We start from the raw sequence: 107328 nt of genomic DNA, 5'->3' as shown, positions 1-107328 counted from the left end.
TGCATGGGTGTCAAATACAACGCCAGCGGTCTAAATCTGTCCGGGCTCCCTGCCCTTTATGCTGCGCTAGTCAGGAGCATGGCCATTATCATAGGTGAAAACGGTGAACTGCAGTCGTGGGCCTGTCCACAAGATGGGCCACAGCTGTAGTTTCCGCAGCGAGGTTACCGCTGCATGCGTCCTTTGTGCCATGCTTGGTCATCGTTGTCATTGCTTAGGCATGGAGCTCACGTAGGATAGGTGAGTATTAATTGTTTTTATTTTTTTGCTGTGACTACCTATCTACTGGGGACCATGTGCAATGGCTACCTATCTACTGGGGACATGTGCTGGGGCTAACTATATACTTGGGGATATGTGCTGGGGCTACCTATATACTGAGGGGCATGTGTTGTGGCTACCTACATACAGGGGACATGTGCTGTGGCTACCTATAAACAGGGGGGGCATGTGCTGTATACATATCCACTGGGAGGAATGTGCTGGAGCTACCTATATACTGAGGGGCATGTGTTGTGGCTACCTTCATACAGGGGGCATGTGCTGTGGCTACCTATAAACAGGGGGGCATGTGCTGTATACATATCCACTGGGAGGAATGTGCTGTGGTAGCTACCTATCTACTGAGGGGCATGTGCTGCGCTGGCTACTTATATTTACTGTGGGGGAATGTGCTACACTGTCTCTCTCTTCACTCTGTATGCTGAGAGGATGTGCTCTTTAGGGAGAACTGGTGGTAAAGAACCTTTCTGGAACTCAAGAGGCCTAGCCCCACCCTGACTAGGGGGTTTTATTATCCTGGTCAGGTGGTGGCTAACTCTCCAATCACACTCCAGTGTACATGGTGAAATACAATTGGCTAACAACACACACCCAACTAACCATGATCTACAGCTGCTGATAATCTAATAACCTAGTGTTAGAACTTACTAGAAGGTTCATGGCTCCCTCAGACAGCTCCTAACCTGGAGAGGGCGCTGTTCGCAACTACTCCATTGCCAATACGTTGGCAGGGGTGTTGCACAAAGCTATTGCATTTTGAGCATCAAACACCATCACCATCAAAGGTATATGTCAGCACATACATTATTTTACAAAGGTTTAGAAAATGGATAGATCTTACCAGGAGCCATTTTGTGGGGAGCACTCATAGAGAAAGGGATAATGGGTCAAAAGTCTTGTCGACAAAGACTCACCCTCGTCCTAACCTGTTCCCTAATCCCCCAGTTAATTGCTCCTGCCGTGACAAGGACAGACCCTCACTTGACCATATCCTAGATGTACTATCTCTGAATTGTCATGTAAGTATATGTGTCCTACACGTTTCATGTGTATCAAAACACAATCATCAGGGGTGATATCATATGGTGCAATGCTAGCGGTGGGTATCTCAGATGATAAGAAAACCCAGAGCCATTTGTATTTTGGCCAGATCGTGCCCTAGGCCAGGAGGAGCTGGCGTGAGACTCATTGTGAGCTAAAACCAGTTGCAGATTCCCAGTTTGACATAGATGAGGTCTACTGGAAATAATTTTACCTGATCTATAGGAATAGTATTTAACCACTGGACAATCTGGATCAAATACACAAAATCTCCCTTAGGCATCCCAGTCCAGCACTGTATTCATGAGACCATAAAAACACATGCAAAATATAATCACAACACATATGTCTTGTAGAGGTATGATTATTATATGAGTCAAAAAGAATAGTCTTCAAAATTCTAATAGCAAAGTGCAGAAATTTTTGCTAAAAATTAAGGGAAATATTATGATTCGCTTCCTCCATTGGACAAATCAAAAAAACCACTGACGCATCACAAGTACAAGGCCTCAGTCTCAGGCCTCATGCACACAACCAGGGGTGTACCAAGCCTGTCTGCTGCCTGAGGCGAGCCTATATATGTAATATATCAGAGAGTGTCAGGACCAGATCCATCATATTGGTTTGGTGTGAAAATAAAGCAATGCATACAGCTCTACCGCCATGTAGTATAAAATGCATAAAGCTTGTTGCCATGTAGTATAAAATGCATACAGAGTACCACCATGTAGTATAAAATACATACAGCATATCGGAATGTAGTATGAAATGCATACAGTGACAGAGGGAGCGGAGAGGCAGCCGAGCGGAGAGGGAGCGGAGCCGAGCGGAGAGGGAGCGGAGCAGAGAGGAGAGGGAGCCGAGCGGAGAGGAGAGGGAGCCGAGCGGAGAGAGAGTGGAGCAGAGAGGAGAGGAGAGGGAGCCGAGGGGGCATGTGTGCGGTGGCAAAGAGGATGTGCCAGCCGGCATGCAGGGGGGTGTGTCAGCCTGGGCGGTGGCATAGGCATCAGCATGGCGGGCTGACAGAAGCACGAGCGAGCGGGCGGGCACGCGCCGCCGCCCCCTTATCCAGCAGGTGGCGCGCCGCCTGAGGCGAGAGTCTCAACTCGCCTCATGGCAGGTGCGCCCCTGCACACAACGTATATTTCCAAACACTTAGGAAAACAGTACGGTGAGAGTAGCACATGGCTGAAAAATATAAGTCCACATTAACTATTATTGGTAGTACAGTCATCCATATGAATGCCTGTATTGCCCACCATTATATACCGTACCATGAAAGAGGTTGCCTACCCAGGGTCAACATCTGCAAAGAGTTTGTATGTTCTTTCCGTGTTTGTGTGGGTTTCCTCCGGGTCCTATGGTTTCCTCCCACACTCCAAAACATACTGTTAGGTTGACTGATTTGACAAGCTCTGTGCAGCGCCGCGTAATCTGTGTTCGCTATATAAATAAAGGAATTATTATTATGTAAAAAACTATAGAGCATGTTGTATTTTCTCCTGTATTTCCAGTCCTGTACGCCATATAAAAGGCTATGGGAACGTAAAAAAAAGGTGCAACATACGTTTATTCACTACCTGTGTCCTGTATATATAGTGGGTAACCAAGGAGACCTGGACCTATGGCTACGGATCGATACGGTGCCATATGTGCTCATACAGGTGAAAGACGTGTATTTGTGGCTAAAATACAGCTGTATATACAGAACAGAAGAACACATGTGAATTGTGCTGAAAAGTACAAGTATCAATGATACAAAGTATCATTCTGGGAAGTTACCAAATGAGTTAATTAATGTTTTTGATTGTCTTGCCGTGTCACTTGCTATTATGATAAATGGAGCTCACAACTATCAGGTATCCTATGGATTCATAAATATCTACAAAAAAAGAGGTTTTTTTTATCCTCACCTTTGGTAAACGTGTACCGGGAGGTCGACAACTGACAGAAGCGGAAGACCCTCTTACATTACTACAGACTTTCCAGACATGCTGATTCTGATCCTATAGCATACCTCTGTCACTATTGTCACCCGAGACTCTTTGATTTAATGGAATCACTTCATCTTGATTATTAACATATAATTCAAATCCAACACATTAATAATCGGTTTACAATACATACAGTTTCGACCAATAGATGGCAGTATTTTGCTGACTAAGAAAGTTGCTTCAATTACAAATTTTGAGGTTTTTTATTAAATTTAGCCACTATCTTTTTATCTGTTTCTACTATTATCTAGATATTATCTATATTTCTATCTATCTATCTATCTATCTATCTACCTATCTATCTATCTATCTATCTATCTATCTATCTATCTATCTATCTATCTATCTATCAATCTATCTAGGTAAACAAAAATAGGCAGCACTCCAAGTCATACGGTTTTCAGTGAAGATAGTGTTCTTTATTCCATGTTTATAAGGTACATCATAGTGCAGCAACGTTTCGGCTCCAAGTGATATCAGTGGGAGCCATACATTTATACTAAACATAGTGGTCACATGACCAGACAAATCACATCCCCCTAATTATCATATTACATCATCAAAATCCCATAAAGTGCATAGTTTTTCATCAAAAATTCATATATAATATGCGAATGATACAAACAATTCATTAGATCATAAAGTGCAAGCAGTGACAATACATTATTGTATATTACAATTCATTACAATTCATTGTCTCTTGTATCCTATGCTGAATAAAGTGCCAAGTGCAATAAACATTTAACAACAACATCTAATGCACAATTCATACAAATAATGTGTGAATCGGGATCTCACCATCCGTTCCAAACTGGAGGTTTGGAAACAGATGTATATGTGAAACCTACGGATAGAAAAACCCTGTTAAGGTATGACAGCCATCATCCCCGAGCCATGATAAGAACATTGCCATATAGTCAATTATTGCGAGTTAAGCGCATCACAAGCAATCCACAAAAGGTGAATAAGAATTTACATACCATGGCAAAAAAATTCTCACAACGTGGTTACCCTAATAGGGTGATACAACATAACTTAGATAAAACTGAACAAATGGACAGAACTGAATTGTTATCCCCCATGACTACACACCCTCCTTTAAAAAGACTCCCTTTTGTATCCACATATAACGAACAGAGCATTGCTATTTCAAATATTATTCGTAAGCATTGGTCGAAACTGTTGGGTAGTCCAACTCCTGTTGTAGAATTTCAAAATCCCCCACTCTTTTCCTATCTGAAATCTCAATCCATTAGGGATCAGGTAGTTAGGTGAGATGTGGGAACCATTTGGAAAAGCAAAAAGCTTGGAATTTTTGGACAGCTAAACAAGGGTTCATTCCCTTGTTGTAGCTGTATCAACTGTAAGCAGACGAATAAAGGACCTGTTTTCTTCCATAACAATATCGAATATAAGGTAAAACATTATCTGAACTGTGACAGTTGTTTTGTGATTTACATGTTGAGTTGCCCTTGTGGTCTGATCTATGTAGGGGAGACCACCCTCGAATTTAAAGTACGGTTTAATCAGCATCGGTACACGATACGCAGTGGCAGGAGGGACCTACCCGTATCAAAACATTGCTTTGATGCAGGTCACACAGAAAAAGATCTAAGGTTCCAGCTTATTGACCATGTGCCCCCACTACGAAGGGGTGGCGACAGGGAACGTGTATTAAAAAGAAAGGAGCTACAATGGATACATACCCTTGATACCCTTAGAGCGAAGGGATTAAATGTCGATTTCAAGCTAACTAATGTATACCTTGATGTTCCAACTCGTGGATCCTCTCCAACCCTATAGGCCAGTGGTGGCGAACCTATGGCACGCGTGCCAGACAGGGCACGCAGAGCCCTCTCTGCTGGCACGCATGCCATCATCCTCCACCGTGTGCAGAGGCCCGCAGGTCCACAGTTTAGAAGAACAGCATCTGCACCGTGCGCTCAGATACAGAGCAGGCAGGTCACACTGCACGGGTAGATGCAGTTCTTCTAAACTGAGGACCTGCGGGCCCCTCAGATGCAGCACTTGGCCGGGTGCAGGATGTCTGTGCTCCTGTCAGCGGAGCGCTGCTCTATAAGAAGATCCCAGTGCAGCGCTGGGAGCAGGAAGCAGCATGGGGGAGGCTGTGACCCGGAACATCCAGAGGCTGCTGTGTGCCTTCCTCATAGATAACTGTAAGTTGTACAGTGTCTACAATGTGTTTATACAGTCCACATACATATATACCTGTGCTATGCATATATGTGTGTGTATATGTGACATTTACACATATATGCATAACACAGATATATAATATGTCTTTGTTATGCACTTTTGTGTGTTTATGTCTGTGTTATCTGTATATAAGTATATGTGTGTGTCTGTATCTGTGCTGTGCATATTTGTGTGTATATGTGTATATATATGTCTGTGTATGCATACTGTATATATGTGTGCACTGTATATGTCTGTGTATGTATACTGTATATATGTGTGTACTGTATATGTCTGTGTTATGCATACTGTATATATGTGTGCACTGTATATGTCTGTGTTGTGCATACTGTATATATGTGTGCACTGTATATGTCTGTGTTGTGCATACTGTATATATGTGTGCACTGTATATGTCTGTGTTGTGCATACTGTATATATGTGTGCACTGTATATGTCTGTGTTGTGCATACTGTATATATGTGTGCACTGTATATGTCTGTGTTGTGCATACTGTATATATGTGTGCACTGTATATGTATGTGTTATGCATACTGTATATATGTGTGCACTGTATATGTCTGTGTTGTGCATACTGTATATATGTGTGTACTGTATGTCTGTGTTGTGCATACTGTATATATGTCTGCACTGTATATGTCTGTGTTATGCATACTGTATATATGTGTGTACTGTATGTCTGTGTTATGCATACTGTATATATGTGTGTACTGTATATGTCTGTGTTATGCATACTGTATATATGTGTGTACTGTATGTCTGTGTTATGCATATTGTATATATGTGTGTACTGTATATGTCTGTGTTATGCATACTGTATATATGTGTGTACTGTATATGTCTGTGTTATGCATACTGTATATATGTCTGCACTGTATATGTCTGTGTTATGCATACTGTATATATTTGTGTACTGTATGTCTGTGTATGCATACTGTATATATGTGCACTGTATATGTCTGTGTTGTGCATACTGTATATATGTGTGTACTGTATGTCTGTGTTATGCATAATGTATATATGTGTGCACTATATATGTCTGTGTTATGCATACTGTATATATTTGTACTGTATGTCTGTGTTGTGCATACTGTATATATGTGTGTACTGTATATGTCTGTGTTGTGCATACTGTATATATGTGTGTACTGTATATGTCTGTGTTATGCTACTGTATATATGTGTGTACTGTATGTCTGTGTTATGCATATTGTATATATGTGTGCACTGTATATGTCTGTGTTATGCATACTGTATATATGTGTGCACTATATATGTCTGTGTTATGCATACTAATAGTGGTGGTAAACATGTGGCAGTATTATTTGGCCCTTACGTAGGTTATATTGCTCTAAATTACCATGTTGGCACTTTGTGGTAGATAAGTGGGTTTTGGCTTGCAGTTTGGGCACTCGATCGCTAAAAGGTTCGCCATCACTGCTATAGGCTGTATAAGCAATAAGTGATTTGACTCCTTAAATATCTAGCTTTAATTTTTTTTATAATATCTAACCTCCATATTAAAATATTATTTCTTCTGTTTTACAGATCACAAGAATATACCGAAGCCGAATCGGGATTTCTCTCCCCATCCTATATCCATGCATATTACAGCTGTACTTTTTTTCAACTACATGTGCGCTGTTGTCTATTTTTGGAATTTTCCCCCCACACCTTCATATGCTGTAGTCGAACCTGTGGCTATACATGTAACGTAGGTACTATAGGTACCACATGAACGATTTATGATGGTCATAACATGTGCCATGGGAGTGGCTTCCATTAATGTATCTTCATTCTGTATTGGGAATTGAGGCACAAACTCTGTGAATTGTACTATGGATGTAATAGGAGTTAAGGATTATGCCTGTGGGTCTTTGTTCCTTACTGCATAGGGACTGGACCCGTAATTTCCCGATTGTATATTGCATAATGCATTTTTCCTCTAAAGGCTCTTTATATATAGAGAGCGAATAATTAGAATGCCCTCTGCTGTGCCATTGACCATCAATTCAGTACATATCTCACTATACTATACGTGATTCTGGAGAGTATTTTTGATATACACTGGCGCAAAGCTGTAGATGGGTTGGACAGAGTGCTTAAATAAGCAAGAGTGAAACCTTCGCTGGTAAGGACAGTGTGCCTCTCCACTGTTAAAAATAAACGACTTCTGTAAAAACAAAGATACCTGCGCTGGCTACAAAATTAAGACTAATAGGTTCAAAAAAACGCCATACCACTAATAGATCTACAATGATTCAAACATCAGTGTGCACGATGTACCAACCTGCACGTGGCTCCCCTCCCGTGTGGGAAGTTTGACTCCCTCCGTTAGTGAGGTTTTGTCCCGTAGGTCCCGTGAATCTTATGTAGAACAATAGTCTTTTCGTGAAGTGTATTTCACTTCGGATAGCGCTTTCCAGCCAAGTAGTAATCCACAAGATGCAGATCAACACGCGAGCCCCGGCCGGTAGCTTCGCTGGATCTGACTAACAGAGGTACCGGTGACGTCACCCTAGGTACAGTCCGTCTAGTGGGACAAAGAGAATTTTTCCACCGACGCGTTGTCGAGAGCTCCGGCTCTCTTCCTCAGGGTTGAATTCCTGATCTCACTAATACGGATATTCTTATAGGTACCATTGTTAGGGAGAAAGCTGATCAAGTTAGGGAGAGAGCTGATCAAGTTCTTGTGGTTGGTCTGGACAATTAATTTCGTTCTGTATAGTTTTAAAGTACATCTTTTTATAATGTTATCATATCACTATATCCAGATAAAATGCCGTTCTCAAAAACATTTTTATTTATAAAAAGTACAAAAAAAAAAAAACAAAAAAAAAAAACAAAAACATATATATTTATTATTAAAAACAATGTGTTAAAAAATCATTGTTTCCACCACTGTTTTAATTAATTAATTGTCTTCCTGAAAATTATATATATATATATATATGTAGCCATAGACTATAGTATAAAAATGTATAAAAAATAATAAAAAATATATATATATATCAGTATATTTCAATTAGGCAGTGGGTACCAGTATAAATCTTCCACTCAAAATGCAAATAATTCAATCTCACTGTTCAAACCATTAGGAATTAGCGTGTCTAGCTCGAATATCCATCGACTTTCTGCCTTTGACATACATTTGATATAATTGCCCCCTCTCCAGTTCTTTTTCACTTGTTCAATGCCAAATATTACACTTCATTCAATTTTTCCATTGTGTTTATCCTTATAATGGCGTGATAGTGGGTGGCCATCAAATTGTTTTTTTATATTCCGCAAATGTTCTTTTATCCTTATGTTAAGTTTTCTTTTTGTCCTTCCAATGTAACTTTTCCCACAAGGACACTGTATGCAATATATGACTCCTTTTGTATTGCAACTGATATGCTGTTTAATTGAAAAGGAGTTGTTCTTATTTCCGAATGTATGTACTATAGATCTTGCTTTTATACTCTTGCATACTGTACAGTGTCTGCACGGGTAAAAACCTGGTTGTTTCAGAAAGTTGTTATTATATGTTCCAGAATTAGTTGTTGGTTTTTTCTTTTCATTTTTATTTTGAACAGTCGGTGCTATCATGTTTCCCAGATTCTGTGCTTTCCTAAACACGAATTTTGGTTTTTTTGGGATGTATTCACCGATGGTTTTATCCTGCTTGAGAATACTCCAATGTTTTTGGATAATTCGTTTGAACAAAAAATAATCTTTTGAAAATTGTGTAATTATTGGAATACTCGCTATATCATCTTTTCCGTTTTCTTTCGGAGGGCTTCCTTTTCTGTCTCGCCCAGTGGCTAACAATGTGTCTCTAGGAATGTTAGCTATTTCAGTTCTTACTGACCTAACAGGATCTAGCTCATATCCTTTTTGAATAAATTTATTCTCTAGATGGTCCGCTTCTTTCAGGAAATCATCCAATTCAGTACAATTTCTCCGATGACGTAGAAATTGACTCTTGGGGATGTTATCTAGCCATATGGGCAAATGGCAGCTATTTCTAAGGATCAGGCTATTGCTATCAGTTGGTTTATTGTACGTTTTGGTTTTAATTCTTCCTTTATCAATATAAATTGTTAGATCCAGAAAGTGTATTTCTTCCTGGCTGTAGGTTGAGGTGAACTCCAAAAAGAAGGTATTTATATTTACATCCCTTAAGAATCTTTTTAGGGATTCTTCCCCTCCAGCCCAAATAAAGATGACATCATCTATAAATCTACGCCATAGGACCAAGTTCGCACCGAGCCCGCCAGTAGGGTAGATATTTTCTTCCTCCCATCGCCCTACATATAAATTGGCGTAGCTCGGTGCGAACTTGGTCCCCATGGCTGTTCCCCATTTTTGTCTATAAAATTCTTCCTCATAGAGAAAGTAATTATGATGTAAAATAAATAATATGGAATCGATTACAAAATTGATTTGGGACTCAGGTAAATCATTGGTTTTTTGTAAAAAATGTTTAACAGCCTCACAACCTTTAAGATGTTCGATGACAGTATATAATGATGTAATGTCTAATGTTCCCAAAATGTAGTTGGGTTGTCATATGATATCCTTTAATTGCTCTAAAATGTGTTTAGTGTCTCGTAGGTATGCTGGTAGCATACATACGTACTTCTGAAGTTGGTGATCCACATATTGAGATAAATTAGAGGTCAGGCAATCAATGCCCGATACAATGGGGCGTCCGGGTGGGTTAATGCAAGACTTATGAATTTTTGGTAAGTAATATAGTACCGCCAAATGCGGATTTTGGTTATTAATAAAATCATATTCCTGTTTTGTTAAGATGCCTAGAGTTTTACCCTTTTTGGAGAGGGTGTCCAACTCTTTTTTATATTGATTTGTTGGGTCAGATTTTAATTTTTCATAGGTGCGGCTATCTCCTAATATGCGTACTAATTCTTTGTTGTAATCATCCTGATTTAATATAACAATACTCCCCCCTTTATCTGCTGGACGTATCACTATTTGTTCATTTCTTTGTAAAGATTTGATGGCTTCGATTTCTTTCCTAGTTAAATTGTTACCATAAATAGACTGTTTTTTTGTTTTTATTGGTATCTTCTTTATATCACGGACCACAAGATGTTGGAATGTATTCATGGCCTCTGAATATTCGTTTGATGGGTGGAACGTAGATTTATTTTTTAAGGAGGTGTGGATATATTGAGTAGTGTTGGTCTGGGTCGTTATATTTGGGGTTTTTTTGAGAAAATATTTTTTTAGGGCTAAATTGCGCATATATTTTTTAACACCAATGAAGGCATTGAATTTGTCAAATTTGCTAGTGGGCGCAAATTTTAACCCTTTATTCAATAGAGTATTTTCATATGGTGTCAGAATATATTTACTCAAATTATAGATCTTTTGTCCTGTGTCATTCTCCTTTGGGTCTCTAATGGTTAATAAATTCACTTTCTTTTTCTTTTTGGAGAGTTTCCCCCCCCTACAACCCCTTTTATTCCTTTTGTGCGGTCTATGTGAAAAAAATCTTGTATATTTCTGTCTCTATTTTGATTATATTTTGTGACATTTCTTGTATCCATTCTACCTGTGTGGTTCTGTTTATTTCTACTTTTCTTCGGGGGCATACTTGATGGTATATGTGTATGCTTAACAGTGTGGTTTATTTGAGCGTTTGAATTGCTTCCTAATTGTGCAGTATTTTGATGGGTTTCTTCCATACTCCCATTCGGTATGTCCAGTGTCTCGAATCTGTTCTGAGTTGAAATGGGGGACAAGGTGTGATTATGTTCACAATTGAGGAACTCTTGATGAGCAGAGTTGTGTTCCCCACCTGCATTTAGTGCAGGAGTATTGGATATTTCATTTTGAGTGGTGGGATATGTACTGATGTTATTTATATTTCTATCCTCCGTGGATGTGTAATCCAAGGTGTGATAGCTCACCTGTGAAACATCTAATTGCGTTTCAGTCGATGTTTCTAAGGGTTTTAAATTAGTGTTACTATGGGGTACCCAGTCCCTAGAAAATTTGTGTCTCTTTTTCTCCATGATTTCTTCCTCTTTCTGTCTCATTCGTTTTTTTATATTACTTGCTAAAAAAACAATATCCGGGTGTTCTTTATATGGTTTAATCTGTTCAAACAAGGCTAATATCTGTTCGTTAACTTTCGTTAACTGCACCCGCCTTTTTTCAATAATAAAGCGGACGGTACGTTTAGAGAATTGATGAAACATATCGTTCCATTCCTGGAGGATTGCATCGTCCCCCATATCTGATGCTAGATATTTGTATACAATCAAACCTTTTGGTACCGCATCGTACTCAAGATATTTTTCAAGCGACGCTATCTCCCATAGGGTTTTCATTCTGCACTACCGCAACTCACCGGTCTGCTCTAAGTCCTATTGTGTAGCCCGGTCTGCATCAGCGTAACTCGCTCTATTAGTGACGTCAGAGCGTCCTCCTGATTCCCTTGACGACAGTTTACCAGTGCGGGCATGCGCACTGCATCCTCTGTCGGCTTGCGTTCCATTTATGCGTGTCACGCGGCAAGAGTACAAGCGCACATTTAGTCCTTACTGTTTTTCACAGGATACAGCACATGGAACGGATGGTGAGATCCCGATACACACATTATTTGTATGAATTGTGAATTAGATGTTGTTTTTAAATGTTTATTGCACTTGGCACTTTATTTAACACAGGATACACGAGACAATGAATTGTAATATACAATAATGTATTGTCACTGCTTGCACTTTATGATCTAATGAATTGTTTGCATCATTCGCATATTGTATATGAATTTTTGATGGAAAACTATGCACTTTATAGGATTGTGATGATGCAATATGATAATTAGGGGGATGGGATTTGTCTGGTCATGTGACCACTATGTTTAGTATAAATGTATGGCTCCCACTGATATCACTTAGCTTGAAAAAGACACCTTGGAGCCGAAATGTTGCTGCACTATGATGTACCTTATAAACATGGAATAAAAGAACACTATCTTCACTGAAAACCTTATGACTTGGAGTGCTGCCTATGTTCGTTTACCTACTTTGGAGGACTTGAGGCCTAGTCCTATTGAGCCTACACCCACAACAAACCATTACCCTTGTGTGCTGTTTGGAGTCTGTCTGTCTGTCTGTCGTCCATGTATCTTTCCAATGGCGTAACCTGAAGTTTGAAGGACCCCAGTATAAAATCTGTGCCAGGCTCCGACTATAATGTATGATTTATAGTACTAGTCTTCTCATATGAGAAAGTGACGCCTTAAAGGGAACCTGTCACCAGGGACCTAATTTTTCACTAAATACAGATTGTAAAAGCCCATGACACCTGCAGTGCAAATCTGCTTTTCTGCCTTTTCTAAGCATTTGCATTACAATATAATTGTGTGTTATAACTTACTCGTGCATCCTGACAAAATCCTGGGGTAGTCACAGGGGCTGGACTTTGGTTTGGATGCATTTCAAAAAACAACATGTGACTTGTCTGCGCTGCAGGCTGCCTCCATCTTTGTGCTCCTGTACAGCTTGTCCCTCCCCCACTGATGTCAGGTTGACCAGGCTGTGACCTCTGAGAAGAAGCAGGAGGTGGAGCTAGACAGGAGCACAAAGGCGGGTGCCAAGCTCTGAGGAGTGGGTAACACAGACAAGCCACATGTTATTTTTTGAAATGCATCCAAACCAAAGCCCAGCCCCTGTGACTACCCCAGGATTTTGTTAGGGAGCAAGAGTAAGTTATAACACACAATTATATTGTAATGCAAATGCTTAGAAAAGGCAGAAAGGCAGATTTGCACTGCTGGTGTGATGGGCTTCTGCAACCTGTCTTTAGTGAAAAATTAGGTTCCTGGTGACAGGTTCCCTTTAAGCCCTTTTTGGCTCTGTTGTGACTGCACCCTCTGCACCCCTCACTTTATGCCCCTGTATCTATCACTTATCTATCTGTTAACTATCTCTTTCCATCTTTCTATGTATCCTGGTTACAGCTTTACATCTAAAAAGCTTTAACAGTAGCTGATCCTAAATACTAATACCCATGCCTTAGAAAGGTTATCTGAGTTTTTAAAGGAAATCTACCACCGGGATGAAGTATTGTAAACCAAGCACATTGACATACTGGCGTGTGCCCCCTCTGGCAGGATCCCCTCATCTTTTATCTTCTTATTCCCAATTTTTTTTAAAGGCTTTAAAAAATATGCAAATGAGCCTGAGGGGCTCCAGGCTCCATAGTGTTAATGGAGCCTGCAGCCCCTCTGGCTCATTTTTATTTGTAAAATTTTATTTTATTTATTTTTTCTTAAAAACAATGGCATAGGAAGCTTAAAAAAGAGCAAATCCTGCCATTATTAGTACACTCCCCGGCCACTTTATTAGGTACACCATGCTAGTAATGGGTTGGACCCCCTTTTGCCTTCAGAACTGCCTCAATTCTTCGTGGCATAGATTCAACAAGGTGCTGGAAGCATTCCTCAGAGATTTTGGTCCATATTGACATGATGGCATCACACGGTTGCCGCAGATTTGTCGGCTGCACATCCATGATGCGAATCTCCCGTTCCACCACATCCCAAAGATGCTCTATTGGATTGAGATCTGGTGACTGTGGAGGCAATTTGAGTACAGTGAACTCATTGTCATGTTCAAGAAACCAGTCTGAGATGATTCCAGCTTTATGACATGGCGCATTATCCTTCTGAAAGTAACCATCAGATGTTGGGTACATTGTGGTCATAAAGGGATGGACATGGACAGCAACAATACTCAGGTAGGCTGTGGTGTTGCAACGATGCTAAATTGGTACCAAGGGGCCCAAAGAGTGCCAAGAAAATATTCCCCACGCCATGACACCACCACCACCAGCCTGAACCGTTGATACAAGGCAGGATGGATCCATGCTTTCATGTTGTTGACGCCAAATTCTGACCCTACCATCCGAATGTCGCTGTAGAAATCGAGACTCATCAGACCAGGCAACGTTTTTCCAATCTTCTATTGTCCAATTTCGATGAGCTTGTGCAAATTGTAGCCTCAGTTTCCTGTTCTTAGCTGAAAGGAGTGGCACCCGGTGTGGTCTTCTGCTACTGTAGCCCATCTGCGTCAAAGTTCGACGTACTGTGCGTTCAGAGATGCTCTTCTGCCTACCTTGGTTGTAACGGGTGGCGATTTGAGTCATTGTTGCCTTTCTATCAGCTCGAACCAGTCTGCCCATTCTCCTCTGACCTCTGGCATCAACAAGGCATTTCCGCCCACAGAACTGCCGGATGTTTTTTCTTTTTCGGACCATTCTCTGTAAACCCTAGAGATGGTTGTGCGTGCAAATCCCAGTAGATCAGCAGTTTCAGACCAGCCTTTCTGGCACCAACAACCATGCCACGTTCAAATGCAATCAAATCACCTTTCTTCCCCATACTGATGCTCGGTTTGAACTGCAGGAGATTGTCTTGACCATGTCTACATGCCTAAATGTACCGAGTTGCCGCCATGTGATTGGCTGATTAGAAATGAAGTGTTAACGAGCAGTTGGACAGGTGTACCTAATAAAGTGGTATTAGTATTACATTTGTGAAGGTCCACGTATTCCAGCATTGTAGCCTTTTCAACAGGACAAAGCTGCAATGGCAAGCTTTGGACAGAACCAAGAAATTGGGATAAGGTAAAGATTTAGCTGAACATCCTAGTCATGCGCTAATAATCATTTCTGACCAGTTTCGTCTGTATGATATTTGGAGTTGATTGTGGGGATCCTCTATAAGGAAAGCAGGAGATGAGTGTGGGGATCCTCTATATTTAGGGGATCTGATTCTGGCCTGTACCCCAATGCCACATGTTTCATACAGCCTGCACCTAGACATGCTGTTAAATATTGCACCCCATACCCCCCTTACTACCTTCTCTTGCCACCTAAGACGCACACAACACTTCAGATTCCACACATAATTATCTATTTAAGAAAAATAAAGCCGATTCATGGCCCCCTTACCATGGACAGAATAAAAAAGAATATAGGCTCCTCATTATATGTGTGGTATGTTGTATTTCTCATTGCTGTACAAGGGATATTAATGTGTTACACGGGATCAGGGGACACTAATGTGTTACACGGGATCAAGGAGAAACTAATGTGTTACACGGGATCAGTGGACACTAATGTGTTACACGGGATCAGGGGACACTAATGTGTTACACGGGATCAGGGGACACTAATGTGTTACACGGGATCAAGGAGAAACTAATGTGTTACACGGGATCAGGGGACACCAATGTGTTACACGGGATCAGGGGACACTACTGTGTTACACGGGATAAAGGGACACTAATGTGTTACACGGGATGAGGGGACACTAATGTGTTATATGGGATCAGGGGACACTAATGTGTTACACGGGATCAAGGGACACTAATGTGTTACACGGGATGAGGGGACACTAATGTGTTGCACGGGATGAGGGGACACTAATGTGTTACATGGGATCAGGAGACACTAATGTGTTACACGGGATCAGGGGACACTAAGGTGTTACACGGGATCAGGGGACACTAATGTGTTACACGGGATCAGGGGACACTGATGTGTTACACAGGATCAGGGGGACACTAATGTGTTACACGGGATCAGGGAACACTAATGTGTTACACGGGATCAGAGGACACTAATGTGTTACACGGGATCAGAGGACATTAATGTGTTACATGGGATCAGAGGACACTAATGTGTTACACGGGATCAGGGGACACTAATGTGTTACACAGGATCAGGGGACACTGATGTGTTACACGGGATCAGGGGACACTAATGTGTTACACGGGATCAGGGGATACTAATGTATTACATGGGATAAGGGGACACTAATGTGTTACACGGGATAAAGGGACACTAATGTGTTACACGGGATGAGGGGACACTAATGTATTACACGGGATCAGGGGACACTAATGTGTTACACGGGATCAGGGGACACTAATGTGTTACACGGGATCAGGGGATACTAATGTATTACACGGGATCAGGGGACACTAATGTGTTACACGGGATCAGGAGACACTAATGTGTTACACGGGATCAGGGGACACTAATGTGTTACACGGGATCAGGAGACACTAATGTGTTACGCGGGATCAGGAGACACTAATGTGTTACACGGGATCAGGGGACACTAATTTGTTACTCAGGATCAAGGGAAACTAATGTGTTACATGGGATCAGGGGACACTAATGTGTTACACGGGATCAGGGGACACTAATGTGTTACACGGGATCAGGGGACACTAATTTGTTACTCAGGATCAAGGGACACTAATGTGTTACATGGGATCAGGGGACACTAATGTGTAACACGGGGTTAAGGGACACTAATGTGTTACACGGGATCAGGAGACACTAATATGTTACACGGGATCAAGGTACACTATTGTGTTACATGGGATCAGGGGACACTAATGTGTTACACAGGATAAGGAGACACTAATGTGTTACACGGGATCAGGGGACACTAATGTGTTACATGGGATCAGGGGACACTAATGTGTTACACGGGATCAGGGGACACTGATGTGTTACACGGGAACAGGGGATACTAATGTATTACACGGGATCAGGGGACACTAATGTGTTACACGGGATCAGGGGACACTAATGTGTTACACGGGATCAGGGGACACTAATGTGTTACACGGGATCAAGAGACACTAATGTGTTACACGGGATCAGGGGACACTACTGTGTTACACGGGATCAGGGGACACTAATGTGTGACACGGGATGAGGGGACACTAATGTGTTATATGGGATCAGGGGACACTAATGTGTTACACGGGATCAAGGGACACTAATGTGTTAAACGGGATGAGGGGACACTAATGTGTTACACGGGATGAGGGGACACTAATGTGTTACATGGGATCAGGAGACACTAATGTGTTACACGGGATCAGGGGACACTAATGTGTTACACGGGATCAGGGGACACTAATGTGTTACACGGGATCAGGGGACACTGATGTGTTACACGGGATCAGGGGGACACTTATGTGTTACACGGGATCAGGGGACACTAATGTGTTACACGGGATCAGGGGACACTAATGTGTTACACAGGATCAGGGGGACACTTATGTGTTACACGGGATCAGGGGACACTAATGTGTTACACGGGATCAGAGGACACTAATGTGTTACCTGGGATCAGAGGACACTAATGTGTTACACGGGATCAGGGGACACTAATGTGTTACACGGGATCAGGGGACACTAATGTGTTACACGGGATCAGGAGACACTAATGTGTTACACGGGATCAGGGGATACTAATGTATTACACGGGATCAGGGGACACTAATGTGTTACACGGGATCAGGAGACACTAATGTGTTACACAGGATGAGGGGACACTAATGTGTTACACGGGATCAGGGGACACTAATTTGTTACTCAGGATCAAGGGACACTAATGTGTTACATGGGATCAGGGGACACTAATGTGTTACACGGGATCAGGGGACACTGATGTGTTACACGGGATCAGGGGATACTAATGTATTACACGGGATCAGAGGACACTAATGTGTTACACGGGATCAGGGGACACTAATGTGTTACACGGGATCAGGGGACACTAATGTGTTACATGGGATCAGGGGACACTAATGTGTTACACGGGATCAGGGGACACTGATGTGTTACACGGGAACAGGGGATACTAATGTATTACACGGGATCAGGGGACACTAATGTGTTACACGGGATCAGGGGACACTAATGTGTTACATGGGATCAGGGGACACTAATGTGTTACACGGGATCAAGAGACACTAATGTGTTACACGGGATCAGGGGACACTACTGTGTTACACGGGATCAGGGGACACTAATGTGTGACACGGGATGAGGGGACACTAATGTGTTATATGGGATCAGGGGACACTAATGTGTTACACGGGATCAAGGGACACTAATGTGTTAAACGGGATGAGGGGACACTAATGTGTTACACGGGATGAGGGGACACTAATGTGTTACATGGGATCAGGAGACACTAATGTGTTACACGGGATCAGGGGACACTAATGTGTTACACGGGATCAGGGGACACTAATGTGTTACACGGGATAAGGGGACACTGATGTGTTACACGGGATCAGGGGGACACTTATGTGTTACACGGGATCAGGGGACACTAATGTGTTACACGGGATCAGGGGACACTAATGTGTTACACAGGATCAGGGGGACACTTATGTGTTACACGGGATCAGGGGACACTAATGTGTTACACGGGATCAGAGGACACTTATGTGTTACCCGGGATCAGAGGACACTAATGTGTTACACGGGATCAGGGGACACTAATGTGTTACACGGGATCAGGGGACACTAATGTGTTACACGGGATCAGGAGACACTAATGTGTTACACGGGATCAGGGGATACTAATGTATTACACGGGATCAGGGGACACTAATGTGTTACACGGGATCAGGAGACACTAATGTGTTACACAGGATGAGGGGACACTAATGTGTTACACGGGATCAGGGGACACTAATTTGTTACTCAGGATCAAGGGACACTAATGTGTTACATGGGATCAGGGGACACTAATGTGTTACACGGGATCAGGGGACACTGATGTGTTACACGGGATCAGGGGATACTAATGTATTACACGGGATCAGAGGACACTAATGTGTTACACGGGATCAGGGGACACTAATGTGTGACACGGGATCCGGAGACACTAATGTGTTACACGGGATCAGGGGACACTAATGTATTACACGAGATCAGGGGACACTAATGTGTTACACGGGATCAGGGGGACACTTATGTGTTACACGGGATCAGGGGATACTAATGTATTACACGGGATCAGGGGACACTAATGTGTTACACGGGATCAGGAGACACTAATGTGTTACACGGGATCAGGGGACACTAATGTGTTACACGGGATCAGGGGACACTAATGTGTTACACGGGATCAGGGGACACTAATGTGTTACACGGGATCAGGGGACACTAATGTGTTACACGGGATCAGGGGACACTAATGTGTTACACGGGATCAGGGGACACTAATGTGTTACACGGGATCAGGGGACACTAAGGTGTTACACGGGATCAGGAAACACTAATGTGTTACACTGGATCAGGGGACACTAGTGTGTTACACGGGATCAGGAGACACTAATGTGTTACACGGGATCAGGGGACACTAATGTGTTACACGGCATCAGGGGACACTAATGTGTAACACGGGATCAGGGGACACTGATGTGTTACACGGGATCAGGGGACACTAATGTGTTACACGGGATCAGAGGACACTAATGTGTTACACGGGATCAGGGGACACTAATGTGTTACACGGCATCAGGGGACACTAATGTGTTACACGGGATCAGGGGACACTAAGGTGTTACACGGGATCAGGGGACACTAATGTGTTACACGGGATCAGGGGACACTAATGTGTTACACAGGATCAGGGGACACTAATGTGTTACACGGGATCAGGGGACACTAAGGTGTTACACGGGATCAGGGGACACTAATGTGTTACACGAGATCAAGGGACACTAATGTGTTGCACGGGATCAGGGGACACTAATGTGTAACATGGGATAAAGGGACTCTAATGTGTTACACGGGATCAGGAGACACTACTGTGTTACAGGGGATCAGGGGACACTAATGTGTTACACGGGATCAGGGGACACTAATGTGTTACACGGGATCAGGGGACACTAATGTGTTACACGGGATCAGGGGACACTAATGTGTTACACAGGATCAGGGGACACTAATGTGTTACACGGGATCAGGGGACACTTATGTGTTACACGGGATCAGGGGACACTAATGTGTTACACGGGATCAAGGGACACTAATATGTTACACGGGATCAGGGGACACTAATGTGTTACACGGGATCAAGGGACACTAATGTGTTACATGGGATCAGGGGACACTAAGGTGTTACACGGAATCAGGGGACACTAATGTGTTACACGGGATCAGGGGACACTAAGGTGTTACACGGGATCAGGGGACACTAATGTGTTATACGGGATCAGGAGACACTAATGTGTTACACGGGATCAGGGGACACTAAGGTGTTACACAGGATCAGGGGACACTAATGTGTTACACGGGATCAGGGGACACTAATGTGTTACATGGGATCAGGGGACACTAAGGTGTTACACGGGATCAGGGGACACTAAGGTGTTACACGGGATCAGGAGACACTAATGTGTTACACGGGATCAGGGGACACTAAGGTGTTACACGGGATCAGGGGACACTAATGTGTTACACGGGATCAGGGGACACTAAGGTGTTACACGGGATCAGGGGACACTAATGTGTTATACGGGATCAGGAGACACTAATGTGTTACACGGGATCAGGGGACACTAATGTGTTACACGGGATCAGGGGACACTAAGGTGTTACACGGGATCAGGGGACACTAATGTGTTATACGGGATCAGGAGACACTAATGTGTTACACAGGATCAGGGGACACTAATGTGTTACACGGGATCAGGGGACACTAATGTGTTACATGGGATCAGGGGACACTAATGTGTTACACGGGATCAGGGGACACTAATATGTTACACGGGATCAAGGTACACTACTGTGTTACACGGGATCAGGGGACACTAATGTGTTACACGGGATCAGGGGACACTAATGTGTTACACGGGATCAGGGGACACTAATGTGTTACACGGGATCAGGGGACACTGATGTGTTACAATGGCCCTTGCACAGCTACAGCAGTTTTAGCTGCTTAGTTTTATACAAGGTTTCTACGTTACATGTTCCTTAACTCATTTCTAATTGTCGTGCCTCATAAAATTTCACATCACTGGGGGGAATATAACAAAATTCTTCTCTTCAATAGATCAACCACAAAACAAGTTATTAAATGGAAAAGGACACATTAATTACACTAATCCAACCTTAACCCCATTTGTGTTACTTTGGTTTCTTTAGTGTTTATATTACATTAGGAGTAATAGAGCATTGCAGAGGTATCTCCATTCCAGCACAACCTAATTTGCACACTAATGTAATCCAATTCTCTCCCTTTTACAGAACATTGTGGAACTCATCCATCTCATTTAACCCCAAAGAACCTAAGAATAACTTTTGGACATCCTTGAACAGAAACATCTTGTTTCTATCGTCATCCCGCTTGCAAATTAGGAGAAGTTCCAAACCTAAAAATCTCATGTTTTCCAAATTATTCTATGGTTCTCTGTATAGAGCCTGATCAATGGGAGAGTGCTTGCTGGTGTCACTATAGATCTGTATCCTTAAAGGGGTTGATTACTTAATGTTGAAAGGCAGGGAAATAGGTAACTTCCCTATACATACATTAATTTAAAATTTTAACAACTTATTCTCTTTATAGCACAACCATTTCAGAAGTATCAAAGTGGAAATCCTTCTATTGGACTCTTAGTAAGTCATAGAACTATTTTATGGACTTTTTTGATACTGCCTAATGGTTATGATAAAAAGACAAAGGCCACATACACATGACCATAGAGGGACGTATGTACGGATGCAAGCTTGCGGCAGTACATATGTCCCCTATAGGCTGGCAATGGCTGCATGGAGCTATACGGTGCCGCATACCGCGTCAAACACATGAAAAAGATAGGACACGCCGTTTGTAATGCATTGCAATGGAGATAGTTATGTGAAAAGTGCTCCAGAAAACTGGTGCCGCCAGTATAATAATTCTGGGCCACAGTGTTAATGAAAACATTTTATAAAAGTCCTTTGACACCTTCCTTTGAGAAAATTTTCTACTACTTGCCTAGAAGTGGAATTACAAAAAAAAAATTATTTACATGTAATCAATCCTTTCAAGGGCGGTGTGAGAAATAAGTAGTCTGTGTGACATCATGAATTGTTTGTTATATCTATGTCTCTTCTCTAAGGTCTGAGTCAAGGCCCCTGCCAAACTGGTACAAAAAAACAACCAAATTCCAAGGCGGTGGGTATCTGAAATATTTTTAGTTTTAAAGGAATTCTATTATCTCAATCAGGCCTGATAAACCAGGGACACTTTATAATAATAATAATTCTTTATTTATATAGCTCCTACAGATTACGCAGCACTACACAGCGCTTACCAGATCATTCACTGTCCCCATGGGGCTCACAATCTAATCACCCTACCAGTATGTTTTGGAGTGTGGGAGGAAACCAGAGGACCCCGAGGAAACCCACGCAAACTCAGAGAGAACATACAGACTCTTTGCAGATGTTGACCCTGGGACACTTAGTCATAGACCCAGGCAGCTTGATTGTGGAAATCTTCTTATATTTGTTATCTGTCAAAAATCAACTTTTAAAATTATACTAATGAGCCAGAAGGGTGGTGACTGTGTGGCTGTGCCAAGCGGTGCCCCCCCCTGCCGATGTCCTCCGGCTGTTCGTGTGCATGATGCTTGATATTAACAACATTCTTAAATTTCTGTATTAATTCAACATGTCCTGATCTATAAAAAAAAAAGGGATTTAACAGATTCTGAGCCACATTGATGTTACAAATATTTCTGGCACTTATTTGCACCTCAATACTGTGAATTCTGAGTCACTTGCATACAGGGTCACACGAGGCCAATGCTTCCTCTCTACAGTATACCCATAATAACATTAGTTCATCAGTCCCCAGAGTCCATTATATGTTTCCTTCACTTTGTCACTAATTTCTCATTTGGCACAAAAGTACTGCAAAATCTATGATTAAAATGTCTCCAGCTTTTTGGGGGATTTTCGAGATCTCACATGCGGTCAGAGTAATAGAAGTGCATCGCAGATGTAGCGTTATTAACAGATAATCCCCACGCAGAGGCCAGCTGGAGACACTACTGTGTTCACCTCCCGAGCTGTGTCAAAATTCCAATTTTTAGGGAACATAGGCTTTAACTACTTATGACACTTTGTCAATTATTTTTGAAAGCAAAATACATTTTTTGAGGTGGCTGCTTTGTAGGTGTCCTAAGGGGAGCACACTGGGGGTCATTTACTAAGGGCCCGAATCGCGTTTTTTCCTACGGGTTATCCGAAAATTTCCGATTTGCGCCGATTTTTCCCTGAATTGCCCGGATTGTGATGCGCTGGCGCCGGCATGCACGCGACGGAAATCGGGGGGCGTGGCCGTAAGAAAACCTGACGGATTCGGAAAAAAACCGCCGTACTTAAAAAAAAAATGTGTCGCTTGACACGCGCTTACCTGCACCCGGCCTGGCTTGGTGAAGTTCAGTGCAATCCGATGAACTTCAGTGCAGCAGCGACACCTGGTGGACGTCGGAGGAACTACCTTAGTGAATCCCGGCAGAACCCGAATCCTCCGCAGAGAATCCGCCGCTGGATCGGGAATGGACCGAGTAAGTAAATCTGCCCCACTGTGTCCACATGAATGGAAAGGTGCGGACTCATTCACATCACTGACTCTGACTTGTTACACCGTTCACTTCTTCTTAAAGAGTTTGTCGACTTTCTGCAAATAATTAATATTGTTTGTGTAATGAAAAGTTATAAAATTTTCCAATATCATTTCTGAATCAATTCCTCACAGTTTTCTAGATCTCTGCTTGCTGTCATTCATTGGGAAGCTTAATAGTTTACTTCCTGTGGATTAAACCTGGTCACTGGTCATGTGATGTCACATGATGTTGCACTGCTCGTTATATCACAGAACTCTGATTACTCTCTGCGATATAAAGAGCCTTGGACCTGTGTGACATCGCATGACCATGGATATGGTCTATCCACAAGATGTAAACAATGACGCTTCCTATAGAATGACAGCAAGCAGAGATCTAGGAAACCGCGAGGAATTGAAGTTATACAAAATTGTATAACTTTTCATTACACAAACAATATCAGTTATCTGCGGAAAGTGGACAACCCCTTTAATGGTGTTCACGGTAATACAGCCAATCGTCTCATTTGTTATACATTTCATAAAATTTTGTCCAAACATTTATTCCCTCTCCGTGTTTTGAGAAAGTCGACTAATTCCCTTCTGTAAAAAAAAGATCCTTCCAGCAAATGATTAATTGGCAGTGCTTGTGGAAATTATTAATCAGATGCTTAGCTTTTGTTTGCGACCTGATTAATCGCACAACTATTTCTCCACTTAAATGTCACGTCCAATACCGGCGATGTTTTCCTACGGCAAATCACAGCAGTTAATAAAGTGTCTTTTGTACTTTGTGTTGAAATCGCACAGATGACCCAAAATCAACATCTGCAAACTTCTATTTTTACCAACAAGTATTGGGAATTGCATGTTGTTATTTAACTACTTTCATCCTTGAAGTAAAGCAGATTACACTGACGGGCAGCTGGATATCTTTCCTGAAATAGTCTCTTATTTAATGTGGACCTGTCACCAGGTATAAAATGCGGGATAACCTTTCTCACTGCCTTCATTGCCGCTGTGCCTGTGGCCAAATCCCTCCACCAGATATGACTGCCGGAAGTTTTATGTGAATTGGTTTATGCTAATAAAGTGGTTGAGATAAACCAATGCTTTTCAAGCTCTACAACTCCTTCTTACTCATGTGTGGGGGCAGAACATCGGAAATATTCGGGTAACACGTCGGGAAAACGCGACCCATTGGGGCAGATTTACTTACCCGGCCCATTCGCGATCCAGCGGCGCGTTCTCTGAACAGGATTCGGGTCCGGACGGGATTTATGAAGGTAGTTCCTCCGCCGTCCACCAGGTGGTGCTGCTGTGCTGAAAATCATCTGAACGCGCCGGAATACACCGAGCTGGGCCAGGTGAAGGTGAGCGCTTCCCAAGCGACACATTTTCGTTTTTTAAATGCGGCAGTAAATCTGCCCCATTGTGTTTGGGCACAAACCAATATGTTTCAAGTGCTACACTGTGCTCTCACTCATGAGAGGGGGCAGTATATTGTGTTTGGGCACAAACCAATGTGTCTCAAGCTCTACACCACACTGTTACTCATGGGAGGGCACAGTTTGTTGTGTTTGGGCAAAAACCAATGTTTTTCAAGCTTTAAACCACGCTCTTACCCATGGGAGGGCACAGTATGTTGTGTTTGGGCACAAACCAATGTGTTTCAAGCTCTACACCACGCTGTTACTCATGGGATAGGGCAGTACATTCTGGTTGAGATAAACCAATGCATTTCAATCTCTTCACCACCATGGGAGGGGAAAGTACATTGTGTTTGGGCACAAACCAATGTGTTTTAAGCTCTACACAACACTCATGGGATGGGATCATGAGGCAGTACATTGTGGATGGTACACCACACTGTTACTCATGGGAGGGCACAGTTTGGGAGGGCACAGAAACTAATGTGCTTCAAGCTCTACACCACCCTCTCACTCATGAGAGGGGGCAGTATATTGTATTTGGGAATAAACCAATGTGTTTCAAGCTCTACACCACGCTGTTACTCATGGGATGGGGCAGTACATTGTCTTTGGGTACAAACCAATGCATTTCAACTTGTACACCATCTCTTACTCAAAGGATGGGGCATTACATTCTGGTTGAAATAAACCCATGTATTTCAAGCTCTGCACCACCCTCTTACTCATGAGATGAGATCATGGGGTAGTACATTGTGGATGGGACAAACCAATGTGTTTTAAGTACTACACCACATTCTTACTTATGGAAGGGGGTAGTAACCCTATTTTCAGCACAGTACACAAAAAAACAAACTCCCTTGACTATTACGATCTTACAAAGACATACATACAGAGGGTAGAAATATTTAAAGAAAATATAAAGCAAATTGATCCAGAGCACAATGAGGATGAATTGAGATACATAGGTTATTTAGCATTTTGTACCTGGTGGCATATTTTTGGAAGCAATGTTGACCATGATTTCGATCTTCCATTACAAAAAAGTTTTGTAAGACCAATAACTGTTGCCTTGTCCTATTCATGTATCAGTTACATCAGTAAATACAGCTATGAAGGTATTCTAAATCCTGGGGTGTTCGACAAGAGCAACAGGTTTGCCAATAGTTTACATTTAGAATGGATACAACCAAGGACAACAAAAGAACTACAAGGCAACTAAGTGATTTATTTAGATCCTATGTAAGCACCCCTAATGAATATTGTATGCAATACCAGAATGAAGAACACCTGACTTACATACAACTCCAAGTTACAGATGGACCGACAACCCCCAATGTGACCTCTGGTGAAGATCTCTGTATCCTAGTTTTTACTAGGTTACAATGTTCAACTGTAAAAGTTAACAAGTGAAGCTTTATTTTTTATGCATGTTCCGATGGTGACGCAAAATATTTAAAATCCACTTGTCACAAGGACCAAAAATTTGCTGTTATCCTTCCAACAGAAATCTGTTCCGACTCAAACCTACAGAACCTTTGTGTTGTATGATATTGTTAAGGTTGCTTGTTTACCTATTTTTGGCTCGAATAAGAACTTGAATGGGAGCACCCACTTTAAGTATGGAACCCATTATATAAGAAGTGCCCAGCTGCATTAACTGTTATGTCATTATTCACTAAAGTATGTTTCCTATAGCTTATACTTTTTGATGAAATGTCTTAATTTTTTTAATCCAACAATGCATGCATCTAAAGCAACAGCATTCCACGCTATCATAATCAAAGCCTGGGATATTCTATTGTTATCTTGCGGTTTCTGGGAAAAAATCCAGACCAAACATTTAAGAGATGAGAAAAACATTTCAATGATCTGTTTTGGACCAGACATTTTTTGGATGATTCCAATATTACAATTTTAGAAGAAATGGAAGCTTCACCTGCCTCTACCTGTCCATCTTTAGTTACCTACCTAATGAAATTGCAAAATAGGAAAGTATATCAAACCTACGTTCTAACCAGACCTCATTCTCTTCATCATCCATTTATATTGAAGAGGCCCTAGCATGAAACACTGAATCTGCAAGCTAGATATAGAATGTATTATTCATACAAGCAGATGAGTACATTGGGGGTTATAAACGTGGAGCAATGCGATCATTTTGGTTGAGAGTAGGTCATTAAAACCAGCCTTGGGTGCAAAAATCTTGAGTTTGAGCCTGATTATTATTACAGCATCTAGCAGCTCCCCTGGTTCCTCTAATGTTGTATCGAGTAAAAATAATGTCTACACTAAACCATCGTTCTTTACCATGAAACAATTATAGGACATGCACATCAGCAAATGAACATTAGGATGATATTGTGCAGTCTAACTAACACATTTCCATTTTGTAGCACCTACAAAAGCCAAACAATTTAATAAAAGTGTAGTTTGGGCTGAACAATTCATGCAGGTTAAGTTAAGTGAATCTTAAGTTTTATCGGGACTATTATTGAGCTCAGGCCTGGAGGGAAACCTGATCTCTTTTTTACAGTTTAACTGGTTGTTTCCAAGTCACTGTGTTATTTTGCTGTAGGAGCTGGTACATTGTAGATTTGGGTACTTTAATAAAAGTAGTAGGAGTTATATCCAAATCAAGAGCCTTAGCATAATGGTGTAGACTTGTTAGGCATACCTCCCAACATTTGTGAAAGGGTAAGAGGGACATCCCCCTAAGCCACACCCCCAATCACTCCCTGGCCACGCCCCAATAAAAAAAAAAATTGGGATTTGAACTCAGAACCTGCAGTGTCCATGTACAACAATGACACAGTGCCTCAACCAACTGAGCTATAACCTCTGTGATTATCTAGGTGTAGAATTTTGGTAACTAAGAACTATGACTACTGTTACACTGTGACACAGATTTAATGCTTTGGTATATAGAGAGGGATCTTCTCAGTGATTATTGTAATTATTGAGACTATTATTATTATTATGGAGATTATTATTATTATTATTGAGATGATTATTATTATTTTTACTATTATTAATAATCGTCTCCATAATAATAAAAATAATAAAATTTATAATAATAATAATAGTTTCAATAATTAACATAAATAATCTCTGAGAAGATCCCTCTCTATATAGCAGTGCAGTAAGTCTGTGTTACAATGTAACACTGGCAGATAACAATTCTTAGTTACCAGAAATCCTCAGCTCTGTATCACTGAGCTTATAGCTCAGTTAGTAAAGGCTCCTGTCTGTGGTGCAGAGGGTCCCAGGTTCAAATCTCAGCCTGGGCAAAACTTTATTTAATTAAATAAAGAGCTTGTGTCTGGGGAAGCCCCGGAGACCATATATGGACAGATGCTGATCTGACCTACTCTCTCCACTAAGCCGACACTTCTCTGAAAAGGATTCCCTCCCGATGTCTGCTCTGGGGAACCCTAGGAGATGCAGTGACCATATATGGGCAGATGCTGATCTGAAGCTGATGACGTGGTCCCTGCTCTCCGCTAAGCCCGACACTTCTCTGAAAAGGATTCCCTGCCCGATGTCTGCTCTGGGGAACCCTAGGAGATGCAGTGACCATATATGGACAGATGCTGATCTGAAGCTGATGACGTGGTCCCTGCTCTCTAAGCCGACACTTCTCTGAAAACGATTCCCTCCCGATGTCTGTAGAAGCCATTCTGTACTGTGAGTTCAGGCTTTCAAAGTATTCACAGCTGCGGGACCTGGGGGGAAAATCCATGACAATCTCATAGCTGCCCGTGACGCGGGACAGAGGTAAGAAAAACGGGCTTACCCGGCAAAATCGGGACGGTTGGGAGCTATGTTGTAAGGTGCCATGTCCCTCATGTGAGCTGAGGAAGCCCTGATCCTAAATGAGAGCTTTTGGTTTTCCATCTGAAGGTCAGGAAAGGGCTGGTAACTAAAAAAGCCCAAAGTTAGAGGCAGAGCTGGAAGCATGAACAGGATCATCCCATGGTGGGCACCTGGTCCTCCTGATGGTCAGGTGCAGAGGAAGCTCAGGAGAGATTCCAAACCCTAGTTGTGCTGATACAGACATTACAGAAAATGCAAGACTCACAGATATATTCTACAGCAGTGACCAGGGGCACCTGGAGCTGGAGACAAGACCAGCTGCTGCAGAAGATCTCCTTTGAATTTCATGGTTTTAAAAGGTTCTATATAAATTAGGAGTTTTCTAGGTACAGAATATTGATGTTCTATACTCAAAATAGATTATCAATATCACACTGGCAGGGGTATAATCCCTAATATGAAGGAACTGCTGTGCTTGTCTTCATTACATAGGGAGCATCTACTAAATTTATTTATCTGTAACTCCATATGGAGAGGGCCCCATACAGATGATCAGAGGGATATCAGCTGTTGAATCCCATTGATCTCATATTTATGACCTATTTTTGAAGTTGCAAAATCAAAGTTGATCAGGTGAGAGTGTCATTGGCCCATAATTCTCAAAAACAGTGTAGTGTGTAGAGGGCACCACATTCATGAATTGGGACACCTCTTCTGCATGAATCTGGCGCTCCCTGCACTGCTCCAACAGAGTGCACCAATTTTTTTTGGTTCTCCTGTAACATCGGTCGCATTCTGTATTTTAAATATAATGCATGGTCCGATTGACCACCAGAACGCCCCTTTATGTGCAGTAATTTGTGTCGCATCAGGTATAGTGCAGTCGCGACACTAATGAGTCACGTGCGACACATACGTGGCACGGACACTTCTTAAATGCTGTATGTACCTGAGTACAAAGAGTTTTCAGCACTTTCAGCACTTAAATTTTTGATGCTCCCCCCCCCCCCACATGTTTTCTTCTTCCTTCTTGCCCACCAGCAGCTTCAGGTCGAACTAGTGGTGCACAGACTATGACATCAGCAAGCGGATGTTGTCATAGTATGTACGCTGCCAGCGCACATGGACCTGTCACTGTCGATGGGACTGGATAAATGGAAAAACAGGGGTGAAGGGTATGGCGTAGGAAAGGTGAGTATAGAGTTTATTATTTTTATGTGCTGGACAGGGGTCTGGCTGGCTTTATACAGGGTCTGTCTGGCTTTATACAGGGGACTGGCTGGCTAAATACAGAAGCTGGCTGGCTATATACAGGGGACTGGCTGGCTATATACAGGAGCTGGCTGTCTATTTACGGGGGACTGGCTGGCTATCTACAGGGGACTGGCTGGCTATCTACAGGGACTGGCTGGCTATATAGTGGGGTATAGCTGTCTATATACTGGGGTTTAGCTGTTTATATACAGCTGGCTATATAGGGCAGGCTATTAACATGAGCTGAATGGCTATATGGCTATATACTAAGGCTGGCAGGCTATATACAGGGGACTTGCTGGCTATATACAGGGGCTGGCTATATAAAGGGGACTGCATGGCTATATTAGGGCTGGCTCCACACTTCCTCCACCCATAAGCTACACTGCCCCCCCTTCCATAAGGCATACTGCCCCCCATAAGGCACACTACCCCCCCAATAAGGCACTCTGTACCCCCATAAGGCACACTGCCTCTCCGTAAGGCGCACGGACCCCCCCCCATAAGGCACACCATTCACCCCCCATAAGGCACATTGCCCCCCATAAGGCACACTGCCCACCCATAAGGCACACTGTTTACCCCATAGGACACATTGTAAGTATACAAAATTGTAAGTAAGGGGGTTAAAAATTATCTTTATTGTGTAAACATCACTAGAAGATTAAAAATTGAGAACTATCTTTTATGGACAAACCCCTTTAAAAAGGAATAAGTCCATAGATAACATATACAATAAGATTACCACAGTCTTGATGCCTGGATCTATGAATAATCATCCCTGGTTTATAATGCTGGATTTTCATGGTAGATTTCCTCAGTGTCGGACTGGGAAACCTCGAGCCCACCAGTAAAATCCGATCTTGGGGCCACCACAGCTATAAGTTTGTTTCATAATCTATTAATATAATCATATAAATACATAGGATAGTTGAGATGCTCTATGCTTATTATATGTATAAATTACAGAAAGGGTACCTATTTCCAGCACTACTTATGCACGGCCTAGGGGCCCACTTCACTCAGGGGCCCACCGGTGGATCCACCTTTTTCCCTTTGGGCCAGCCCGAGCCTGGATTTTCTTTAATTATGTAAATAATTTGAAGAATAAAGGGAAAAAAAATTAATTAAAAAGAATAAAAATAATATACTATATATATATATATATATATATATATATATATATATATATATATATATATAATTATTATGAATCTATCCCTTTACATGTGATTGTGTCTGGTCATTCAGATTCCAGTGATTGGCACCGAGTTGGGTGCTGCAGTATGTGAATGGGAAGTTCTTCATTATCTGTCAGAGGAAACCCAAGGCTCCCCCTTTCCCTACATCTGAGCTAATTAAAGGAGCTTGCTCATGAAAGAAAATTCTCAAATTGTAATCCCATAGTGATTTTATTTTTAACCCCTTACAATTTTACTCAGTTTTATTGCTCAGTTAGCTCCTATCACTCAGTGATGGCCAGTGTAAAATACCAGGGCAGGGACTCTCTAAGCAGATACATTATGATCCATCTAGTTCTGTGTGGTGACAATGTGGTTACATTATAATGGTACATGTGTATATACACTTTCATTTAGCTTCTGAACATTCACTACTATCTGACATTTGGAAAGAGAGATGAGACAGATCAGAGATGATGATATCAATTAGATCCAAAATGCACACAATTACATTCTCAGCTCTACTATAACAGCCATAAAATACACAGCCCTGCTATATACCTCCTTCCCCATACCCTGGATAAAGATCTTATCTGTCTGTAGCTTTACTCTCCTCATGGCACCTTCTGAAAGTCAGTGGGGCTCATTTACTAAGGGTCCGCGGACCGCACAAACTTCGGATATCCCGACGATTACCGATGTGCGCCGCATTAAAAGGGTATTGTTGCGCACGCAATCGGATTTTGGTGCAAACACGCTGGCTTTCTTGCGACACAAATCGAGGGACGGGCCGTTGGACGATCCGACAGATTCGGACTGAATGCAGGATTTAACATTTCAATTTGTATCGCAAGCTATGCAATTACATGCACCGGAAGGAAGATGGTGAACTCCGGCGGACCTAATTGGGGAAGGGACACATGCAGGATATCGGGCGCACGATCTTAGTGAATCGCGCTGGAGTTCATGATCATCGGACAACGCACAGCCGGGATCGCGACAGGACCGGGTAAGTAAATGTGCCTGTGTGAGCTCGGAGCAGCTCAGCTCAGTACAGCATCAGACAGAAGAGTTAGATGGGTGCGGACCATAAACTCAGAGGATACAGGGTCGGGTCAAGGGGCAACCAAAATTGTGTACACCAGGACTGATAGAGACATGTTGGACTTATATCTGTGAAATGCTGTATTTTTGTTAATAACAGTGAATTAGCAAATGTGTTATTTTGTTATCCTGAGTACATTTAAGAAACTTGTCTTTCCCCTAAAGGTGGAAATACCCCTTTAAGGACAACAAATGTGATATCCTTGAAACCCATTTAAATTTACATCAAAATATAAAATATAGCTTCAGTTTCTTTGCTCGTGTACAATAATCCTCACCTGGGGCGATGCTAAGAACGCGGGCGTAAACATAACTCATATAGAAGATGGTATCCCTTGTGGCCTGTGTAAAAGAATTGTGTCATCAATCCCACATCTGTTCTATGTTTGTAGGATTATTTTAGAGGAGTAAACATTCACCATTAGTGAAAAGTGAACATGTTTTTTTTTTTTTTGTTATTTCTAAGAAGAGAATTCAATAACATCCGCTTATCCCCAAGCCACAATTGTTAAATTATTCCTCAGTGACACACAAGATGCTTGCAGCTTATCGAACTTGGACAAGGTTCCAAACTGCTATTTTGTTTACTTCTTGTAAATCTCTTTTCAGAGTAAACAACGTCCATAAATAGTCTTAAGAGACACTCCGTCTCCCGTGAAAATGACCTCCATGGCAGATTCACGCCATTCTTCTGTCGTTAAAAATGGAATTTACAACATCAGTAAGTGGTTTCATCTGGTTGTGATCTGGAGGAGGACTCTCCCAAAAGATCAGATTGAACATGTTTAAATCATCACAAAAATGTCACTTTAATTCAAGTGTTTGCCGTTACATAATCACATTTGTAAATCTTTCCACTGTATTCTATAGAACAGGATTAGGAAATCAGAGATTCTCTGCTTGTTGTGAGTTGGGAATAAAAGTCTGATACCAAACTGTGAGGGGCTAATGGAAATTAAAAAGAAACAATCATTTTTTGGTAAGTTTTCAGAAAAAGAACTGTTGCATACCTTCCAACTATTCCGGATGAATGGGCAGGAGGCATGTTCCAGGGAGCAACTGTCTGGGGCACATTTACCCAGTCCGCGGAGTTCACAGAAAGTGCATTGTCCGACGATCATGCACTGTGTCGCTTCCCGGCTTAGTTCCAACAGAGTACACCTTCTTCTTCCTGGTGCATGTAAGTGCACTGTCTTGCGATACAATTTGAAACTTAAATCCTGCGCCCAGTCTATATCAGATGGATCGTCTGACCCCCCCCCCCCCCGATTTCTGCCAGATGAAAGCCAGCGCAGCTGCACCACAATTCGATTGCCTCTGACACAATCCCAGCGTAAACCCCTGTTAAATACCTGTCAAAAGTGAGAAAATACCAAAAAACGCAAACAAACCGACGAAAGTCTGATCCGCGACCCTTAGTAAATAAGCCACTCTATGTCCAGAGTTAAATGCAATGGTGACGCAGAGAGCTCTCGACTTCTTGCATTGCCACTGAGCCACTGCCACGCCTGGGTGCCACTGTGGCTTGATGTGTGTGACAGGCGTGATGTGATGATATCATCACAGCTGCCGGCTTGCTGTAGAAAAGTAGAAAGCAGAAATTCTGTAAGGGCAAAGGGGAAAGAAATGCAGCGACAAAGAATAGAGGAGCAGAGAGGAGAAGGGGCACAATGAGAGCCGGAGAGGGAAAAGTATGAGGGGGCAACAACATGGAAAGAAGAGGGCATAATGGGAGGAGAATGGGAGGAGGATGTGAGGGGGACGGGAACAGAAAGTGAAAGCATTGTATGTAGAGGAAGGGAATAAATAGCTAAGATAAGTACAGGGTTGCAAGTAAATAAGTCATTAAATGTGGGGGGAAAACAGAAAAGGGAACATCAGAGGGGTTACAGAACGGTGGGTATAATAAGTGAGGGTATTTAATGTTGGTGGGATGGTCACAACACAGGGGGCATTATACAGTGGTGGTCACAGAAGGGGATGCCATATTAGGCTACTAATGGGAATATTATATACTGGGGGACACTAGAGTGGTTTCTATACTCTTTGGAAATAATAGGGAGTTGCATGTGCAACATCCCCCACCGGGGCCTAGCCTTTTCTTGGGGCTTGGAGACAGCCGGTGCCCGGTATACCGGAGTGGCTGGCAGTTGCGGCCTAGGCACGCTAGTGTCACGGCACTTGGTATGGGGACCGGAGGGCTGTCCTACAGCCTGGCAGCTCTCCAGCGGGTGGTGAGTGGAAGAAATTAGATGTGGGAAAGGCTGTGGTACTGGCTCTCCCTGGGGCAACCCCTTAGAGTCTGTAGTATGTGTCCCTGAAGGATACATGGGGCGCCCTTGATGGTGATACAGCCGTAGCAGGGACCAGACGGAGGCAATGTTGTGCATAAAATTAACTTACAGTTCTTTATTCGAACCAACAGCAGCAACAGGCCAAACGATTCTGTACAAAGGCAGATTACTGAAGTGATCTTGGAGAGGGAACCTCAGGAGTTTGGTCACCAGCCTGGATGCAGGGGCAGGCAGGGATGTAGCTGTGTCCAATGCTGGAAGCTGCAGCTTTGTCCTGGTAGTTCTATGTCACTCAGTATAGAGTTGCTGAGGCCTAGGAGGCCTGTATTAAGAGCATGTGCTCTGAGGTGGTGCTGCTCTGTCAGGAGTTAAGGGTTTTGTTAATCCCTGGTCAGGTGATCTCACTCTCCAATCACACTTCAGTTACAAAGGTGGAACATTATTGGATGATAACATTAAGTAAGATTAACCCTTGCCTGTCCAGACAGAAACGACTGCTGCTAATTACCTCTAGATATACCGAATGATACAGGGAGGCTTATTCGCAAACACTCTGCCATGCGCAGTGGCAGGGGTGTTGCACATGGCTCCAGGCCTAATAATTTTCCATCTTGTGTCCCTCTTTAGTTGTCAGATAATTTTTACAAATGTTTTCAACTCAAACAATTCATTGGTAAAAACTTGAAAAAAGAGTATTAGCATATTTTGCTTGCTTCAGATAATCCTAATTTGATGTTTATTGTTAGATTAGGCAGTCTAATATTACCAGATGCCACAAGTTCACATTACGGATTTGCTAATGTTCCTTAAAGGGGTTGTCCACTTTAAGCACATTCCAGCAAATAATTGATATTGTTTGTGTAATGAAAATGTATAAAATGTATAAAATTATACATTCTATATAAATTCTTCTCAGGTTCTTCTCAAGTTTCTATATGTCTGCTTGCTGTATCCCTGCTGTCATGAAACAGGAAGCTTCATTGTTCATAAACACCGCTCCATGGTCATGTGATGTCACACAGGTGTGTGGCTGGTTCGCATCTAAGAGCTTTCATTGCGCTGTGTGTTATAACAAGCCATGCACCAGTGTGACATCACCAGTGCGACATGGACCATTATTTATCTTCAGGCAGCAAGAACAAAGCAAGCAGAGATCTAGAAAACCATGAAGAATTGTGCACCCTCTCCCCTTTCCCAAATTGGTGAAAGAATCAACAACAAGTGGGACACAATTGTGAAGTGGAACGAAATTTATTGAATATTTAACATTTTTGTAAAAAATAGTAAACTGAAAAGTGGGGCAGGCAATATTATTTGGCCCCTTAAGTTAATGCTTTGTAACGCCACCTTGTGCTGCGATTACAGCTGCAAGTCGCTTGGGGTATCAGTTTGTATCCATTTTGCATATTGAGAGACTGAAATTCTTGCCCATTCTTCCTCGGAAAACAGCTGGAGCTCAGTGAGGTTGGATGAAGCGTTTGTGAGCAGCAGTTTTCATCTCACTCCACAGATTCTCGATTGGATTCAGGTCTGGACTTTGACTTGGCAATTCTTATACCTGAATATGTTTATTTGTGAACCATTTCATTGTAGATTTTGCTTAATATCTGGGATCATTCTCTTATTGGAAGATAAATCTCTGTCCCAGTCTCAGGTCTTTTGCAGACTCCAACAGGTTTTCTTTGGTATTTGGTTCCATCCAACTTCCCATCAATTTTAACCATCTTCACTGTCCCTGCTGAAGAAAAGCCCCAACCATGTGTGACAGTCTGTTCAGGGTGATGAGCTGTGTTGCTTTTACACCAAACATGTTTGTATTGTGGCCAAAAAGTTTGATTTTGGTTTCATCTGAGCAGAGCACCCATATGTTTGGTGTATCTCCCAGGTGACTTTTGGCAAAATTTATACATGGCTTTTTATGGATAACTCTGAGAAATAGCTTTATTCTTGCCAGTCTTCCATAAAGACCTGATTTGTGCCTGATTGTTGTCCTATAGACAGACTCTACCACCTCAGCTGTAGATCTCTGCAGTTCTTCCAGAGGGATCCTGGGCCTCTTGGCTGCATCTCTGATCAGTCTTCTCCTTGTTTGAGATTAGAGAAAGATTAGAGGGACGTCTGGGTCTTGGTATATTTGCAGTGGTCTGATACTCCTTTCATTTCAATATAATCGCTTGCACAGTGCTCCTTAGAATGTTTAAAGTTTGTTAAATCTTTTTGTATTCAAATCCGGCTGGAACCTGCCTGGTGTGTTTGTTTCTCTTTATGAGGCTCTCTGCACTATAAACAGAACCCTGAGACCATCACTGAGCAGGTGAATTTATATGGAGTCTTGTTTACACACAAGTGGATTATATTTATCATCATCAGTCATTTAGGACAACATTGGATCAATCAGAGATCCTCACCGAATTTCTGGAGTGAGTTTACTGCACTGAAAGTAAATGGGCCAAATAAAATTGCAAGCCCCACTTTTCAGTTTATAATTTTTTTAAAAATTCACAACTGTCTCCCACTTGTTGTTGATTGTTTATCAAAAAATGACAATTTTATAACTTTATGTTTGAAGCCTGAAAGGTAAAAAAGTTCAAGGGGGCCAAATACTTTCACAAGGCACTGTATGTATTCTGTCATGTTCAGCATGAATTTTGTGACAGTGGGGCACATTTACTTACCTGGTCCTGTCGTGATCCAGCGGCGCATTCTCCGTCGAGGATTCGAGTCTTCCGGCGATTCACTAAGGTCGATTTTTAAAAAATACCGCAGCTTTTCCGAATCCGTCGGGTTTTCCGACGGCCACGCCCCCGATTTCCACCATATGCATGCTGCTGCCGATGCGCCACAATCCGATCACGTGCACCAAAAACCTGGGGCAATTCAGGGAAAAGCGGCACAGCCCCGTTTATCGGCAGCAGCCAATTGCCGCATTCAGGTTGGTGGGTGGTCCCCGGGTGACGTATCCCACAGTAAAGGCATACAGTTGGACACATCTGTGCCCTATGTTGTAAGGACATGCCCGAATCCTCCTGACATGTCCTTACAACTTATGGCAAATAACATAATGTGAACCCAACCTGACTCTTAAAATAGCACATTAAAAATATATTGGTTGAGTGTATTATAATAATCATAGCCACTAATACTATTCTACGATAGAATTAGCATAGTACTAGAAGAAAGAGCTGTTCCCATGATCTCTCACTCCACATGATCATATTAATATGGGAGAACTTCAGATATTTATAGAAATAATTCCCCTCAGATCTTTCTAAATGCTGAGTCAACTTCATCCAATATTGGATAGGAAAAGGAAAGTTTGGTTCAAAATGAAATTAGCCAGAAGACACATAGACATGTTGATGGCTTGCATCCAAGATAGTAGATTTGAAAAGCCTGTGCATCTGAGAACAATCTTGTTTCCCTCATTTGGTCATTTTGGCTCAATAAAACACATTTCTTGTGTAATTTCCACTCTTTATAATACAGTATTACCCTTGTGCCTATTCCTAAAAAGAAGCTACAAGAATATAATATAATGGGCTGAAGTAGATTTTAGTCTGTTGTATGAAGATTTTCTGCTAATGTATTCTCTATATAACAAAGCTCAATGTATCCCTTTAAATTAGCCCCATACATTTTTAAGCTAAATTCTGGGAGGTCTTGGCATGAAATGAAGGATTCCTGGGCGGTTTCTATTTATGTATCAGATGTATTGTAGCAAATAGTGTTTGATACTTGTTGACATTCTTTGCCTTGTAAGTGTAACCCCGTGCATGTGGCTATTGACAAGGACTTTCCTACAAGCAACATCTGTTCTTTGTACACTCTTAAGAGAAGATATTTTACAATGGAAATGGAGGGTTAAACACAAATTGAGCAGTTTTGGTGTATTTTTGTGTTTAATGTGCGCTTTTGCACCGCTAAGGCCTTGAAAACTCAATCAGGTAGGTCAAGAAATGCCAAAGCATGGCACAAACGGGATAGGCGGAGAAATGGAAACTCCACCAAAACATGATATTTTACAACATAAAACTAAATCTAAGGGTAAATTGAAGAGCTATGTTGAATATTTGTTGTATTTTTGGCTATACTATGGTCCTTTGGTCCTTCAAGGCCCTAAAAAGTAAATAAGACGGGTCAATGTATGTAAAAAAAAATATGGCACCATAGGAATAGGCAAAGACATGGGATATTTAATGTTTGTTCAATGCATTAAAATAACAATTGGTCAGGACAGGTGGTGGCTTATAACAGCAAATGTAAGTTTAGGAAAAGGTTAATAGGCAAAGTAGAGAGAAAAGTCTTGGTAACATACTGCAAACCTTTGCTCAGGTAGCTTCTTGTGGGAGACGTTGTCTAAGATAATGGACAGGAGCAGGACATAGATAGCTGAATCCAAGATTTTCAATTTTTGAAAGGGCAGATGTACCCTATAGGTAAAGACTGGACCACAGTGCCCACAACCCAGGAGGAACAATGCTGAAGGAGGATGCCAGTCATTATCATTTACACTTTGGCTCTTATTTACCCCCTATCCTGAAAGGTGGCAGCGCTGCGTTGGCCGGGCACGTCCTACCCAGCCTGGCGTGAAATTGCACCATGGCCAGTGGGCAAGCACAATGCCCACTTAGTCGCTGGCTGTGTCCCTTTCACATGCCCATTTGGAAGAACTGCCGCACAAGCCCTGATAAATGTGCCACTTTGTTCTTGACGTAGATAAAAAAAAAATTTAATGGAAGGCAACAATTAAGAACTTTATATTTAACATTTATTTCAATAAAAACTTTGTACATTAAGAAAGTAACTAACAGATGTAAAAATGCCCTGATAATACCTGTCTACAAAATACTGAAATTATATGGAATCATAAAGAGAAATATATAATACAATTATTCAAACGTATTGGACATATAAAACATGTTTCATCATTTAAGATACATAAACAGAGTTTCTAAGTGACATTTGATTTTACAACACAGTGCCATCTTGATTCTATTACATCCCATTATTATACCATGTATAGCTTCTAATTTAATAGTCTGTTTGTGCCTTTACTTATGTATATTGTTATTGTGCATATTACCCTAATATGTTCATTTAGGGTGTGTTCACACATGGCAGTAAGGCATGGGTTTTGAAATAGCTGAGAAGAGGAGATTTACCTGATCACATAGCTGTTAACATAGCGGGCATTTTGTAAACACAATGTTTACAGCTGTGCAATAAGGCAAATCTCCTCTTCTCAGCAGTTCAGATGCTTTGAAAACATGTGTTACTGTCACGTGTGAACGCACCCTTAAACTGATAAGTATTTCTTTTGAAATATATTTTTACTAACTATTTGCTGTACACTTCATTGTATGTTGTATTGTATATATAGTTTGAATTTGGTGGTTTGTTATGTTAAAATATTGGAGGAAACCCCCCCGCAATGTACATGGGAATAAGCTGCAGTGCCAGTCATGGTCATTTATGGCCAAAATTGTTCTAATCGCTGTAGCTTCCTAGGTGGGATTAAGATTTCTCTTGAATGCTATTTTCATTCTTATATAAATTAATATTTAATGCTGAAAGCAAATTGCAATGAAAGGAGACCATAACAGGGTGTATATGATACTGTATGTATGCGATGTGCATGTGAGTGTTTATTCAATAAATGTCATCTTATTACTGAGATCATTTAAAATGGTTCTATAGAAAAATGTACAAATCATAATATAGTCGAGAGCTATGCAGACAGGAGGAAAAAAATAAATTTAACATATATCAACTAAACATATTTACAAGATACAAAATATAATTTTTGTTGTGCTAAAAAAATGTTTCTATATGTGGATAATAGAAGGAAACGTGTAATGTTCCATCACTCACCATGAAGATAGCCATTTTAGTAGAGAAGTTTGTACTGTTTCTTAGAGGGAACCTGATCCGGACCTCTTAATGTAAATATCTGCATTACATGTCAAATAAAATCCCTGGACTTAATTTCTTTGAACTTTGTGCAAATTTCTGGTCCTAGACCTTAACAGATTGCCTAAAGCGTAACTCAGTAATAATACCCATGTTGTGTTCCTCACCCTTTTCATTCCAGAGTTTTGGCATTTTCTGTTCTGAAGCTACATGTCAAAAAGACTCCTCAGCAGCAGTGAAGTTGGTGCGGACTAACCTCTTCCTCTATCTGCCTTGAAGTCAAATTTAGGCTTCCCACATTTCCTGTAATGCCTTGTGTTTTCTCATTAAACAATTGAGATTCCTATAAGTAAATCCACTGAAGACTGTATAGTGTGCTCTGTGAGCACTAAGAGTTACAACACAGCATGAGTTGCAGAGAAAGAGAGAGACAGAGAAAGTTATGAAGAATCACAGACTGGTATGGAGGGACTGATACTGAAGAGCGGAGATCATGTACCTGATTATTCTGTTTAGGAGACTTTTTCATCCCTAACACCGAACATACTCAGCTCTCAGATAGACACTAGTGATGGGTTGTTCATGAACGAGTGGGCCCTGAGAGCAGTCTCTTAGGTGGAAAATAGGAGTCACCTTTTGGCTGAGAGCCAACGCCATTAATTGTGCAACCTTGCTCCTTGCAAATAACCATACCCCTTTTAAACCTCAAAATAAAAGCGGGTTAAAATGGTGTGGGTTTGATTGGTTTGCTGCCTGAAAATGATTCCCATTGTATTTATTTAGGGAGCTGTTCAAGAGCTAGTAGAGGCAGATCTTCATAGTGAACTGAGCCAAATTATCCACTTCACTAAGATTGCCCATCACTATTACACATAGATAGCACTGTAATATGACTTCCTCTCCTCCCTCCAGAATGAACAGCAACCATATCTCTAAAAAACTACCCAGAATCACAGGAGAAATAAGCACAGCCAGGATATACAGCTAATGCAGAGCCAGTTTAAACCGAGGAGGATAGCTGAACATAGATAATCAATATATTGGGAAAGTTGTTCTACATCCCAATAGCTATTGATTTGAAATATCGGAGTTGAGCTTTAACATATCAATACCTTGAACCTTGTCATTGTGGTATGTCCATACTACACTGTGGACAGTATTTAACTTTTCTGTAAGGTGTAACAGAACAAACTATGACAAATTACCGTATAGTTGACATCTACAGTATGGAAGCAGTAGACTTAAAGGGGGTTTCCTATCTAGATTTTTTATAAAATATACACAGGATATGTTATGTGCAGCAAAGCCCTTATTCGGCCTAGCTGCAGGAAGGGGTCAGTAGAACAACGTTCCTGAGATACATGTTGGTCTCAAAGGTTGGACGCACTTCTATCATCTATTTATTACATATTCTGTGGATATGTAATAAACAGTCCACATGGAAAAACCCCTTTAAATTTCTTGGGAAGCAGATTTAATCTGGTCCAGTGGGGACCAAGACAATGGGGGTCATTTACTAAGGGCCCGATACGCGTTTTCCCGACGTGTTACCCGGATATTTCCGATTTGCGCCGATTTTCCCTGTATTGCCCTGGGATTTTGGTGCCCGCGATCGGATTGTGGCGCATCGGCGCCGGCATGAACGCAACGGAAATCGGGGGCGTGGCCGAACGAAAACCCGACTTATTCGGAAAAACCACTGCATTTTTAAAAAAAATGTGTCGCGGGACTCGCACTTACCTTCACCAGGTTTAGGCTTGTGCATTCCGGCGGGCCTCGGGGAACTTCAGCGCAGCAGCGACATCTGGTGGACGGCGGAGGAACTGCCTTAGTGAATCCCGGCTGGACCCGAATCCACCGCAGAGAACGCGCCGCTGGATCACGAATGGGCCGGGTAAGTAAATCTGCCTCAATGTCTTCCCCTTAACTAATGTAGATAAGATACTTTTGATACTAAGATACTTTGTCCTTGATGGGGATGTTGTAAAAACAAAAAAAAGTTGTCCTGCGTCCTCAGGCTACTTTTATAGTTTTTGCAAAGCCCTAACAATCCTTTGAATTTGGAATGCAGATATTTCCTAAAATCGGTAACAGGTACTCTTCCTTTGGAATTGATGATACCTCTAGTGTACTTCACTTCTGACCATAAAATGGCTTCCTTCACAAAGTGCTGATTTGACAAGGCAAAAATATGCAATTAACATATAATTACAAAAAGATGTGATTGGTCTTTGTATACAATGTGACTAAAGGAAGAACCATGTATAAATAAAGGTCATTGAGTGGAATACGTTTTTTCTTCCAGTGTTATTGAGAACTTTCTAGAAGGGGTACGGGCCAACGATTATAGTGAGTCGTAAAATGGAACTGGAGCGGTAATTCATTAAGCTGTTAACCGTCACCATTTCCAGGTCAACAATGTATTCTCTTGGTCCAGTTAGTGGTTTGATCAGGACAAGCATTGCACTCACTCCGCTTGTGTGCTGGAATTTAAAGGAGAATATTAAAACAATAGTAATAGTGTATTACACTGTAATAATAAAATTTTTAAAATTGTGTTATCATAATGCATTCACTATTAAAATTGGATTGGTATCCCTTATGCGCAGGATGGAGGAAAGCAATCTGATTGGTGTGGATCTGTCACGGATTGCCAAAAGGAACACCCACCGATTAGAACGGGGGTCCCATTCTCGTACACAGTGAATGGGACTTTTATCAGGTTGCCTGATCAAGACTTTTCATGGGACACGCCTCAATTACCCGGGGCAGGTTTGGCTAGGTGTAACATAAGATTACAGCTGATTTGTTGGCTTAATAGAGCTGGGACTGAGTGATTTGCACTCTGTATATGGATCTGTGTCCTACCACCACTACTGTGCATAAGGACAGGGCCGCATCTGCCATGAGGCGAGATGAAAATCTCGCTTCAGGCGGCAGAATGCGGGTCCCTGTAAAGGGCGGCGAAATTCGCCGCTCTAAAGTGGGCGATTCGGGCGTCCATTAACGCCCGAATCGCCCACCAGCTAAATAAATCGCGCCTGTGTCTTAAAGAGACAGGCGCGATTTATTTAGCTGGTGGGCGATTCGGGCGTTAATGGACGCGGATTTATATGCGGAGCGACGCAGCGCCTTTCCGGCAGCTGCGTCGCTCCGTTCTAAGCAGTGACACAGGCGTCATGACGTCACGCGCCTGTGTCACTGTGCGGAGCCGCAGCTCACAGGAGCTCACAGCCGAGTGAACACCGGAGCCGCGCCGAGGGAGCAGCTGCCTGCAGGTGAGTATGATTTTATTATTTTTCATGTATTTAATTAATTGTGGCTAATAATTAATACTGCGGGGGGGGGGGGGCGCTATATATCATATGGGGCCAGAATTATTTTAAACTGGGGGGGATCATGGAATGCTATGTATTTTATTTGGGGCTATAATTATTTTATACTGGGGGGATGCAATATATATTTATATTATTTGGGGCTATACCGTAATTATTTTATACTGGGGGGGAATGCTATATATATTTATTATTTGGGGCTATGATTGTTTTATACTGGGGGAATGCTATAGATATTATATGGGGCCAGAATTATTTTATACTAGGGGCGGGGGGGTTCTGTAAATTTTATTTGGAGATTTGGGGCTATAATTATTTTATACTGGGGGGGGGGATGCTATATATATTATTTGGGGCTATAATTATTTTATACTGGGGGGGATGCTATAGATATTATTTGGGGCTATAATTATTTTATACTGGGGGGGGGACGCTATATATATTATTTGGGGCTATAATTATTTTATACTGGGGGGGGATGCTATAGATATTATTTGGGGCTATAATTATTTTATACTGGGGAGGGGATGCTATAGATATTATTTGGGGCTATAATTATTTTATTCAGTATATATCATATGGGGCCAGAATCATTTTATACTGGGGGGTGCTGTATATATTATATATCACTATATCACTAAGCTGGGGGGAGGTATATGGGATACAGTATATTACTAAGCTGGGGGGTTGTATATGGGATACAGTATATTACTAAGCTGGGGGGAGGTATATGGGATACAGTATATTACTAAGCTGGGGGGATGTATATGAGATACAGTATATTACTAAGCTGGGGGGGCTGTATATCGGGTACAGTATATTACTAAGCTGCAGGGGCTGTATATGGGATACAGTATATTACTAAGCTGGGGGGATGTATATGGGGTACAGTATATTACTAAGCTGGGGACTGTATATGGGATACAGTATATTACTAAGCTGGGGGGCTGTATATCGGGTACAGTATATTACTAAGCTGGGGGGTTGTATATGGGATACAGTATATTACTAAGCTGGGGGGGCTGTATATCGGGTACAGTATATTACTAAGCTGGGGGGGGCTGTATATGGGATACAGTATATTACTAAGCTGCGGGGCTGTATATGGGATACAGTATATTACTAAGCTGGGGGGATGTATATGGGATACAGTATATTACTAAGCTGGGGGGCTGTATATCGGGTACAGTATATTACTAAGCTGGGGGGTTGTATATGGGATACAGTATATTACTAAGCTGGGGGGGCTGTATATCGGGTACAGTATATTACTAAGCTGGGGGGCTGTATATGGGATACAGTATATTACTAAGCTGCGGGGCTGTATATGGGATACAGTATATTACTAAGCTGGGGGGCTGTATATGGGATACAGTATATTACTAAGCTGGGGGGCTGTATATCGGGTACAGAATATTACTGAGCTGGGGGGGCTGTATATGGGATACAGTATATTACTAAGCTGGGGGGCTGTATATGGGATACAGTATATTACTAAGCTGGGGGGATGTATATGGGATACAGTATATTACTAAGCTGGGGGGATGTATATGGGATACAGTATATTACTAAGCTGGGGGGCTGTATATCGGGTACAGAATATTACTAAGCTGGGGGGCTGTATATGGGATACAGTATATTACTAAGCTGGGGGGCTGTATATGGGATACAGTATATTACTAAGCTGGGGGGCTGTATATGGGATACAGTATATTACTAAGCTGGGAGGCTGTATATGGGATACAGTATATTACTAAGCTGGGAGGGGACTGTATATGTGGGGCAAGATTTTATCCCTATATAATGAAGGGATGTGTTATATGTGGGGTAGTGTGCGGTCAGTTGTGTTGTGAGGGGTATATATTATTTAGGAGCACAGTGTTGTTATCCAGGAGACTTTATACTGTAAGTGACTGTGGTATTTTTAGGGACGCCGGGTGGAGATGCTGCACGGAGCTGAAGATATCCGACCGTGAATTCAGCCGTGATACGTCATGGATTGGAGAACCCGGAATAAAGTCCTCCTGATGGAAGAGATTTTCATCTATAAGGTACTAGATGCCACTAATGACTCCCAGATCCTGTAGTCAGTCACACAGTGTCAGGGAGCTGTCTGTAGGGTTGTTAGTAAAGTTTAAGGATTTACTTAACAGGGAGTGGGGGGGAGGGGGCAGCATTTTAATATTCGCCTCAGGCAGCAAATATGCTAGAATCGGCCCTGCATAAGGAGGTTCTCTAAGTAAGATAATCCATTTTGTTAATTGTTTGCACTATTGTTGCCACCCACTCAAAATTCTCAAGGATAAGAGCAACATTGACTGTGTTCCCAATGCTATGAAAAATTCCTGTCCATGGTCTGTAACGTTGTATAAAATGTAATAAACTCTCTGTAGCACTAGGAAAACAATAAAAGACAGTCATATTAGGCTTATAGTTTGATCTGATGGAAGCATGATATAAAACAGAATAATCGGAGCAGTTTAGTTCTACTGTTTTACTATTTGCACTTCCAGAAGGTGGTCTTATATCTGCCTCAGTATATTCACTTATAATAAAGCAGCTGTCTCATTATATTCGCTGGGGTTTACAGCATGACAGGTGCCCGAAGCTCTGGAGGGACCAGCTCTGCCAGTCGGCAGGTTGTAGGGACTCAAGGTGGGATAATAATCAATTGTATGTGTGTCTTTAAGACACATATAAAATTGATTCATAGGGTAGCGCTGAGATAGACCTGTCTGAACGCTTGCAATGATGAAGGTGACATGACAGCGCCACCTGTGTCCTGCACTGGAAGACCAGAAAGAAGAGGAGCAGCAGGAGATAGTGTCCTACACTGGAGGTGGGAGGTAAATAATTATTTTATTATTTGATGGCTGAAACCATAGACCTTATGAAGTGATGCCCTGTATTAAATTTAGGAGCTGTTAAACATAATAATAATTAATAAGAGGGGATGCTAAACTTAACATGAACACTTGAGGATGTTATGAGGGCTACTGCACAGTATATAAATTAAAAAGGGACTGCTGAAGTTTAAGTTAATGGGAGAACTGAAGAGCTTTATATCAATTAATATGGGGGGGGGGGGCTACTAACAGTAATAGTTAATTACCCCCCTTATTAAAGTATATAAAAATTTACCAGCCCTCCTTATTAATTAATTTAAAACTCAGTGGGCTCCCATTATTAATTAATATAGAGTGCATCAGTCCCCTTATTAAATCTTCATTAAATTAAAAACTGCTGAACACTATATTAATTAATAAGGGTGGCTGATTAACTTTAATTATAGTGGGTGCTGCTAAAAATGAATAGAATAGTGCTGTAGCTGCATATTAATTAATAAGCACTGAGCCACCGTCCACGCCATCTTCCCATCCCCCCATTTGCCGTTGATGTAGTGTAAGGGAAAAAATAGGTGCAATTTCTAGCCGTATGCTGAGAACTTCACCTAATTCTGGGCATGTACATCAGGAAACTGGTGCACAAGCCCTGATAAACATACCCCTTTGTGTATGCATGCGTAGCAAATATATAGTGTATGGGGGAGATTTCTCAGTGCAGCGCACGGCAAGAATTTACAGTATTCTGGCAACTACGCCACATTCACACCATGTGGGGATGGAGGGGGCATGAAGGGGCTTAGAGGCCTGCTGAGTGGGACGGCACAGGACGTTCTTGCCCTGTGAACATTCACCACTGCCTCCAAGCCTTATGATGGAGCCACTGTGGCTGCCGGGGGTGGGACATTATATGCCGGCACACGTGTAAGTATGTACTTACTTGTACTTGTAGTGTATGTGTAGCATATGTGTATGTAATGTAATTTATGCGTCTCAAGTACAGTGTCTGGGATGGTGGTGGCGTTAGGGCTTTAGGTATTTGGGGGCCCTGATCCAAAGTTTGAATCAGGGCCCATTGGAGTCTTGTTATACCACTGCAGATGCCCCTCTACAAAAGAATAAACTTCCTTATAAAATGATCTCACCCTTAAGTAGAAATCTCCATTTTCATTTCCAGATTTAATCCTGAAAGTGTTGATTGTGTTAGAGTAGATTAAAGTAGCCTGAACCTGGAAGACGTCAGAAGGTACAGCTCGGTTGGATCTGATGCTCATGTATTTGTAGACAATGCTGTATGGTTGATCTCGACAAAGTGGATTTGTGACGTGGCAGACACAGCGGCTTAAAGGAAAAATACATAATATACATTTTTTTTAAAATAAAAAAATATATAAATTATGAACGATTATATATATAACACTTGAATTTTCAATTTCTTATCGTGGAGTGCTGCATTGTTTTTGGAATATATTACTTGGAGTTATTTTGCCAAGACTCTGTTGGCCTGCACCCATATACATCATTTTAGTAGTGCTAACATACAAAAGAAAGAAAAAGAAAAGCCCAGCTATTGGTGCAGTCCTTGTTTTTTTTTTTTGCATGAATTGTACAGTAATTTAAACTAGGACGTTGGATTTGGGATTAATGAATTGGATTATGAATTAACGGATTAATGAATTGGCCCACAACTAAAGAAGATCTGAAAAAAAGGCTTAAGTGTCGGAAACACACCAATATTGTGGCGCCAACACTTCATAAATAACGCGCAACAGGTGCAGTTAGGAAAAAAAGCCAATCAAGCAGCTTACAGCTCCTTAACTTGTCCAGATGCCATTACACACAGGAGACAGCCAGGGAGAGCTTTCTACTCGTTATAGGGTCAGTCAGCTAGGCAGGGATTTGTAAAACTTCACTAATTACCCTTGTCAGGGCACTGAGGTGTATAGTAGAGGCTCCTTTTTTTCGGGACAGGTGAAAATGAAAAATAATTGCTCTTTTAATGGCACTGTGAAGAATTGTATCAGTGCAGGGATATTATTTATGATTATACAGTAATACTTGCATTGTCCAGACCTGATTATTAGCATGTACTGCATAATCAATCCTTTCTTTAATTTTTAACCACAAAAAGTTATAAATCATCAACATCATCCCTTTTTTGTAAAGTTGCTCCTGTCAGAGAAAATTGCGTTTTTCTACCTAGTTCAGAAAAGTGTGGTCAATGAGAGTAGAACAGATAAATACCTAGTGCAGAAGTCCTGCTGTCAGTGAAAATTGTGGTTTCCTATCTAGTCCTGAAGTCTTGTTGTCAGAGAATATTGTGTTTTTCTACCGAGTTCAGAAAGTGTTGCCAGTTAGAATAGCACACTAATAATTGGATAAGAAAAGTTGTCATGTCAGGGCCCTTCCTCTCACTGCCATAAAAGACACAACGGAAACCCCAAGCCTTTCCTCTCATTGTTATAAAGGACTCAGCCCCCACCCCCAGCCACATATCTGTTTTTCATAGGTCTCAAACAACCCCTTTAACCTCCACCTCCATCGGATGGGGTACTTAGCACCAGGTAGCACTCCTGCTGGTACTGAAGGATGGGTCCTCTCCGTTCAATTTGTGGGTGGTAAAATTGGACATGTGGCCGGAGATTTCCCTCCATGCTTTACAGGTGCTGTCCTGCCTTGTGGCTAGTGGGCTGTCAGAGTGTGTGTTACGTACCACCAGAGGTGTCATAAGAGGATCCACCGCTCTACAAACATTTATTAAGATGAACAAAGCATGAATTCCATGCAACTTGGTTTTGCCAGTGTCTGAATAAGTTCTTCATTCCTGGAATCTCAACTCAAAAATTCATCAACATAAGGTTTGGTTTGGTAAAGATTGAAAACAACGAAAAGCAAACACATATACAGAAAGTGCTTACTTATCTGACATCCTCACATAAGGGTCTAGGCAGGGGTTTGCTGGGTAACATCGGAAGCCTCCATAGTAATTCCAACACATGGCATCTTCTGCACAATCGTGAGTGTTACTTTCACATTCATTTATGTCTGTAAATATATGAAATAGGTAAAAATTATTTTTTAGGACTAAAGGATTTCAACCATTGGACACATCATGCATTGGACTTTTGGGAGATTTAAAAGGGCATGTATGTCAGTCGTGTGCAATTTGGTGGAGTGGGCTGTTGCGGGGCATTTCAGTCGCACACCAGTTCATGGACTATAGGCACAGGTTATAGCACAATTCTGTCCTATGCAAGGTCAGGCGTAAAAGTGTGTGACACTGCATCCAGCCATCGAAGATATCCAGAGGGCGGAGACTCCAGATATATTCGATATGATGGAGGGGTGGGATTTTCCTCATACCCTTGTGCCCAATGCGCTGGTGTACGATAAACTCCACCAACTGTACGATAAACTCCACCTGGGGTGGTGTCTGTTGAATGTCGTAAGTTTTATTCTGTGTTTTTCTTTGCTTAATAAAAATGATCTGATCATTTTGTTGCATTCATAGTTTGTAATTATAAAATTGATCACATGCCCTGCACTACAGGATGGCACACATCATTACCTTGTCTTAGCATCATAATGTTGCCTCATAAAAATATTATTGAAATGACATTATAAAATCACATAGCTTCCTGTCATTAGTATTAGATATTACACTAATTATCAGTTATTAACATTTGCTTTCTATATCAAAAATAAACATTTTTAAACATATATATTTTTTAAAACAAAGGATATGCTATTAACTATATATACTGTACATGTCTCAATGATAAAAAAAATCAGCACATGCAGATGAGATTAGAGATGAGCAGACCAGATGTTTCCGTTAGGGTTCAGCCCTCACAACCCGGATACATTGCCAGATTGATGGCCACCACCCCTGGCATCTGGCCATGACTATGATTGGCCAGGGGGGACATGGGACGGAAACATCGGGCCTGTTCATCCTTATTAATTAATTATCCTAATTAATTTAAAGGAAATCTACCACCAGGATGAAGGATTGTAAACTAAGCACATTTACATGCTGGTGTGTGTCCCCTCTGGCAGGATGACCTCCTTTTTTTAGCTTCTTATGCCCTTGTTTTTACATAAACAGGCTTCAAAAATTATTCAATTGAGCCTGAGGGGTTCCAGGCTCTAATAACTGCTAGGGAGTCCAGAGCCCCTCAGACTCATTTGCATAATTCTTAAACACAGCTTAACAAGCAAATCCTGCTGTGTGCTTGGTTTACAATCCTTGATCCTGGTGGTAGATTTCCTGTAGAAGTTAAATAATGAGAGTGGGATGGTGGTTTATAAAGACTAGTATTTACTATCCAAGTAAAAGAGAGTATGCGTGGCACATCCCATAAAACTTCAAAACTTAATTCTTCTTACATTAAAAAGAGTGCAGGAAAAGTGACATGTAGGTAATCCACCTACGCGTTTCAGCTTGCTCTCAAGCCTTAGTCATGGTGTGAATAAAAACAACAATAGTACTGCATGGTGTGTCATGGTGTGAATAAAAACAACAATAGTAGTGCATACTATTGTTGTTTTTATTCACACCATGACTAAGGCTTGAGAGGAAGTTGAAACGCGTAGGTGGATTACCTACATGTCACTTTTCCTGCACTCTTTTTAATGTAAGAAGAATTAAGTTTTGACGTTTTATGGGATGTGCGACGCATACTCTCTTTTACTTGGATTACTTTTGGGCAAACAAGCCAGCAACACGTGGGCACTCCAAACAAGCCTCCACTATCCTCAAAGCAAGTTTCTGGATATAAGGGTATGTGAGACATTTTTTCCTATTTTTCTCTACGTAGTGTTTACTATGTCGGTCTTGATTTTTACTGTGAAGCCGGAGGATGGGACATAAATTATCTTCCAGCAGTCCATGTCCCTATAATAAAATCCATGACTGGTCATTGCTGGCGCAGATTTCCCTCTTTATACAGGCAGTCCCCGGTTTACATACAAGATAGGGTCTGTAGGTTTGTTCTTAAGTTGAATTTGTATGTAAGTCGGAACTGTATATTTTATCATTGTAATCCCAGACAGAACTTTTTTGGTCTCTGTGACAATTGCATTTTAAAAATGTTGGGTTGTCATTAGAACCAGAATTAACACTAAATCTTCATTGCAGACACTTGTAATAACTGTTATAGCTGTTTATTGCAGCCTAGGACTAAAGTACAATAAATTACCAATATCCAGTGGTCCGTTTGTAACTAGGGGTCGTATGTAAGTCGAGTGTTCTTAAGTAGGGGACCGCCTGTATAAGCCAAAATCTGGTACAAATGATGTTAAATCTGCTGGGGCCGATGTCCATGGTGAAGAATTGTTGTAACACGTGGCGGCTTTTTGGAGTCTCAAATTGGAGACCTATTTCGATTGTCCATATAGCATATAAGGGCTTATCGATAGAGGTGGTCTTCATGGCATAAATCCCTTTAAATGTCATGCCTTTAAAAAAACCATACAAACCTTGACACGATCGAGTTCCCACAAGCTGATATCCTTCTGGGCAAACACAGGAGAATCTCCCAGGCTCATTAACACATTGATACTGACACAAGTAGCTGGATGTTCTGCATTCATCGATGTCTGTAAGACAAGACTGTTACAATAGGAAATGGACAGCAAATGTGTTCATGTGGATTTGTCTTTCAGCAAGTACCATATATACTCGAGTATAAGCCAAGTTTTTCAGCACAAAATTTGTGCTCAAAAACCCTAACTCGGTTTATACTCGAGTTATAAAGTCAAAACTCACCTTTCTGACGTCACCCATAGGTCCTCTTCTGTCTGAGACAGTCTGAGACAGAAGAGGACCTACGGGGGATGTCGGAAAGTGAGTACAGTGTTATTTTTTTTCCTACTACAGGGGCTGGCAGGCTTTATACTACAGGGAATGGGCAGGCTGTATGCTACAGGGGCTGGCAGGCTTTATACTACAGGGAATGGGCAGGCTGTATGCTACAGGGGCTGGCAGGCTTTATACTACAGGGGCTGGGCAGGCTGTATGCTACAGGGGCTGGACAGGCTGTATGCTACAGGGGCTGGGCAGGCTGTATGCTACAGGGGCTGGGCAGGCTGTATGCTACAGGGGCTGGGCAGGCTATATGCTACAGGGGCTGGGCAGGCTGTATGCTACAGGGGCTGGCAGGCTGTATGCTACAGGGGCTGGCAGGCTTTATACTACAGGGGGTGGGCAGGCTGTACGCTACAGGGGCTGGGCAGGCTGTATGCTACAGGGGCTGGGCAGGCTGTATGCCACAGGGGCTGGGCAGGCTGTATGCCACAGGGGCTGGGCAGGCTGTATGCTACAGGGGCTGGCAGGCTTTATACTACAGGGGATGGGCAGGCTGTATGCTACAGGGGCTGGCAGGCTTTATACTACAGGGGGTGGGCAGGCTGTATGCTACAGGGGCTGGGCAGGCTGTATGCTACAGGGGGTGGGCAGGCTGTATGCCACAGGGGCTGGGCAGGCTGTATGCCACAGGGGCTGGGCAGGCTGTATGCCACAGGGGCTGGGCAGGCTGTATGCCACAGGGGCTGGGCAGGCTGTATGCTACAGGGGCTGGGCAGGCTGTATGCTACAGGGGCTGGGCAGGCTGTATGCTACAGGGGCTGGGCAGGCTTTATACTACGGGGGATGGGCAGTCTTTTTATACCAAAGGGGCTGGGCAGGCTGTATGCCACAGGGGCTGGGCAGGCTGTATGCCACAGGGGCTGGGCAGGCTGTATGCCACAGGGGCTGGACAGGCTGTATGCCACAGGGGCTGGGCAGGCTGTATGCCACAGGGGCTGGGCGGGCTATAGGCTACAGGGGCTGGCAGACTATATACTGGGAGGCTGTGACCTATGCATTTCCCATCTTTGGCTTATACTCGGGTCAATAGGTTTTCCCAGTTTTTTGTGTTGAAATTAGGGGTCTCGGCTTATACTCGGGTCGGCTTATACTCGAGTATATATACTGTAATTAGTAATAAATGACTGAGCAGATTGTCAGGCTTTATAATGAAAACTATATGGCACAGTCTTTGCGCCTTGAATGTATTGCATATTTAATTTTAGTTATTATACTGTATCACATACTGTTGCATATAAATAATGTCTTCAGTGATCAATGTGTAGTACTGGCTTCTCCCTCAAATATTTAGATGTACGTTTAGGGGTGGATTTGGCACTTAGAGACCCCAAGAGGCACAGTCATATCTTAATATGCTCCACAAGGCAGAGCACATGGGTATAACCATTTCCAAAGGGGGTCACATCAATTGTATGGTCTCTTTCAACAAGTGCTTTTCATAGAGCACAAATTACGGACACATGGTTTGCTTACACGCATGTCCGCTCATGTGCTGATGACAGGAGAAATTACTGCCAAAGGCCCAAACGCTGGCAGGAATTGGACCTGATCTTAATTTTTTTGCTCGGGCAGATGGCTAATACTATGGGCCGTATAAAACAATGGCCATGTGTGTGAACCTATAGAAACATAGGGGTGCTTGCATGTATAGAATAAACCTATGTGTGCAAGAAACCTAGAAATGTAACTACACCTGTCACTATACCCTGGCTCCACTACTACATATGTAACTTATCAAACTCATGTAAATTCACCACATTTCATGTGCCGAGGTGCATAGGAAAGGCACCTGGGAGTCCTACTAGCCCAGGGACAGTCCAAGGTTAGGTCAGGTCACTGACAAGGGATGCTCCTTTAGCAATGGTGGAATTATGAGGGCGGAGCCTTACTGACATGTATGGGCAGAACATCAGATTTATCTGCTAAAGATATTCCGTATGTTTCTCTTTTGTTCCCCCCATTGGGACGCATGTCTCTGAAATGTCACACGTGTTATCTGTTGTAATGAAATAATCTGGGAACATAAATGTGTTTATCTCTTCATCATTTTTGTTTATTTCCTACACAGATGCAACGTTATCTGAAACGCCTCGGCAGTTCAACATGATTCAACACAATTTGTTTAATGTGTGGAAATATTTACACATACGGAATTCCAACCTGCCAATTTTCGTTGAGCTTTATGATGATAAAAAGATTTCCTTTTCTGCAACATAATAAGTGACATTCCCCAGGCGGTTGATAAATAAAGTTGTAGCTTTATATTAAAGCAAACCTGTCACCACACTAACCCCCCCATTCCCACTACCAGTACCTCCTACTGTAACATGTACATCCCCTGAAAGTCCTTTTAGCATATTTGTAGGTTACAGCATGAATGAGAAATCAGCTTTTATTAATTTGTAAGATGTGGTCAAGAAGGCGGGGCTGCTCGACCAGGCAGTCAGGCAACTCCCCCTCCTGACCGCTGATTGCTCTGCCCACTCCATGAATCTGGCATCCCAGCCCAGTTTTCTAATGGCCACTTCTTTCCGCTATCCGGCTGTGCTCACACATGCACATGCAGCCAAGCGCATGCGCAGAGCATCTGTGAACCTGGCACAGTACAGAGAATGATGTGGCCATTGGGAGACAGGTCTGGGATGCCAGATACATGGAGTGGGCAGATCAAACAACGATCAGGAGGCGGAGTTGCCTGACTGCCTTGACCAATAGCCCCACCTGCTTGACTGCATCTTATAAAAGAATAAAATCGGATTTCTCATTCATGCTGCAACATAGAAATATGCCAAATATGCAAAATACACATTACAGAAGAAGGTTCTGTTTGTGAACTTGGGGTTTTTAGTGTGGTGACAGGTTCCTGCAAATACTTTATAGTATTGCTTAAAGGGGATTTCTCATGTAGACTTTTCTTCATAAGGCATAGGGTGTTGTTCTAGAGTGACTCTCTGGCATATAACTGGTTAAAGGGTTTTACCAATACATTGTAAGGCAAAGTGGGGACATGTCATCTGAAATGCCCTCCCATTAGATAGAACAGAGATAGAGAGCAGTTCCTCTCTAGTACTGGGCAGCCTTGTAGGAATCTATTTAGTTTACATAGATGACTTTTTAAATACTGTTGCCAAGACCTACATTATAATGGTGGGATGTTTATTACCCTATTAGATTATATGGACATTTTGTAGAGATATCTCATACACCTGTGCACCTGAGTGCTCCAAGTGCAGTTACAATCCTGAAATACAAATACATTTTTCACAATTCTGCTTCTACTGTCACCACTCACAAAGCTATGGTTACACTACCTATCGCTATTTACAATTTGTATGGTCAATGATGCTGACAGATCCCCTTTAAAGGGTTTTCCAGTTTACTTTTTATATATCAAATTTAAAAAAAAATAAAAATAAACAGCATATACTCACCTTTCTCCCTTATCACCCAGCCATCACTCCCAGGTCTCTGTTTGTATACAGCGACTGGCAATTGTCAGGACACCTTGCTGTGGTCAGTTTTGTTAACTTTTATTATCCCTAAATGTAAATTTTGTTATGCGGCTACTGGGGCTTGGAGTAGCTGGAGTTGAGGCTACACGGCGCGGCTACTCCATGCTCCAGTAGCCTCTTTACTCCTCCTACCCACAATGTTCGGCTGCACAGACGCGGGCCTGCTGTTCTGTGCATGCGCAGATGGCAGGTTTGTCGGACGAGGGCGCGCAGCTACGCGCCGAAGATTGGACGTGTGTATGTGCAAGCTTGCGACCATACATACACCCCCCCCGATGGTAGCGTGCATGGAACCTAGCAGTCCCCAGCCCAGACTATACCCGGGGTTAAAGTGGCCTAGCCCAGATTACACTCCCCAGGCCAGAGTATACCCCCATCTGTTACAGTGTGATATACACAGGAATTACTTAATTTTTCTACATTTTATGGGGATTTAGCTCTGGTAGTTAAGTGAGAAACCCAAGAGTTTCCGCACATATAACATCACTGTCAGGCTTCATTCCCTGACATGATGGGTTTTTTTTTAACAGGTGCGCAGCCTAATGGGTGAGAACATATAATGGAGATGCTGCTTCTCCTCTTATTTTTTTCTCCACTCCTGGTTTGGACATCAAAAATTGCTTTCTTTAAACCCCCCCCCCCCATTCTTATATCGGCAGTCACATTGCCAAATATAGACATTTCTTGAATTACATTTTATTTTAAAAAAATGTCCGTGTGAAGATTTTTCATAAATGTCACCATTTTGTCCCCTAGAAACAAGATAGTTGTCCTTGGATACAACTATTTACAGACATGTGGTATAAAGATGGTATTCACACATTGGGGCACATTTACTTACCTGTCTGAGGAATTCACCTAAAGTGTATTGTTCCGACGATAATGCACTCTGCCGTGATTCGCTAAGATCGTGTGCCCGATATCCTGCATGTGTAGCTCCCCGCTCAGGTCCGACGGAGTCCACCTTCTTCCTGGTGCAAGTGCTTGGGTTTGTGACACAATTTGAAAGTTAAATCCTGCGCTCAGTCCGAATCAGTCGGGTCGTCCGACGGCACGACCCCCAATTTGTCGCATGGAAGCCAGCGCTGCTGTGCCACAAAAGGATCGCATGCGCCAAAATCCCAGTGCAGACACTTCTTTAATACCTGTCTGAGCCGTGTAATCTCTGAAAAAGGGTCACAGTCCGACAAAAGTGAGCGCCACGACTCTTAGTAATAGAGCCCTATTGTGCAGTAGTTGAGAAAACCAGTGAAGTGATAACATTGGGGCACATTTATTCACCCGGTCCTGTCGCGATCCAGCGGCGCGTTCTCCGTCGAGGATTCGGGTCCGGCCGGGATTCACTAAGGTAGTGCGCCCGATGTCCACCAGGTGTCACTCCTGCGCTGAAGTCCGCCGGAGTTTATTATCCTATCCTGGGTGCAGGTAAGCGCGTGTTTCAAGCAGCACTTTTTTTAAAATTCCGCGGTATCGAATCCGTCGGGTTTTCCGATGGCCACGTTCCCGATTTCCGTCGCATGCATGCTGGTGCCGATGCGCCACAATCCGATCGCGTGCGCCAAAAATCCGTGGCAACTCAGATCGGTAATATTGCTAAACCCAACGAAAAATTGCGATTTGGGCCCTCAGCAAATGACCCCCAATGTGTCCTAGAGGGATTTGTTCTGGCCTAGACTTTTTAACACCCCCTAGTACACAGTTTATTTGTGGCCTGGAATAGAGGATACCCTCAGTACAGAGTATACCCAGGGTTCAAGTGGCCAAACCCTGGAGTTTAAATTAGTATAGACCAATTCATACTCCTCATGCCAAATTATACCCCCATCTTAAAGGGGTTTACCCACGAACAAAAGTTAGGCCCTATCCATGGGATAAGGCTTAACTTATTGATCAGTGGGGGTCTCATCACTGAGACACCCACAGATCGCAAAAAACGAGGGATCTGTCGGACTTCTCGTCACTCCGTCAGACTAATTGAGCAAAAGGCCACGAATGACCGTTCTGCTCCATTAATTTCTATGGAGCTGACGGAGACCCCCACTGATCAGCAAGTTAGGTCCTATCCTGTGGATTGTATGTGGGAAAACCCCTTTAAAGGGAACCATCCATACATAAAATATTTTATATACATGAACAAACCCTCTAATACAAATATGTATTAAATGTATGGCAAATGCTGGCTACAAGAAAGGGAGGGAAACTTTGAAATAAAAGTGTAAAGCAGCAAACATGACTTTAAAACAGGTAACAAATGCATGAAAATACACATATGGAGGGCATTTACCTTCACAGTTGACTCTGTCTCTGCTCAGTTCGTACCCTGGACTACACTGACAGATGTAGGAGCCGATCATATTATAGCATTCTTGTGCGCAGGGGCTACTGGTGCTGCATTCATCCAAATCTGAAGATTTAAGTACAAATGTAATGTAATATCATTCCATACGTTCTATACAAAAATCACAGAAACCTTTTATAGATCGGGTTTCACTAATTTTGGGTGGGTAAATGGGTATGTATAGCATTCAGTGTTATTTACATTGCCGTCACTAGGTGGCAGCCATTACTTTTGGCTTTCCAAATAGGGTGAGGTTTGATATAGGTTGGTTTCCCTAAGGCAGTGGTGGCGAACCTATGGCATTGGTGCCAGAGGCGGCACTCGGAGCCTTCTCTGTGGGCACCCAGGCCATCACCCCAGAATAGAGCTCACCATACAGGGCTCAAAGAATGCTGGCCTAACAATTCTTCCTGTACACAGGGACCCTGTACAGAAACTGCAATAGTTCGAATTTGCCCTACTCCTTTCAACTGCGTTGGTGTCCTCAGCAATAAATTACTGCCTAAATTGCTGTGCTGGCACTTGGCCATAAAAAGGTGGCTTCTAGTTGAAGTTTGGGCACTCATGATCTAAAAGGTTTGCCATCACTGCCCTAAGGTAATACATTGTAGTTGTATGATATGAGGTTCCTACTTCCAGTTCATGACTTTCCTACTATTGTGCAACTCGTAATGTGGTGTTCCTGTCAAGAAAGCTTTCCGTTAAATCTTGGAAGAAGACCAAACGGCTTCATGTCCATTCAGTCACTAAAATGATAAAGAGGCCATTTGCATTAGATAAAAGTTGGCAATTCAAATGTGCCTTTGATGGAAAACAAGGATGTCATGAGCAATTCCTTGGTTTCCCTTGGAGATGAATAATCCCTTCCACATGTCACAGACTGTTTCGGCCTACAGTTATTTTATGTAGAGAGTTTGAGCACTGATGTTTGGCAATAAGACTATTTGTATAATTGGAGTTTCAGTCCAGTTCTATCAAAATGCTCTCGACACAGTATCCCATTGTATATTGTGGAGCCAGAAGATTTAACTTCAACATAAGTGAATGTGAATCCTATAACACTGTGACATTACCTTCTAGAGAGCAAGAAAACTTAATACTAGCAGTCCCGGGGATGTGTACAGGATAGGTTCTTTAGGTTTGTCCTTAATGGACATCTATCAGCAGATCAAGGATTGTAAACCAAACATACAGACATACTGGTGCGTACGCCCTTTGGCAGGATCTGCTCTTCTTTTAGCTTCTTATGCCCTGGTTTTTAAGAAAAAGGGCCTTTAAAAATTATGCAAATTAGCAAGAGGGGCTCCAGGCTCCATTAATTCCCATGGAGCCTGGAGCCCCTCAGTCTCATTTGCATAATTTTAAAAGCCAGTTTTTTATGTAAAAACCAGGGTATAAGAAGCTAAATGAAGAGCAGATCCTGCCAGAGGAGGTACACACCAGTATGCCAGTATGTTTGATTTACAATCATTGATCTGCTGATAGATGTCCCTTAAGTTGAATTTGTATGTAAGTCAGAATGGGTATATTTTATAATAGTAACTGCAGAAAAAAAAGGGATATTCAGGATTTTGTGCTGTTATGGGAACAAAGATTATCAATTAAGATCCATAACAGACACCTTACAGCTGATCATTGCAGCCTGGGACTAAAGTAATAACATCCAGAGAGCTTCACCAGAGGTCACAGAAGGCAGAGAGGTCCATCTGTAACTAAGGGTCACCTGTATGTTGCATGCTCTTACGTCTTGGGAACACCCGTACTACAGGCAGTCCATTATTTAAAGGGGTTGGCCACTTTCAGCTAGTAATTGATAATGTTTGTGCTATAAAAGTTATTCCATAAATACTTACTGTATCAATTCCTCATGGTTTTCTAGATCTCTGCTTGCTGTCCTGCTATAGGAAGCTTCATGTTAACTTCCTGTGGATAAAAACCGCTCCCTGGTCATGTGAAGTCACACAGGTGCACAGCCTGTTATATCACACAGCTCTGATTATTCTCTGCACCTGTGCACCTGTGTGACATCACATGACCATGAACCAGTGTTTATCCCCTGGTAGTAAAGAATGAAACTGCTAGGAATAGATACAGCAACTATATTGGAAAACTGTATCTGCAATAAAGGTTTATTCTTAATCCTTGATTCCATGACAACCCAACATTTTCAAAATCCAGCAGTCATCCCAGGGCCCAAATCCCAGGGCCCCAAAACAACATTTGACTAGAGTTATACTTCTAAAACAAAATGTAACCGTTCCGATTTACAAACAAATTCTAATTCACCCTTTCACGACTGCAATGCAGCTATATACATCCTAACCGCATGACGGTGGCATACAACGAACAGCTTTATCATCTGAAAAAAAGCTGTTACAATTTCATAAGCAAAACATATGTAATTAATAAAAAAGGAAAAATTGTTATATGTAAAGCTGTTCCAAAGATATCATTGTAGGAAAGGGATAACGGAACTGCAAAATACGACCTGGACATTCAGGCACCAATGACCCATGAAAGGGTTAAGGACAAACCAACAGAACCTATGTTGCTGCTAACCTGGGGACTGCTTGCATTCAAATTTTAATTAATTAATTTGTAAAAAAATAAGTAATAAAATTTAAGAGAAAATCATATTTTTAAATAGAACCTTTATAACTTACCTACACAGGTGTAATTATTAGAAGCAAGCTGGAAGCCGGGGTTACACTGGCAATAATATGACCCCAAGGTGTTCACACAGCGATGGTGACAGAATGAAGATACCGAACATTCATCGATGTCTGCATTGGGAGGAAGAGAAAGAAAGTTCATATTCTCAATGTAATCTAATATATAAAGCTGAGTGTGTGTGTGTGTGTATGTATGTATGTATGTCCGCTAAAGAAATCTGTACCATCACCAAATTTTGCACAGTTGTTGCTTGTGACTCAGGGAACATCTAAGGGTGATGCCACACATGGCGTTTTGAAACCGTTTTTGGTCCATTAAAAAACGCATCCTTTTTAAAAAACGCATGCGTTTTTTGGAAACGCATCCATTTTTGGCTGTTTTTAATTGCACAAATGTGGAAAACCTGTCAAAAAAGGATGCGTTTTTTAACGCATGCATTTTTAACGGATTGCTTAAAAACGGACCAAAAACGGTTTCAAAACGCCATGTGTGGCATCACCCTTAGACCACATTTTGAGCCGAAATTTTCACCCCACACTTCCCAAAATCCACTTATTAACCACCATATACAGGAGCCATTGTCTGCTGCTGCTGCTGTGGCAGTTGGAAGCTGAGCCATGATTGGTTGCTGTTCTGCCACTGGTCATTAATATGAGCTCTGAGCTGTGATTGGTTACTATAGGCGATGAGTATAAGACACTTCTGTGTGAGGTAAGATGGTGAGATAACGAGAGTGCCCGTGACACAGTCACTGGAATGAGAGTGCCCGAGACACAGTCACTGGAATGAGAGTGCTCAAGACAGTCACTGGAATGAGAGTGCTTGAGACAAACAGGCACTGGAATGAGAGTGCCTGAGACATATAGTCAATAAAAGAGACAGCCAGAGACAGAGTCACTGAAAGGAACTGCCAGAGACTGACAGTGTCAGAGACAGAGACTGTAAGTAGTTACACAGTATGCTCCTGGGTGACAGAGCCTCAGTGGGCCCCTTTGCAGTGAACTCCCGAGGTGGCATTAAAAATTCAGAAACTAAAACATTCTCCTGTTCCCTAAAATATTCCCTAGTTTATCATCCAAAAAAATCCCCTTATGGTTATTTTATATAAAGCCTCCTTCTGCCCCCTTCATCCCCATAAATACCAAATATACAGCCTTATGCGGGCCCCCCAGCAACTCAGCCCTGGCACTTGTCCAGGTACGCCCAGTGCTGACTCAGGCCCTGTACCTTTCATTTGTACCTTTCACTTGGTGGGCACTAAATTTCTAGTCTCAGAACATAGATTGGCCAAAACATTGGCTCTCCATACTTCTTTTAGATGGCCAAAGAACAACAATGTCTTTCCTCCACCTTAAGAGGTAAAAGGAGAAAAAGAGTCTAGAGACCAAAAGACATGATAAGATGGCACACATGAGAAGCTGAATGATGGACACAAAAAGGTTTGGAGAAGTCGGGAGAAGTCGGGAAGTTTGGACCTCATACACATGTCAGAGAATTGTAAAGTATTTAGGTAGAAAAACTCATCATCCAGCTCCAGAAGATGCCTGAATAAAAATGTATTTTTTTTAAAAATAAATTTAAAAATATTGTCCACATGGAAAGCCAAAAGAGAAACCATGTAAAGACCATACAAAAAGACACTTGTCTGATTTTTACATAGTTTTCCTAGTTTTTCTCAGAGATTTCCATGTAGCACACCAGGTGATTTGACTTGTAAACTATGCCAAATTCCTAGGTCCCCAACTTAAGAACACCCAACTTACAGACGACCCCTAGTTACAAACGGACCGGACCTCTGGATGTTGGTAATTTACTTACCTTAGACTGCAATAAAGAGCTATAATAGTTATTAAAGGTGTCTGCAATTAAGCTTTATTGTTAATTCTGGTTCTTATGACAATCCAACATTTTTAAAATCCATTTGTCACAAAGACCAAAAAATTGGCTGGGAATACAGTTATAAAATATACAGTTTCGACTTACATACAAATTCAACTTTAGAACAAACCTACAGAACTTATCTTGTACATAACCCGGGGACTGCCTGTAACTAAGACTTAGTGTAGGACCACTACTCACCAATGCATTGCTCTCCTCGTTTCTGATATCCTCTGGGACACAGACAACTAAATGATCCTCTCATATTGGTGCATACTTGATCTGGTCTGCAGTTGTGCGTTCCCGTTAAACATTCATCGATGTCTGTCAAAAGAAATTGAATACATTTGCTATTTGTATAATTTCTAGGCTAATTGTTAAGTTTTTTTTTTACCACTAGAGCATTGGTTCCCTAAACTTCTTAGTTCTTTTGGGTGAGACTTCTCTGTTTGTCACTAACTCTTAAAAACAATGATAATTATATTCAAAACCAGTGAATATTGTCGAAAGAATGACCAAATATATGGTGTAAATATTCTGTATGATCAGTGTCCTGCTCATTGACCTGCATTCATCACTCCTTGGTGGTGTACAGTGACCTGACCTCCTGATGGTGCAGCACTGCATGTGCTATGTCACACAGAAAGAAAAACAATGGCGCGCACCTAGAGCTACACTATTACTGTTCAGTGAAAGTCGCGATTAGGTTAGGTCACATGACTCACCATTAGTGTCCATATTGGGACAGCAAAGCACAACCCTGGTGCCCCTTTACCGCAGCTCTTTATGAGAACCACTCCACTGCATAAAGGAACATGATTATGTTCTACTAATCTTTGTCCTTCATCTCACCGAAAAACATCCAATTCACAGGAAACCTAGCACATCGATTATTAGGTCATACACAACTAAAATTACATTTCTTGTGTGTTTACGGGGTAGCGACATCCATGTGCTGTTGATATTTGCCGATCATTTGCCAGTTTACACAATCATGTAACCATTCAAGGAGTTGGGACAAGTTAATTAATCTGCCAGCCTTTGTTTTTTCTCCGATTTGTAAAAATAGATGACATACAGACAGGGCCGGCTCCAGGTTTCAGTAGGCCCCTGGGCGACAGAGCCTCAGTAGGCCCTTTTCCAGTGAACTCACATGCGGTATTAAAAATTTGGGAAATAAAACACTCCTTGTTCACTAAAATATTACCAAGTTTAGCTTACCGGTACCAGTCAGCCCCCTCATGGTTATTTTGTATACAGCCCCCTCATGGTTATTTTATATGAAGCCCCCCTCGCTCCCTATGGATTACTTATGTACAGCCTTATGTGGGCCTCCCTAGCAGCTTTTGCCCAGCTATGCCCAGTGCTGGCGTGGCCCTGCATACAGATGACACACAATTTTTGCGGACATACAGCACAGATAAAGATAATGCACTGGTAGCATGGAGACTGTAAGTTCATGTGTATGAGGCCAAAATATAAATACTGCAAATATAGTAAGAATTAAAGGGGTTATCCACTTTCAGCAAATAATTAATATGGCTTATATAAGGAAAAGCTTCTATATAGGAAGCTTCTATGTTTACTTTATCTGGATAGAAATCTGTCCATGGTCATGTGATGTCACACTGTTGTACGGCTCGTTATATCTCATGGCTCTGATTACCTTATATGATACTAATGAGCCATGCACCTGTGTGACATCACATGACCATGGGCAGAATTCTATCCAGAGAAAGTAAACAAAGAAGCTTTTATAGCAGGACAGCAAGCAGAGATCTAGAAAACCATGAGGAATTGATACAGAAAGTATATTGGAAAATTGTATAACTTTTCGATAAACAAACCATATCAAATATTTGCTGAAAGTGAACAACCCCTTTAAATTTGATATGCCTGAACTTACCCTCATAACTCAGGTCAGTCTTGGATTGCTTATCTTGTGGTATCCCTTCTGTAACTGAGTGTATAAGTGTGTGGCTCATTTTTGTTCACTTAGTTGTACATACATATTATCAATGCAGAAACCACTTCAATTGTCTTTGTTGCATTGCTGGTTCATGTCTCTTTAGTGTATGTGGAGACAAAGCAGAGATGAGTCCTTTATTTAGACAATTTTTATTCTCGTTCTATATTTTAATAAGAAGGAAGTTTAGGTTTTCCCTGCAGATGGCCCATTCATAATAACCACAAGAGAAAGAAATAATAGTCTTGTGAAAGTAGAATGTAAATACATGGGGTTATGCAATTCTGCAAAACAAGCCTGGGAAAACCGTGCTCCGAGATGGAGAATATTTAACTCAAAGTTAGATAATACATCAGAAAAGAACATGCCGGTGTTCTTGCTAAAACTCAGTGAAAATGGCTTTTATTTCCATCCTCGCTAAAATTTTTAGATAAATGTTCCATGCACATACACTCAATGAAAGTGCATCTGCCCCTTCTCCCCCATTGTCTGATGGCTGCTATATTTTAAGTCTAGGTTCACTGATATATTATGGCTCAGTGGACCCATATTTAAAATTAAAAATGAACAGGACCGGGGTGGTAAAAAAAGAGTGCACCTTTTCGGGAGGTCAATTGACTACTCATACTTTTTTCGAGGGACTTCACTTCCATTATTGTCATCTAGTCCGAGGAGTCCACTTATTGGCTGAAGCAAGTCAAATGACCCTCTGGAACTTCCGGAATTTCCCAAATATGTTAAACTGAAAGTGTGGGGTAATTATGCATTCATCTTTTTTCAACCACTCCAGCACAGGCCCCCTAGGATCTTTCCAGATTCCTGGAAAACTACAGTTAAAATGAGTCTAGTGAATTCCAAATTATCCCAAAGCAAACAGCTTCACTGTGATATATTGTTTAGGAAAACCTGACAAAGGCTCCAGTACATAGCCAAAACACATTCTTTCTTTTACACCCGGAGTTGGGAACCCATGGCTCACAAGCAAGATCGGCTCTTCTGATGGCTGCAAACAGATCTAAGAAACACCCAGCGCTGATCACTAGACACAGACAGCGATATTACCACTGCCTAGGTCCTTTGTGCGACCAAGGTGCCATAGCCACCATCGATGCTTAGGCGTCTGGGTCATAGAGAGGAGTGGATGCCTGCATGTGGTGTCATTCCTCTTTAGGACCCAGGAACCATTGCCTGGGCAACAGCAGTGCTGGCACCTGTGAGAGCACATGTGTGACAGGGAGCCTGCTAGAAAAAACACAGGTAGGTATTGTTTTTTTTTATTTTTCTGTGACTACCTATCTACTCGGGCATGTGCTGTGGCTCCCTGCTACTGAGGGAATGTGCTGTGGCTCCCTGCTACTGAGGGAATGTGCTGTGGCTCCCTGCTACTGAGGGAATGTGCTGTGGCTCCCTGTCTACTGGGGGCATGTGTGTGGCTACCTATCTACTGGGGGCATGTGCTCTGGCTACATACCAATTGTGGGGCATTTACTGTGGCTACCTACCTTCTGTGGGGCATGTACTGTGGCTACCTCCCTACTGTGTGGCATGTGCTGTGGCTACCTATCTACTGGTGGCATGTGCTGTGGCTACCTATCTACCGGGGGTATGTGTTGTGGCTTCTCATCTGTTGGGGAGCATGTTCATATTGTATTTCTCTAATGTTTACATATTACATGTTAAATATTACATGTTAAAACATGTGGCGTGTATGGCTCCCAAAGCCAGTTCCTGACCCATGTTTAAAACTAATAAAAAATCATTTCGGATCTTGAGCTGACTTAGACTTTTCATATAAGCTCCGGTGATTTCTTCTCCATGTAACTACTATTCTTTAGGATAAATTTCCTAAAGGGGTAGGGCCAATCCTGTTTATGCACCCAATTTCTCCTCTGTAGCTCCATATGTCAGAACCATGTACTGCCATAACACAGCAGGAAGCCTGAAAGCCCTAGAGGCCACTATTAAAATGATACACCTAAAACATTGCTTATGTAGCTTTAGTTTTCCAGATTTATGCATTACATATATTAAAATGTTTTTTTGTTCACAATATCAGTTTACTTATATCTGTATATTGTGGCTTAAAGTGTGAAATCTTCAAGGCTGAATCTGGTAAAAAGTTTTTCTCCAGAAGTAAAACAACTCTCTGTTGTTCACCTTATAAATTGTGGAAGGAAGCCTCATGATATAGTAGTTGATGGCAGCAATCAGACCTTGATCAGGTGTCTTGTACAAATCAAAGAAACGTCACATTGCCCCACAAATTTAATAAATAGGATGGTTAATTGACTTCTGTTCAATGCAAGTGATATGAAAAAGAATCTGATGAGGAAAAATGTCCCATTGAACATGGCTAAGCATACTACAATTTTCTTGGCACTTTTCCTTTAATTTAATATAACTGTTAATATAACGGCACAAGAAATTACCCTGTAAGTCAATGTCCAACTCATAAAACAGCTTTGAAATATGATCGGCCAAACCAGAGTCACCAATGTGTACAGTATTGCTTTAAAGGGGTTATCCGGGACTATAAAAATTCACCAGATGTTCCCAGTAGTCATCAATCATCACCCTAATGCATATGGGGTTACACGTCAGCCTGCAAATGTTTACAATGCCAGCTTCCTGTATGGACGTTTTTGTGCTGCAGAAACTACACTTCCCACAGTGCATTGTGCTGTAAACACAGCAGGGAGTGTATCCACCCATTCCAGCCTACACGGTGATGGCAACCCCACCCACTACACCTTCCAGGCTCTGCTGGATTGTGCTGGATCTGCTGTGATTGGACGAGAATATGCAGCGGAGGACGTGCCATGCACATCCCGACATGGCAGAGTATTAGAAATTCCGGGCATGCCCAGTGGCCGCATCGAAACGCTTCCTCTACTAGATAGATGCCGACTTCCCAGCCCATCGAGTGACGAGGAGGAGAAGACCCCGCCTTTCCCTCCCGGGGGCGGCAACATGTAGAAGATAGACCTGTGGACGTGACGTCAGCGGAAGTGAAGAGAGAAGACGCAATGTCACGTGACCGGCTCTGGACCGAGGGGAACCTGTCACTTCAGGAACGGTAAGTATATTAGAAAGTTAGTCAATTCACACATAGCTTTAGATTAGTCAGGGGAACCTAGTTCCCGGACAACCCCTTTAACCAACCATAACCTTACTTAAGAAGAACATCAACTCTAAAACTCTATTTCTTGCTGAAGTCTCTTGTTTGACTATAAATATGAGTAATGTTTCTTTAAAAAGAGTCACTTTTATTGAGGCCACCTACTAATATATTTTCTTATCTGTGGCAGAGAAATATAATGGTTCTTTGGTTGTTGTGTTCTTTGAATAACAAAGTCCAAACCAAATGAAACAAAAAGCCAAAACTATAAGACATGCATCCTAATCCTACTTTTCAGGGTCCTTCAATTCCATTATACAAGGAAGTGACTCTTCATTTACAGCCATTCGTGTCTTATGCCTGGTGTAGACCGAAGAAAGTGGTGAGGATGTTTAATCTTTAAGAAATCAAATTTATGAAAATGCATATTCTGTTATGTATTAATAGATCATCTGTAGACTAATATGATTTGGAGAAGAAATCTTTGGAGTAAATATAGTGTAGAGGAAAAAACATAATCGTATGTGATTTCTTTTAAGAATATAATTTAGACTGAGGAAGGATTACCCTGATTAACACAACAAGGTTCTGAAACCGTGTAAAGTAAATACCTTATATACTCGAGTATAAGTCTAGTTTTTCAATACAAAATTTGTGCTCAAAAACTCTTACTCGGCTTATACTCGAGTCAACTAAAAAAATTAAGTCAAAACTCACCTTTCTGACATAACCTGTAGGTCCTCTTCTGTCTGGGACAGTCTGAGACAGAAGAGGACCTATGGGGGACGTCGGAAAGATGAGTACAGTGTTATTTTTTTTCCTACTACAGGGGCTGGGCAGGCTGTATGCTACAGGGGTTGGGCAGGCTGTATGCTACAGGGGCTGGCAGACTATATACTGGGAGGCTGTAACCAATGCATTTCCCACCCTCGGCTTATACTCGAGTCAATAGGTTTTCCCAGTTTTTTGTGTTGAAATTAGGGGTTTCGGCTTATACTCGGGTCGGCTTATACTCGAGTATATACGCAGATTCTTGAGCCACTTCCAGCATTAAAATTCTTTCAGTATTATCATGTTGATCTAGTTTTGTATTGCATGTCAGTGCTCATTTTGCTCAGTTTAAGATTAATAAGCACATCACACCAGTGCTTTGTTATAACCAGATATATACAAAACACCTTACTACTCAGGTAAAGATACTAGTACACTGAAACCTCCATAAGTCTCTTAGTAGTAGTAGTAGGTGTTTTCTAGTAGGCTTCAGCACCATCCTCTGACCATAAATTATAGTTTAGAATATGCTGATGAGTGAGAATTTGTTCTTAGGTTACATTCTGTCCTTACTAGTCTGAACTCTCCTTTATTTCATTCCTGGCTGTTCACCAGTTTTTCTCCTTTTTTGTGCTCTGGGTTGCTAACAGTTACATTAGCTGAGATGGACAGCCTCCTCCTCCACTCACACTTCTCCCCTGCTGGTGTAATTTGTCTAGATAACATTTCTGAGATCTTATAAAATGTTTGCCTACCATTTCTTATGTGGTTACTTTACATTTTATTTGGAGATTGCATGATCGTATTTTGTGTCTTTTGAACCTTTGCTTATTTTCTGAATATTCATTTTACCTATCAATTTTGTGTTGCATTGTCCTCTTCCTTTTGACCCATATCTGCCAGATACTCTTTTTACACTTTGGCACATAAAGGGAATATCAAAGTTGTCACCTACTGCTTAGGATAGGCTGGGTAATTGGATAGGGACTGCTAGGAAGGGGGTTTAGCCTTAGGGCTCAGTGCCCTTGTCGGTCCTTCCAGTCTATCCTAGCCATTCCCTCACTACATTCAAACCCTGTAGCCTAATGGGAAAAAAACAATCCCACTACCAATATTTAGGAAAGGCAAATGATATCTACCGTATTTTCCGGACTATAAGGCACACAAAAAATCCTTTGATTTTCTCAGAAATCAAAGGTGTGCCTTATAGTCCAGTGCGCCTTATATATGAACCATACTTACAGACAACAGCTGTCTTGAACTGTGTACAGGTCTGCCACCTGCTGGTCATTCATCCTTATAATCAGGTGCGCCTTATAATACGGTGCGCCTTATATATGAACCTAGACGTTTTAGCAGGCATTTATTGAAGGTGCGCCTTATAATCCGGTGCACCTTATAGTCCGAAATATACAATAATATGAGGGTTTAGGCAGAGTTATGCAGATTATTTTTAATATTCAAATGTTATTAACTATCTGCGTGTTGGGTCTGACCGTACATATGATCACTGTTGCTTCATATAACCTGTGCTCATATGATAGTCTAAGTGAAATGAGGTACTGTGGCGAGAGTCTCAACTCACCTCAAAGTAGTATCATGCTGTGATTTTACTGCAAAATGTGTTGGCTACTAAGTTTCTTCCCTTTTTCTAATTCACAGTCCACTGCATGTTGTCAAGAAATCATAAAGTTGTGTAGAAGTAGAGATGATAGGACAGACCTCTTTAGACAAGAAGCTTGAAAGTATATGTGGAAGTTCTGTATCTTTGAACATTGTACATTGTATCTGTCTATAGCAAAGCTGGCATGAGGAACATGAGACAGTGCTACAAAGTTGTGTACATCGCTTTAGTGGATTGTCATGACATCCCGGCATAATATTAGCTCTCTCTCCTCCCCGGACCGCAACCACTTAGTTGGTAATGTAATTTTGTACCCTTATATTTCTCCACAGCCTACCTACATTGGACCACATATTTATTATTACCTTTACTCACCATATGAGAGACCTGTTTACATGTGTGCATTGTTTTAAGCTTACTACTTACCTTCACCTTATCTATGTACTGTGGTTTGTTTGTAATCCATTTATGTGGCGGTATTGGGGAGTTCTCTGTGATATGTACCCAATCCTTTTTTGGGCTTTTTAAGTATGTTTTTAAATGCTATACTAATAAAGTTTATTTGTGTCATTTATGCACATCTCTTTTCGTTTCTTATATATTATTATATACGTGTGTAATAGGTATATCCTGTATGTAATGTATGTATGTGAGTACATATTATATACGTGTATAATAGGTTTATCCTGTATGTAATGTATGTATGTGAGTACATATTATATACGTGCGTAATAGGTATGTGCTGTATGCAGGGCAGCTTCTGTATTTTATAGTGGAAAAAACAACTCAGACTGCTGGCATGACAGAAGCTGACAAACTTAGCTGCAAGTGTAACCTTTATATTGTAGGAGACCCCAACCTCAGTTATGCTACTATTTGTGGATTAAAAGCAGCCACAGAAAGCAGGACATGGCTTTGCAGCCTGCACAGTACAGCACGTGTAATTCACATGCTACGCGAGCCTAGACACAGAGCTGGTATCACAATGTGAGGGGGAGGTTGGAGGCACTAATGGGGATATACTATGTAGGAAGGAATTTCTCTGCCGTAAAATTCGGGAGGTAAGGAGCACAGGGGCCCGCTGAGACTCTGTCGCCCAGGGGCCTCCTTAAACCTGGAGCCGGCCCTGGTCCTGATGTTTACAATTTGGTTGTCCCTGGATCCGACTGTAAAATCTAGACTATGGTCGGCAGATTCTTTAAGCAGATTTCTTTTCTCAGGAGCAAGGGGGAGGGTTAGGAGGCTCACTACAGACACAGGCGCTTTTTGTCCAGCAGCAGCTTGCTAAGAGAGCAGCTCGACAAACAAGAGAAACCCAATATCCATGGGGAGGGGTGATATAGCAGTGTTTACTGTGTTTTATTGATTAGGTGAGATAGCAGAGCTGAGTCTGTCATTGTATCTTTAATCCATCTCATGACTCTGATCTGTGTCATTTTTTTTTTTTTATGTATTATATACTAGTAGAATGTTCAAAAGCTAAATGAAAGTGTAGATAAACCGGTACCCTGATAATCTAAGCACATTGTCAGCACACAGCATCTCATAGCACAGAGGGATCATGAAGTGCTTGCTCAGCTAGTTCCCGTACACTCTGGTTTCTTAAACTGACCATTACTGAGTGATAGGTCCAAAAATTTACAAAGTAAGTTGTTAAAAATTATCTTTATGTCATCCCTTCAAATCTCATTGCCTTTAATATGCTTAGGTTTGGCGCCAGATGATACTAAATTAGAGGGTAATTCTATTTGCACGCATCTCATCGCTGCAGCAAAAGCATTGATACCTACATACTGGTTACAAACCAACGCGCCGCCCATCTCAGCTTGGGAAGAGAAAGTGGCTCAGATTTGCCGGATGGAGGAACTTTCAAGCTGGGTATCTCACACACATGAGCAATTTGTTAAAACATGGCAACCATGGGTAGATTACAAGGCCAAAGCTAATAGGGGATGAATTGTGGCGAGGGCAGTAGGAGCTCATACCCTACGGTTAGATAGCAACTAAGCACTACACCTTCTACCCCCAAGCAATCAACTAAATATATTATTGTAAACTCTCTCCCTCTGACTTCCCTTCCCTTGCCCATTCCCTCATGTCTATCGCTACCATCAGACCAGTTTTATCTGACGCTAATTGGTTACATCTGTTCATATAACGTGTTGTTAAATATACGTGGTTAATGTTAATGCAATGTCTTGAGCACAAACAGGTACCATTCATCTAAGGAACATGCCGTTCGATTCATGTGCTCCATTATCATAGACTGGTATCTACTGGTCCGATGGAGGTATCAGTTTTTTGCAGCTGTATGTATAATAGAAAAAGTTGAATTCTTAATTGGTATGTTCTGTACTCTTGTAATGAAAAAACAAAGGTGCCATTGTACATTGTATTCACTATGTTTTAAAAAATCTTAATAAAAACAGAATTGATTAAAAAAAAAATTATCTTTATGTAAAGATCACTGGAAGAATTAAAATAAGAGAATTTTATTTTATGGGCAAAGCTCATTCCACAACCAGTCAAAATTGGTACAAAGGGGACATGACCTATGAAAAGGGGCATGTCCTATCACAAAAAAAGGTCCATACACCAAAAATAATGCTCACCAGACAGACAGGATTTTGTCCTAGTTTTCTGGCCTAAAGTAAGCGAACTAGGAAGAAGTATAAAGTAGAACTAGACAGTCTTAAACTACGACAGATTTATCATCCAGCCCCAGACACTTATATGAATCTTGTGCAGAATAAGACTGTATAGTCTAAATCTGCCCTATCTTACCTTAGGACACTTTTCATAAATCTGTCCCCATGACTGTGATCAGTGACTTTACTATGTATGGGGACAACATAACGGAGCTCCATTTTGTATAATTGAAGAAACAGACTTCTATAGGATTCTCTGATGCTTTTACCCCCAGCAGTTCTAGTCTCTTGTTCATATGTAGCAACCAAAATGGGACTTTTTCTGTATGCTTTTCTCAAAAGTGAACCAAGTCTATCTGCAGCGTGAGGCAAACTATAGAAAGATGTCCCCATGACCATCCATTGCCTCCCGCCCATGCTGACATCTGGTGTAAAGAGTGACGCCAGTGCCTGAGAGAAGGGGCAATTGTTAAAATAAAACACACCAAGTTGCAAGTGGATTCTGTTAAAAACAATTTCATGGCCTCAGTACTATATTTAAGTGCCACATGCCACTTTGTAGCCCACATTTATCAAAACTAGTGCCGTTTGTCCTATGTGAAGTTTGCCTGTGGAGTGTGCAGAGTGTGCCAAATTAAAGAGGACCTGTCACCTGTAAGAACGTCACTAGGAGCTACTGACTGAAGTAATCAGCTAGTGCTAAAAATTCAGTCTGGGGAAGAGGCAGCACCTCGGACCGCCCCCTCATGAATACGCTGGACCGCTTCCAGCTAGTTCTAGTGTACATCGCGGCAGTGTCTGCTAGCGTTATCGGAGGTTTCTGACAACACTAGCAGTGTAACACTGCTGCCTCTGTTTTAGCAATAGGAGCTGCTTACTTTATTTTTATAGGTGACAGGTCCTCTTTAATCAAAACTGGCGCACGGTCTTCATGAATCTGGTGCCCCCTGCACTGCTCTGGAAGTGTGCAGCATTTTTTACAACTCCAACTAGACACTAACACACCCCTTTAGGTGCACATTTTTCTTGTCCGACACAGAGCAGCGGCGACACAAAACTGACGCAGACACTTTCTAAACACATGTGCAAGCAATTTGCACAATCTTTTCAGTGCAAAGACACAGAAAACTGGTGGCCTGAGGTGAAAGTTTCAACACCCTTGGTTGTTCTTTAAGAAGTTTTCCAAAGGGCATGTATGGAATGTATGTGCTAATGTCTGTGATTGGCTGTAGAAGTTATGTGCCTGTACAAGAACATATTGCATATGCCTGATCAATTGGGGACTGACCACTGGGTCAGAATACAAGAATTGGGAATGGCAAGTGCCCCCTGAGTGCTTAATATGCTGAAGTCCATGCTTAACTAATGTTCCATTTGCTTCTATTAGGATTTCAGCAAAACTATGCAACAGCCCCCCATTTATACACTTGTGGGCCCACGCTTTTGTTGTCATTCAATGTCCATGAGGTCAGCACGTCGAGGCTGAAGCAAGTGTATGTATATTTTATTTATTTTTTTATCCCCCCCTCCATTTCAGGATTTCCAATGAACACAGAAAACCCCTTTTAAGTTTGGCATCTATTGAACAACAGTATAACTTCTGATTCTCCATGGACACCACTAAACAAGCATACGCTTTTCTTTTTCAAGCCCATACTCCAATAAAAATACTAACATGTTCAATTCCAAATAAAAACGTAAATAGAAAGTTCAAAGTCCTTTTTCTTTGTGAGTCATGACTAAGCCTCCATTTATTTTAAGCCAAAAATCAGAGGAAAAACGTTCTGCTTACATTATCCGATTTAAGCTGCGCAATGCTCAGAAGGGAGTGGACAACTGCATCTAAACAGAAGGTCCTTTAGTGTTCAGCATGATGTCAGTAAGAGTATTACAGCTCCCTTGTGTCGACTATTATTTTTAAAAAGGGTCCCACAACATCACGTTGCTCGTAAAATATAATTTAGTGCCGCTGGAGTGGAAGAAAAAGGTCATACATCTGCGGGTAATTACACAGGGTGCACATCAGGGTTTGATTAACTCCACAATAAAACCAAACCAAAGTGTGACTCTTGATACATGCATGTGCTCTGTTTATTCCCTGCACAAATTACACTTATTGGAAGTAAAATGTTGAAATTTTGGTGTTGCAATGAGAAATGATGATAAGCCATGAATTGAAAAATCTGTATTATTGCTGTAAGACATATACTTTTATGTATTCAGATCTAATAAAGGGACAACATATTACTCGGAAATGCAATCTTTTGATAATCAGTGAGAATGTTGCTTCTGGGAAGAAAAGAGATGATAAGATTAAAAAAGAACAATAATCTTTTAGTGTTGAGCCAGAGGAAGGCAAAACCCATAAGGGCAGGCTCAGCGCCAGCACTGGGTATACCTGGGTAAATGCCAGGGCACAGAGCTGCTGGGGGGACCACATAAGTCTTTACATAATTAATCAATGGGGTTGAGGGGGCCCTATCTAATTAATCCATGGGGTGTGAGGGGGACTTAATGTAAAATACCCATGAGAGGACTGTTTGGGATGATAAACTAGGGAATATTTTAGTTAACAGGAGACTGTTTTACTTTCTGAATGTTTAATGCCGCTATGTGAGTTTACTGCAAAGGGGCCCACTGAAGCTCTATCGCCCAGGGGCCTACTGAAAACTGGAGCCGACCCTGCCTAAGGGGCAGACAAAAATCTTCCCTACTTCTATATACTTCACATTTTAAAATAATTTCTATAACTTGTACAAAACGTATTCCAACAGAACTAGGACTATGATTATAAGACTTCATTTTAATATTGCAAGATCTAATAACATAAGATAATCTAATTTCGAATTATAACAGCTGGTTAAACGCCAATGGAAACTTTAAAGTTAATTCACACATTATACAATGATATAATTCTTCAATTTGCATGTATGTTGCAAAATGTATAAGAAGAAAGCTCACAGGCCTCCTCCATACTGGGCAGGTGTCTGCTGTATTATACAGAAGACCCCTGCCTTTGTCTACCCTGAATTGGCCCTGGCCCCGATCACAGCAGTAAATCTGCTAAGGTTGTGAGACGGGGACACATAAAACGGCTGTCACAGAGCATTTTCTATTACAGCCTTCTAGAGGCAGGCTGTAATAGAAGAACAATATATTCCCATTTCAATGAAATACAATAGTATTGAAGTATATTGCTGGAATGGAGTTTAAACTACCTGAATAAATAGTAAAGAAATTAAAGAGTTTTTAAGAAAGGCAAACATGAATTTGAAAGTAATTGTGATGAAAGCCCACACTCGAGTAAAGTCACAGGGTACACTTACAAAAGGGAGCCTCACAATTTACAACATAAATCAGGTCCAAAATGGCATATTTAAACTTAATCTACTCCCTAGAGTTCTCAACACGCAAACAAAGCTGCCACCACCCACAATTTACTTAAACTAAGAAGGTCGTAGACACCTCATTTACCCAGGCAGCTCACACTGGTAAATCACACTAAACATGTAATCACTAAATATGCTATGCTATAAGAAACCTGGAGACATAAGAGAGACTAAGATTTAAAATATGAAAGATGGCAGTGCACACATAAAATATAAAGTTGTCAGATAAAAAGTTTCTAAAACAATATTCATACAATATATACAAACATATATAAAAATAAAAACGGAAAAAAAAATGGATAACCTTACTCATGGAATATCTCCAGTAATAAGCTCCATTGGGGCTTAGCAGAAGTAACAGGTAATATAAATGTCAAATATAGCCAACCTGGCGTGGCTAGACTTAAAATCAGGGGTGATCCTTAAAGGAAACCTAGCACCATGTACCTGTACGCTGAAGATGCATTACTAGGCGAAACACAAGAGGCTACTGGGGCGTGGAGTAGTTGCACTATGTAGCCTCAGCTCTGGCTACTCCACGCTTCCAGTAGCCTCTTTAGGAAATTTGCATATAAGGTGAATTAAAATTTATAAAAGTTCTGGGCCATGAAAGAATTCACCCTAAAAAAGGCTATACTACTATACATTAGAGGAACCTGCCACTGGATCTACCTAAATAGGTAGATCCGTGGTGGTAGGTTTCCTTTAATTTGACCATGTTCCCACCTAGCTAAAATCTTAGTGCAAAGTCGGACAGAAAACTGGCGCACAAGCTTTAATAAATGTGGGCCATTATGTAATTTCAAAACATTTTAAGACAGAATATAAAATCTGTTCCTACCTTGACACATGTTTTGTGCATTTAGTTCATACCCGGATGCACACTGCATTAACTGAACCGTGCTGGGCAAGTTGCGGGCTGGATCTGGAGCACTGTTGGTTCTTTCCACATACACATTTTGGCCCGTGCTTTGTTGAGATCCTCCATTCTGTGAGATGACTGTGTCTTCTTGGCCATTATTTAACAAAATCTGTGCAGTTCTTGGTAGGCAAAGGTATCCCCCATAATGGTTTACGCATTTCATACCTCCTTTGCAGGGCTCCTGCATTATTCCACACTCATCAATGTCTGTAAGGGAATAGTAAAGCAATTTGCAATTGACGAAAAGATAAAAATGTTTCATTTGGGTAATAGAGTTCTGTTTTATTTATTCACTAGGCAAGCTGCAATATGTTAATAATAATAATTCCTTTTTTTATATAGTGCACACAGATTACGCAGCACTGCACAGAGCTTGCCAGATAAGTCCCTGTCCCCAATGGGGCTCACAATCTAATCAACCTAACAGTATGTTTTGGAGTGTTGGAGGAAACCGGAGGACCCGGAGATAACCCACGTAAACACACAGAGAACATACAAAGTCTTTGCAGATGCTGACCTGGGACTCGAACCCAGGACCCCAGCGCTGCAAGGTACCTAGGGAAATAATTTAGTAAATGCAAGTATCATTACTATACATAGCTTGATTAATTAAAGAGTTGGCCCAAATATAAAAATCTGATTCGCTGGAGTCCGACCACTGAGACCTGTCCACTGATCATCAAGATGGAACTCCCATTCCTACTAATTGTTAAATTGTTAAGTAGACTATACTCCATTCAATGTCTAGAGGCACCCAGTTCTCTCACCCTGTGCTCTACTATTTCCAACCCTTACTATTTAATGGAGCAGCAAGAAAACCTACAACTGTATCAATAAATAGGAACAGGGTCACCATTCACATGTCTGTGGGGGTTCCAGTGGTTGGACCCCCACTGATCAGATTGTTTAGAACTATAGATGTGCGCAGTGGTAGCTCCTATAGTTGGGTTTCCAATCTCTGGTTGACCTCATACTACTTTTTTAAAGGAAACCTACCACCACGGATCTACCTATTAAGGTAGATCCAGCGGTAGGTGCCTCTAATGTACGTAACGATAGCCCTTTTAAGGGCTAATCCTTTAGGGCTAATCCTTCAGTCCCTTTTATCTTTCTTAATCTCCTCTTAGCTGCATGCCCTCATGCGCGAAGCCGGCGTTGGACCAGAGATCACACAGCCGGCGGCCTGTGTTCTGCACATGCGCAGAACGCTGGCTTCGCGGACTGCTCTCCAAACAGACAATGCAAAGTAACAGGTGGACAGGCAAACTGGCTTTTCATTTGTACAAACTACTAATGTGCTTTGCTCTCTACATATTGGTGATTTTAAAAGGACACAATGATAGGGATTCTCTTTTACATACAATACATCATTGGTCATTCTACATAAAAGCATAAGCATAGTAACCACATGTCTTATATAATCTTCTTCTCTGTCAGTTGTACCAATTTCTTTCTTTGGTAAGACATGATAATAACGGTGGCCTCAGTGTCACCATTATGTTCCCAGCTCTCTGGCACAGTAGCGAGCAGTGGTCCTTCTGTTCTGCCATTTGTAGCAGATTTGTACATTAAGTCTAGAGGTAAGCAGACCCGTTGTTTTTTCAATTTTTCTTTTTAAATATAAAAAACGTATATATATTTACAGTTTTGCACTAACTTTTTCTGAAGTCTATGGGTCAGATGTATCACTCGTTTTTTCTGTTGTTTTTGCACGTTTTCATAGTGTCCCATTGTTTTTGTGCCATTTTTGCAACACCAAACTAGCTGCGCCGCAAAAATAACCATGTTTCCCTCATTTATCCTATCAATCCAGATATATTGTTGCACCTAATAATCATTCATCATTAGGGACTTTTCCTCCAGGCGCAAAACCACTCCAGCCCAAAGGTGGCGTAAACTGAGAAGCAACAGTGTGATAAATGTCCCCCACTGAGCTCTTGTGTAGAGCAACTCATCCCCAGCAGCAGAGCTCAGCCAGACACTTGTACAGAAACTACAGACACTACCTGCAGCCTCTGTTTACACTTCACGACCTTCTATTTACAAAACAATCTGCAGAATCCTCAGCTCAGAGCAGGAGAGAATAGAAGTTTGTAGGATTTTGCAGATACTACAGAGAAGTGACCCCCATGTAGCAGGATGACCACCCTGGTGTCTGAGGAGGATACTGGCCAGAATTATAGGGGGCAGAAGGTCAGCACTGGGGGATCCCCTCCAGGAGAAGCCACTGCTGAGGACATCACCGTGTGCTGGGTGTCACACAACTGGGCTCTGCTGTGAGGGTTATTTTCATGCTTGGATATGGGAGAGAAGCAGAGAGGAGCTTGTAGCAGGATCACATGTAACTGTCCCGAAGGCCCTATCCACGGGACCCCTCGTTTTCGCAATATGCAGGGGTCTCAGCACTGAGACCCCCATTGACACAGCAAGTAAGACCCTATCCCGTGGACAGGGCCTAACTTGCCTTTGTGGTAAAACCCCTTTAATAAAAGAAAAGTGATACATCTGGCCCTATGTTTCTACAGTAATGTGCTGGCTATATAAAAGCAGAGCAATGAATCAAAGCTATGTAAGATATTTGAAAATTAAAATGCGAATTTGTAAGTAAAGAAGTGCTCATATAATAAATGATTGATTCATTATGCAAATGTTCTTTATATATTGTATATTCTGCCCTGTCTGTACTCCTGTATCGCCTGTGTACATTGTAGCAGGTATAAAGAATATAAAGTGACATATACATGAAGATCAAAGCTAAAGTCTTTTACCTTTACATTGCTGCCTTATCGGGTCCCACTCATAGCCGTCAGTGCATTGCTGTATGGGAACACAACATTAATATAGTTAATATTTTTCTGAACTCACAATCATCAATTTCAGGCATTAAAATTGACTGTCAAGGAGAGATCTCATGTCATAAATCTTCTGGATCAAACCAATCTTATAATGCATTATTCTGCGCCACCAGGTTACAGGATTATTGTGTTTTTCTTGGTGAAATGATTTATTTTCGCTCGGCTCCATTTATAGAGCTGTTTTCCAAGCTTTCTGAAACTAAAGGCACATTTTCCAAGTTAGAACTTCTGTTGTGTTACAGTGTTTTCTTGTTGAAAAGTAATATCCACTGAATCTGGCACACAGATGTTGGTCACTGTTCAGTTTAAAGGTTCATTGCACTTAAGGGAGCAAAAGTAAGTTCACTGGATCAGCTGTTTTATTACTGCACGTTCACTTGTATGTTTGAGTTGTGAGGTTTTGTAAAAGAGTGGGAGAAAATTATACGTGCAATTTTATCTATTCTATATTATCTATCTCATATCATCTATCTATCTATCTATCTGTCTATCATCAGGCTATCTATCTCATATCATGGGACATTGATTATCATTTTTTGCCATAGGGGGTCATGGGAAGCACAGTGGCTTAGTGGTTAGCATTACAGCCTTGCAGCACTGGGGACCGGGGTTCAAATCCCAGGGTCAACATCTGCAAAGTGTTTATATGTTCTCTCTGTGTTTGCAGGGGTGTCCTCCAGTTTCCTCCCACACTCCAAAACATACTAGTATGTTGATTAGATTGTGAGCCCCATTGGGAACAGGGACCAATTTGGCAAGCTCTGTGCAGCGCTGTGTAATCTTTGTGCGCTATATAAATAAAGTAATTACTTTTTTTTCTCGCTGTTGGTGTTTTTTGGTGCCTTTTTGCTGCCTAATGGCTGTTTTGCACCTATTTTTCCCTTTGTTGGAATGTTACGACTCAATTGCACCCTATTTGTCATTACATTTCTCCTCTCTACAGATGTTTGCGCCCAATTTATTATACTATTGCTCCTATATTGGCACATATAATTGAACAATAACATGCCAGTCCTGACCATGCTGAGGAAAGGCAATGGTACGATTTGCACAATACTTTGTGCTTTTTTTTAAATTTGTACCTAATAAAGCACAAAAACCCCTGAATTTGACACAGAGCCAAAACGATAAAGACAAATGAGGTGCAAAAAGTAGACTCACAACCAGCGCCAAAAGAGCACAGTGAAGGGGGACTTAAGATAAATGACCCCCATAGTGAATGGCTGTTCTGCAGATGTTTGCACAGCATCTAGCACTATTTTGCACCTAACACGTCGCAAAAATACACCTGCTCTGAGCAGCTGCACTTGGAAAAAAACCTCCCTTTTCATTACTGAAAATAAAGGTCTACACTTCTTAAATGAAAAGTTAACTGAATGCAATATGAAAAAATACTTCAGCGCAGTTTTAAGATGTAAAATATCTCAGGTAACGACTTCATCATTTTGTATAGGATCATCTCTGTGAGTGGGATTATTGTCAATCTTAAGGTGCAGATCCAAAAATACAGTATTAACAGACCCTATTTCCTGTACTTTATAAAAAAAAAGACAAAGACTCATTTGAGCAAGAATTTATCATTTTTTTGCTTAAACATATCTGTAACTTTTAGTCTCTGCACTTACAACAAAATGTAGTCTGGACATTGCACAAGCAGTTACTTTTTTGTGCAAAAATGAAGCCAGAAATGTTCTTTCACCTTTTCTCAATCTATCTTCCTTATTGGTCACAAGTGAGATCTACTTTCTAGGGCAATAATTTACAACAATTTAGGCGCAAATAAACTGGCCGAGCGACAATTCAAAACACATTTAATAAGGCAGAACACCAACTAACATAAATTACAAGCCAAGAAAAGGAACAAACCTGGCACAAAAATAGACAAACCTGAGACACGCTATGATTAACCCATTGCCGCCAAAGCCACTTTTTACCTCCCTGACATGGCCCATTGTTTCAAATCTGAAATGTGTCGCTATGAGTGCTGCGCATGTGTCCTATGAGTGCTGCGCCAGGTCCTGCCATTGCGCAGCCGTGGGGCACTGGCAGATCCTGGGACTGCCATCAGAGCCATGGACCCGCCAGGTAATCACAGCGGGGGGTCCAATCTAGTCTAGAAGCCCCTTACATGCTGTGGTCATGCGTGACCAGAGTGTGTAAGGTGTAAAAGCCCACAATCAGAGGAATCTCTAATCGCGGGTGTTAGAGACAGGTGTCAGCTATGACATACAGCTGACACCCGCAGCTTCTGGTACCATCTCCAATCTGGTGCCAGAAGCTTGAAGTTATATTATTGCATAGTGTGGGAACGCACCACCCGTCATGCAATACTATAATAATTTTTGTTGTACATGGTGCCTGGAGTTTTTCACCAGATTCTGGGTTTATATGAGCATCTGGTTCTGAAAATACCTTCCACTTCTCTCTAGCATCTATAGTTTATGAGATGTTGTTGCAATGATTACCTTGTTATTATGACTATTGTTCTTATGGTTTTTATGCCTGGTTAGTGTTGAAACATCCAGTGCAAATGTCCAAGAACACCTCAACGCAGGAAATCACAGAAACAAGGTTTCAGCGAAATGATGGAAAAATCTGTAGTTTACAGCCTCAAAATACAACATTAATCTCCAAGATTTCTTTAGCACAATATTGAGTGACCACTAGTTTGAGCAGCAATGTAATATGTTTTAATTAGTTGACATTAATTTTTAGAATTTCTTTAGTACAATATTGAGTGACGACTAGTTTGAGCAGCATGTACTTTGTAAGGTGGCGATACCAGATCTCCAGAAGTAGAGCTGATTTCTAATCATAATAGTGTGTTTATTCACCCATGCAGCTATGTTTCGGCTGACCCATATAGTCATGGCAAGTAATGTAGTGTTATACAGAGGTATTTATAGGAAGTGGGAGGCCTATCCTGTTTTATTTAGCTATCCCTCTATTTATCTATTCACGTTCTATCATCAAGTAGAGGGCAGGAAAAAGGTAGGGTCAATGGCCTCTGGGGGATTTACTATATTACTATACCAAAAAACTGCTGTGAAAACTTGCTAAAATCTACTCCTCCCCTGCTTGAGATTGGTGCAAGGCTGTTAAAGCTAAATCAGGCTAAATTAAGCTCAAATTGTCTCAGGGTAAGGCCCCTCAGGCTCCATTCACACAGTTAAGTATAAACAGCTGCAAGCTATATTCCCCATAGACGGCTATAGACACCAAGCGACGATACGGTGCCACACCGCACTGTATACAGGCAGAGACAGTGCATATTCTATATTTCCTTGTTTGCACAGATTTTAGTATATCTTGTTCTTATGGTGTGTATTTACTGTATGTGTATAAATATGCTGTACATCTGTGTATGGCACTCATTGGCGTAACTAGGAGAGGTAGGGCCCCATAGTGGACTTTTGAATGGGGCCCCTTTTATCCCTTAAAAATATACATACACCATATACATGAACATACATACATAACCATATGCACCCATCCATCATATACACAGACATACAACATATACACATCACATATGCATACACATTTAGGGGGATATTTATCAGGACCTCTGTGCACCACCAGTGGCGCAGAGGCCCTGAAATAATCGCAAATGCTAGCTTATTGCTAGCTTTTGCGGTTATTTTCCCCAATCCGCCACCTTCACGCCAGTGGGGCGTGAATGGGCGTGAAGGGGGGGCGCGGCCGGCCGAGGGGGGGCGTTACTGTCCCCGCGCCTGCGCACTTGCGTTTTCTGCCTGGCGTAGGATAAACGCTGCGCAGCTGGCAGCCCGATACATCAAGAGGCAGAAGTCTCTTCATGTATCGGGCTGCGAATTTGCAGCGGCAGCGTATGATAAATATCCCCCTTAGTGCATATACACATCACATATAGCATATTCACATGCAATACCCCAGTTGCCTGGGCCCCCTGACACTGTGGGTCCCTTAGCCCCTGATGGCACTGTATGTGTGTGTATATGTTATGTGTAATATGTATATGTGAGTATAATATGTATATTTTTAAGTGGGAAGGGGGCCTCATTTAGAAGTCTATTATGGGGCTCTGCTTCTACTAGTTACACCCCTGGTCTTTCCATTTGCTTGTTAGAGGCTTCAGTCACATCTGTATGAATCACAGGCAACTTTTCAACTTGTTTACTGCCTTTTCCTACTAGTTCCTGCTTTCAGAAGAAGCTTTAAGCAGCAAAGCAGCTGAATCAGCCTATTTGCTATCATTTGGGAATTCTCCAAAATCTTGTGATGATCTCTGTGCTTAGTATTACTCATCTGTCCTCTGGGATCTAGGGTGAGGTCTGACCAGAGATTATGGAGATTTATAGGAGAAAATTATATAACAACCTTCCCAGAAAAGTGGGTAAAGTAACTTGGTTCAGCCACCATATCATCTTCTGCATAATTATCATTGCCTCAAGCTTTACATTGATATGTCAGAATAAACTGACAATAAAATTTTATTGTGCTTTCCGATTAAGTTGGATAAAGCAGATTTTTTTTTTTATTTACATTTTTTAAATAGATGTTTAGTAACAGTCAAATTAGACTTTAGACCATGGGATATTTGCTGCAAATTTTATTACTCAGCATACAAAAAAAAATGATCCATTGTAATTAGGGCCAAAAACTTTCTAAGATGCTTTGTGCCACATTTATCAAGTGTTTTTTTGTTAATATATTTTTTTTAAATATATAATATTTTATTAACCCTTTTCTTCACTTTAAAAAAGAAAGTAAAATACAAAAAGAGTAACCAGACATTGTAACTTTATTGTGTGGTAGCTGCACATTTTTATCAAGTGCTTTAAACAATTCTACGACTTGTATAACAAAATAGATGTGACTTTGTTGAAAATGGGTGTGAAATGAAAAGTAAAAGACAGATATGTATGGACAGTTGACCTAAATCTAGATCCACTCTGCTGTTCCTATCTACCTGCCTTTTCTACCTTAGATGTTAGGTGACAACTAGTCAGCGTTCCCATCCTGTGCCAAAGTAAGAACATGCAGACAAAAAACTGGACAATCAAACAGAGAAGAATAGTCAAACAAATTGGGTCAAAACAGGACAATGCAATTCAAAATCCAGAGACGATTTGTCAAAAGACAAATAATGGTCAAAAGATCAAAAAAAGTCCAGGAAATGCTAGCAAGCACCAAAGAAGACATATGGTAAGCACTGGGAGATGGGCAGACAATCCTCTTATGAGGTATCAGGGCCCCGGTCCAGATAGTGATATTGTCTGGATGTCAAGTGACCGGTCACTTGACATCCAGACAAGAATAGCAACATAGGAATATGAGTAGAGGAAGAATCTGTTTATCACAGCTAGGTTAACTGTCTGCAGCCCAAAACAAAGTGAACAGGAAACAGACAGATGTAAAGGAAATCAATTAAGACAGCTTCAAACAGTTAAGACTCGTGCAGAACAAAATTCAAACTAAGCACAAAATCACAGTCAGTGGCGCATCTTCTGGCATACTTTATGGGTAAAGGATGGCGCTGAAGCCTGAATGGGCACAAATGTTACCCTATGTTTTAATAAAGTTATTTACGTCACAATGGAATTATTATAGAATGCTTTGACTGAAAACATCATCATTAGATCACTACTGACAGTAGATGATGTCACAGGTCATTTACCTTCTTCCAGCACAGAACATGCCTCAAAAACTCCCCATAAACCTCTAAGAGTCCATTCATGACGATTGCTGACAAGAGTCATGAGGCTGCAGTAAAGCATAGCACTTAATGCTGTTAGCACAGCATAGACAACATGGCAGCCACCATAATCATGGGGAGAAAATAAAAGAAAAAGACCTACAAAAAATAGATTAGGAAAAAGTGATATTTTTAATAAATTAAAAAAAAAATTGGTGGCTTACTTCCCTTCTCATTTAATTAGGAAAACGTATCTGTTATTAGCTGGTTATTACAGGTTGGAACTTGATTAATATAATTTTTGTTTGTAATTTATTCTGTCTAGTAAATGGGGGACACTTTTAAACAGAATTTTAGATTCTCTGTTCCTCGAATTCACCTTCGCTTGTAAACTTGCAGAGTCATTATTTTGTAACAACATAGGAAAAAAGCCACAGAATATTAATCACTCATTTCATTTGAAGAAATTAGCCCCCTGGGAAAAGCAAAGGCAAAAGAAGTGTGTGGATTGTTTTGGCAACTGTAGCTGAATATTTACATGGCTTGGCCAAATTAAATGACAGCATGTGTTCTGCAGAGTGTCTCCGGACTTTGGTTGTTTTTACTATTATCATTATATTATTTCTTTGCTTTTTCTCAATTGTTATGTAATCCAGAGGAATGTAATTAAAACATTAGCAACAAAACTCCTCCATCTTAACCTTGATAGATTTCCAAGACCTTTATTTCGTAACTTCATCAGAATAACTGATCAAGGACTTCTATCCAGATATTATAACTTTTGGATGTTACATTGACTTTTTGTGTATGAATGATTGTTACAAATGTCTTCAAATACCAATATAACCACAATAAATGAGTGGACATATATAGAGAAAATAGATGAAGAGATACATATGCACTGGAGCTTCCATAAAGATATAGAACAAGGTTGTAAAGACTCCAATCACCTTAGTCTGTCCTTAAGTTGAGGTCCAAGAGATAAATTGAGACCCACCACAATGAAAGAAGGCGCATGGTATCACCAATGGGAAGTTAATGGGTTTACTTATTATTTATGTTAGTCAAATGTAATTACTAAATGAATTTCCCCTTATTCCTCAAATTATAATAGCAAGTAAACCCATAAACATTACAAAAGGAGCCGCAATGTGCATAATATGAGGGGAGTAGTGACTCTACGGTGGGTTGCGTAGGGACATTTGCTTGGCTTCAAACTCTTAAAGGTTCCCTGTTGTTTTAAATATTTTTGGGGAGGGTTTAAAAACATGTTTTAAAAAATTTTATCAATTCATTTAACTTTGCATTTAAAACTCCTACTGTAGTGACTCCCTAGCAACGCTCTAATTGAGCATCGCTAAGAGAGGTCTGTATTCAGTCTGCAGAGCAGGTATTTTAAAGGGTTAAAGTCACGGTTTGTTCTCCTCTCTTTACTCACTCATTGTGGCTGGGTCTGTAATTGTACTGGGTAGTGAGAGGGGGAGAAAGGAGAAGCCCCCCACACTGTATAGCTGTGAAACATGGCAGTGCTATATCAGGAATAACTAAATAAGAGGGTTCCGATAAAGCTAGCATTTTATCACTGCTAAAAATGAGGTAGCGCTAGGAGCTGCTTACTTTAGTAGTTGCCTTTTTATGGGTGATAGGTCATCTTTAAAGGGAACCCGTCACCACATTTTTCACAAATACAGGTAGTGACAGGTTCCCATAGAGCCCTAGCAACTATCTGACACCTTTCTTTTAGCTAAAAATGATTTCCCAGAGATTCCCATATTTTCAACTTTATAGTTTTACCTGGTATCCAAGCATGGCTACAGCGAGTAGAGGTGGGCGTGGCCTCCTCCAGCTGAATCCAGCAGCTCCTCTCCATCCCTATTGCTGTATGCTGCTATAATGTCATGTGACCAGGGTGACATAATCACAGGTCCTATAGCTTTTGTAGTATTGGAAACAGTACACTTAGTATATATTGCATGAAATCACAGCATATTATATCAAATGAAATCACAGCAGCCTGCATGGAGAGGAGTAGAAGTCCATGGAAGCTGCTGTGATTGTTTTATGTACATGGGGTATAGTTTGCTAATATTAAGTAGCTTAAGGACCTTTGATGATGTTGCTCCAAAAATGCATAGATACCAGGCAAGATTATAACTCTGATTTAATGGGGATCTGAGGGAAACTACTTTTAGCTAAAAGCAGGGTGTCAGATAGTTACTAGGGCTCTATAGGAACCTGCCACTACCTGTATTTGTGAAAAACGTGGTGACGGGTTCCCTTTAAGGCATTTTTCTGAAATCTATGGTAAAAATACAATTATTGTAATTATTTGCACTTCAAATGCACCAATAAGGATTAGTTGAACTCAAATTAAACTTTATATGTGATAATGTAGTAATGATATTTGTAATTACAAAATATAAGGATACCATAAAAATATGCATATATCCATTAAGCCTTATTTTTTTCTTCTATTAAGGCTATAGGGGACCTAAAAAGTTCCTAGAGCCTCCTGTTAATTCTACAGTTCTTCCCAATATGAATATGAATATCCTTATGGTATCCTGCAGCGGAGCCGTAAGCAAGCCCCCCATCGGCCACAAGTTTTAAAAAATTATTAGGGAGCATTATTGTTTTTTATTTTTTTGAATTTATATATGGCATTTATAACAGCCCTTTACAGACATTTGGCATGGCTAAAGCTGCCTTTTCTGTTGTTGGTTGGGTTGTTAAACTTCATATGTAGGTATACAAGTCAATAAAAGACAATTAATATACAGTTTTAAAAAATTTCAACTCATCCTTAAGGTTTTCAAAATTTATAGAGAGAGAGAGAATATTTTTTGTCTTACCGTATATGTTATGGTCTCATCGGTCTCTTGTGTTGATATTGATGGAATCAATGTTGCAAAAAACAGAATGCCCAACATGCTGCAATGCAAGAAATACACATCAGAGAAGTCAAAACATTGTCATTGTACTAGAAAAGTCACGGCTAACCTGTGAGACGTGTTTTAGGGTGCACACCGAGATGTTTTTGCTGACATGCAACAAGCATTCCAGATTTGGATAACTGTGATGGCGTGGAAAAGGTAAAATAGCTTCTGTTCAGACCACGTTCTCAGCAGGCGAGTGGCCCCGTCTCCGGAAGTGGAGCAACTCTCCTGCTCAGAGTGAAAGCAGTGAAGCCAGAGATCTCATTCGCACTAAATTTATTGTGGACTTGTACCTAGACAGTTGTAAGAATTTGTCCTGTCAGCAGCAGATGGACCAAGGTCCATTACAGAGACATAGGGACAGAGACAGAGCTTCTCAGAGACATAGGGATACTGAGTCCTGTCCTGTCAGTAGGGGTACTGCTGGGTAGATGGACTCTAACCCCTTGTTGCGGCTGTGCACGCCATGTGGTGTCTCACATTTTAATGTAAAACCCCACTAAAATGAGGTGAAGAGGTTGGTTGACTCACATATCTAAGAACATATTCACTGAATTAGCCAAGTGGTAATAGATCAGTGTACCATATATTGTGTGGATGTCAGGATCTTTTTTTTCTTAGTATCGCCTACCATATATCCAAGCCCTGTACACACTGTGCAGCAGATTTCAGATCATTCTATGCTGGATAAAGATCTAAAGTAACTTGAAGAAGAAACCCTCTAACTGTTCTCTCTGACATGTGCATATTTCCAGTTGTGCGGAACATATGGATGTGCTTTCTGTCTTTTGATGGTTAAGAAAAGTAGAGTTTAAAGTGTGATAAGAAGAAATACCAAGAGTTTTATTTCTGTCACATAACGCCCTCATAACTAGAGATCTTAGCTTCTCATAGAAAGCATTCATTCTTTTTTACATTTTAAGGTTTTGCTAAAGCTAAGAAAATCAAAGGCAGGTGTTTCCCATTCACCACTTGTGGAATGCTACAACTCAATAAAGAAGGCAGCAGATGTAGAGCAGCCCCAGGAAATTCTATCTGAAGTGTTCTCGATGGAGAATTCTCTATTGAATTGCTCATGAACACCCCTATTGGGATTTTTGGCTGAGAATACAGATATTTTTTATCGAAGGAATACTGGTAGTACTGTGGATCTTACAAGATACATTGCCAATCGCTAACCGCACATCTGGCTATTGTGGTGAAACCACCGCCTCAAAACCCAACTACAATTTGATAATTGTCCCAATATGTTTTACGAGCAAAGCTGACACAGCACAAAACTCTTACTCACTGAAACTAGTGATAAATGCTGCTTTTATCATAGGTGACATTTTTTACTCTAGGTGATTTGGAGACACGCCCTAGGAGATGTAGGACATGCCACCAAGTCACCTAGAGTAAAAATGTCACCTATGATACTCCAGTTACATATAATGGAAGATCAGTAATAAATACTGTGTGATATGTTCGATGCCCAGTGCATCTCATTACCTAGTTTTTCCATTCCTATTTTATTCAGGCAGTAAAGGAATACATCCATCAAATCGACAGAGAGTACTGGAGGCCTCTATATAGTACATACGGCTCATAAAAAATCGTCTACAAGGAAAAATTATATTGTTTCATATTATTTTTGTACTCCTCTCCACAGGGTAAGGGATAAGTGTCCGATTTCTGTGGGTCTGAACATTGGTTCTCACTACAGTTTGGGCTTGTATTTACTCCTAAATGCTCCCTTTTGGAGCAGTGATCAATTCGCTTCTGTGTGACTGCAGGAGATTGCTGTCTACCAGCACTTCATCCATGTTTAGCTCTTGAGGACACTTGCCAGGCCTGTGCTCATGATCTCTGAAGGTCCCGGCAGTCCTTACCCATCAATTAGACACTATGAATAGGGCACTATGGTGATGTTCTAGTCGTTATCAGAACACATATTGGCCGACATTTATTAAAGTGTTTGCACCAGTTTTCTCTCTGACTTTGCACTGAAAAAAAACATGCAAACTGCTTGCACATGTCTTTATAAAGTGTCTGGGCCAGTTTTGTGTGACGGGTGCACTGTAGCCGACAAGACAGAAAAAATGTGCTAAGTCAGAGTTTGCACCACATTTATTACTGACATGTGTCACAATTTTGTCTGCGCCACAATTCTGCAGCATGAAGAAACTGCACCAAAAAAATGGTGCACACTTCCTGAGTAGTGCACCAGATTAATGAAGACTGAGCACCAGATTTGATTAATATGCCGCACTCTACATATTCCACAAGCAAACTTAGTATAGACTGCACTAGTTTTGATAAATGTGGGCCATTATGTCCTGTGGATAACAAATAAGAGTCTTTTCTCTCTCAACCCTTAAAGGGATTCTACCTCCTCCACCAAGTGTAATAATCTTCTGGCAGCATGTTGTAGAGAAATACTCTGTGATTTCCAACATACTGTTAATATTTCTCTTCATTATGCAGTTTCCAAGATATTCCCAGTTTTCTCCGTATGCTAATGAAGGGCGTAACCTTGTATCAATAACCACAAATAGTTGTCAAAATGAAACTTATCATAATTATCCACCTGGCAACATCCTTTCTGCATAAGACAGGACAGATACAGTATCTCTGATATTTACCACTCTTACCCGTTTAATATCTTTCTTGCTACATGTGTACATTCTTAAATTCCTAATTTATGGACCGCTATTTACAGAGAGAGGGACTTTTGTGCTGACTATGTCGATGACTATAGACAAAATATATTAAAAGATATTTGATTTTTATTTAAGGGGTTGACTAGGTAATTTTTTTATGAATACCCCTAAACTAGCAATATAATTTGGGAGTTAACTGGAGTGACTTAATTTCCCCCAAGTGATCCAGTATTGCAATTTATGGCTACCAGTAGCTGTTGTGTTGATGGCTTCTGCTGAAGAGCAGCTACACACGACTTGCTGTGTAGAGTCTGTCGATGGTAATAAACCACTTCAGCCTTCTCCCTAGGGTCTCCAGCTTTGTCTGAGACAAAGTCAAAGTCATGTTCAAGCATAAGTACAATGCAGATACAAGACTAAGGAGGATAGGGTGGGGTCTGCTTTTAATAACCCTACCTGGGTGCCGTTTTTTAGGCAACTTGATAGAGAGAGGCAACTTGAGAGAGAGAGCTGAGGCCAGGCACCTCAGAGTGGTGGAGCTGGAGTGAAACTGGTTTTCAAGCACCTAATGGCTAAAGTGACTGAAACAATTGTTGACCCTCTTCGACCCCACCCTGAAGTGATTCTAGAAGACTTGAAATGATACTTCCAAATTTTTATTAGCTGTATATTGATTATTATTACAAGACTTGCTGTGTAGAGTCTCTCGATGGTAAAAAACCACTTCAGCTTTCTCCCTAGGGTCTCCAGCTTTGTCTGACCTTTGGAGACCCGGCCCTGCTCTTGCAATAAGTGCAGGAGCAGAAGAAACTGCAGTGACATCGAAAAGCCATCGCTGCAGACTTGAGGCGATCTTCTGTCAGTGGACAGTTTGGATCCAGTGAATTTTAATCATCCCAGATTTTTATGTTTCTTTAATCCTACTTATACAGGTGTGGTTGGCATTACTGCATTCAGAAATATGCCATGTTTCTAGTGGTTGATGAAAACTGACGAGAAGTTGGGTGTATCTGCTGCACATCTGTACCTTTGTGTGTGTACAACATAGGATGGTATGATTTCAGAAAATAGATTTCAAAGTAACAGGAACACGCAGAGTTTATTTTTAGATAAAAGATATCATGAATGAATTATGTTCTGACATTTTATGTCAAATCTGGATCCTAATCTGTTGTAGATCCTGATAGCAAAGTATGCTAGATTGAGTTATGAGGTTACTAAGAGTTTTTCCTATTAGAACACGAATGACAAATATTTACTATAAAGATTGGGACTTCTTGCCAGAGCCACTTTAAACATCGGCTCCACAAGAGCTGTAGGGTCAGGTAAATGTTTGCCCAATCATTTGGATCTGTGCCATTTCATACTACATTCCTTTAAAGCTAAGTGTGTGGTGGGTTGCATCTTCTCCAGCAGTTTCTGGGAATTCCATTTCATATTATTTAGCTTTCATCTAAATCTCGATAAAATGACTTTGTAAAAGTATGCTTCTCACTCCAGATGTGAATCTTCTATGTAATAATAATTTTTTGAAGAACTGTGGGGAATCTTATAAGTTTTCCCCTATTCCTTATCCGGAAACCCTTCCAAGAAGATATGGACTTTCCAGGTCAGCTTTCCAGATGAAGGTGCCCACTTGCACTGAGGCTGAAGTAGTAGTGGAGTAATTAAAATGGAGCCTAAAACAGCCAACAGGTCAACATTGAAGGAATCAACAGGTCAGAGGACACGGCGGGCAGTCAGGTAATAGTCACATATCAGAAGTTGTGGTAGATCAACAGTTTTCAAGTTGAACAATCTAAGGGACTTGATGGTAGCAAAATATCATAACAAATTAAGATCCTTTTCAAAGTCATGTTCAAGCAGAAGTACAATGCAAATACAAGACTAAGGAGAATAGGGTGGGGTCTGTTTTAATAATCCTAACTGGGTGCCTTTTTTTAGGCAACTTGATGAAGTTGAGAGGAAGAGAGAGAGAGAGCTGAGGCCAGGCACCTCAGTGTGGTGGAGCTGGAGTGAAACTGGTTAAAGCACCCAATGGCTAAAGTGACTGAAACAAGAAGAGATAAGTGAAAAAACTGTTGACCCTCTTCGACCCCACCCTGAAGTAATTCTAGAAGACTTGAAATGATACTTCCAAATTTGTATTAGCTGTATATTGATGTCCATTCTTTACCGCCTTCTGCAAATATTATGGGAGCAGAGCATTAATGTTTGTCGAAACATCTATTGCCCTTAGCAGCAGACTGTAAATTGTTATACAGTAAACTTCCATCTAAATCTCTTCAAGCTGGAGACATCTTCAAGGCTTGAGCCAAAGCTTTCAAGAACTGCATGAATTAAAACAATGCAACATAATAGGCCATAAATGCAAAATATTTATTTGGAAGATATCTGTATCAATTGCGCAGTCAATAGTGGACAAAACGGTCCATTTTAGAAAACCAAATCAAACAAGACATATAGGAGACAGATTTTGTGTAGGGTTAAATTGCAATGGGCAATGGCTTGAGGAGACCTAAAAGTTCCTCTGTGGGTGGCTTGAATTGACACCTTGAAGTAAAAGAGGAATCAAATGTCTTGACATCTTGTTTCTAACCTCAATGTAATCGAGAAAGGAGTTAAGAGATACTTGACTTTCAAGTGACCTTACAGCTGAGATGAATGACCGAAAGACAACACCATAACAAATTTAATAGGGCACGAAAACTTTGAAGTGACCTGGTAACCAAATACTGTGACACTAAAAGAGTTTATGTGCACTGCAAAGAAGATTTGTGGACACAGGAGTTTAGCTATAGATTCCAAAATCTTTCCCTAGGAAGTAGGAAGCAGCTTCAGCGTATTGCAACTTGGATGATGATGACCTACCTTTAGCCAAAAGTGTGTGACATGACTTTGTAAGGAGTTATAGAGGACAAACCTCTTACATGTAAAGTAAAAAATCCTCATATAATATAATTGCAGTAAAGAGGAAACTCTATTATAGTGGCCAAGATTTCAATAAAGACTTCATTAGTGATCTGTTCTCTATATGGCATCACATACACCTGTTGTATATCACATTATCCATGTCCAACTATCTATTATTAGCATCAACTAAAAAATAATGTGCTATTTATGTATAATCCATAATCTATTTACCTATTTACTTACTATGTATTTATCTTTATCTATCAATCATCTATCAGTTTTTCTCCCCAACAAACAACTTGAACAGATATTTTGTTAGACCTGGTGTCTGGAAAGTCTTTATCTAGTATTTCACATAATGAATATCTAATTCCAAATACCAATTACATTAATATAATGGCATGAAACCCCTCTCATTCACATTCGTATATGGCAATATGCTTTTTTAAGAAATTTATCAATGGGATTAAATAAAAATAGATACAATATTTAAGGGGTTTTGTTTTACCTTTCCACTTTTTTCCACAATAAACTATTTACCAAAAATATATACTGTAATACCTTTACTATTATATACTATTTGGTCATTCAACCCTTTACACCTATATGGATTTTAACCATCCTATCAGTCTAATCAATCAATATATCTATTAATTAATTCCATTTATTTCTATTTATTCATATTTGCTATCCATATATCTATCTCGTTTCAAAACTCTGCAGCACAACAAAAATATCTATCTATCGATAAACCTAAGAAAAGAAAAAGTCCAAGCCAGCACTGTGTCCACACTTGTGATAAGGAGGGGTGCAGCACCCGCAGGTCCTGGAAAGGCCTCATGTAGGTACATGAAGAAAGGCAGCACTCCAAATGCCATTGTAAGGTTGAGTGCACCTCTAACCATCTATTCTTCTACCCATATGAGAAGTTACATGATCAGAAGTGATTTATATCTATCTATCCATCTCTATCTATCTATCTATCTATCTATCTATCTATCTATCTATCTATCTATATGTCTTTCTATCCATTTCAGAAGCTATTTGATGGCCAAGTGATTCATAAATAGCATCCTACTTCTTTACTTCAACCTATCTACTTTATCTATTGTCTATCTTTATATCTCGATTAAAAAATCAGCTGCACACCAAAAAATATCTATCTATATCTATCCATCTAAGAAAAAAAAGCCCAAGCCAGCACTGGGGGTCATTTATCTTAGTCTGGTGCTTTTTTTTTTTTAGGAAAAGCAATGGTATGATTTGAACTAATAAGGCAAAAAAAAATAAACCTTTTTTAGACAAAAAATAGACTCACAAAAGGCACAAAAAAAAAGCTCAGGGAAGGGGGAAATAAGATAAATGACCCCCGCTGTGTCCAAATTCCTGATAAAGAGGGGTGCAGCACCTGCAGGTCTTGGCAAGGCCTTTTGTAGGTACATGAAGATTTAGGTTCACCTTTATCCATCCATCTTTCTATCTATCCATGCTTCTATCTATCCGTCATAAAGAGCATCCTACACATCTATCCAACTATCTATCTTTCTATCCATCTGTCTATCTCTATCTATCTCTATTTCTATCTTGCCATTAGACCTATCACTGCATCTATTAGTCTATATACTGTATCTGCTTAATGTAATCAATTAATGCATTTATCTGTGCAAATCTATCTATCTATCTATCTATCTATCTATCTATCTATCTATCTATCTATCTATCTATCTATCTATCTATCTATCCATATCAGAAGTTACATGATGACTGACTGATTCATAAATATCATCAGAAATATTTACTTAAATCTGTTTACTTTATTGTCTATCTATCTATCTATCTATCTATCTATCTATCTATCTATCTATCTATCTATCTATCTATCTATCTTTCCACTATATCTATCTACTCCATCAATCTGTATATCTATCTTTCATCTATTTCTATCTACTGTATCTATTTATCTATCAGTCTACACTGCTTCTATCAGATAAATTGATGGATTAAACTAATATATAGAATCTATCAAGTATATATCTATCTTTCTCTCTATCAATATTAGAAGTTACTTGATGAAGTGATTCACAAATAGCATCCTGCATCTTAACTTCATTTACCACTACATAAAACAACATAAAGTTCATCTAAGCACATGTATAATACAACGTTTCCATCTTTCACATCTCCTAGGTTGGCTCCTAACTCCTCTGTCCATAGACTTTCATTCTAGTCCAACCTTGGATATCCAATGCTGACAATAAGTAAACTGACTCATAAAACAGTTTTTCAATGCTTTTTGATATCATGAATAAAACATGAAAGCGTGCAATGTCATACTAAACAGAGGAGCACAGATCATTGCCAAAAAGTCCACCTCCCCTTATCTAATATCTAGCAGAGAGGATTCATTTCTCATCTGGAAAGCTGCAACATTTTCAGTAAAAACCGCAACATGAAATCTAAAGTTTGTGGATATAAATATAAGATGCAGTCGATTTTTCTTACTTTTAAAATAGGTCAGTGTTTGATCCGGTTGGAAATCATAGACAAGGTTTCCTTTGCAGGTGAGAGGATGAAAGCAGGAATGAGATTAAAGCATGCAACTATTTAGTCAATCTCTGGGAGTTGAGAAGCGAGGGAGCACATCAACGCTCTGCTGCTCCAGGCATGTGGATACAGTGTTGAAAGGAGGTATTCATTTCAGCCTGGCTCCAAAGACACTCCTCTTTTCTTCTCTCTCGCTCACATATCCTCCCATTATTTAAGCATATGTGATGTGTTAAGTGACCCTGCCAACTCTCATGCAAAATCCAACTTCATGACCCACGATCATAAGAAACCGTGTAGGGTTTTATGATTTGACATTTCATATGCCACAGAATGTAGCATTTTTTATTGCTCTTACTCATAAGTTACACATGAAGTTTCTTAAGTTCCATTATACTAAGGGCCTTTTAGCCAGTATTTGGCCTAGAAACATACAGAAGTTAGATTGGGATTACCAATTATGACTAATAGTCTATTAGTATCTAAGTATGTGCTAAGATGACACATTCACTCCTGAGGTCTATATATTTTGTAAAAGTAAAACATTTTTTGTCAAAATATGAATATTAAAAGGGTATTCCCATTACAGTAAATGTATGCAATTCTTATTATGATATACAATTGTACAAGTTTCCAATATACTTTCTGTAACAATTCCTCACAGTTTTCTAGATCTATGCTTGCTGTCCTGCTATAGAAAGCTTCTATGTTTACTACCAGTGGACAGAAATCTGACCATGGTTACACAGGTGCACGGCTCGTTATATCATAGACAGTAATCAGAGCTGTGTGATATAACGAGCCGTGCACCTGTGTGACCATGGTCGGATTTCTGTCCACTGGTAGAAAATATAGAAGCTTTTTATAGAATGACAGAAAGCAGAAATCTAGAAATTCATGAGGAATTGATACAGAAAGTATATTGGAAAACAATAATATGCTGAAATGGGTATCCCCTTTAAGTACTTGAACCGATAGAAGAGTTCTGCATGTTTCTGTACAATATATTTTGTACAATGATGTGTTGGCTTTCCTAATATCTATATTTCAATTTTTTTTCTCTATTGTTCCTGTTTTTTCTTCTCAATGCATAAAATAGTTAATGTACATTACCATTGGTAGCAGTGCTGATAATATCAGTGTGTCTAGGCACAAGACCCATACACATGTCTTTATAGAAACTGGTCTGCATAGGCTGCATCTGACCCGCTCTGTGCTCACTAGTGCTGCCTTAGGCTACATTCACACTAACGTATGGAGGACGTATATACGGCCGATATACGTCCTCCATAGACGTCAATGGGCACACGGTACCCTACGGGAGAGGTACGGTGCAGCACACGTGCGGCACCGTACCGCTCCGTACCCGGAAAAAGATTGAACCATAATGCTACATTCACACTGCCGTTGCCCGCCGGTACCGTACCGTAGCGGGCAACGGCAGTGTACGGGGAGAGGAGGAGGAGGTGAGCGCCCCTCTCCATAGGAATTAATGGCGCACGGCGCCGTATTACGGCAAAAGATAGGTCAGTTCCTATCTTTTTCCGGGTACGGAGCGTTACGGTGCCGCACGTGTGCTGCACCGTACCGCTCCCGTAGGGCGCCGTGCGCCCATTTACGTCTATGGAGGGCGTATATCGGTCGTATATACGTCGGCCGTATATACGTCCTCCATACGTTAGTGTGAATGTATCCTTAGAGAAACAGCAGCAGGTCAGTGCCCGCCCCTCCACTCCCCCTTCCTACCCTGCAGCCCAGGAAGACGAGGAAAATGAGGCAGAACTGCAGATCATACAAATTCACCTGCCTGGTTCCATGCAACTTTGCTATTCAGTGTACCCACCCCACAACATACACTTTGCCCTACAAACCCCCTGCCGAATTGGATTCAACATTCCTTCATATTACCACTGTATGGCAGTAGTGTCTCTCTCTGTATAGAGGTAGTGTTCCTCACTGTATTGCGGTAGTGTTCCTCACTGTATGGCGGTAGTGTCCTTCACTGTATGGCGGCAGTGTCCCTCACTGTATGGAGGTAGTGTTCCTCACTGTATAGCGGTAGTGTCCCTCACTGTATGGCGGTAGTGTCCCTCACTGTATGGCGGTAGTGTCCCTCACTCTATGGCGGTAGTGTTCCTCACTGTATAGCGGTAGTGTCCCTCACTGTATGGCGGCAGTGTCCCTCACTGTATAGCGGTAGTGTCCCTCACTGTATGGCGGCAGTGTCCCTCACTGTATGGCGGTACTGTTCCTCACTGTATGGGGGTAGTGTTCCTCACTGTATGGGGGTAGTGTCCCTCACTGTATAGCCGTCGTGTTCCTCACTGTATAGCGGTAGTTTCCCTCACTGTATGGTGGTAGTGTTCCTCACTGTATAGCGGTAGTGTCCCTCACTGTATGGGGGTAGTGTTCCTCACTGTATGGGGGTAGTGTCCCTCACTGTATGGCGGCAGTGTCCCTCACTGTATGGTGGTAGTGTTCCTCAGTGGATGGGGGTACTGTTCCTCACTTTATGGGGGTAGTGTTCCTCACTGTATGGGGGTAGTGTTCCTCACTGTATGGGGGTAGTGTTCTTCACTGTATGGGTGTAGTGTCCCTCACTGTATGGTGGCAGTGTCCCTCACTGTATAGCGGTAGTGTCCCTCACTGTATGGCGGTAGTGTCCCTCACTATATGGCGGTAGTGTCCCTCACTGTATAGCGGTAGTGTTCCTCACTGTATAGCGGTAGTGTCCCTCACTGTATGGCGGCAGTGTCCCTCACTGTATAGCGGTAGTGTCCCTCACTGTATGGCGGCAGTGTCCCTCACTGTATGGCGGTAGTGTTCCTCACTGTATGGAGGTAGTGTCCCTCACTGTATGGAGGTAGTGTTCCTCACTGTATGGGGGTAGTGTTCCTCACTGGATGGGGGTAGTGTTCTTCACAGTATGGGTGTAGTGTCCCTCACTGTATGGCGGTAGTGTTCCTCACTGTATGGGGGTAGTGTTCCTCACTGTATGGGGGTAGTGTCCCTCACTGTATGGGGGTAGTGTTCCCCACTGTATGGCCATAGTGCTCCTCACTGTATGGCAGTAGTGTTCCTCACTGTATGGGGGTAGTGTTCCTCACTGTATGGCGGTAGTGTTCCTCACTGTATGGGGTAGAGTTCCTCACTGCATGGGGTAGTGTTCCTCACTGTATGGGGGTAGTGTTCTTCACAGTATGGGTGTAGTGTCCCTCACTGTATGGCGGTAGTGGTCCTCACTGTATGGGGGTAGTGTTCCTCACTGTATGAGGGTAGTGTTCCTCACTGCATGGGGTAGTGTTCCTCACTGTATGGCGGTAGTGTTCCTCACTATATGGCGGGAGTGTCCCTCACTGTATGGGGGTAGTGTTCCTCACTGTATGGGGGTAGTATTTCTCACTGTATGGGGGAAGTGTCCCTCACTGTATGTCTGTAGTGTCCCTCACTGTATGGGGGTAGTATTCCTCACTGTATGGGGGTAGTATTTCTCACTGTATGGGGGTAGTGTTCCTCACTGTATGGCGGAAGTGTTTCTCACTGTATGGAGGTAGTGTTCCTCACTGTATGGGGGTAGTGTTTCTCACTGTATGGGGGTAGTATTTCATGTCTCGGCAATCACAAGTCTATCAATGGACTTGGAGACAGTAAGATCTGTGTTCTGGACCTAATGAAGAAGGCAATTTACCCTCAGAATTTATTCCTAAGAGAAATGACCCCAATATGTAGAATGAGCATGATAGTTATGACCAGTGACCCTGAACATGTATCGAAAATTAAATTTACATTCCCCATTTCAACAACTTCCATCACTTTGCATGTAGTAATACAGGAACTTAAGAAAGTTGAAGAGAGTTATCCCCCCAAAAGTTTTTCATCCTTTCACTCATTGTAAACACATAATTACATAAAACATAATTCATTGTAAATTTAAAAAAAAAAGAAAATATATGGTGTAAATTAGGAAATGTGTCAGAGGAGCCGACCCAAACCGCAAAGTCATCAGTTGGGGTCCGGGCTCGGGTCTGACTTAACCCACCACGGTAATACCCATAATCACTACTGGCACAATCTGTTAGCTGTTTAAATGCCACTGTCAAATTGCTTGTCCCCCAATGACATCATGGGGAATGCGATCTTCCCCAAAATCAAAAATGTTACTAGGGTAGATGATGGTGTCAGGATTTGGGTTCAGTATCTGAACCCAGACCCAAAAAGAATTTCAAGTTTGCTTACGCCGAACTCAGCCAAACCCAAACTTCCATTGGTCTGCTCATCTCTAGTCAGAGGTAAGTCCCCATGAGGACAACACCACTTATTAAAAAAACATTTTTACATTTTTTTATGGCAGAAAATTTGGACAAATCTCCGCCTTTGTGTTATGGATTGCAGGGTGTCAACAACTCAGTTCTGTTGAGACCCAGTTCTGTTGACAAATTGGATCCCTTAACCAAATTTGAGCTGGACATATCTCTAAAGCAATGTTTGCCACAATAGAAGCAAAGTACCGGTAGATATTTTTTCTATCTGAGAGTTAATTTTTAAAAATTCTGTATCTCATTGGTGAGTTTTATCCACATTATTTCCAAATGTTTGCTGAATTAAATATTTATTTTTGTAACATTTAAGTTGTATCATGTTTGCCAGGTAATATTGGGAAAACACAAGTTACAGATCTTCATGACATAACTTCCATCTATCTATTCAATCTGTTGAATTCGTTTTCGAGCAGTAAAATCTGGATTATACAAGTAAATTCAGAAAAATAGTGATTCAGCATCCTGCCTAAATAAAAGCCCCTGAAGCATTGAACATATTCGGTTGATTCCTTTTTGGCTGACACAGAGAGAATGCTAGGAATTATTCCATATAGATTGATGATGGACAATTACATGGAACAGAAAAATCTGTTTGTGACTCATGCTACATAATCTGCAGAAAGAAATTACATTTTTGGTAAACTATACTGTTCAGTCACAACTATACAGCATTGGTCAAGGGCATTATCATATATATGCATTACTAGATGACATTAGCTAGTAAGTAGCTGATGGATATTAGATAGTTTACTCCTAAACTGCAGATTATACTATGGGCAGTTTAGGAGTCCAAAAAGTATGATGCCCCTTTTCATGGTCCCCACATAGTATAATGACCACTGTCCTTTGGCCAACAATTGTAATGCCCTCCCTTTTGGTTGCTCACATGCATTATGCCTCCTCTCTATGGTCCTCCTCACTTGAAATGCCCCCTTCTTGTAGCCCCCAACTTATGCCCCCTTTCTGTGGCCTCAACTCCTGATTCCCTCTTTCTGTAGCCTCTGATAATGTCATAATATTACAGTGGCAAAGGCTCTATGGAGGGAGCCTATGGATGCAGCAGCAGAGAAATCTGACTGAGCCCCCCACACTCAAGTGTAATACCATGTAATATTCCATGCAATGTATTGGGAGGCTGAAAAAAATTAACAAAAAACCATCTCTTTCTTATTTTTCCAGACAAATGACACATTTATTTATTCGTTGGGTCAATACGATCACAGAGATACCAAAGTTTTTATTATGGACTTGTACTGCCATTCTTGGGGTACTGTATTCAGGTTCAGCAGTGGCTGCAATAATACAGCAGAACAGGGTCAGTTTTACACTAAGTGGGGCCCTGAGTAAAACTAAAAAGAGGGACCCCAAAATAAAATATTTTATGAACAGTCACATTCAGTAAGAGGCTCCTTTAGTCCTGCACAATAATAACACTTTGTAGTCACACACAGTAGTAGGTAAGTATCTGTAATATGGGGCTGTAGGAGAATGTTATAGGAGATAGACAGATGATAGGTAGATTGATGCTAGATAGATGCTAAATGGTTAGATAGACAGATATATAGATAGGAAACAAACAAATTATAGGAGATAGATAACTTGACAGCTAGATGATAGATATAGAGACAGGAGATAGATGATAATAAGTATCTTCACCTGGGCATTCAACCGAGGGGTATAAAATGAGAAATACATCCTCTGTCCACATATTATTGTTTTGGGCGGTGATGGCGCTATGCATGCGGCGTGCTGCGGGATGACGTAGCACGAGGAGCACAGAGCTGGGTGTGATGGCGCCGTATACCTGGAGTTAGACTGCCTCAAACCTGCCCCGCCGTTCCAGTGTTGTGTGACCCCCGGAGATTATAGCAGTGGAGAGAAGGACGCGACGCTGGCTGATCTGTAGGGTCCGGTGTACACTCGGACCTGATCCGGACTTGATCTATCTCTGGCGATAAGACTAGCGGAGGTGGCGGCGTGCCGGTCCAAGGGAAGCTGAGAGCCGAGCTCTGCATTCACTCTGACCGGTGGTGATTGCTCCTGAGGATCGCGAGGATAGGTACCTGATCGTGGATTAAGGTAACTATTCTTCTGGGTCTAGAGGGGGATCCTGTGGATGAGAAGTCCCGGGAATACTCTCCAGCTGAAGTGAAGCTGTACTGGAAGATTAGGATATCTTGTCCATTGGAGCCGCTGATGTCCATGTTGGTGCATGCTGCAACGCCAAGAGGGTGAGAGATTACGGTTTATGGTGGAACATGGAAAGTACCTGCTACTAACACATTGGCTGAAAGAGCTGCTGTTTGTTTGCCACTAACATATAAATCTGACTCTGCATTTTTAACAGGACTAAGGCCCCTTTCACACTTGCGTTTATCACGTGCGTTTTCTGCGCGTGCTTTTGATGCGCAGAACTTGCATTGCACTCTGACCTATGGTAACCAATGGGTCTTTTCAGACTTGTATTTTTTTTCACGCACACACTCGCGTTTTTTTAAACGCGCGTTTAAATCTCGGCGTGCTTTACTTTTGCAAGTCACACGCGTGAAAAACGCACCATACAAGTCAATGGAGATGCAACAGAAACGATTGCACTCTGAGACACTTGCAAGTGCAATGCATTTTTCACGCATCAATTGCCATAGAAAAGATAGAGCTCAGTCCTGAGTCCATTTCACTCGCATTTTCTGCACGTGAAAAACGCATTGAAATTGCATTGAAAACGCGCATGAAAAACTGAGACACTGAACAAACTCTGACTGAAAACTGATTGTTAGCATGGAGATAGCTGGAAGTGGGCGGAATGCGGCCATGACAGGATGGGCTGGGAGGGCAGGAAAAGGCGGGTGGTTTAGAGTTGGGGGGTTGAACCTTGAGTGAGGTGATAGGTGGTTTTAGTTGGGGGGTGGAGACTTTAGAGGGTTTATAAGGGGTGCCAGGAAGGGCATGCCATCTTTTGGCTGGAGAAAATTGGCCCACCCACCCTCCCCGTTAGTTTGCTTTGTATCAAGGTCACATTTTGTGTTCTAGGGGAGGAGGGATACAAGTAGTTTAGATTCTTTTGTCAGGAATGGGTAGGCATAGCTTAGGGCAGTGATGGCGAACCTTTTAGAGACTGAGTGCCCAAACCACAACCAAAATCCACTTATTTACCGTGAAGTGCCAACATGGCATTTTAAGCAGTAACTTATTACTATGTGTTCTTCCACATCTTTCAATTGTATGGGCTCCCTAAGGCCACCAATACAGTTGAAAGAAAGAGGGTCTCACTGTAGAGGAAGAATAGTGGGTCCAGCAGGATGACCTCCAAAGAAAAGACAGTTCTGTCAAATCCCTCTCACTTTTCCTGTAGTTCCAAACATCCAATGAAGTGTCGCTTTAAAATAGTGCTGAGAGCCGCATCACATAAGTTGCCTGGGACTGCAGGAAGATTTGGTGGATTTGGTCCTATTTGGTGAACTCTGTCCTCTGGTGATGGCCTGAGTGCCCACAGAAAGAGCTCTGAGTGCCACCTCTGGCACCCGTGCCATAGGTTCGCCACCACTGGCTTAGGGAGTTGAGGTTTTTGGTTGTACAGTGGGCGGGTGCTTGGCAACAGATAATTTATATTTGGTAAATTGATTGCATCATTTGTTCTAAAGTCCGGGAAGTTGGAGAATTGAATTGCAGTCTCCTTGAGAGTGTGACCTCAGGAGCTGGATTCTTTTGATATTTGCCACATTCTGCCCTCGCCACTTGCCAGGTTGGTGTGCGGCTTGTGGATTGGTAGGTGTGGTTGTTTACACGCTGAGCGTGAGTTCTGAGCAATGATATTTTACTTAACGGTTACACCGGACAAAGTTGGTTGTCAAAATGGACAAACAATTTCTGCTCTGTTGTCAAGTATTCGGCCACTAAAAGATTTGATGTTTAATGTATTTCATCATATTTTGTAATTTGTTAATATATGTTTAAAAGTTTATATTTTACAGATTTCAAAGAATAAATAAAGCTGTGACCAGCACTTTTCCAACATTAAAATTTGTGTGTTTTATTTAGTTTGGTTAAGGAGGGTTCCTTTTTCTGCTCTGTGAGCCGGTCCTATGACTCAGCCCTATCCTGGTCATGCACTCTGATGCAAAATGTGCTTTTTTCACTGACCAAACCCTGATCGCACCCTGATCAAGCTCTGACGTGATCTGCAACGCAAGTGTGAAAGGGGCCTAATATCTTCCTTTTTCTGATCTAGTTAGTAATTACCGTATATTCCGGCGTATAAGACGACTTGTGAAGACAGAAAAATCTTCTGTCTTGTCTGGGGTGCTAGCACCGATCGCGGGTGTTTTCACAGCGATGGCTGCCGGCAAAGCTGCCGGCAGCCTCAAAAAGATAGCGGCGCATGGGCGCATACTCACCCTCCGGTGGCCCCGATGTCTGCGCGGCTCGTCCTCAGTCTTCCGCGCCGTCTTCTTTCTTCTGCTGGGCGCCGCCATGCTTTTCCCCGGGGCGGCGCCTAGTATGAGGTCAGCAGCGGCGCGTCATACTAGGCGCCTGCCGGGGAAGATCAATGGCGGTGCACCCAACAGAATAAAGAAGACGGCGTGGAACACTGAAGACGAGCCGCGCGGACATCGGGAGAGCAGCGCAGCACATCGGGGCCACCGGAGGGTGAGTATATAAGTTTATTTTTTATTTTTAATGCTGGGCTGGGCTGTGCTGTATACTACTGGGGGCAGTGCTGTATACTACTGGGGGCAGTGCTGTATACTACTGGGGGCTGTGCTGTATACTACTGGGGGCTGTGCTGTATACTACTGCGGGCTGTGCTGTATACTACTGGGGGCTGTGCTGTATACTACTGGGGGCTGTGCTGTATACTACTGGGGGCAGGCTGTATACTACTGGGGGCTGTGCTGTATACTACTGGGGGCAGTGCTGTATACTACTGGGGGCTGTGCTGTATACTACTGGGGGCTGTGCTGTATACTACTGGGGGCTGTGCTGTAATGGTAATGTTGTTGTTGTATGCCTTATGTTTATGAGCGACAGTTTTCCTGCTATATACCTGCATGTCATAAGAATTTAAATTAAAAAAAGGACCATGTTAAATTCAAATCTGTTTTTTTAAAAATTTTTACCGGTGTTTTGTATGCGTTGGAAAAGGGGTAGTCTTATACGGCGAATATATCTTAAACTCTATATTTTAAACAGGTCGTCTTATACGCCGGAATATACGGGTAACTAGCTACTAACAGTGGTGGTTGAAACAGATAAGCTGAAGTTTTGTTTTTTTTTTTGTTTTTTTTTTGTTCCAACGTTAACCTGCAATTGCTGTATATTTAACTACTTATAGCCTGGCTGGCAGAAGAACGGATTTCTTCTATATACTAACCCATACTCTGTGTGACTATCTTGAGCTCTGTGTTAGTATACTAACCCATACTCTGTGTGACTATCTTGAACTCTCTTACTATAGCGGACTTTATCCATCAGTACCTTCATCTGTACATATATTCTGTTATGATTAATATTTTGTCCAGTGTGCATTCATGAATAACAATTTCACACCGTATAGTGTAATACCCTATATATATTTTATTGCTGTGCAG

General features: G+C 41.4%; 1 protein-coding gene across 1 annotated transcript; it reads right to left on the bottom strand.

Moving 5' to 3' along the window:
• Positions 1 to 39292: 39292 nt before the first annotated feature.
• On the bottom strand, positions 39293 to 97562 carry EFEMP1 (EGF containing fibulin extracellular matrix protein 1). Its single transcript, XM_072140599.1, has 11 exons — positions 97380 to 97562; positions 89239 to 89317; positions 80623 to 80671; positions 77774 to 78061; positions 63618 to 63740; positions 61529 to 61648; positions 58812 to 58931; positions 52628 to 52747; positions 50065 to 50191; positions 48292 to 48487; positions 39293 to 43451 (listed from the first exon to the last, which is right to left on the bottom strand). Exons 2-11 carry the CDS (start codon positions 89314 to 89316, stop codon positions 43290 to 43292), a joined length of 1383 nt encoding a protein of 460 aa, XP_071996700.1. The 5' UTR covers position 89317; positions 97380 to 97562; the 3' UTR covers positions 39293 to 43289.
• Between the last annotated feature and the right edge of the window lie 9766 nt (positions 97563 to 107328).

This window comes from Engystomops pustulosus, chromosome 3 (assembly GCF_040894005.1).
Source record: "Engystomops pustulosus chromosome 3, aEngPut4.maternal, whole genome shotgun sequence".
In the NCBI taxonomy this organism is placed as follows: Eukaryota; Metazoa; Chordata; class Amphibia; order Anura; family Leptodactylidae; genus Engystomops; species Engystomops pustulosus.
This window is presented reverse-complemented; position numbering and strand designations above follow the sequence as displayed.

Excerpts from the sequence above, each read along its gene's own strand:
- EFEMP1 (XM_072140599.1), bottom strand. The coding sequence starts at position 89,316 with ATGTTGGGCATTCTGTTTTTTGCAACATTGATTCCATCAATATCAACA. Across the intron at positions 78,062-80,622 it reads GATAAGGCAGCAATGTAAAG|ACATTGATGAGTGTGGAATA; the intron begins GTAAAAGACTTT and ends ATTCCCTTACAG. Across the intron at positions 63,741-77,773 it reads TGCACAAAACATGTGTCAAG|ACATCGATGAATGTTTAACG; the intron begins GTAGGAACAGAT and ends TTCTTTTGACAG.